At 37.4% G+C, this 139,913-nt stretch overlaps 19 protein-coding genes, 1 long non-coding RNA gene, 1 other non-coding gene and 2 pseudogenes across 31 annotated transcripts in view; 11 read left to right on the forward strand and 12 right to left on the reverse strand.

Annotated features, from left to right (window-relative positions):
* Window positions 1-1,718, reverse strand: part of LOC106436035 (WASH complex subunit 3) — a 1,831-nt gene extending 113 nt beyond the window's left edge. The window contains exons 1-4 of one of the 5 annotated variants that reach the window (XM_013876995.3): window positions 1,486-1,718; window positions 1,180-1,321; window positions 952-1,054; window positions 1-864 (exon numbers count right to left, since the gene is read on the reverse strand). The exon at window positions 1-864 is cut by the window's left edge and continues 113 nt beyond it. In XM_013876995.3, the coding sequence (XP_013732449.1) occupies window positions 86-850 (765 nt within the window). In that variant the 5' untranslated portion in view covers window positions 851-864; window positions 952-1,054; window positions 1,180-1,321; window positions 1,486-1,718 and the 3' untranslated portion in view covers window positions 1-85. Of the gene's footprint in view, window positions 865-951; window positions 1,055-1,179 lie in introns of all 5 variants that reach the window. The other 4 variants (XM_048758425.1, XM_048758423.1, XM_048758424.1 and 1 more) reach the window with 4 other exon arrangements.
* Window positions 1,719-1,733: 15 nt separating this feature from the next.
* BNAC05G34980D lies at window positions 1,734-3,373 on the reverse strand. Of its 2 annotated transcripts, none has more exons than XM_048758426.1 (2): window positions 2,172-3,373; window positions 1,734-2,062 (listed from the first exon to the last, which is right to left on the reverse strand). In XM_048758426.1, the coding sequence occupies exons 1-2, from the start codon at window positions 2,676-2,678 to the stop codon at window positions 2,051-2,053; spliced, it is 519 nt and encodes a 172-aa protein (XP_048614383.1). In that variant the 5' UTR covers window positions 2,679-3,373; the 3' UTR covers window positions 1,734-2,050. The 2 variants fall into 2 exon arrangements, with proteins under 2 accessions (XP_048614383.1, XP_013732451.1); XM_013876997.3 differs by having other exon boundaries at window positions 1,734-2,087.
* A 649-nt stretch (window positions 3,374-4,022) lies between these two features.
* On the reverse strand, window positions 4,023-10,144 carry BNAC05G34990D (zinc finger protein BRUTUS). Of its 2 annotated transcripts, none has more exons than XM_013876993.3 (14): window positions 9,614-10,144; window positions 9,228-9,437; window positions 8,941-9,135; window positions 8,489-8,862; window positions 8,168-8,396; window positions 7,853-8,021; window positions 6,531-7,748; window positions 6,205-6,376; window positions 5,521-5,739; window positions 5,287-5,424; window positions 4,959-5,193; window positions 4,807-4,866; window positions 4,641-4,712; window positions 4,023-4,554 (listed from the first exon to the last, which is right to left on the reverse strand). In XM_013876993.3, exons 1-14 carry the CDS (start codon window positions 9,911-9,913, stop codon window positions 4,411-4,413), a joined length of 3,735 nt encoding a protein of 1,244 aa, XP_013732447.1. In that variant the 5' UTR covers window positions 9,914-10,144; the 3' UTR covers window positions 4,023-4,410. The 2 variants fall into 2 exon arrangements, with proteins under 2 accessions (XP_013732447.1, XP_013732448.1); XM_013876994.3 differs by having other exon boundaries at window positions 8,498-8,862; window positions 9,614-10,142.
* Window positions 10,145-28,092: 17,948 nt separating this feature from the next.
* Window positions 28,093-30,974, forward strand: LOC106436038 (AP-3 complex subunit delta). The gene has a single exon (XM_022703325.2). It carries the CDS (start codon window positions 28,286-28,288, stop codon window positions 30,848-30,850), a length of 2,565 nt encoding a protein of 854 aa, XP_022559046.1. The 5' UTR covers window positions 28,093-28,285; the 3' UTR covers window positions 30,851-30,974.
* LOC106436039 (non-specific lipid-transfer protein 2) lies at window positions 30,931-31,561 on the reverse strand. The gene has a single exon (XM_013877001.3). The coding sequence runs from the start codon at window positions 31,487-31,489 to the stop codon at window positions 31,199-31,201; it is 291 nt and encodes a 96-aa protein (XP_013732455.1). The 5' UTR covers window positions 31,490-31,561; the 3' UTR covers window positions 30,931-31,198.
* Window positions 31,562-36,912: 5,351 nt separating this feature from the next.
* On the forward strand, window positions 36,913-37,359 carry LOC111206199 (glutathione S-transferase T3-like). The gene has a single exon (XM_022702582.1). The coding sequence runs from the start codon at window positions 36,913-36,915 to the stop codon at window positions 37,357-37,359; it is 447 nt and encodes a 148-aa protein (XP_022558303.1).
* A 518-nt stretch (window positions 37,360-37,877) lies between these two features.
* Window positions 37,878-39,893, reverse strand: LOC111206547 (L-Ala-D/L-amino acid epimerase). The gene is made up of 6 exons (XM_022703704.2): window positions 39,420-39,893; window positions 39,217-39,327; window positions 38,862-39,078; window positions 38,453-38,786; window positions 38,325-38,386; window positions 37,878-38,161 (listed from the first exon to the last, which is right to left on the reverse strand). The coding sequence occupies exons 1-6, from the start codon at window positions 39,834-39,836 to the stop codon at window positions 38,103-38,105; spliced, it is 1,200 nt and encodes a 399-aa protein (XP_022559425.1). The 5' UTR covers window positions 39,837-39,893; the 3' UTR covers window positions 37,878-38,102.
* Window positions 39,894-40,232: 339 nt separating this feature from the next.
* On the forward strand, window positions 40,233-48,167 carry LOC106345253 (putative F-box/LRR-repeat protein At3g18150). Its single transcript, XM_013784479.3, has 3 exons — window positions 40,233-43,715; window positions 43,884-44,060; window positions 44,146-48,167. The coding sequence occupies exons 1-3, from the start codon at window positions 42,819-42,821 to the stop codon at window positions 44,431-44,433; spliced, it is 1,362 nt and encodes a 453-aa protein (XP_013639933.2). The 5' UTR covers window positions 40,233-42,818; the 3' UTR covers window positions 44,434-48,167.
* Window positions 48,168-48,394: 227 nt separating this feature from the next.
* LOC111206266 lies at window positions 48,395-51,123 on the reverse strand. Of its 2 annotated transcripts, XM_022702769.2 has the most exons (11): window positions 50,781-51,123; window positions 50,290-50,563; window positions 50,127-50,217; window positions 49,922-50,046; window positions 49,751-49,832; window positions 49,543-49,660; window positions 49,309-49,466; window positions 49,233-49,239; window positions 49,139-49,144; window positions 48,877-49,056; window positions 48,395-48,795 (listed from the first exon to the last, which is right to left on the reverse strand). In XM_022702769.2, the coding sequence occupies exons 1-11, from the start codon at window positions 51,066-51,068 to the stop codon at window positions 48,604-48,606; spliced, it is 1,521 nt and encodes a 506-aa protein (XP_022558490.1). In that variant the 5' UTR covers window positions 51,069-51,123; the 3' UTR covers window positions 48,395-48,603. The 2 variants fall into 2 exon arrangements, with proteins under 2 accessions (XP_022558490.1, XP_048614385.1); XM_048758428.1 differs by having other exon boundaries at window positions 49,543-49,832.
* Window positions 51,124-55,150: 4,027 nt separating this feature from the next.
* On the forward strand, window positions 55,151-56,849 carry LOC125587619 (uncharacterized mitochondrial protein AtMg00810-like). The gene has a single exon (XM_048758429.1). The coding sequence runs from the start codon at window positions 55,151-55,153 to the stop codon at window positions 55,664-55,666; it is 516 nt and encodes a 171-aa protein (XP_048614386.1). The 3' UTR covers window positions 55,667-56,849.
* A 12,988-nt stretch (window positions 56,850-69,837) lies between these two features.
* LOC106345252 lies at window positions 69,838-72,382 on the forward strand (annotated as a pseudogene).
* A 1,991-nt stretch (window positions 72,383-74,373) lies between these two features.
* Window positions 74,374-74,480, reverse strand: LOC125588104. The gene has a single exon (XR_007324500.1). It is a non-coding gene; the product is annotated as a small nucleolar RNA R71 (small nucleolar RNA).
* Window positions 74,481-82,397: 7,917 nt separating this feature from the next.
* Window positions 82,398-84,344, forward strand: LOC125587620 (putative F-box/LRR-repeat protein At3g18150). The gene has a single exon (XM_048758430.1). The coding sequence runs from the start codon at window positions 83,025-83,027 to the stop codon at window positions 83,937-83,939; it is 915 nt and encodes a 304-aa protein (XP_048614387.1). The 5' UTR covers window positions 82,398-83,024; the 3' UTR covers window positions 83,940-84,344.
* LOC125587296 (putative F-box/LRR-repeat protein At3g18150) lies at window positions 84,014-84,720 on the forward strand. The gene is made up of 3 exons (XM_048757535.1): window positions 84,014-84,023; window positions 84,180-84,343; window positions 84,436-84,720. The coding sequence occupies exons 1-3, from the start codon at window positions 84,014-84,016 to the stop codon at window positions 84,718-84,720; spliced, it is 459 nt and encodes a 152-aa protein (XP_048613492.1).
* A 1,534-nt stretch (window positions 84,721-86,254) lies between these two features.
* Window positions 86,255-86,967, forward strand: LOC111213061. Its single transcript, XM_022714720.2, has one exon. It carries the CDS (start codon window positions 86,592-86,594, stop codon window positions 86,817-86,819), a length of 228 nt encoding a protein of 75 aa, XP_022570441.1. The 5' UTR covers window positions 86,255-86,591; the 3' UTR covers window positions 86,820-86,967.
* Window positions 86,968-87,048: 81 nt separating this feature from the next.
* Window positions 87,049-89,519, reverse strand: LOC111213060. Its single transcript, XM_022714718.2, has 4 exons — window positions 89,160-89,519; window positions 88,686-89,087; window positions 87,564-87,978; window positions 87,049-87,485 (listed from the first exon to the last, which is right to left on the reverse strand). The coding sequence occupies exons 1-4, from the start codon at window positions 89,416-89,418 to the stop codon at window positions 87,284-87,286; spliced, it is 1,278 nt and encodes a 425-aa protein (XP_022570439.1). The 5' UTR covers window positions 89,419-89,519; the 3' UTR covers window positions 87,049-87,283.
* Window positions 89,520-89,759: 240 nt separating this feature from the next.
* Window positions 89,760-96,882, forward strand: LOC106435472. 4 transcript variants are annotated; one of them, XR_007323872.1, is made up of 10 exons: window positions 89,760-93,719; window positions 93,804-94,165; window positions 94,249-94,285; window positions 94,365-94,458; window positions 94,741-94,982; window positions 95,092-95,576; window positions 95,664-95,780; window positions 95,850-95,973; window positions 96,261-96,435; window positions 96,695-96,882. It is a non-coding gene; the product is annotated as an uncharacterized LOC106435472 (long non-coding RNA). The 4 variants fall into 4 exon arrangements; XR_007323871.1 differs by lacking the exon at window positions 96,695-96,882 and having other exon boundaries at window positions 95,092-95,280; window positions 95,395-95,576; window positions 96,261-96,575; XR_007323870.1 differs by lacking the exon at window positions 96,695-96,882 and having other exon boundaries at window positions 96,217-96,575.
* Window positions 94,536-94,659, forward strand: LOC125588208 (annotated as a pseudogene).
* Window positions 96,883-99,261: 2,379 nt separating the features above from the next.
* On the reverse strand, window positions 99,262-102,409 carry LOC111213059. Its single transcript, XM_048758431.1, has 2 exons — window positions 100,514-102,409; window positions 99,262-99,983 (listed from the first exon to the last, which is right to left on the reverse strand). The coding sequence occupies exons 1-2, from the start codon at window positions 101,539-101,541 to the stop codon at window positions 99,296-99,298; spliced, it is 1,716 nt and encodes a 571-aa protein (XP_048614388.1). The 5' UTR covers window positions 101,542-102,409; the 3' UTR covers window positions 99,262-99,295.
* Window positions 102,410-106,334: 3,925 nt separating this feature from the next.
* LOC106436130 (probable lipid phosphate phosphatase 4) lies at window positions 106,335-110,508 on the reverse strand. Its single transcript, XM_013877087.3, has 7 exons — window positions 109,807-110,508; window positions 109,251-109,488; window positions 109,073-109,160; window positions 108,881-108,990; window positions 108,417-108,510; window positions 108,085-108,333; window positions 106,335-108,005 (listed from the first exon to the last, which is right to left on the reverse strand). Exons 2-7 carry the CDS (start codon window positions 109,464-109,466, stop codon window positions 107,845-107,847), a joined length of 918 nt encoding a protein of 305 aa, XP_013732541.2. The 5' UTR covers window positions 109,467-109,488; window positions 109,807-110,508; the 3' UTR covers window positions 106,335-107,844.
* Window positions 110,509-110,831: 323 nt separating this feature from the next.
* LOC111213056 lies at window positions 110,832-112,877 on the reverse strand. The gene is made up of 2 exons (XM_022714716.2): window positions 112,150-112,877; window positions 110,832-111,782 (listed from the first exon to the last, which is right to left on the reverse strand). The coding sequence occupies exons 1-2, from the start codon at window positions 112,312-112,314 to the stop codon at window positions 111,213-111,215; spliced, it is 735 nt and encodes a 244-aa protein (XP_022570437.2). The 5' UTR covers window positions 112,315-112,877; the 3' UTR covers window positions 110,832-111,212.
* Window positions 112,878-125,377: 12,500 nt separating this feature from the next.
* LOC125587297 lies at window positions 125,378-125,815 on the forward strand. The gene has a single exon (XM_048757536.1). The coding sequence runs from the start codon at window positions 125,378-125,380 to the stop codon at window positions 125,813-125,815; it is 438 nt and encodes a 145-aa protein (XP_048613493.1).
* Window positions 125,816-137,534: 11,719 nt separating this feature from the next.
* LOC125587621 overlaps window positions 137,535-139,913 on the reverse strand; it is an 8,551-nt gene continuing 6,172 nt past the window's right edge. Inside the window, exon 3 of the mRNA XM_048758433.1 lies at window positions 137,535-139,913. This exon is cut by the window's right edge and continues 3,584 nt beyond it. The gene's annotated coding sequence lies outside the window, so the exon portion shown is untranslated.

Raw genomic sequence — 139,913 nt, forward strand, 5'->3', positions numbered from 1 at the left:
TTGCAGAATCTCATGCGTTACACAAACACAAATAAAACAATGAGAGAGGTCCTACTTTGTGTTCAAAAGAAAGAGATAACACATATTACTTGTTCTTGTTCTTCTTCTCTTTAGAAAGTCTTAAGATAGATCCTAACCCAAACGGAGATGGACCACCAATCACTGGAGTAATCCGAAAGCTTCCTCCTCTGCTGCTGCCGCTATTCTTTCCGGATTGCTTTTGTGGCCTGAACTGATACGAGCTGCAGCAGGTAGAGGGAGGACAAGATGAAGGATCTGCGTGTGGACGTGGGGCACCATGTCTCAGCGAGCTATGCTTGTCAATGTCCCTAAGCATTGCTCTCTTCGAATTCATCACTGATCCTGTGGAAATGCTTCTTGTCAAACGAGGAAAGGAACATATCAAACTCTTCTTTATATCGCAGCTAAGGCTCGAGCTTCTACTGAAGCTCCAAAACGACTTTGATGATGTTTCTGCCACGGGAGTCTCCTTCTGGCAGTATTTTCTCGACTGTTGCGGTGATGGCAGTGGCGGAGGAGGAGGAGGAGGAGGAGGAGGAATAGAGGAGGATGACGGAGTGGAGACGATAGGAGGGAGCTCGTACTTGTAACGACGTTTTGGCATGGAGGATGTTGCTTGGAAAGGAAGGATCATCCCATCAGCGAAGATCTCATCAGCTGGTGAGGAATCAAAGCTTCTTGAAGTGTGGAACTCGAAATCTGAATCTAAAAGTGTTGTGTCTCTTCGAACCAGCCCTGATGGTTGTTGTTCAATCGTAAGTGCTTTATCTGATTGGCCGAGATCGCCCGCGAACGATATCCGCTGGTGACTTGACTCCGCAAAGATCATAATGGTCCGTTTTGCTGGAGTTTTTGGAAACAAACGGTCGTGTTTAGTGAGAGAATCAATGAGAAACAAAGAAATGTAATGCAGGGAAGATGAAAACTCACCTTTGTGTGGAGGAAAGGAAAGATGAAACTCTGCTCAGAGACTTTTGTTTTGAAGATCATAATTGTTTTGAAACGTTTAAGAGACTAAAGCTCTAAAGTCTTTCTGTATTAAGAGGTTGAAAACTTCTATTAAAATAATGGATGTGGCGTGCCACTACTACAAGAGACGAAAAAAAGAACAAAAACAAAACAGTCTAAAATGAGATTTTCAAGGGTTTGAATAAGTACCTTGCCTTCTACTTTGTCTTCAAAGGTAACAGTTTATTCTTTTTATTTCTTTCCCCTCTGTTCTCCTAAGCTGAAGACTGATAACGTGAGCCACCTTGAAGTTTTTTTTTTAACGATATATCTTAACAGCATGATCATGCTTCTAAAGGCGAACATGCAAGAAGAAGATGGTTTGTGAAGATTTTTCAGATCATTATCAGGTGTATAATCAAATTCAAATATGCAAAACCTAATTGCAGCAAGGAGCAAGTGTCCCAGGTCAGGTGTTCAATAGATAATACAAACAGTGTTTGTAACTCAACATACCAGAGAGAAAGGAAGCTGTCTGAAACTTTGGACATGGTGAGATGTTGTTATAGGAAGCTTGGTCTAAAACCCTGCAAAGTTGTCACAATATCTAACAGCAGAGACATTGTTCTAACAGTAGAGTTTCTCGACACAAACATGTTCAATCTTAGCAAGATATGATTTTTTGGGCATAATCTATAGCAAAATAACAAATTTTAGTTACTCCTGAGCTGCTAATAGTAGAGATAAAAAAAAAAACAAAGATGTAAAGAAAGTTGCAGAGAGCTGCATTATTGATTAACAGAAAAAGACAGCTGGAGATTACAATTGAACTAATGGTAATGAAAAAAAAAAACACCAGTTATCTCTCCCTCTCTCTTTTACAAATAGAAGAAACCAAAGTAAAATGGCTTCATTCACTAAAAACTGTTGGGGGGCACATTGCTACATTCTTTTTGCTTTGTTTTTTTACAACAAAAGAAAATATTGAAAAAAGTAGAATGGACTTGGGGACTCCCAAATTAAAGAAAACCTTACAATCATGTTTCAGCAGCAGCATCGGGGACGTCGTAAGAGCCTGCCGTTACTTCTTCCCCTAACCACAATCCAGGAAACAGAGTCTGCAAACCATTAAAACGTTAAAGCAACAAAAAAAAAAGCAAAACACACATGAAGAAAAAGGAGGGAAGTTTATAATAAAGTACATTCATTTGCTTCTGAACAAGTCTGGGTCTCTTCTTTGGTCTACGAGGAGGCTTTTTACCAATCAACGCTGTGAAATCCTCTTCGATCTCTTCTCTCAACAAACAAACAGAGAATTTCAGTTTCTCCGATCCATCACCACCTCCTCTCTTGACTCCGCCAATTTCATTTGTGATGATCATCCTCATCGTGGTGGTGGTGGTGGGCTCGTCTCCTCCACCAGGCTCGTTACAAGCAGCTCTCCTCGTCCTCAGATTCCACGGCCTAGCTGCTGCTGCATCTCCATTCCCCAAAGCTGAGACCTTTGGCTGAGCAGACTCTCCTCCTCCTCCAGCTCCGGGAAGAGAGGGAGATCCGTGATTGGCGCGATCGGGAGAAGGAGAGGAGGAGGAGGAAGAAGGTAGCTTGACGCACCTGAGGAATCTCTGCTGACCCCATCGGAGATAAGGTAAGGTGAAGTTGTGGAGGCGCTTTGATCTCTCCGGTGGAGGCGGGGGAGGGAACTCCATTTGGATTGATTTGATTTGATTGAAGAAAATATTCCTCTTGGTGAGAGCTTTCCTTTGGAGCAAAGTTCAAAGTTTTCGTTTTTTTTTTTGTTTTGGTTTTCGTTTGGTTGTTGTGTGAATATTTATTCTGGAGAAATTTTTACTTTTTTGGTTCGAATTATTCGGGGAAGGGGAGAGAGAATGTTTGGGACGCGATTGTAACGTTGTACTTTACTTGATCGATTGTTTTTTTCAGACTCGGCTAAATTCAGTTTTGTTTATTACTATAAAATAAAATACATACTCCCCCATATTCAAAAATTTAGAGAAAATGTTTTTTTTAACTTGTATTAGTATTTGACTATAGACGTTAATACTGTTTTAGTAAAGGCAGATTAAATTTTTGAAATACGGACGTGTGTAATTTATTACTCTCTCAAGTTTCTAAAAGATCCAATTTTTGTGTGTTTATATATTAAGAAACATTAAAGTTTGATTATACTATGACTTGTCTTTTAGAACTAACTATTTTTAACATTTTCAAACACTTTTTTTGAAACAAACTTATTTAAAAAAAAAAAAATCTTTTACAAAAAAGGAGTAAAATTCAATGTTCTTGTAATTGTAAACCAGAAATGAGATTAATACTCATAAATTCTGCCTAAGTTTTCTTGCTAATTAAATAAAAATAGATAAATTCATGACCTCGACGGTCTATGGAAAAGAGACTTCTACGGAGCATCAAGTTCTAACACTAGAGACTAAGAAATTTTCATTAAAAATGAACCACCTATATCGTGATGGGGATATGCATCAATGGTTTACTGTATCATCAAGTATTGGTCAACGGGGCTGAACAGATCATGAGACGAAAATCCATGGTTATTTGTATCATCGATACTTGGCTAATAGGACTCCAAGTGTTTATGTGGTACCTTGCTTTGATGATGTTAGGTTTGAGAAGTTAAGGTTTATCAACAAAGTTGAGAACATGGTATTATAAAGCAATTCAACTTTTGTAAACTGCAAGGATAAAATCGAGTTGCATTTTGTCCGATGGGTTTGAGAAAGTTACTAGACAAAGTAGATGTTTGAGTGTATGTTCTGAGAAGCATGAATGGTCAAGACTCAAAGCATATATATATATGTATCGCCCCTTTTGTGGTGGCAAATGCCGAGTTATCCTTTGTTGAAATGACTCGTACGTTTGAAATTGTTGTCGTCGTCGAGAGGAATACTATCTGAGACCCAAGGAATGGATGCGTCTAAGAATTGAATGGTTCACACCTCTATATACCACATAGAGGCCAAGAAGCTTCGGGAATGTTTTGGGATAAATATAATTTGAGATTTTGTAACAGATCATGAGCTAATTACTTACGCTATAAAATGAAGGGGAATAAAAGTTATACAATAAAAATGCAACTATTTACACCCTTCAAAGAAAGTATCAGCTTATGCAAGGAAAACAAATAACAAATAACAGACATGTGAAGACAGGAGGGCATGATATGGGATGTTCTAGAAACAAGAGAGCTTTGCCCAAAAGCCAAAATGTATGGTGGTAACCTAATATCAGACTCTTCAAAAATCTTTAACATCTCAGAGAGACTATACAAATAAAAATTCTATCAACGGGCTTTTTGTTATAAGAAACCTTCTTCACCACATCGTTGTGCGAAACAGAAAGTGAAACCCACAAACGAAAGAGAAAAAAAAGTGAAACGGGAGTTGAAAACATCTCACATTGTTTTCAGGATGAGGTTGAGCAGTCTGGGACGGTTGTTGTTTCTGATCTGATCACACGGGTGTTGTAAGAACCGCAGGTGCCGCATTTATGGTACAACCAATGGAACCGTGTCGTTCCTTTGCGTTCACAGTCATTACATAAAATGTCCTGAAACATTTGTGTGTTTGTTAGAGTATGTCATCGAATAAATTAAGACTAGACTCAAAAGAAACAGCAGTTTTAGTGTTCCTCACCTGACAGCGATCTTTGTATTCTTCTGGAAGCTCTTCTGCAGCCAAAAGTGCATCAAGCATACCAAAATAAACCTGCAGAGTTAGAGAACAGAAGCGAAGAAAGTGAATGATATTTGCAATGATGTGATTTGAGAGATTAAGTTCTAAGGGACAGGGATTAACTTACAGCCATATCTCCTAATGATTTTCCACAGATAGGACATGTGTAGTGGCTGCAAGTGTAAGCCTGAAGGAGACCACAGAAACAGCAGAGTGTTTTGATTTAAGGCGGTAATAGATAAACTTATATTTGATGAGATTAAAAGACATTTTGCAAACCTGGAAGCAAGCTGAGTGCATGTAGTGACCACATGGTAATGCTCTGACTGCTTCACTCGAAGTGAAAAGAAATTCACAGCATATGGGGCAATTTGTCTCGAGGCTTTTCTCCAGGCACTTGTGGTTTACTAACTTCATCCCCAGGCAACAGTTACATGTCATGCAATGGAAATAATCGATTCCTAGTCCCTCACCCACCCGGCAAAGGTTGCAGAATGGACAGTGGTAAACAGCTCTGAAGTAAAATATAATAGTTTCTAAATGTTAGAATAGCTGCTCCAGTTTGAACAAACGCAAATGTCGCAGTTGGTTATTATATGGATCTTACCTTTCATCATCGAAAAGTTTGCAAATGCTGCAATAGTGCTTTGCCATAGGAACTCCTTCGCACGAAGGCGTTGTGCAAATGGGGCCAACAGGTTGCACCTTGAGGCATCGCATGCAGAGCATTTCCGTCACCAATTTTCTGTCAAGTGTTCCAAATGTATAAATCATATCACCGAGAAAGAAAAAGAAAGAAAGAGTTTCAATTTAACTAGGGGAGATTGGCATAACATCTTACCTATCCATTGAGTGGTCGCTTACTTTGTCATGGCAAAACCTACAAGTGAACAACTGACCACAACAAGCAGCCCGAAGCTTGCAGTTACGCTTGTAATGCTCGCATCCATATATCTGTTTCTCGGGATCTCTAAAAGACGGGAAACATCCAAGTGCAACATCACCATTTAACGCAGTTTCTGTTTCCTTGGGTAACTTTTGCTGAGCCGCTATCCATCGACTGATAAAAGCATTCACAATCGAAATGTAAAATGAATGTTATTCTAGGGGGAAAAAAAGGGTTCCAGATATGAGGGAGATGTGAATGAGATTATAGATTCGCTATCGTTCAGAAGGTTGATCAATGAAGGACATACATACATATATACACACCGGAACAGGCAAGAGCATTAGATGATAAGTATCATTTGTATAGTTTAGATATCGTTAGATACTATTCTCAGTATATACTCCTAGAATCACTCACCTGTATGTATTATATAATCACGTATCAATACAATGATCAATTCAAGGGAAACAAGATCACTTACAAAGAGCACCTTTGTTCTGCCACTTTATAAGTTTTTTTGTTTTCAAGTAATACAGGGGATTATATTTTTGGGGCTCTACGTTTACGTCAGAGGCATGCATGAAAATGTGGAATAACGGATATATGCAGGGAAATAGTGAGAAAAAAAAATCAGACCTGGTCCTCCAATTTTGTACTAGATAATCTTTTCTCCTTGGATCAAGTGTTGTGTCCTGATAAACCTTCCTGATTTCAGCCTCGAGTTCGTTCTGATTCATGCGGAAAATATCTTTCCAACCCGGCTTAAAAAGTTGACCAGTTTGGTCCAAGACTTCTTGATGATCATTATCTATATGAAATATAAACTTGACATAAGCAAACCAAGCTTAGCAGAGAGAAACTAGCCAACCAAAGTATGAGTTATGAAGTCACAAACATCTACGGTCTACATAAAGCCAGCTAGATGTTAAGTTGGTGAAAAATAGTTAGGCAATTGCTTTTACCTCTGTGTAGACTAGGTTTGGCTCTTTCCATTGAGGATGAGTCGGGTGATCCTTTCCAGCATTCGTTGAGCCATTCATCAAACATCGTGTTCTTGGTCGCCTGCTTCCATGTATCCATCATTCTATTTTGCTCATCTTCAGAAAGTGCGGATGTCACCCATGGTAACATGGATTGAAGAACTTCAGCACCCGTCGTCCCGATTATACGACCCACAATCTTGTCTTGCTCTTGAATGGAGAAGTGTTTGTCAAATAGAGGCCAGAGCTCCAGTTCCTCCAAGAATATATGTTGATCCAGTGTGATCTTAATGGATTTGCACATCCCTTGTAGCTTTGTAGCCAGTTCGTTGTACTTCTTCTTGCAGTCACCGCTATCAATATCAGCCTGAACAGTGTCCGTTTGAGTTACGTTCCCCATCATAGAATCACTCTGTAACTTCTCATGAAGAACTGAAAGTTCAGTAAGAACACTGTAAATATCTCCAAACAACTTCTCCTCATGTTTATGGTCGAGCGTGTAAGAGTGGCTGACATTGTGAAGCGTCTCCTTCGATTCCAAAGCTGGAAATAGGATATCATCTTCCGCATTACTATGAGCCTTGTAGAAACCCCAGAGTAGGTGAAAGCGACCGATGAACTGACGAATAAACGTTTCATTGCAATCAATGAGCTTTCCAGATTCAACATCAAGAAACTCCAGATCTTTGCTAATGGCCTTGTGAAACTTGAAAATTGTAGCAACTGGCCTCTCGGCATGTCCAGTATCAAAGCTGTTGCTATCCATTTCCCAACCAAAGAGGCTAGAATTAAGAGCAGGCGCAGCAGAGTTTAGCGAAGAAGATCTCATAGATTTAGCTGCTGGAAGGGAACCAAGTCCCAGACAATCACTGTTAACTCCGAGATCCGGAACACAGCATGACCTGCCATTACCATTTGCGACTTCTGAAGAGTGAGGGGTGGCATTTTGTCCACAAGACGACACAACAGTTCGCTTAGCTGGCCTTTTATCCTGATGCTGGCAACACGCTTTTATACTGCTACTCGGGCATGGCAAAGACACACAAGCATTACATGACTGAAGGTAGACTTCTTCGATGTTGCTTAGTGTTTTAGCAGGGCATGAACCATTTGCCTTTGGAGACAAGCATTCCCCCGCTTTGCGTCCTTTGCATGCCCAACCAGAGAAAAGAGTAACGAGAGCAGCATCCGATTTAGGTGCTGTGGCCACAACGAAAACATGTAGTCGTACAAGATTGTAAGTCGCTGATAATTTTTTTAAAAAGGTGAAGTTTAGTCAAGAATGAAAACAGTATAGAACGTACCTCCAGCTTGCAAATTCTTCAGAAAATTCTTTGCTTCATCTTCTGTTAAAGATGCAGTCAACCATGGCAAAACACGTTCAATTAATCTTAAGGGCATTATGCACAGGCTTTGGTAGAGAATCTCTTGTTGTCTTTTAAAGCTGAAGTTCTTTCGTGCAAGGGGCAGCACCTGCAAATATTGTGAAGTTAGCTGACATCCTAAATTGGCATCTTGGATCTTCATAGCCAACTGATCTTATGCCGAACTTTCATAGTTTCACTTGTTAACAATTGTTAACAAGAGTATATGTCACAACACTTAGGGGAAAAGTCCACCTGAATTTCCTCGTTGTGAAAGTGCCTTTGAATAGTTTCCATTATTTGATCCGCATGTGAGCACAGCTTGGTGTAAAATTCAGCAGCAGAAGTAGAAGAGGCTCCAGCACTTTTGATTTTTTCAATTAAGCACCGGAACTCGTTAAACTGGTTTTCTTCTTCATCGTGCTCCTCGGAAAATGAAAACTCCCCATCTACTGCTGGAAATATGATCTTGTCCTCTGCAAGACTGCAACGCAAAATAGTAGTGTACCATCTCAGAAAATCTAAGAGAACTCCATTTAAGCATGAAAATAGGAAAGATGAGCAAGATTCACATACAATGAATACCTGTGAAAGATGCATACTTCAGCAATATACTGCAAGCGTTCATCAAATGCAGATAAATCCGAAAAATCTCCAGACAGCTGAATTTTCCTAGCCTCATCAGCTATTTCCTTCATCTCCTTGTTGATTGACTTGTGCCAAATTTTTATCTCATCAATTGGGTGCATAGGAGCATCAGGAGCTTCATACTCGGTAAGCTCTGGATACTTTCTCTTCCCGGCCTTGGATCCCTCACATGCGCACTGGGCTCTACTAGTTTTGCACGGAAGCATGCTGCTAGAAGAATCTAGACAACACTGGAACGAAGAATCCTCTACACCACGCGAAGCAGAAGTATCGCTTTTCCCTCCGAACCAGGTGAAAATAACCTTCAACAAGGAAAAATATCAAACCACAACTCCAAAAGTCTTTCAACTTCTAAAGTCGGATCTTATATCAAAACTTACCTGCTGAAGGAGCTTCTCGCCAGGAACTATCTTGCTTAAGCACATCTGCATCTCCTTGCTTTCATCTATCGAAATGGCTGAAGCCAGCCACGGAAGAAACACGGCAAGCATATTCACAGGAATGCTGCAGAGAAACCTCCAGACTATGTAAGCTTGCTCCTCGTGCTTAAATTTCTCAATAAGTAACGGGAACACCTGTCGGCAATAAATAAAAAAAAAACCACTAATTTTTAATAAAGGCCAGTGCTTTATCCTAAGAACTTGCTCTGTGAATAATAAAACGTTACCTGTTTCTGTTCTTTAGCCAAGTGCTGGCTAACAGATGTCTTAAGTGCTCCAGTACTGCTCGCCAATTCCCTCCGATAACTCTCATCAATCTCCGTGGCGGAATTCAGCAGCTCAAAAAGATGGTCGAAGAGGGTGCCTTCACCTTGGTGCTCAAGAGAATACGTCTGCGCTACGTTCTTCACGCGTATGTCAAGAGCTGAAAAGATCACCTACATCCACAGACAGATATACACAACCGTCAAGAGCTTCTCCTCATAACACACATAGGCTCCAACAGATTCCGAATCTTCAAAGCACTCATCAGAATCAAGAAATGTAAAATCAAAGCATAATTGTGATTTTCGAATGTTTCCACAGAGAAAGAGAGTCAGCTTTTTGGCATTACCTCGTCCTCGGCATTGCAGTGATGCTTATAGATGGATCTAAGGAACCGATACCGTTCACGAAGGAGACGGAGATCAACGTGGTGACCTGTAGCAAACTCAAGCGCCAGCCTATGAAGCGATTCGAGCTCACTGCATACCGCCTTGTGAAAGAAGAGGAAAATCAGGATCGGAGATATCTCTTCCGTCTCCTCCGTGAACGTATTCGCCACAGTCGGAGCGCTCGTGAGCACCGTGGTTGATGAAGAAGCGACTCCTCCGCCACCTCTCGCCGCCTCAAAATCCGGCAACGGCGTCGCCATTTCGTGTCCGTGCAACAATCTCCACCACTCGATTCAACTTCCTTCCACCTTCTTCTACAACCGTCGATTTTTTTTTCAAATCTGAGCTCGCGAATTATGTGTGGTTGTGTTCAACGGAGACGATGAGAAGGAGGAGAAAGAAAGGTCGAGGTGTTGTCTGATATCGATTTTGATTTTGCTTTTGCTTTTGCTTTCTTTTTTAATTTTTGGATTATAATCTGAAAAAAATACTTTTAACTGTTTAAAATTTTAAAATATACGACCTTTGAAATTATTTTTATACGACTTAAATAATGGATAAAGGAGCTTGGGGATTGGGTGGGTGTTTCTTATACAAGGTTTCGTAGCACGTGGCCATTACCATCGCCACGTTGGATGCTTGGATGCTGATGTAACCAACTCAGGTTGGCACGTGACTGGTTGCCTCTCGACACGTACGAGCGTACTGCTTACCTGCGAACGCTAATGGTCCGCGAGACAGGGACGCTGGTTCTCGGAGGATAAGGACTTTTTTATGTTATGAATCTATGATGAAGATGAGGGGCAAAAAAGGTACTTCAAGATGCTTATATGGAATTCGAGTAGGCTTTGTTTAAAAATAATGTGATAATGTTGACCTCTTTTTGATTAAAGATAATATCAAATAAATTGATAATGTTTGAGGTTTAGCTTTCAATTTCAAAGAAAAGATGAATTTTGCTTTGAAGTTTTATAGAATATTAGTACTAATCCAGTTAACGAAGATTCGTATTTTGTTCTAAACTTGTTTTCAATATCGAGGAATGACAGAGAGATGGTTGTGGAGCACCCATTCGTAATCTAAAGGAGCCACATAGCTTCTCCAACCACTGATTAAACTATTGCTTAGCGGTTTTGCTTTAATTGATTAGTGCAATTATACAAAGGTTTGATCAATTTATTTTAATTGAGTTGCATGTGCTCTAAGGTTTAATTACTAGATTTTAGTGAACTGATTTTCGGAACATTATAATAATATTGTAAACATTTTAAAAAAAAGTTGACAGAAGATGGTGATTTGGTGAATGTGAAAAAGAGGGTTACAAAGAGAGGAAGTGGTGAAAAGTAAAGACACAAGAGGGACGTGTGGGAAGTGTGGCGACAATTAGGTAGCAACAAGTTCCACTCGCGCTCTCTTCTCCACAACACATTCCCTTTTATTTGTTCTTCAAGCATATACTTATAAGAAAAACACAAACATTTATTATGGGACCATTTCAATAATGTATATTCAATATTCTTTTCCTCGATTTCACAGCAACTTAATTACTTTATAAGTAGACCAAATTAACAACACGCCGTTCTTGACTTTAAGTAACAATAAAAAAAGAGATTAGTCAAAGTAAAAGTATGTATGCATTTCAACGTTATTCCACGCAATTTTGTACGGTGACCTTTACAAACCTTAAGAAATTATAATAATATATATCATCTAAAGTTTACTTTAAATCCTAAAGGATCATAGTCATAGATGCATCTATAAGAGTTGAATAATTGTTCTAAAAAAAGAGGGTTGAATAATCACATATAGTGTTCTTTAAATACTAGCTAGTATATGATCATAGTCATAGATAGTTTTTATTTTTATTTATTTTTATTTTTTTGAAACACTTATAGATAGTTTTTATTTTTTCTACAATTAATGCATGAATGAGGCATCTACCAGAGTGCATACAACCCATGATCGTGATCATACAGCTGAATCATTAGAGCAAGTATATAGTTTAAAAGTTTATACGAACTAACTTTTATAATTTTTATTTTTATAGTATTTAGTTGGTTTTTGTTCCTAATTATGTGGAATTATAAGTATCATCGTGCAAGTGTTGTATAATGCAATGGGTTGGCTTTTATGATCCATCATTCTCTTTTCATTTATCCTTTTTCTTCAATTCCTTTTCTCGTAAAAGTATAATGTCTATCTATTGTTTTCGTCGTTTTCCTTTAGATAGAGTACACATCCTCATACCCGTCGCTTATCACCATTCTATATATATTTTCGTTTAAATCTTATCATAAAACAATCTCAACATTTCAAGCTTGTACGAGTTTGATTTACCAAATAATCGAAAACGTGGTGGTTTATCATATAATATAATTTTACACTAATCTAATAGGTAATCTCCATAAAAATATTGCCCAAAACAAAAATCCAGAAATTAAATATTTAGTCTAAATGCATATAGAACAAGTATACCATATATATAACGTAATATATGCAAACAAATATCGGTTCTTTATTTTTTCACCAAAAAACTAACTTGCCTCTACGTGAATTTCATAGATCCTTCGTATCTGTGTTAGCTGCATACAAAGACGACGCAGAGCCCCTCGATATTTTTCGTCATCTACCCTTTACTTGCCGAGGATAAGAATGCTCGGTATAAATTTGTGCATGCTTTTCACAAAAAAAAAATAATCTCTGCATGCTTTGGAAGAGCATGTGGTGTAGTTAACAAGTCTGATATCGCTTGTCCAGTCACATCAAACGAGGGTTGTCAATTGACATCACAGATCCAGTAGCTCAATGACGCTATATATTGAGAGGTTTCTTAATCTAACGCAATCCAAGATCGATTGCTCGGTATGATCATGAGTCTCCATGCACGTAAGGGAAGGTTTAATTAACTGAAGCTTTGTTAGGCTACTAAATAAAAAAACGTACACGTCCATGATTATATCTCCACTTTTATTGTAACGCATGAAATCACATTTACTTGCTCCAATCGATGATCATTCTCAACCATCAAATTTCATATAAAACAAGTTCTCAACAATGATCTACCACAATGATTTTCCACAAAAACTAGCACAAACTGTTAAAGAAACTCTATCATGGGTTGAGAACTTGTTTTATAGTATATAATGACATTTACTTGCTCTAATGACAAACACGTCCATAATTTTTATTTTTATAGTATATAGAGTTCTTTCCTACTCAGTTTCTTTCACAGTTTGTGCTAGTTTTTGTGGAAAATCATTGTGGCAGATCATTGTTGAGAACTTGTTTTATATGAAATTTGCTGGTTGAGAATGAGATATTTTTTTTTTGTTACTACCAAATCACAATTGCTTTCAGGGAAACTATACTTTAGATGTAACGAAGAAAGGCTGTATGTTTAACTTTTTTCATAGTTGCGTGTCTGATATTTTTTTTGGTTATTACAGGAGAAAATTAGCCTTATTAGGGTTCTCACACAGTCAATGGGTGACGATCATTTATCTAAGATTTAATTACCGATCCCTTATAAGCTCGAATCTCATTATATTAATTCTTTTTTAAGGGGAACATCATCTGAAAAATATCATTTACTCCGAGGGTGTTCAATATCTTGTCTCCAATAATTTTTACGAATTCCTCCTACTTGTCGCTTTTAATAAAAGCCGACAGTTCAAGTTTAGACATCTAAAAGGGTTCACAAAATGTGAAAAGTCATAATCCTGTGTTGCAGCTTTTTTTTTCTTTATTACTTGTTTGTTTTTCCTAAGATCTATCTTCAACTATTTTGCTATTTTCGCTTTTAAAATAGAAAAATAATAGAAGTGAAATATTTTCCGATGTATTCTTCTAAAATAAAAATCTATCTAAATATAAAATAAAAAAATAGAGGAATGTTATTTCTTCCTCTATAAGAGCATCTCCAATTTATTGTTATTTTCACCTTTATAATAGCATTTAAATGTGGAATTGCTCTAACCCACTTCTATTTTTTTCTCTATAATAGAGATTTCTATTTTTTTCCTTTATTTATGGAGGAAGAAATAACATTTTCTATTTTTTATTCTATATTTAGAGATTGCTATTTTAGAGAAATACATTAGAGTATACCTCACATCTATTATAGAATTCATCTATTTTAGAGATGGATAAAAATAGAAATCTCTATTATAGAAAAAGAAACAGAAGTGACTTGGAATAATTTCACCTTTAAATATTATTATAGAGGTAGAAATAGTCATGGGTTTAGAGATGCTATTAGGATATGCAAAAATTTAGCCTCTTAGACCAGGATTATCGCAGTAGATAAAGGAGTTTCTTAGTGAGTAGGTCCCGCAAAAATATTAAAAATCGGTGACATAAACCACCAAATAAGAATCGTTTGTTGAGGGTTTTTTGTACTGTTCGCGGATCCCACCAACACGTGACGGCCCGCAAATGGTTCGATTTTAAATATATTTTTTTAAATCGGACAAAAAAAAAATTTAAGAAACCTGTAACGGTTTTTGCGATAATCCTGCTCAAGTATAGGTACCAAGTATAGTGAAATGGTTCAATGTAGCTTTCTTGTCTCATTGTCAGTTCCTTGGATGACGAGCACATGACTGGTGTACCCCTCGAATAATGAATGATCATATCTCACAACACTGGTGTTACAATTATGCGCATTTATATAAGCTTATTCAGTTGTCTATATAATTAAGAAATTTGTACTTAAAATTTTTGTTCGAATATAAAGCATTAGGGCATTTTCTCCTTTGTTTAGAAAGCTGAAAGTGCTCAACTTATTTTACAAGCCAGTGCAACACTCATAATATATATCAGAGATTGATTCGTGAATCCGCGTAGATATTAGTTCTTACATTATTATATATCAATATTTATTTTTTATAATTAGTCTTATATATTTTAGATAGATCGTAATAAAACTAACTGTATTCAAAAGACTTGGACTGAATCATGTAATATAGTTATTTTTGGTACAAATATCCGAACCTGTTTCAAATAAATTTGTTATTTAGATATTTTTAGGTTCCTATACATTAGAACCGAAGACATCCAGACCAAGAATGATTCAACTCAAAACCCATACATAAATATAATATTCAAGTGGTGCCTAATTAAAAAAAAAGACGATCCCGAAAAGAAAAATTTGTACCTAAATGGATAGTCAATGTTCATGTCTAAGTGATTTTATAAACTAATAAAAAAACTTTTTCTATGTGTTTGACTAGATTAAGTGAAATAGAAAAAAAAATTATTTAGTAAAATAATTATATGTAGTGAAAAATTAAGCGACGATAAATGTAATACATTTTTATTATTTTGATTTAAGTTATTATTTTATTCAAAAAATATGTCTTTGAATTATGTTTTTGGCTACGTAATTTTCCATCGATTGAAACAAAAAAAACTTTTTTAGTAAGACAAACTAAAACGAACGTTTAACCATATGCAAAACCCAGTTATTTTACATATTTGATTCTATAATTGACACAAAATTAATGTTGATTAATTAATAAATAAAAATTTGCATTATTATTATTATGGTAATATAATTAATGATATGATGAATTGTTAATGTAATATAATTAATGAAATTATTAAACTAAGTGAAATATGGAAATACAACTAATGAAATTTTATAAATGAAAAATAAATTTATTAATGAAATTACTATAAAGACACTATACTTGTTTATACTGTTATCCATATTTCCAAACAATTTTCATTTATACTGATATTCATGTTTCAAACAGCACCAAAATATACTTTTTAATAATATAGACTAGAGTATGACCTGCACGTCCGTGCTGGTGTTGTTTTTTTATTTTATTTTTTTAAAAATGTTTAATGATATTTTTAAATACATAAGTTTTTTGTTTACTTTTAGGTTCCTACACATAAGAACAACCCACCCTTGCCTAGAAAAATCTGACACTAACTTCGTCCGAAAATTTATAATATCCGACGGAATATTAAAACCCAAAAAACTCGATATCCAAAGAATTGATCCGTGCCTGAATGGATACCTGAGTACCCATACCTAATTGGTTATGTAAACAAATAAAAAACTCTTCATCCAAAAATCTGAAATTATTATGGTTAACACGTAAAATAAATGATGTTAAATTATTATGGTAAAAACAATTAATGAAATAGTTAAGAAATGTGAAAAATGTAAAAGATATAATTAAATAATTAAAATTGGTAAATTTTGTTTTGTAATTGTATAATAAATGATGTTAAATTATTTGGAAGAAAAATAATTAATAAAGTATTTAAGATGAAATAAAAAAGATATAATAAATCTGTTAAAAATAATGTTTGTTCTATTTGTACTTCAGTTTTAATAATATAGATATCGATCGAAACTTGTAAAATTAAATTCCTAATTGATTTTATGAAAAGTATAGATATGTTAAAATTAAGTTTCATGTTAAAATTTGACATGTATCGAGTTTAAAGAGTCAAGAAACTATTTTATCTTTCTAAAAAAAAAAAAAAAAAAAGAAACTATTTTATAACGTAATTATGAATTACACTTCAATACTTATTTGATTTGTATGTAAGATCAAGACGTACCGGCACCATCATTGTGTCATGTGTCTTGTTCCAGACAGATAAATACCAAGTCGAGTCATCTGAAATATCTCTTTTTCTTTTCTTCTATCCTTGAACACACAGACACAATGGTTTTTAATAGTCAGATTGCACTAACAAAGACAAGACATTTCGATTGCACTAACAAAGACAAGACATTTTATTTAATGTGGAGATCAATGCATCACGCATTATCGGTAACCACAATCCACATAAAATCTTTTAACTAGATGGACATGATATTATCTTTTGGTAAGATATAATTTTAAAATACGATCAGAGTCGAGTAACGTATTTATTGGAACCAATATCGGTTAATACATTAATGGGCTGCGATCAAAGATATGGGCCGTAAGAAACTGAAACCCATAGCAAACAATCGAGTTCGAAAACGAAGACTTCGAGGTCCCAGAGATCGCGGAACAGTCACGAAGATCGCGGAGCAGTTACGAAAGTCACGAGGTCGACTCGCTATAAAGGAAGAAGAACGGACATGGAGAGGGACACGTTGGAAACTATAGAGAGAGCTACACATATACATCGACCTTATTTTCATCCCGATCTTAGATCATTTCTTTACCGATCTCATTTGTATCATTCGATCTAGTTCAACTCATTGTATTCGATCTTATTCATCAATAAAGTCCATTTTTACCTACTGAAAACTGTTTATATCGTTGTGTTCTAAAGATATCGTTGCCTACATCATTTATCTTCCCTAGATCAAACTCTTGATCACTATCAAATACTTAGTGTAGATTTATCTTCCCTAGATCAAACTGCCGATGATCTGACCCGATCTCAATCCAGACCAATTTCGCCGACCCCTCTAGCCCAAACTCGAGAAGAGGTGACCGAACTTCGAGGCATGGTCTCGTCTCTAATCGACGAAATTCATAATAAATGAATCGCCAATCAAACCACTACTAACCGACTAGACCAGGCAGAGAGGGAACTCGCAGAGTATCAAGCTGCAAACGCTCCAGAAAGAAATCAAAGACCTCTCGATCCGTTAAGAGGAGCATCAAACTTTCAAAACGCCGGTCTGTTTGGTACTCCGGAGATCCCAAACGCTTGATCCGGACGCTACACGGGAGAAAACTCACAACAATCCCTGTCGCAAGGCATGACCCACCGAAGCCTAAGCTACAGCGGATTGGATGAAATCGACACTGGGCTGCAACGTCAACGAACCGAGAACGCGGATCCCGCCGCCAAACCATTCGATCCCCGAAAATCGAACTCCATCCGCCACAAGGACCCTCCATCAAGCGGGGTTCGATAACCTAACAGAACAAGCTCGGAGTCACGACCTTCGCGCCCCCGTCAATATCGACTCCCAAAGAGAAGACCTAGGGATCCCGAGTGAAACCAGAGCATTTCAGAATTATATCGAGAGGAACAACGCCGAGCTCAAAAGAATACATGCCATCGTACATATGGCAAAGATCTCTGCCCCAGATATCGACATGGTCATCGAGGAAACAAGAAGGACACCATTTACAAAAAAAAGTTGCCAGCGTGAGGCTGAATCATGTTGGGAAATTAAAATTCCCCGAAAACGCAGGAAACACAGACCCAAAGGTCCACGTACGAGCCTTCCGTCTAGCAATATCAAGAGAACACCTCACCGACGATGAAAAGGAGGCCGGTTACTGCCGCTTCTTTGCCGAGAACCTCACGGGGGCCGCCCTCGAATGGTTCGCCGGACTAGAAGAAAACTCGATTGACAATTTCACCCAGTTGGTTTCTACGTTTCTCAAACAATACTCAGTCTTCATAGAAACAAGAGTTACCGAGGCAGATCTTTGGAATCTCAAGCAAGCGCCTTTCGAGCCATTGAGACGTACATAAACAAGTTCCGAGAAATCAAAGCCAAGATTTCGCATCCAAACAAAGTCGTCGCTTTGGCAGCATTGAAAAATGGCGTTTGGTTCTCATCCAAATTCAGGGAAGAACTCGCAGTACGAGCACATATCTCGTTGGATGATTCCTTACATCGAGCTTCTCACTTCGCCACCCACGAAGAGGAGGTCACGGCCTTAAAGGAGCAGTATAGCGCGAACAAGAATAATGCAGCCAAAAATCCAACCGCTCATAAAGAACCAGCGACCAAAGGGCAACATTCCTACGCAATAAACAACTCACCGTAAAAATCTTCAACATACGACCTCAGCAAATATTGCGCTTTTCATGACCGCAAAGGTCACTCGACTGAAGAATGTCTAGCGGCGCTTCGTAGTCAGAACAAAAATAAAAAAACCATCGAAGAAACCGGAGAGGAAGAGGAAGAGCCAGTGACTCGAAAACCAAACCAAAAATCCAAAGTCTCGACGAATAAAAGAGGAAGGAAAACCGAGCCGGAGTCACCAAGCTCCCCACCACCAGCTTCAAAGAAAAGAGTCGACATGATTTCGTGGGGACCAAACAGCAACACAACCGACGAAATCAAGAACCAAACCGAAGGATATGCATCGAGGTCACGGTAGCAATCCGCACATTAGAAAAATCCGATGAAGCTACTCCTCCTCCCAGTGTCACTCAGTACAAGCCTAACACAGAGTCTCCCTGCGGAAAAATCCTCAACTTCAAGCGAAAGAACAAGATGACCAAAATTCGCAAGCTACTAGAAAAACCAACTGTCCTACAAATTCAGAAAAAAAGAAAGAATGCAGACCCTCAATCGCAATCTGTCTGGGGGACAAAGGCACTACCGACCAGCACTAACCAAGAAATGAAATTTTTCGGAGCACGGCAAAGGCAAAAAAAGAATCGAGTTCATTTACGGAGGTTCCAAGTTCTGCAATTCGGTCAACTCGATCAAGGCGTACCAACGGAGAGCTGAAAAAAACGTAGGGGTAAGAGAGCCCCCTATCAGACCCCGACTACGAAATCACCTTCGACGAAAATGAGACCGCAGATCTCGACAAACCACACGAAGACGACCTCGTAATACGACCCGACTTTGGCGGTTGCGAACTATCTCGAGTAATGATCGACACTGGAAGCTCGGCTGATGTCCTCTTCTATGACACGTTCAAAAGAATGGGATTCACCAAAGCACTCCTAAAGCAAGAGCGAACTCCCTTCATCGGGTTCGCTGAAGAAACCACCTACTCCCTCGGATCGATCGAGCTCGCGGTAACCACTGGAGAAGTTAGGAAAATTGTAGAATTTATCGTGATAGAACGTCCAGCCCCGTTCAACGCAATCCTTGGGAGGCCTTGGCTATATAACATGAAGGCAGTTCCCTCAACATATCACCAATGCCTGAAATTTTTAACCCCGAAAGGAGTCGAGACTATCAGAGAAATCCAGAAGAACTCCAGAATATGCCACCTAGCAAGCCTCAAGGACATCGAGCAATACTCCTAAATCAAGCAGCCAAAACCAACAACAGACGTAGCCATGTACACGAACCATCGAACAACAGACCCAGCCCCTGGGGAAATAATCGAACTACGTTATGACTTGATCCCTCGACGAGGGTACGTAGGCAACTCACGACACGAGTCCAGTCACCCTCCAACTTCAAAGCTCGAAGTGAGCATATCGCAACACCCGAGGGACAATGGCACGACAATTTTAGGCTACCTTCTTTTTTAAATCTGTAACAAATCAGAATCCGACACCTTAATAAATACAGTTCTTAGACATTACAGTTCGAGCATATCAGATTTCCTATCGGAAAACTACGACAGTTGACCAAAAACCAGGACCCTGATCAAGTCCTCGGTTGCAGACAACTCCGCCAACAAGCGCGACGAAATTAGCTAACAAAATCTTTTGTTACATCAAAACCGTCGATAAAAGTATCTACAACAAATAGACTCACGGTCCCAAAAGATCGGTGATATCTTGCATATTTGCATTGTTTTATCTATTCATCCATGTGCATTTTCATCATAGAGATTAGGATTTAGACATGTTTAGGTTGCATTTTGCATACATGAGTCTCTATTAGGTACTGGAGTGCCACATGGAGTTCTTAGGGACATTTGGATGCATTTGGAGCTCGAAGGAGGCGAAATAGGTGATCATTAAACGAGCAAAGCATGGGAGCGACCTCCCGGAGCGACATCACGAAGTAGCTGTGTCCCACCTCTCAGAGCGACCTTCCTAAAGCGACGCCATGAAGTCGCTCGCGTTCTCGTTACTCCGAACCGTCTTAGATGACCCTGGAGCGACCTCTCAGAGCGACCTACCAAGGTCGCTCCCGATCCAGAGCGACCCGTTGGAGCGACACACCAAAGTCGCTCGCGACCTCTCACCCGGAGACACCAAAAATCAGTCTTGGAGCGACTTCCCGGAGCGACACCTGCAAGTCGCTCCGCGTTACTTTGCTGCCGAAAATCATGATTTCCCGAGGACCTTTTTGCAATTTATTTTGGACGTTTTGCACTTGGAAAAACCTATGTTTTAAACATCTTTTGTAGCCACCAGGCAGACCATCTTTGGATCTATTGAGAAATACACAAAAACTCTCTTGAGAAGTTCATCTCTTGGATTTTGATTGTTATGTTCTTGTGTTCTTGTTGATTTCTTATCTATTTCTCTACATGATTAATCTGAAATCCAATATGGGTTTAAGAGGAATCATGGAGATTAGTGAGTAATCACCTTTTGAATTCATGGGTTAGGGAGATCAAGGGTGATTAGGTTAGTTCTAGGATGTTTTAGTGTAGATCATTCTTGTTCCTTGCTAGTAGAGTATTCATAATGCATCTTCTGAGTTGGCCACTCAAAAGTTGATCAATAGGCATTTCCCACCCAAAAGGTGTTTGATGAAATGCCTGAGACAACTCTCCTAGGCTTTTAGTATACTTTGCCAAAGACATTTGTTGTTAAAGATGCTAAGATAGCTAATAGACTTGTTCGTAATGATTGCTTTCATATTATTCAACCAAAGACATTTGATGTTTGAGATATGTTAGCAAATGAGCATTCATCTAGACATAGAGCTTGCTTAGAATTGTGTCTAGGCTTAAGGTTGATAGTTTGATTGATCATTTGCCATCCTCAGTTTGATACTTGATCACCCAAGGTCTAATCCCTATGCCCATGAGTTCTCTTTTCCCTTAGTCAAGAAGTATCATTCTGTTATTGCTTTCTAGTTTTAGTCATAGCTTAAAACCCATCTAAATCATTGGTTACTTAGATTAAGTGAGTACTTGCATTCTCAGTGCTTTGATATCCCTCAGAACTGGTTCGACAATCACTATACTACAACATTTGTCTTAGGAACCTTGAAAACTCCTAACATCAATCGGCCTCGCATAAACATAAAAATAGCAACGAATAAACCGGGACTCACGACCCCTTCTTTATTAAATAATAATAATAATAATGCAACAAAAGCAAAGGGGAAATACATAAACAAAAATCCCTAAAGCTACTCTTCGACGCCGAATTCGCCATCCTCGAACTGACCACCCGAGCATTTCGTCACGTCGTCCGCCACAGAAGGGAACTTACGAAAGAAATCTTCTGGTAGATCCTCCGAAATCTAAGGTCGATCGAGCTTCCCAACGGAGAAATCCGAAATCCGAAATCGCCATCACATCAAGCTCGAACCCGAGCTCGACCTCCTTCGTTCGAAGTCGCAATAGCTCATCTGAAGCCAAAAGATTGTTGTTCATGATCTCCTTCAAGAGATCTATATTTGCCATGACCTCCCTAAGACGAGCTTCACAATAAGTTGCGGCCTTCTTCTTCTCCCACTTCTCTTTAGGGTTACCAACACATCCAAGTAGCTGTCCGCCAGAGCCTTTTTGGCATCATAAGTTGCACGACGAAGGTCGTCAGCAAACTTATTAGCAGAAGATTCAACCTACGGCTCCAAAAAGGAAACTTGCTCGAAGGCCGATATCCTCTCGTTACTCACAACTTGCAGACGAGCTTCGAGCGAAGCAGCCTGATTCTCCAACTTTTCAGCAGCGACCAGTTGAGCAGCATTGGCACGCTCTCGATCCTGAGCCATTTTCAGACCAAGCTTTAGCTCTCGAACAACCTCCTTTATTTGATAAAACTCGCCAGAACGCGGAACATCCTGCAGGCGTTTCTCTAAAGTTGCCGCGAACTCGTTGTTAGCCTCCATAGCCTGGAACATAGCAAATCAGCACAGACAAAACAAATCGAAGATTTAAAAGGATCGAATATCAAAAAGAACGACCTTAGCATGGGGCACAACCATCTTCACATAAGCCTCGCGTTCTGTCATATTTCGCAAAGAAGGAAGCGGGCACCCAGCAGGTTTGAAGTGTCTCACCAAGTGAGCAACACTATCCGGATCTTCCATAATAGGGCAATCTTTGGAGTGAGAAAACTGCAAATGAAACGGTTTAGCAACAACCGCTTCACCCGAAACACCGAGGCGATGGTCTGAACCATTCGTTTTAGCCTTCTTCGGGGGCAGTCACTTCCCTCCGAGCCTGTCGGGCTACTCGACTTAACACGAGCAGCAGACTTTTCGCCCTCGAGGGCCTTTACCTCTTGGACTGAAGCCCGCGGAAATCGGGTCTCCTCACGAAGAACTTCTGTGAGCGCTTCGCTCACATCTCCGGATCGAATGTGTTCTGCATTAATACAACCAGTTCGAGTTTGCACCCTATCAGAGTCGCGAGGGTTTGATCTTCTCGATGCCATGTTCCCTTGGCAAGCAAAATGAAATTAAACGAAGCACTATGGCAAATCCTAAAACAAAGTGAAGCTTTATAAATATCAAGGCCTCGCAGTATCTCAACGAACAGAGCAAAAGGATTCCCGAAGACTAAAGAAACAAAGATATTCCAAAACATTATGCTTATCCGATAAGAATATCCAAAACATCACGATCAAAGATCACTAAAAACAAAACGCAAAAATATATTAAACCAAAAATTAGCTAGAAGCGGAATTATCGGGGAGAGACGACCCCCCGATTTGATCAACCGAATCCTCAGAGATTTGAGGAAGATTGAGCTCAGAGATCGACCAATCCGGCGCGGCGGCTGAAGCAACGAGATCCTCACAATCCCCTTCCATTTCCTTTAAACGAGCAAGCTCCGCATCTACGGTTAGGCCCCCGTCCTTGAGCTCGTTCAAAAGATCGATGTTGGCGGTCACTTCTTGCAATTGGATCTCAGCAGACACTTCCTTCTTCTTGCTCGACCATTTATCCTTCAAAGATTCAAGGACCTCTCGGTACCGCTACTCGATATCACGACGAGCAATGCGAGAAGCACGATGAGCAATGTTAGAAGCACGACGAGCAATGCGAGAAGCACGACGAATGTCCTGATACCTCTCGACCTCAAGCGCCGTGACTTTCGACTTCTGAGCAACCACCTGGGTTGTAAGAGCCTCGTTCTCATGTTGAATCCTCCTTTAATCCTCATTGAAAGCGCCGATCTTTTCGGCATCCTTTTTCCCCCTCTCGTTTGGCAGCTTCGAGCTCCCCCGAAAGCCTCTTAATCTCGGAACCGATGCTCTCGATTTCCTTGTCATTCCGAGAAGCCACGACGTGATCTTCCATCATTATAACATATTCATTGAAAGCTTCCATCGCCTGAGAAGAAATCAAAACAGGCGAATAAGTACCTCGAAGCGATTTTCCAAAGGAAAGAAGGTGAGAAACGAACCTTAGAGCTCGCCACTGCAACCTTGGCATAAGCTTCCTTCTCGGCCGAAGAAGCAAGAGATGGGAAACGGCAGCCTGCAGACCTCATGCGACCAGCGAGGGAAATTAAGTCACCTTGGGCCGCAAACAAAGAACTATCTCCTTCAGGGACAAACCTAAAACAAGATGGACCGGGCAAGGTGTCCTTTGACGACCGACGTAGCTTGCGGGTCGCGAAAACGGTCTCGTCTCCCGAACCAGGGCCCAAAGAGACAGGAGACCGCCTCTCTTCTGAAGCACCTTCATCGTCGGAGTCGTGAATCGTGATCAAAGTAGATTTACCAGAGGCACGATTCTTCGATACAGACCCAGAAGTACGAAACGATGACCTCCTCACGAGCTGCCTAGTCAATCGATCTGAAGACTGAGCCCAAACGAAATGAGTCGCAATGACCTCCTAGGAATGTTCGGCCTCATCCTCAGAACCCCCAACCAAAGGGGTCATGTTAGTCCCTTCTGGCCTGGCGAAAGCAACCCGAATCTGAGCCTGATAAAATGAAGACCAGTCCAAACGACCTCTCCGAAGGACTCCGATCAGACCACGAATTTCGTCTGACATCAAAGAACCTTCGAAAGGAGCTGAAACAATCAAAGAAAAACGAGAAATTGAATCACCAATTCCCTAAAGAGAAAGGCTGACACTCAAATAAAAAAAAAGGAGGTTAACCAATACGCTCAGCCCAACTCCGAGGAAGTCGAGAGAAATCAAAATCGCCCACAGATGCTCGATCCACCCTAAAAACGAAGAACTGCTCGCGCCACTTCTCGTCGCGATAAGGGACGTCCTTGATGATGTGGCGACCCGGGCGCGGAGACACGAGGAAGGTACCAGGATTCTGAGTGTTCTGCTTCACCATAACGATGTGTCGGAACTCATCGACTCCGAAAGATAAACCTTCCTCCCTAGCTCTAACCGAAGAACGCAATAAGATGCCTAAGAAAATTTGGGAGAACTTGAGTAAATGATTGTCCAAGCTCCGCCAGGATCTCGAGCACAGGCTCCGGAATCGGGAAGGTGAGACCACAAGAATGAAAGAAAGAAAGATAGGCTCCATAATACCCTCCTTGTACGGTTTCGGGAGTCTCAGTTGTGCCGGCCAAATCGAGAACGACGGCGCGAACAACCCTGTGCTCCTTATAGAGACCCTCGAGATCATCGGTTGTATTCGTCGGACGAAGGAAACTGAACGATGAAGACATCTCAAGCTCGGTGATCAGGAAATCTTAAGAGCAAAAGTAAAACGAAAGATGCAAAAAAGAATTAGAGTTGGAACGTAAAACCTCATGTATTTATAGCAATACTAACGGCTCTATCATCATCCCCGAGAAAGATAATAATGACCTAGGTTTCCCCCTAGTGGCGGCTGATATAGCCGTTACGCGTAAAATTATAAAGAAGAAAAAGAAGAATAAAATTTACGCGCCAAACGACGGTTTCCAAGAACCATCAAACCAAAATCGCATCGGTTATTGAACGACAAAACCCGAGTTGATAACTAACCGCCTCTTTTCTTTTCGATCAAATCAAAAGAGACTGGGGGACAAATGTTAGACCCAATTTTGGTCAATACATTAATGGGCTGCGATCAAAGATCTGGGCCGTAAGGAACTGAAGCCCATAGCAAGCAATCAAGCTCGAAAACGAAGATTTCGAGGTCCCGGAGATCGCGGAGCAATCACGAAGATCGCGGAGCAGTTACGAAGGTCACGAGGTCGACTCGCTATAAAGGAAGGAGAACAGACATGAAGAGGGATACGTTGGAAACCCTAGAGAGAGCTACACATATACATCGACCTTATTTTCATCCCGATCTTAGATCCTTTCTTTACTGATCTCATTTGTATCATTCGATCTAGTTCAACTCATTGTATTTGATATTATTCATCAATAAAGTCTATTTTTACCTACTGTAAACTGCTTATATCGTTGTGTTCTAAAGATATTGTTGCCTACATCATTTGTCTTCCCTAGATCAAACTCCCGATCACTATCAAATACTTAGTGTAGATTTTATGTTCTACAATATTTTCCACAAGAGAGATGTCCGAACTCTACTTAGATATTTTTTTTTTAACGTTTAATTATTTATGGTATTACAATGTTGAGAAATATTACATAGACGATTCTACAGCCGGAAATTCTACTACCATATGAGAATACACGTCTGACTGCAACATTCCGAGCCGCCCTATGAGATCCATGTTCGATGATACGCTTTTTACCATGTTGAAGACCTTTTGTAATTTTTTTTGCCATAATCTACATAATTTGCATTTTCTAGGATTTGAACTTCAGACTTCCTGATGTAAAAGTATTAATAAACCCTTAGTTAAATCACCGGAGTAAAGGGGCTTCCACCTAATTAGATAGTTACATATAAAATTTCGCTAAAATATGTATACAATATGTTAAAGCAAAATAATGACGTTACACGTAAACGTTGCAACGCAAAGAAAATTTCATGTTTCAATATATTGGTATTATCATTCAAAACTACTACTACGTTAAACTATACATGGTAACGTTACATGCCATATTTTCAGTATTTTCAAATTGAAGTCCATGTTTATTTCTGTTATATATCAACTTGAAGCAACATAGGTTTATACAAAATCTATAAACACTTTCAGATCTTGTAGTTGCCATCTCTTTGTTGTGTTTGGAATCATTCCCAAAATGGTGGAAGAATTAAACGACGATGCAACACCACATTTCTGTTCTTTATCTACACATCATTTCTCTTTGCAAACTGCTAGACATACATGATGAACTCTGTTTTGCGCGAACAAGGTGGTTATGATTTCTGTTAGGTTAGAAATAACTTCAAACGCAAACAAAGTTGTGACGAGATGTCATCATGCTTTTGTAGTGGTGACAAATAAAAAACGGACATTAGTTCATTAACTTGCTTGCTTTTTTTGTTTGCAGTTAAATGTTCATTTGTATTTGCTTTATGCATGTTTTAGATATTTTTAATAATTTTGGTATGTAATGTGTTTATAAGGATCTTGTTTTTAAATAATATGTAGAATTTTTTATAAAAATTTATATTTTACTTAAAATATATTGATTTCTAATGATAAATGATAAAAAATATTTTGACCCATTAAATTAGGAGAATAATAACTATGGGACACTTCAGTAAAGCTAAATTACTAAAGTGATAACTATTCGGTAAAATTAGAGGTAAAATTTTCTAATGACTGGTTAAAAATCAAGATCCACTACTATAAAGCTCTATACTAATATGACAAATATTTGTTTAGTGTGTCCCCATAAGTTTACTAGGTACGTGGAGGCGTGAACAATTTGCTCTCTTTTACAAGAAAATAAACAAAAAAAATCTTTTCAAATCGCACTTCTACTTCAGCTTTAGTTTTAGCCTTGTTGAAAACGACAAAACATTAATAGGTCCATGAAAACGAGATGCTCCATCAATTCTCATCTACGTTAGTTTATGATAATTGTGTATTGTTGTTTCTTTTTCAGTTAGTTTTATTTTTATTATGTTAAAAAGATATATTGTTTACAAGAAGAGGGACATGATTAATGGGTTTAAGAATATACCTCATGTTAAAGAAAATATTAGTAAAATTTGTGATTAAAGATCAGGAAATATTCTAAGGTTTAGAATATGTATAGAGCCAGCAATCAGCGCGCGTGATATTCTTGTAAAGGTGTGATAGTTACTTAGTTAGGTCGAGCTAAACTTCTATTCTTAAAACTTTGATTTATGAACTAAAAACAAATAGAAAATAAAGTTGATGTGTAAGTTTACTGCCAAATGTCAAACGTATGAATATTATATCTAACGTAATCATATAATGCATATATTAGAAGATATAGTCAAAATCGTGTTTCCTTTATGTTTGATGAGGTTTTGGTTTTTTTCCACGATGTGAGTTTCAGGGTCTTAGGTTAAAAATAGATAAATACTAGAGGTATGTTTTTTTTTTTGACAAAAATACTAGAGGTATGTTACACGAACTTGTAAAGATTTACCGGAGAATTTCATGTTTACCATTTTATTTTTTCCATCCAATTTGAATTATTGTTTTATTATTCTTTAGGTCCATTTATTTCTAACCTACTAATGGATCATTTTATTATTCTTTAGGTCCATTTATTTCAAGTGAAAGCAAATTGGGCCATAATTCCAAAAAGCCCATAATAGCTTTCTCCTTCCTCCTCCGTTCCGTTCGACTCTCACAGGAGGATCCAGGATTCTGAAAATCGCGATCATCGCCTTGAAAAACCCTCGCGAATCTGATCTCCGATATCGCTCCGCGAAAATATCTCCGATCATGCCACGTTTCAGATCCCAATCATAAGCCTCAACTATCACATCATCCCGATTCGCTCCCATTCTCTCCAATGGCGTCTTCAAACTCCCTCATGGACAGCTTGTTCCAGCGCAGCCTCGAGGATCTGATCAAAGGCCTACGCCTCGGAGAATCCACCTTCATCTCCAAATCCCTAGAAGAAATCCGCCGCGAGATCAAGCTGACGGATCTCTCCACCAAATCCGTCGCCCTCCAGAAACTCTCCTACCTCGCCGCGCTCCACGGCGTCGACATGACCTGGGCGGCGTTCCACGCCGTGGAGGTCGTGTCCTCATCCCGATTCGCGCACAAGAGGATCGGTTACCACGCGATTGCTCAGTCGTTCAGCGATCAGACGCCGGTTCTGCTTCTGATCACGAACCAGCTCAGGAAGGATCTGAACAGCTCGAACGAGTACGAGGTGAGTCTCGCTCTGGAGTGTTTGGCTAGGATTGGGACTGATGATCTAGCTAGGGATTTGACCTCTGAGGTGTTTACGCTGTTAGGTAGTAGTAAGGCTTTGGTTAGGAAGAAAGCTATCGGTGTGGTTTTGAGAGTTTTCGATAAGTATCCTGATGCTGTTAAGGTATGTTTCAAGCGTCTCGTTGAGAATCTTGAGAGCTCTGATCCTCAGCTTCTGTCAGCTGTGGTTGGAGTGTTCTGTGAACTCACAGCAAAGGATCCAAGATCTTATCTTCCCTTAGCTCCAGAGTTTTACAAGATTCTTGTAGATTCGAGGAACAATTGGGTTTTGATCAAGGTTCTTAAGATATTTGCTAAGTTGGCTTCGATTGAGCCTAGGTTGGCTAAGAAGGTGGCTGATCCAGTCTGTGAACATATGAGGAAACAGAATGTGGGGAAGTCTTTGTTGTTTGAGTGTATTAGAACCGTGTTTAGTAGCTTGAGCGATCAGGAAGTACCTTTGAAACTTGCGGTTGTTAAGATTAGGGAGTTTCTTATGGATGATGATCCTAATCTCAAGTATCTCGGTCTTCATGCGTTGTCCATTGTTGCTCCAAAGCATTTGTGGGCTGTTTTGGAGAACAAAGAAGCTGTTGTTAAGGCTATGAGCGATGAGGATCCAAATGTTAAACGCGAGGCATTGCATCTTTTAATGGCAATGGTGAATGAAGATAACGTGACGGAGATCTCTCGGATTCTGATGAACTATGCGCTAAAGTCTGACCCTTTGTTCTGCAACGAGATTATTGGTTCCATTCTAGTGGCATGCTCGAGGGACTCGTATGAGATCATAGTTGACTTCGATTGGTACTTGTCTCTTCTCAGTGAAATGGCTAGAGTCCCAAATTGTCAAAGAGGGAAAGAAATTGAGCATCAGTTGATTGATATCGGTACGAGGGTCAAAGATGCTAGACTGGAGCTGGTTCGGGTTTCTAGAGCCCTGCTTATTGATCCTGCATTGCTTGGTAATCAGTACTTACACCCGATATTGTCCGCAGCTGCCTGGGCTTCAGGGGAATATGTCGAGTTCTCTAAGGCCCCTTATGAGATTGCAGAGGCGCTTCTGCAACCACGTACTTGTCTCTTACCACATTCCATTAGAGCAATCTACATACATTCAGCTTTCAAGGTTCTTGTCTTCAGTCTTGGGGTATACTTCTCAGCCCAAGAGCCCACTTCCTCCTCCTTGGTTCAGGAGTCTACTAGCTCGGGCTCTTCAGCGGTGAATGGTTTCACATGCGACTCCATCTCGAGTCTGGTGAGTATGATTGAGTTGGGATTGTGCTCGTTATCCGGAACCATTGACGTGGAAGTGCAGGAGAGAGCTAAGAACATTCTAGGATTCATTGGTATAATAAAGCATGAAATAGCTGAGAAAGCAACATCCCAAGACAGTGAAACAGAAGTTCATAGAGCCATAGCATTCATGGAAGATGTCTTCTCAGAAGAGCTTGGCCCTGTTTCTTCAACTGCACAAGAAAAAGTTCCTCTACCAGAAGGGTTAGAGCTGAATGAGAATCTTGAAGGTCTACAAGAGATTTGCAGAGAAGTTCTCGAACCAATGGCGGAATCAGATTACTCCTCAGACAAAGTCAGCTTCTCTGTCGCCAAACTCAGAATCAGAGATCAAGAAGAAGCCTCATCGTCTTCATCTCCTCCACTTGAATCTTCATCCTTACTCGCAGAACACAGAAAGCGCCATGGACTGTACTATCTCTCCTCTCAGAAAAGCGACGACCACAAAGATAGAGATGGCAACGATAACAACACGTCAAACGAATACCCACCAGCGAATGAGATATCTGTGGACTCGTTTAAATCCAAGAAAAAGCTATCAAAACCAAGACCTGTAGTGGTGAAACTGGACGAAGGAGATGAACCAAAGACAAAGCCAGACGCTAGTAGTAGTAACGATGAGCGTTTGTCACGTGCCATCCAAACCGCTCTTATGGGGAAAGGGAAAGGCAAGGAGAAGGAAAGAGTAAAAGAGAACCACGAGATAAATCTTGATACAGAGAACATCGAACAGAGCTCGAGAAGAGAGAAGAAGAAAAAGAAAAATGGTGAGAGAAGTAGTAAGCGTAGTTCACGACGACAAAAAGACAAAGAAGCAAGTGTAACAAAACCAGTCGAAGTCCCAGATTTGCTCTTATGATGATACTAGTTGGAGTTTGCGTCTCTGACCAAACAAGATGGTGTGATTTTCATGTACCCATATTCAATTCTTTTTGTGTGTTTATGAAAATATTTTTTCTTATATCATACCATCTCAATGATTACACGTCTCTACATTGATAATAAACCAGAATAAGACAGCAAAAACAAAAGGTTGAAATAAGATGCATACAAGCATCATCACACATTGTTATTCTCCAGGGTAGCACTTACTTAAACTACTACTTCATGATCATAATGAACAATCTTAGACACACACACCAAAAGTAGGATTGAAACACGTAAAGGATGATCGCAAATAGTAAACGCTGTTTGGCTTTTTGAGTTTTCAACACCTTGGGATGGGGAGCTTGCAGCGGTTAGAGACTTTACGAGCGTTGGGAGAGCTGACAAAGCGACGGAGGCTAGGGTTTCTCATGTACCCACATAGGCATGGCTTCTGCTCCTTCAGCTTCGCGCAGCACAACGCTGACGGTGGAGAAGACGACGTTATCGCCTGCGCACATGGGCTTAGCTGCATTGGCGAGCACGTCACTGCTTCTGCCGCCGGGGCTAGAATCACTAGGAGAACCGCCACGATGGCGAAGATGGAAACCCATGTGGCCTTGATCATCACCATTTTTCTTCTTCTTCTTTTGTTTGTTCTGAGTGTTTATGGAAGTGTGTTCTAGTATTTGTGGTTTTTGATATGTGCACCTCTTCCTATTTATAGAGATGCAAAGTGAAGCTCTTTTCTTACATTCTTTTAATTTGTTAGTATTTTATGTATAGACTTTGATGAAGAATTATGGATTGAAAATAATATTCAAAATATTAATCTGTTAGTGCGCTTGTTTATAGTGCGGCGTCTTATCATTTTAGTTTAGCAATATAATTGTATAATCTAGTAGTTTCTGTAGTCAAGTGGTTGATCAAAAACTTAATATCAGAATTTTAAGGTTCTAACGTGTTGTGTTATATATTTATATGTATGTTTCAGGCGAATAGATTCTTTAGTTACTAGTTTTGCAAATATTGTTATCATTCAAGCCAGTTTGAATGCGAGTCATAAATCATAAATACTGAGCTACAACATTTTGAAGATTGATATCTATATATAAAAGAGCATAGGAGAAATTGGTTTGTTGTTTTTTGGCTACTCAGTTGACTTAAAGAACATTAAACAATCAAAGATTAATGGCCAAATTAGGGAAAAGTATATAAATTTCAAATAATACTTTTCTTGGGGGTTCTTAGACTTATATGTGCCTCTTTTTATTTCTAAGTGGAAAAGTAGCACTAAAAGTGGGGAAATATGCACTTAGAAACTTATAAATCACCACTTAATACGTATACTAAGTTATTAACTATATATATATATATCTAAATCTCTAGCTAACTCTATCTCTATATGCAGATTGTCAACCAAAGAAAAACAACTGGCTAATACGAATTCTCTATAAGTATAACGATGTTTTCATTATCAAACACACATGAAATACGATATAGGATTCGTAACTTACTATACCTATAGCACCATAACGTGTTAGGTTAACCGAACAAAAAAATCTAAGATAAAACAAATGAAAAGTGGGGTCGAAGCGTGGACTTGGGAGGCGAAGAGGACTTTCGGTGATGGTACTTGTGTCGTCCCAATATACGTTGCCGGCTCCCTTTACCGTCATTATTACTTCTATCAACCACACACACACTGTGATAATAATAATATGATGGAGAAATGCATTTGTATATGTATATATGAACATAACTAATTCAATATGTTAACAAGAACAATAATCAATTAGTTTTCTATACAAAATGATGATATCTTGAGAAGATCTAAGCGTGCGTTTGGGGATAATCATTGCCACAATCACTCATTGAAACTTCGTTTTTTGTAGTTTTTTTTATCTTTTGGCGCTAATTGTAGTAAATTAATGAACATATCCTATTCTCTTTTGTGTAGCACTTTTAATGGAAATATTAGTTGTTGAATATTCTTTGGTAACTAGATTTTGTCAAAACATTTCATTAAGGTTTACATAAACATATCTAGAAGATGAATAGCTAACGTGTACATTCGTTGGAGAAAGATCACTAATTTAGCAAGAAAAGAAGAAACATGAGCGTATATCATACAAACATGTGTCTTCGACTTTGAATTTTGATGTTACGACGTTTTTTTAATGAGAAATAGAAAGTGTGGGTCCAAAGCATTGATCGTGATATGAACTTTAAGATTCTCACGCCTAGTGAGTATTGTCACGATTTGTATTGTTATTATCCCTGTTCTAAAACGCGGTAGGCGCTAGTCGGGCGGTCAGGTTGGACCTAACGCCTAAAGAAAAAATCGGGGATTAATCGGAAATTATGCGGGGCGGAATTTTTAGATGATTTACTATGTTATAAAACATATAAATCTTTAATTGTGTATAACATTAATACATTTTCATGTTTATGATTGTATAAAACACACAAATAGAATATATAAATTTAATATATTGTAATTTTCATCAAAATTATGAATATAAATGATATTTATAAAATTTTAGATCAAATAAACAAATAAAAATATTATTAAAACTAAAAAAAAATAAAAAAAAAAAAAAAAATTTAGGCGGTCGCCTAGGCGGCTAGGCGGCTAGGCGGTCATTTAGGCGGTCTAGGCGGAAAAAATCGGATATCCGATTTTTTAAACCGATTTGGCATAAATCGGAGCGGAAAAGTGACGCGTAGCGCCTAGGCGGCTAGGCGGCCGATTTTTAGAACATGGGTTATTATTGCTCCTCTTATTTTGAAAATCTCCGACGAAGATTTGAAAAAAATGTAACCTCAATTTTGTAATAATTAAAAAATACTTTTTACTTATATGTCAATCAATTAGAGAGTTAATTAGTCTTACGTGTCAGCTTCACATTAAAATTGAAAAACATGTTGGTCTAATTCGATTTTTATATCTCAATAGAAACATTTAATATCAACTATATGATATCATATGATATTAACTAAACCAAAGTGTCTATTTATTATATATTATTTCTTTAAATAAAACCTACGAAATTACCTAATGTGATTATGATATATATAGTAATTAATGATTTTAAATAATGAATATTTGCTAATAATCTGTATCTTTTCTATCATTTTTGTTTAATTCTTTACTATTAAAATAAATTACACAATTACATCGATCATATATTAAAAATTTAGATTTGTGTGTATATGTTGTATTTTGAATTTTTCAAAACGAGTATAAATTACTAAAACTGTTAAAAGTCTCACATAAACTTTTGTGATCAATGTTTAAATTGTTTTCTATAATAAGATACAATGATAATAAAATCATATAAATAAATAATTTTATTTTAATAGGTTGTTATGTTAATATATATATATATATTTCATATCGTTTAAATTTAATTATATATCATATACGATAGATAAGATTGATTGTTTTGATTTATTTATTTTAAAATGATTGCGAATAAACAAAAGCGGTCATTTGATCTATATGTACAAACCAATTTATTACATAATAGTAACTGATTTCTTAGTTATTTAATATATAATTATTATTTTATTATTTCATAATATGCAGAAAAAAATAAAATAAGTATTTATTGTGCACAAGGCGCAGATCTTAACCTAAGTATGTATCTTTTAAATTTTAATAATTTTGAATCTTAAATATTTTCTAAATTTCAGGCCAAAATAAAAGAAAGAAATGAGAATAGACTCAAAAATCAATATTTATATCGAACAATAACCAAAACGACAAAAAAAAAGAAAAATATCGAAAATAGATAGGATTGACACGTGAACGTAAGCTTTTCATAACCATAATTAACTTTTAAATTGCTAAATCATGATATAAAACCGAGGTGACATAGTTTCATTGTAACCAAATAGTAGGCATGAGATTCTCCGGCCTAATTGTTAGGTTTTTATGCGATAAATAATTTTTTAACCTAAAATATTTTTTTAAAATAGGATCAGTTCATTAGTAAACAAATTATGTAATTAACAAAAAATGTTTTAAAAAATTGTTTAAGAGCCAAATATATTAATTCGATCAATAATATAAATTTTTTTCTATACGATATTTCTTAAATAATTTTCATATAAATTTACCTTGCGCAAATCGCATGTCTTATCCTAGTATATTGTATAATCCGATCTTAATGCTTGTTGGAGATCAAAGATGATAAAAAGTATTTTTGAATCATTTGTATTTCGTGTAGCTTATCGTGCTAATTTTTTAGAAGAAAAAAACAATTTATCAAGAAAAATTCAGGAAAATTTTGTAGATTTATCTACTTCCAAAAATTTCATATTAAAACTTAAAAAAAATTATACAATTATGTAAATTGGACCTTTATCAGATATATATCTATTGAGATTTCCACGCCTCACCGGTCACCACCACCACACCTACTACCACTGTACACTCGTCTTCTTCTTTTTTTCTCCGCTAGAAAAGCATTTTATTTTGACTTTTCCGCTCTTGAAAAATTCCACTCTTTGATTTCCAATTACAATAAGCTGTTTTGTTAATTTCTATTTACATAAATAATGATTTTAGTAAGCGACTACAATAAACTGTTGACAAAAAAGAGACTTCAATACACTACGTAAGACCATCTTTAACCGGGGTGCTTAAGCCCAATGCTTAGCTAATTAATAATTTTTAAAAAAGAAAAATGTGATTAATTAGAAAACACAGCGCTTAAAGAGGGAGTAGAAGAATCGGTGCTAAATGGACACGTGTTGGCATTGGTTAAATCTCTCTCTCTCTCTCGCACAAAACGTATCAGTTTCTCTCTCTCCTTCCCGTAGACGAAACCGCGTCTCTTCACCTCTCCTCGTCGAATCTGCTGGTGTTTCTCGTTTTCTCACCGATCGGTTGGAGCCGTCGGCATCTGTCTCGGTGGAAAGCTCGTATCTGTCGGTGGTCTCGCCGATTGTGTCCTATTTGATCGCCGCCGACGCATCTCTCTAGCTTTCCTAACCACACCGCATCTCTTTCTTCATCTCTCCTCGGCGACGAATTGCGGCGTCTCCCTCGGTGGCTCAATCTCTCTCTCCACGGCTGAACTCGACGAAGCGAAAGGTAAAGCAGAGTAATTATCTGTTTATGTCTTAATCTTTCAATTGATGCATGTCTTAGATTGTGGTCTTAGACTGTCTTAATCTGTGAATTGATGTATGTCTTAGATTGTGGTCTTATTACACTGTCTCTATTTAGTTCTACTTGATTTGTTTGCTTCATATAATCGGTCACCTCTGATCCATTTTGATTTGGCTTTTTTCTTTGTGTGCTGAGATGGTTCGGATGAAGAGGACATCAATGTTCAATGAAGATGGTTCGGGTCAAGAGACATAAAGGTTCGACTACAATGGTAATAAAGGTAACACACAGCTTCTGTATATAAGTTTACATTGATTCACAGAATGATAAAAAATTTATTAGTCTCAGATTGATGTTGATTTCGTTTGTGTGTGTGAACTACTTGTGCTTTTGGTTTGAATTGAATAGATTGAACTCGGTTTTATGCTTTTGAATTGAACTGATTGTGCTTTTGGTCTGAATTGAATTGATTTAACTTGGTATTATGCTTTTGGATTGAACTGATTGTGCTTTTGATGTTGATCTCGTCTGTGCCTGTGAACTGATTACTTTTGTGGTTTGAATTAAATAGAGTTAACTCGGTTTTATGTTTTTGGTTGGAACTGATTGTGCTTTCGATGTCTTAGATAAATGAATAGATTCAACTGATTATTTTTGTGGTTTAGATTGTATAGATTTATTGCCATTGTAGTAATAAATAGATGTGTTAGATAAATGTGTTAGTTAAGGGTCTACTCGACATGGTTGGATGTTGAAGTCGTTGATCAAAGGTGATCAATGTTTCTTTCCTTCTTCTCTTCTATAAAAAATATCCTTCTTCTACTTCTACTTCTCATAGTTTTATTCTACTTTCTTCTACTTCTACTTCTCATTACTTTCTTCTCTTCCATCTACCAAAACCGACTTCTTTTCTTCCTCTCTTGAGACATTCAAATATGAATTCCAATTCATATATACCGGTCTCAAACTTTGTAGACCTTCTGAATAGTCAGCAAGAGACTGTCTTTGGCTTTGTTCAAGACAGTGGTGAAGTTTCTTCCTCCCAAATCCCTCTCTTTAGCAGTCAAGCAACGGAAGCAGAGACTCCTGGAGAGCGTAAGGAAATGAGGTCTTGGACGCCTGTAGATGATGTTGCTCTCGTTAGCGCTTGGCTTAAAACAAGCAAAGACCCGGTTGTAGGTAACGAGCAAAGAGCCGTTGCGTTCTGGAAAAGGGTTGCTGCATACTTTGCGGTTAGTTCCAAGGTTGCAGGTTATGAACTGAGAGAGTCATCGCATTGTAAGAACCGGTGGCAGAAGATCAATGACCAAGTGAACAAATTTTGTGGGGCTTATGACTCTGCAACAAGAGAGAAGAGTAGTGGCCAAAATGAGAATTCGTGATAGACAAATATGATGGGCGTTCGAATAAGAATTCGTGATAGACAAATACATCAACAACTCAAACATGATTTGGTCGAACATTTATGGAGTAAATTTGGACGTGATGAAGACAACAACTGAGTTCGGCATGTTTCTTTCAAATTACTCGGCTCGTTTATTTTATTAATTCTTGTTTTTTAAAAATATTTTATGTTTAAAATGTTCTATTTTATTATGTTTTATTTTAATTTTATCTTAAAAAAAAAAAATTAAAAATCCCCTAATTAAGATCCTTCCATTGGAGGCACGTCTTAATGAAATCTTAACTAGAGTGCTTAGGTACAATCAAAGTTCAATTAATTAATTAAATATTTATTAAGCAACTCATATGGAATTTACGGTCAATCATGCTCTAAGTGGTTGACAACAAACAGTGAATAACTCTGAAAATGTAATACCCCAATACTTAAAAGTACGACTTCTGTTGAGTTATATGACCTATAAGCTATTCACTTGTGAATTTGACTGCTTGTTGCGAGTGTTTCAGAAACAAACCAATATTAATGTGATGAATGTCTTACATTTATTTGGAACACATGTTACAAAACTTGCAAGTTACATTCACTTATTTAACGAAAACTGGAAATTTAGGACAAGGTGTAATGCTTTTCTTAAGCACAAAAACTAAACATCAAACTTGAGGTTGGTTCACTATAAACTACATAAACAAGGACGCTAGTAGACTCCTCACAAAGCAAGTTCATTCAGTAAAGATATCCTCCGTGACCGCCTTCATCATTAAACTCATAGACAGCACCCGATGCTGCCAACAAAAACCTCCATCATTAGACTTTGAATCTCAATCGATGGTTAGCGTTTCACATGACGAGTTCATTAGTAGTTATGTTTGAAAAAAAGATGGGGCTACAAGCCATGAATACTATTAAAAGAACAGGATGCAAGATGAAGAAAAAAGAGAGCCTTACCTTTGTAGCCACCTTGAACGGGATCACCAGCTAGAAGAAGTGGAGTGTCTAAGTCGATGAATCTGCATATAACCTCTAAACTTGTTAGAATCTTGACATTCAGATTAACAAGAAACGAGGTTCAGTACCTGAAACACCCAATGCCAGCAGCAAGGTGACCGGAGAACCCCATTGCTAGTCTAGTCTCCACCATTCCCCCTATCATAAGCTCAATTCCAGACGATCTAGCCAATTCAATCACCTCAAGGGCCTCGAGAACACCGGATTTGGCGAGTTTGATGTTAACAACATCTACCACATCATCTTTAACGATTCTCTTGAGATCAGTCAAGTCTCTACAACTCTCGTCAGCTGCAACTGAGACTCCGAATCTGTCCTTTGCAACTCGAGTAACGTGTCTGAGACCTTCCCAATTGTCTCTGTGGACTGGTTGTTCAAAGAGAACCGGTGTAACCTTCATTTCTAGGGAAAACAATCACAACACTTGTTGGCTAAATATCTGAAGACCGGCAAACGATTCAAATATATTTTCTTTACCATAAAGCTTTTGGAGAACTTCGATAGCTTCCTCTGTTTTATAACCCTCGTTTGCGTCCAAAATGAAGGAAGAAGCAGGGTGGACTTCACGTATAGCCTGGAGAACTTGTATATCAGCCTTAAGGTTCTTCCCAACCTTGAGCTTCAAGGTTTTAAACCCTTCTTCTCTGTACTTTGCAGCCAAGTATGAAGCTTCAGCTGGAGAAACTATCGGAATCTGAACATAGAAAGAACATTCAAATCCACATCTATGAAAACTATACTTGAATAATGTTCCTTTACAGTAGAAAGAATCTCAAGTTCAGTTATCAAATGAAGGGAACTGTATGTACCACAGGAAGAGTTAGAACCAAACTGTAATATCGGTGGTGATTGAATTCGAAGCACCACCAAAGAGTTTCCACAAGGGAACTCCAACGCTCTTAGCAGCAGCATCAATCATAGCCATCTCCACCCCCGCTCTTACCTTTCAGATCCATTAAACAACATTCTCTTCATCAAATACATTAACAAGGATTATGCTTTAAGCAAAAACAAGCTAAAAGCTTGAGACTTTACAGATGCAAATCGATGCCCAGGGAGAATCCCGCCGATCTCCTCAAGAACGTGACCCAGCTTCATCTCCGGCAACTCTCTGAGAAGCTCGCAAGCTTCCCGCGCTTTAGCCATGGCTGTAGGCTGATCCTCCGCCGTCACCGAGGGTAAAATCGGAGCTTCTCCCCAGCCGACGCATCCGCCGCTGAGCTCGATCCGAATCGCGACGTTTCCGACGGAATCGAGGCGGGACGAAGCGATGGTGAAGGGGGAGAGCAGGGGGACGTTCAGTTCGCGGTTCTCTGCTCTCTGAATCCTCACCGTGAAATTCTCCGTCAGGGTTTTGAACCCAGACGCCGCTGACATGACGGGGATAAGGGATTTCGGAGAATTTTGAAAATTGACGAGTTGGGAAGACGAAGAAGTTGCCATCGAAAACATCTTTTGCTTTAGATGAATGGTTTAGGACTCAGCAGCCCCAACCAATACAAAAAATCTCATTTGGGAGGTCTTATTGGTTTATATATTTTGATCGATTTAGAAATTCATATTGTATTTATAAATCCAAGTAAAATATGCAAATTTTTCGGATTTGAGTCTTTGTATTTTTAACTAAAAAATTCAAACAAATCCATTCAAATCTATTATAAAATCAAATATATTAGTAAATTCGTACGATTGAATAGCACTTGATTTGATACAAAATTTATGAATCATTAAACCAATAACACATGAATTTAATAGAAATTTGAAAATCATAGAACCAATAACACTAGATTTAGTTCGAATTTTCAAATCCATTAAAATACAACAACTAATAATCCCTACTTGGTATTTTTATTTTCTTTTAAAAAGCCTACTAAAGTTTATTTTTCTTCCTTCAATTAAAACTTAAAACTAGGCTGAGCAATCAGGATCTCGGGATTCGGCTTGGTTTGAGTTTATGGATTCATGATTTCAGCAGATATTATAAAAGTCCAGATCGGATTTGGTTTGGATTCGGTCCGGACTTAGTCGCATGTCCAAGATCTGGTTAAATCTGAAATAAATTCGGTTTCTGATATTAATTGGATTATCGATTTCTAAAAATATTATCATGTACTTGATTAAACTCAATATATTTCTAATCTATTCAATGAATTTGTGTATTAACTTTCTCAAACCATATTGTTGTTTTTTAAAATAATTTTCGGAGACTCATCTATCAATTATTCAATACAAGAACTGGTCCTGGTACTATATGTGACAACATAAGACATATCATAACAAATAAAAGCTTTGTAAAAGCGAAAATCATACATAATGAAACATAAAATAAAAACAACTATCAACTCTATAAACTTAAAAAACATTGTTTAAAATTTAGAAGCAAACTTATTATAATTGAACTTCAAATGCAATTGTCAAAACATAAAAACATCAATATTGACCAAATATCAAAAACATATATTAAACTAAGTATTTAAATTAATAATTCATGTAATATATGATTATTTCAGGTACTTAATAATATCTTAGTGTACTTTGGATACCTATTATGGATCGACATCGGATTTAGAACAAGTTCTTTTGAGATTTTTAATATTTCAGACTTTCCGAATATACATTTGGGTTTGAGATCGGGTTTGGATTCAGTTCGGATAAAACCTATAACCCAAAATACTGTAGAACAAAATATTTTTGCTATTTATTTCAGGTTCAAATCGGTTCAAATTCATTTTTATCGGATCATGTTCAAGATCAAATTTTCGGATTTGGTACATTAATTAAAACTGTAGCTAAGAATGAAAAATTCTTTAGCTTTCAGATGTGCATTGTCATCCAAACTAGTCATGCATTTACAATTAATTTAGAATAAATTTTTAGTTATTGTCTTTTGATGGTGATCTTTGACTAAGCCAAATAAATAAACCATCATTTGATGGTGATCTTGGACTAAGCCAAATAAATAAAATGTCATTTGATGGTGATTTTGACTAACCAAATAAGATCACTCAAATGACCTAAATCATTCTTTACAATACTTTCTTTAACTGATTCTTGCATACATAATTTTCCTTTTTGGAGTTACTTCAGCTTTGCAGGGTGATCTTCTTGCTCTTACTTGGTCAACAGAAGCTATGAAAGACCTCAAGTTTAAAAATGTCATGATTGAATTTTCCTCGACTGAAGCTGCTGGTGCTCTTATCAATCCTCTTGATCACCCATGTACACACCAAGTCTGTCATGATATTCTCAGAGCCGTCCACTCACTGGTGGGAAGTAGATTGCTAATGGTTCCTGTTTCAAGTAATGTTGCGGCATATGAAATTGCGTGTAGTGTGATAAGGGATCATCGCCATCAATCGTATGTGGCAAGGTCTGGTCCGCAGTGGCTTAGTTCATTCCTACTGATGGAAGCAACTCGGGCCAACTAAACTTCTCTGCACTTGCTGGCGCCTCCTGTGTTCTTTTAGCATTTTGAAGTTGCCTTTACTTTGGTTTTCCCAACTGTTTGGGGTTATTTTTCAGGGCCTATTGGTTCCAAATTGTTTCTTAGTCTCCAAGTCTTGTACTTGCGATACACTATTTGAATCACCGTAATGACAAAAAAAACCCACAATGATTCCTATTCAAACTTTCCTTACTCATTAACAAGAAACATTTGATACTTGAAATAATTCAACTTCTTTATTCTTTTTCTTAAACAAATTTATTAAAAATAAATTTTTATGAAGATATTATGCATATTTATCAATATATTTCTAAATATTATGAAGATATTATACTTATTCAATAATATTTTCTAATTAAGCATATAACTTAAATTCAAGAATTTATAAAACATATTTAGTAATGTTTCCTATATTCTTTAAAAGAAAAACAATTTTAATTTTTTATAAAAAAATAATTTCCAAAATAATATTAAAGAGAAAAAATCAAATGTTTAAAAATATTTATTTAAATATTTAGCTATTTTATATGTCTGTAGAAAAAGTGTAATTGTGATTTACTTCTTTAATGAAATTTAATTTGGTCATTTTGGCCATTATGAGCTCGTTGGGAAACGAAAATTTGTTTTCGGCTATTTTTCTTTTTACATTTGTTAGTTAATAAATAGTTTCACATTCTAACATATTTGTATTTAAATTAAGTATATAATTTTTTATAAAATATTAATTTAATTTGGTTTAAAACTCAGTTAAGATACTTTCAAAATGAATCTGTTTTTATGTGACAGTTAAAATCATTAGATATTTTACTGCCAAATGCCATTATGTGAGTAGCTTAAGTTTAAAAATAATTTAATAAAACTAGATTACAGTACTAAACTACTAATATAAAATCTGTGAGATAATATGAGGTTCACTAAGATTGAGAAATATAAGATTATATAAGGTTTTTAAGAGTGCCATATACATAAAAATTGAGCTCTAAGAATACATGTACCAGATGAAGATGGCCGATGACAAGATAATCGAAGGAGATGTAGACTTGATCAGCACTTTACCAGATGTGATCCTCCAAGACATACTATGCTTTATTCCAACCAAACTAGCCATCACTACTTCCCTCTTGTCTAGACGATGGAGGCATGTATGGTGCGATATACCTTCTATCTCCTTAGATGTGGATACACTGACAGCAGCATCGGTAAACGAAACCCTAACTCGCTACAAAGCTACCAAGACAAAGAGTTTTCACCTCATTATAACCACCATGATGAGGAACATTCCCCACATTGATAGTTGGATCGAGGGCGCCATGTCACGCGACGTTGAGAATTTATCCCTGGATTTTCTTCATCACTATTATAAATATAAGCTTCCTGATTTCTTCTACTACACTTATTCTTTCAAGCAACTTGACATTACGTTAAGCTATGATCGACATACGATTTTTTCTCTCGAGTACACTGTATCTTGGACATCCTTGCAGAAATTATCCTTGACTAATTGTAGTCTCTTTGATGAATTCTTAGCTAAGATTCTATCCGGTTGTCCGGTTCTCAAACACTTAAGATTGTATGAATGCGGTGAACTAAAGATTCTTGATCTCAGCAAATTTCTACGTCTGAGAATATTAGAAGTAATACGTCACTTGCCGGTTCAGGGGCCAAGGAAGATTTTGGCACCACACATCCATTGTCTAAAATTGCATGACTCTCAGTTATCATGCACTTTGGTTGATGTCGCTTCTTTGACCGAAGCTAATCTGGAAATGTCCCCTCGCTCATTGAACCGTGAATTTAATGGTGATTTTCTCCAAGGCATGGTGCTAAAGATGCTAGAAAAGTTAAAGAACGCAGAGAAGCTTACGCTTGGGAGAAACTTTACTGAGGTAAATTTTTTGGTAGATTACATGGTTAAAAAAAAGTCACAAAAAACTTTACTCAAGTATATATGTTTTTCGGCTCATATTATATATTGCATTCTCTAATGTCTCTAATGCCTAAAACTCAGTTGGTGTTCTTTTACCAATCAACGTTTGAATTGTTTATTCTGTTAGATTTTATCTCTTGCGGAGATTCATGGTGTTCCTTTCCCGATGTTCAAGGTCAAAGCATTGACTCTTGATACAGAGATCTGTCAATATATTATTCCTGGCATAGAAAGACTGTTACAAAACTCACCTGAGTTAGAGAAGTTAACCGTAGTAGAAGGAAGGGGTCGCTTCTACATGCCGGTATATTCACCATTAACCTCTTTTTTACAGCTATCATCGAGTTCGAATATATCCATGAACCGATTTTGTATTTTCTATTATACAGGTGGAGTTTCTTGACAAATACTTGAAATCACAAGGCTTTAACGTGAACAAATGCTGGAGATCAAAAGATGGAGCCTCATGGAACAAGTACTGTAAGGATTTGAAATCTGAGCATGTGGCTTCATTAGTGGAACTTGTGCTTAAGAACACCGAGAAACTAGACAAGATGGTTGTATTGTTGGATGACCATTTCCTTAAGTTTAAAATTGAAGACGTGGTGGTTCCAACACTTCCTCACAACAACAATATCACCATTGTGCTCTCTTCCACCAACAAACCGATGACATGAAGAGTTGTGAATCATAGAGGGTTGAAGTCTTGTCAGTTTACATCGATCCTAATATTGAAAACAGAATAGAAGAAGATTTTTGTTTGTTCACACAAATCTTCAAGCCCTTAGTGGAGATTTTAAGAGTATCAAAAATTTGCTTTATCTTTTTTTTTAACCGTATAGCTTATGTGAAATAGCTTTTAGTTAACCGTAGCTTATATGACAAATTAGAGGGGTGGTTCAGATTCATGCCAACACTAACTACATTGATGAACCCCTTTTCTGTTGCAGTCTTTTTTTATTTTACTACTAGGGGTATTCCTACGCGCCGGGTTCGGATATTTGATTTGATTCAGTTTTCAAAATCTTGTGTTGTGGTATTTAGTTGTTAGGAGTGTAGGTAGATGAGTGTTGTTGAAAGGTTCGTCATGTTTAAAAAGTGTTGTAATTGGTATGGTCTTTAGGGGAAGTTAGTGTAATGAAAGTGTTTATATTTTGGGGCCGATAAATGAGAGTATGCTTCGTATGTTAGAGTAATATCTGTTGTTAAGGACTAATGTTGGTCGTACATGTGTAAAATAATTGTGTGGTCTTATTTTTTGATATTTTATTGTGCAGCAATAATGTTCGTAAATCTTATTTGTGTCAAATTTATGTTATCGTGTACGTAATATATATCTTCAGCTGTATGAAGAGCTAATGCGTTTTGTGTTAGAAATATCTTCAGTCTTCGATAACATAAGTGATTTTTATATTTCAATACCAAAACGAACTTATAGTTTCTAATCGATCGTGATAAGCATTCATACTTCATTGCATGGAAAGAAAATATATTTTTGTCTGTGTTAGAGCTATATATGTTTTTTTTTTGCATTATTTTTTAAATTATTTTAAAAGAAAATCAAAATGGAAACAAACTAAGCAAGGATTACAAATTGAAGTTCAACTCAAAGCTTTAACGTGTACCACCATTCCAAAATGAGAAATTAAAAGGTATGAAGAACGTGAACGTGTTTATATAAAAACTCAGAGTTTTTATTTTCTTAGGATGTTTTTGGACGTGGCTTGCTTTGAAAATTTGTTTATATAATACTGAGGAGGATGTATAGTGTTTGGTTTTCTCAGATTTAGTGGATTGCAACGTTTATAAGTGTTTTCATAGAGTTAGCGGAAGCGATAATTTGACATTTATTGTTTTTTCTTCTATGATAATTTGACATTTGACAAATGGCCATGGCATCCTGATACTTCTCAGACATATATCGAGGGCTTCCGGTGAAAGAAGAAGGTAAAATGACTTTTCTGCCAACTTTTCTAGAGTCTGTGTCTCCACTGTCCAATGCATCACAAACGTTTGTATATACCTCAACCTCAACCTCTCCTTCTCAGTTGCGGTGTAAACGTCTACAATATACTGATGAAACAATCTCCCTGACTTGATAATAGTCATGCCCTCTGATGGCCTTGTGTGGATCTGGTGGGCAAAGTACTCTCTCATGGTCATGTACTCTCTCTTTAGTTTAGAGTGCTCTGTGTGTTAATACGGAATCCTCTCGTCGTACCCATATTCTCCGTACGGAAAAAGCAACGGATACTGAAGACTCATGTATAGAGGATGTAGATCGCTTATCCTTTGCAGCTTAGATGTCTTGTACTCAAGAACAATATCTTTTCCTGCTGATTCAGCTGTGAAATCACCAACTAAAATACCACCTATTTCACTTGCAGTAGGCAGGTCATACTATCTTCCGTGATGCTTCTGGTTCACTAATCTCACGCTGAATTCTACTGCCCCACCAGATAGGACTCGATCTCGAGCATGTCTAAAAGTTTTAGCAAGGTGATTATTTTCATCCAGCATCTTGATCAGGTCAACAACCAAGTTGTCGTCAATTTCTAAAGCTGAGGTACCTTTTGAGAATGCCTTTTTCCTGTTTGCCACTTCATTGTCGGTGTCAACTATATAGAGCTGGAGATACTGTGGAAATTTACCGTCAGGGGGGAGCAGAGATCCTATCTTGTGGTGGGTTTGACCATGGAGCCTAAATGCATACGGTCCACAAGAGTTAGTTACAGAGTTATCAATCTGTCCACCCATCGATGTGAAAGCTAACATCCCATTTGCAATTCGGATTATCGACTTGAAGTTTGATTTGTCTAGAAGTTCTTTCAGCGGAGAGGGTGGTTGACGCCTAGGAGGTAGCTTAACACGGCCCTGCTGACAACAGATGCTGAACATTCTGGGGGATTTCTCTGTCTCTTGAACAACAGCCTCAGCAATCCAAACAATGGCCTGACAAACCGGGCATTTCACTAAGTCCCACTTGTTAACAACTGGGCGTCGATACCTAACTGCGGATTTTTTTGTTTTAAGAACATTAGTTTAAATGGGAACAGAAAGTGGGTGGGTCATGAACATTAGAGGTTCAATTCATACCTGGACGGCTTCCACTTGTAGATGCAACATCTGTTAAAAAGAGGTTAAGCTGTGTTAATCTTCTGTAAACTTGTATAATGTGTATAGATTAGTGAGATATCTTACTCTTATCCCGAGTGGCTACTCTCTTAGATTTCTGTTTCTTTATTCGCAAGGCTCTACTTGCCCTTGCGGTAACTGAAACGCAAGTTCATTATAAGCTAGGATTATTACAAGAACGCGGTTAGCCAATCGATGAGCAAGTCAGTTTATACCTTGTTCAGGGGAATCAACATCAATGTTGTCAACCTGATCAGGAAGGATAGTTTCTTGTGTACGCTGTATGTCTTGCTGCGGTGAGTTTGCAGTCCGTCTGATTCGCATTAGTAATCGTCGATTTTGTCGAGCAAGCCTCGCATTATTCACCGGGAAAAGTAATAAACTTGGAAAATGAGTTTCAAATGTTCGTGTCCTAATAAAAAAGCCTCGCAGCAGATAGTTGTTTACCAGTAGATCGGTGAACGTCTGATCTGAAGCTGAGCATGTTGGCAGGTGCGATGGGAAGATATTGAGATTGTAGCCAAGGCCGGCGCTGATCAGATACTGGTGGAAGGTAGAGTAAAGGACAGTCTGTAGTTAAAGCATTGCAAGATATGGAAAATGATGGCATAGCTACGACTAACCATTTTTCTTTTTTCGGCTTCTCTTTGTTGCAGAGGATGACGCTGCTGTGGATATTGTAGATAATCCATGTCTTCTCCGTGAACTAACTTCAATTGCTTTGCGTGCAAGTTCTTCTGGAGTCTTCACCATTTCTCGAAGTCGAGATGATAGAGAGGCAGAATGAGAGTCATAATTACATTTGTAAAGTAAAAACGAAGGGGTCTGTGAGTAACGGCTGCGTTATTTTAGTTTGAGCGTATGAGTAAAGACTTCATATGGGAGGTGGATAGGCACAATGAATATGTTACAGTTATATTAAAGTTGCTGCATTCAACTTTTGTATGAGCGACAGTATGAGACAAAGTGTTGATCATCGACGTCTGAGAAATATATCTAAGCATATTGTGCCTGTGTCGATTGCTATCATTACAAATCAGTCTACTTCTTTTGTTTGCTATTGAACGTTGTGTCAATTTATTCATAGGCTGAGCATTTCAAATTTATATCCTAAATGATAGGTGTTCCATATGTTTTAAGTTTTTCCATTTCCAGCGCCAAAGGAAGTTTTGATATACAAAAAAAATTATATATATATATATGTATATGCGTATGTACGTGATGCAATGAATAAAATGAATAATGAGTTTAAATATTCGTTATTATTAGTGTGTCGGAGGTGCCCATCGGTTAATGATTATTTTTATTTGGGGATCAATTTTGGTTTAACTTGACTTCAAAAAAGTCTTTCAGATTTGGTTCTAAATCTGATCTGTTCAGATATTATTGTAACAGATACATGATATTTTGGAGTTATTTGTGGTGATTAGTAATGTCAACGACCAGAAAATTGTTTTTTGACGATGCTATATGTGAACTCATTATTGCACATTTAGTCATAAGAAGAGGCAAAAGCTTCATCTTATATTGTATGTATAGAGAAAAGACCTGCAAATTGTTATCGTAAAAAAAAATTGCATAGATAAAAATGAAAACCAACAACCACTGAGACATTGTTTTGGATAAAAAAGCAAATAAACAAAAGCAAAGTTCAAACTGGAGATCATAAACTGATAAAAGAGAAACGTGGTTGTCAAGCTATAGGAAATGTCTCATTCCACACGTGCCTTCTTACGGGCACTCTCTTCCAGAGCAACCTGTTCCTCTTCTGCTGCCTCACGGCCGCCAATTGGACCATTAGATGTACTGGCGTTTACTGCAACATTGCTTTTTATTGCACCATTGGCTGCAGATCCTCGTGTCATAGTCTGAGAGACTGCCGGATGAGGGACCTCTTCGGCTTCCTGAAACCAACATAACAATGTTGCTGATTAAATATTTATAACATCAGAAACTTTTGATAAGGGGAAGCGAAAATCACTCACAGCAAAGCTTGGGGTGGGAGCTATCTCTGGTGCAGTAAACATGCGTGAAATGGTGAAGGTCTGGTGGTTTGCAGTGAAATTGAAGTCTGTTAGCTTGAGCTGGAAAGTGTAGGTGTGACCAACAATGCCAGTGAGAGTTCGAGGAAGCTCAGTGTCAACATGAGCACTAATACCAATCCCCTGAAAAAGTAGTAAAAACATTAGAAATGTATCGAGTTTCACAAGCAGTAGTAAACTCTGGAATGGTTTAAAAAGGGCTTACCACAATCTGCACAGCTTCGGAAGCTAGCACATTAGTCAGTTTAGCAACTTCTTTATCAAATCCAAGGAAAGACGATGTAAACAGAAAATACTACCCGATACCTGTCGGACATAAATGAATTTCAGAATTTGGTTCCATGACGCAACAAACTTAAAAGGGAAAATAATTACTTCAGTTCAGCAACAGCATTGGTTTCATTGCATGAGGGACAGGTGAATGAAGACTCCTCACGGATGAGTTTCTTCGAACATAGAGAGCAGCCAATATAGCACCAACCATCGTCAAGCTGAATCCCAGTTACTTTAGCCGTACAAAGGAATTCGATGATCTGTTAATGCAAGGAAAAACAACGATTAATTAGACAATTCTAAAAAGGGAGTAACTTTTAATGTATCAGTTTGTACCTGAGGATCACCAGAGAGAACAAACTCGTTAAGCTCAGCGACAGTGAGAGGCTCAATCTTTTGTGCATGAACCACCTTTGATGAAGACCCTGTCTCGTCTGCTCCACCACCTGGTAGTCTGTAAGAAGATGATACTGAAAAGGCATCAAAAAGAATAGAATACAGGGAACCAAAATATCTAGTGTAGATTATAAAGCAAAGGCCTCGCCTTTCAAGCCGATCCTTTCCAGCTGAGGTCTCAGAGTCAAAGAAAATCCTTGAAGCGGATGTTCCATTCAAGTATAACTTGCCTGCCAACATTAATGTGGAGTTATCTAAGAGAACACAAACCACTATGACTGTTTTATCACTTTGACAAATGAGGCTACACATTAAATACCCAAGACTATTTTAGGATTGATTCCGGTGATAAGGACAATCCGTGGCTCCCGCCCGTATCCATCCAACTTGGTGTGGAATGCAATAGCTAAGGAATCAAACAGACTTACACAAACATTTACATCACTGCAAATGATATAAGTAACAGTGTCAGACATTATAGATAGTGTAAACGATAATAACAAACAGAATAACACACAAAATACCTCTCCACACGAAGAGTAAGAATCACGCATTGTGCCCAGGGTATACGGTCGGTGATGGTGCTCCTAATTGCACGAACCTCCCCAATAACATCTGAGGTATTATATTATGATCACGTTACCGTGCGAAATGTGAAAACAAATCTTATATTAAGGAAATAAATACCTGGGAGCTGTCTGGAGGTGTTTGCTAACTCAAGAATCTGTTCATGTGGTCGGAAGCGAAAATATTCTGTAGGTATGGTTCTAGCAGTGGCAGCTAGCTTCTCAAAATCAGTTCCTTCATTGAAACGGATGGAGACAGGGCCATCAGTCAACTTGAATTTGGGGTTGCTGCGTGTAACGTCAAACCGGCTGAGAGTGTAAACTGATCCTTCAGTAAGACGTTCCCTGAACTTACGTTGGTGAACAGCAGGAACACACCCTTGAACCAGGGTATCCTGTTGATATCAAAGGAGAGAAACATCAGTTAATCAAATAAGCTTAACTGTCAAGAGAGCTAATCTGAAAAAAATTATAAAGAAAGTGAAAGATTTCTTAAAAAAATCTGAATTTTTTTTTTGCAAACAGATCAACGCTCTTAGATGGAAGTCAGTAAAATAATTATTAAAAAAAACTTTGAATCTTGAACAGATAAAATCTGGGAAAAACACTTACAGTCTCATCGATGAGCAGCATCTCAATACTCATTAGCTCCCCTCCTTTGTTGATATTTCTGGCCTCCCAGAACCTCAGCAAGCGGACCTCAGCAGTATTAGAGCATCGGCCGGCTCTCAAATTCGCAAGCAGAGTGTGTATGAATTCGCCATCTGAATATGTTGCTTCTAGGAGATCGTATGTTTGAGTAAATCGTTTCAGATGCGATGTGAAGGGAAGTGAGGGCCGATATTTATAGATGTGGTTCGAGGCGGTTTGAGGGTGAACGAAGAGATAGATCGAAATCATAATGCATGAAGAGTGGATTATTGATTGGAAAACTCAGAATAAATGTAAGAGTAATGATTCTGGGACGTTACAGTTTCTATGGTGTCTATGGTTTCTCTGCAGCGTGGAGGCAGGGAAGAAGAAGAATGACGCGGAAGAAGATTAACCCTAAAAACTGATGGGCCTAAACTAATCAAACAGAAGCCCAAACTATTTGCTTCTGATGATAATAACCCGTGACGCGTGAGCAAGTAAGAGACCGTACAAACCACATGACGCGCTCGCAAAGAAGAAAGAGCGTGGGCTACCCAGACGCACTACCGACTTGACACGTGTCGGAAAAATCCTTACCCTATTTTATGTCGTGGAGGGCTGTGCTTTGAACACAATTCAACTTTATATATATATATAAGATTCAAAGAAACCTTATAGTCACCCGATTAATTTAATTAAAAGTCAATGATCTTACGTACAAATATATTAAAAAAGGTAGGATGAATACCCATTCATGTTAAACAACAAAACCTCATCCAAACCAAAACATCTGAGGGAGAGAGAAATGACGAGACATTTAGAAGATGTAATTGTTGAAAGTTAAACTTGATTTGAATCACATTTTGGGCTAATAATTTACTAATCATTTTAGTCAAAACTTAGTCTAATATCTAGAATTATCTTCCACCTCCTTAGAATAAAAATCTAGATATTCTCATAAAATTATCTAGATAATTATGATAAAAAATCTTAGATATTATGATAGAATTTTCTAGATTTAGGATTAAAATATGTAAGATATTTTGTATTTTGGAGGCTATAAATACATCCAGTCTCTTCTCATTTTGTATCCCCAAGAATTATCCAAGTTTGTAAGAATCATCTAAGTAATAAGAATCCTCTTCTAAGTTATAAAATATTTCTTCTTCACAAAGTTTCTTTTTCTTCAAACACTTAAAACACTTTCCCATTTTTATAAAGTTTTTCATTCCAACAAAGTGGTATCAGAGCTACAAGTTCCTTTTGAAGATGGCAAACAATGGTGTTCCCCTCCAAGTTCCATTGCTCACTAAGAGAAACTATGATAATTGGAGTCTTAGGATGATGGCTATCTTAGGAGCACATGATGTGTGGGAGATAGTCGAGAAATGCTTCAATGAACCAGAGAATGATGGTGGTCTATCTCAAACACAAAAGGATGGTTTGAGAGATTCAAAGAAGAGAGACAAGAAGGTTCTATGTCTAATCTATCAAGGATTAGATGAAGATACATTTAAGAAGGTTGCTGGTGCAAGGACGTCCAAAGAAGCATGGGAGAAGCTTTAGACATCTTACAAGGGAGCGGAACAAGTGAAGAAGGTACGACTTCAAACTCTAAGAGGAGAATTTGAAGCATGACAAATGAAGGAAGGAGAACTCATCTCAGATTACTTCTCAAGAGTCTTGACGGTTACTAATAACCTAAAAAGAAATGGTGAGAAGTTAGATGAGGTGAGAATCATGGAGAAAGTTCGTAGATCATTGGATTCAAAATTCGAGCATATCGTCACCGTGATTGAAGAGACAAAAGACTTGGAAACTATGACAATGGAGCAACTTCTTGGATCACTACAAGCTTATGAAGAAAAGAAGAAGAAGAAATAAGATATTGTGGAGCAAGTTCTCAAGATGAGAATTGATCAAAAGGAAGAAAGTGGCCGTAATCATCCGAGACGTGGTGGTGGCAATTTCCAAGGACGAGGTCGTGGTATGAATGGACGAGGTTGGAGACAATATGAAGACAACTTCAACCAAAGAGGAGAGAATTCATCAAGAGGTCGTGGAAGAGGAAACCCAAAATCAAGGTACGATAAATCAAGCATCAAATGCTATAGTTGCGGAAAGTTTGGACATTATGCTTCTGAATGCAAAACTCCAAACAAAAATAGAGTTGAAGAGAAGTCCAACTATGTTGAAGAAAGGAGTAAAGGAGAAGATATGCTATTGATGGCTTACAAGAAGGATGAACCAAATGAGGTTCACAAGTGGTATCTTGATAGTGGTGTAAGCAACCACATGTGTGGGAATAAAAGCATGTTTGTGGAGCTCGATGAATCGGTGAAAACTGATGTGGCTTTGGGAGATGAATCGAAGATGGAAGTGAAAGGTAAAAGAAATATTCTCATCCGCTTGAAGAATGGAGATCATCAATTCATTTCCAACGTTTACTACATTCCAAGCATGAAGACCAACATCTTGAGCCTAGGACAACTCTTAGAGAAAGGTTATGACATTCGACTAAAAGATAATAGCCTTTCTTTAAGAGATAATGCAAATAATGTCATCACAAAGGTGCCGATGTCAAGTAATATAATGTTTGTCCTAAACATTCAACATGACATCGCAAGGTGTCTCAAGATGTGCTACAAGGAAGAGTCTTGGCTTTGGCATCTTCGATTTGGGCATCTCAACTTTGGAGGCTTAGAGCTACTTTCCAAGAAAGAAATGGTGAAAGGACTACCTTGCATCAATCATCCAAATCAAGTGTGTAAAGGTTGCTTACTTGGAAAGCAATTCAAGATGAGTTTTCCAAAGGAGTCGGAAACAAGAGCAAGAAAGCCACTAGAACTCACACATACAGATGTATGTGGCCCAATCAAACCAAGTTCACTTGGTAAGAGTAACTATTTCCTTCTCTTTATTGATGACTTTTCAAGAAAAACTTGGGTTTACTTTTTGAAACAAAAATCAGAAGTGTTTGAAAATTTCAAAGAGTTCAAAGCCCATGTTGAGAAGGAAAGTGGTCTTAAGATCAAGTCCATGAGATCAGATCGAGGAGGAGAATTTATGTCCAAGGAGTTTCTGAAATATTGTGAAGATAATGGCATCCGAAGACAGTTGACGGTGCCAAGAACCCCTCAACAAAATGGAGTAGCGGAAAGAAAGAATAGGACAATACTTGAGATGGCAAGAAGCATGCTCAAGAGTAAGAAGCTACGTACCAAAGGAGTTGTGGGCAGAAGCAGTTGCTTGTGCGGTTTATATATCAAACCGTTCTCCAACAAAGAGTGTTTTAGAAAAGACACCACAAGAAGCTTGAAGCGGAAGGAAGCCTGGAGTCTCACACCTAAGAGTCTTTGGAAGCATTGCTCACGCTCATGTTCCAGACGAGAAGCGGAGCAAACTAGATGATAAAAGTGAGAAGTACATCTTCATTGGGTATGACGCTAACTCCAAAGGCTACAAGCTCTACAATCCTGAAACAAAGAAGAAAATCATTAATAGGAATGTCATCTTTGATGAAGAAGGAGAATGGGATTGGAGATCAACCGAGAGAAGAGCCAACTACACCACCAACTTCACCAACTACAAGTTCTCAAGGAGATGAAAGTTCAAGTGAAAGGACTCCACGCTTTAGAAGTTTACAAGACATCTATGAGGTAACTGAAAATCAAGACAATCTTACTCTATTTTGTCTATTTGCGGATTTTGAGCCTATGAACTTTGAAGAAGCTAAAGAAAAGAAGTCATGGAGAAGTGCAATGGATGAAGAAATCAAGTCGATTCAAAAGAATGATACATGGGAGTTAGCTTCACTTCCAAATGGACACAAGGCAATTGGTGTGAAGTGGGTGTACAAGGCAAAAAAAAACTCTAAAGGAGAAGTTGAAAGGTACAAGGCAAGATTGGTGGCAAAAGGCTATAGTCAAAGAGCCGGGATCGACTATGATGAGGTATTTGCTCCAGTTGCTCGCTTAGAAACGGTTAGACTAATCATTTCATTGGCAGCCCAAAAGAGTTGGAGGATACATCAAATGGATGTAAAATCAGACTTTTTAAATGGAGACCTTGAGGAAGAAGTCTACATTGAGCAACCACAAGGCTACATAGTTAAAGGAGAAGAAGACAAAGTCTTAAGGCTGAAGAAGGCGCTTTATGGATTAAAGCAAGCACCAAGAGCATGAAACACTCAGATTGATAAGTGCTTCAAGGAGAAAGGCTTCATCAAGTGTCCATATGAGCATGCAATTTATATCAAAACTCAAAACAATGATCTATTGATTGCATGCTTATATATTGATGACTTGATATTCTCTGACAACAATCCGATTATGTTTGAAGATTTCAAGATGGAAATGACAAAGGAGTTCATGATGACCGACATTGGATTGATGTCATACTACCTTGGCATTGAAGTGCAAGAAGAAAATGGAATCTTCATTACTCAAGAAGGCTATGCTAAAGAGGTGCTTAAGAAGTTCAAGATGGATGACTCAGATCCAGTTTGCACACCAATGGAATGTGGAGTCAAGTTATCAAAGGAAGAAGAAGGAGAGAGTGTGGATCCAACACTCTTTAAGAGTCTAGTTGGAAGCTTACGCTATCTAACGTGCACAAGGCCCGACATCCTACACGCAGTTGGAGTTGTGAGTAGATACATGGAGCATCCAACAACAACTCATTTCAAGGCAGCCAAGAGGATCTTACGCTATATCAAAGGTACAATCAACTTTGGCTTGTACTACTCTATTTCTGACGATTACAAGCTTGTTGGATATAGCGATAGCGATTGGGGTGGAGACGTAGATGACCGGAAAAACACAAGTGGCTTCGTGTTTTTCATTGGAGAAACCGCTTTCACATGAATGTCAAAGAAGCAACCAATTGTCACTCTTTCTACTTGTGAAGCGGAGTATGTGGCAGCTACTTCATGTGTTTGCCATGCTATTTGGTTACGAAACTTGCTAAAGGAGTTGAACCTACCACAAGAGGAGCCAACGAAGATCTTTGTGGATAATAAGTCGGCAATAGCATTAGCAAAGAATCCAGTCTTCCATGACCGGAGTAAGCACATCGATACTCGTTATCACTACATAAGAGAATGTGTTACCAAGATGGATGTGCAATTGGAGTATGTGAAGACAAATGATCAAGTAGCTGATATCTTCACCAAGCCACTCAAGCAAGAAGACTTCATCAAGATGAGGAACTTACTAGGAGTAACCAAATCAAGTTTAAGAGGGGGTGTTGAAAGCTAAACTTGATTTGGATCACATTTTGGGCTAATAATTTACTAACAATTTTAGTCCAAACTTAGTCCAATATCTAGAATTATCTTCCACCTCCTTAGAATAAAAATCTAGATATTCTCATAGAATTATCTAGATAATTATGATAAAAAATCTTAGATATTATGATAGAATTCTCTAGATTTAGGATTAAAATATGTAAGATATTTTGTATTTTGGAGGTTATAAATACTTCCACTCTCTTCTCATTTTGTATCACCAAAAATTATCCAAGTTTGTAAGAATCATCTAAGTAATAAGAATCTTCTTATAAGTTATAAAATCTTTTTTTTTCACGAAATTTCTTTTTCTTCGAACATTTAAAACACTTTCTCCGTCTTTGTAAAGTTTTTCATTCCAACGGTAATTACCATCGCGACAACAACAACAACACAGTTCCATGTTAGTTACCTTCTTCATGTTGTGTTCTTGGCTCTGTTCAGCTGTTGTGTCCTCTCGGCTCTGTTACTCTCATGTGCAGATGGAGCATCCAGTGACAGCGACCTAGCGTATTCCGGCAACATCCCTGGACCCTGATGCCGGAGGTGCTAGCTGCGGTGGTGGCTGTGGAGATTAAGAGTTCTTTCGTCTTCGTCGTGGAAATAGACAAAAGTAATGGGCTATTTTGTATAGAGCTTATTCGTTGTTTTTTCATAAATATAAGAATATATGTTGTATTGTGGTTTTTGTGGCCAGCTTTGGTATTGAGATCTTTCGTTGTTTTTCATCAATAATATAAGAATTGGTTGTTTATGACGCATAGACACTTTTTTATGTTTTTTAATTAGTTACTTTCTTTCTAAACCGGTAAACCGATCCAAATCCAATATTGAAGCCTAAATTTCAAGGGAGTAGATTCATATTGTAATCCATAAAGAAACGTTGAATGTCTCATGGTCCTAATAACCCACCCCCCCAACAACACGACCAAGTTTCTTGTCAAACAAAAAACAACATATGGAGTTACCATCAATTCTTTATGGATCCGAAAACCGGACCAGTTGATGGCCGCAAAAGAGACGACGATCAACTTTGATTCATTGGTGAAACGAGAACAAAAGCATGAACCAAGAAGAAGTTTCTTCATCCGTTGACGGGATTTGATTCTTTAGACTTCATGATCTTGGCTTGTAATTTCTGCATAAAAGCTGGGTTGCATTTACCTCTCGCTGGTGATTGTAAGTTCGTCTTATCCTGAAAAATATTTATAAGTATTTCCTGGATTAGTAAAAGTATTTATAAGTATTTATTCATGAAGGTCTGATCCTAAATAAACATTAATTAAGAATGTATACTTAGTACACATTTATAAAAAAAATTAACAAATTTTTTGAAAATATCTCTAGAATATTATTTGAGAAGTCAGTTTCCTATATGTCGTACTCATGTTAACTGTTTCGATGGTTGATTACAATGATACCCTTAATAAATTAAAATATTACATTTAAAATACTATTATTTATTTATTTATTTAATTTCCTTTTTAAAATTTTCCAAAAAATATATACATATAATAAAAAGGAATTTTTTTATAATGTTAAAAAATCGAATTGAAAAACAAAAACATATGTATATATAATATGATTTCACAAAAAGGAAAGTTCAAAAAATAGTAATATTACATGAGAAAATGACTAGGATAGCACTAAAAAAGTTTTTGTCACAAATATAGCATTTAAGAATAAAAATGACCAAAATAGCACTTAATGTTTTATCAAAAGAGATAAATATACACTTATACCCCAATGGTAAATTAATTTAGACATTAGGGTTTAGAGTTAAGGGGTGAGGTTTACAATTTAGGGTTTAGGGTTTAGAGGTTAAGGTTTCGGGTTTAGAGTTTAGGTTATAGGGTTTAGAGTTGGGGAGTAGGATTTTAAGATAAGATTTCAAATTTTGAAAAATAAAAAAAATTTAAATTTTTCAAAAGATAAAATGCTATTTTGGTCATTTTAGTTTTTGAGGGCTATTTTTGTGATATAAACTTAGAAAGATGCTATTTTGGAGATTTGCCCATATTACATTTACAAAATATTTTTAAATAACATAAAATATATTTTTGAAGTAATAAAATACTTTCTTTATAGGGCTTTTTGCAGAATTGACCTATAACTTAAAGTCAAACACAAAACTAACCTCTTTTTTTTAAAAAAAAATTGGTTTTGCCCTATTCACCCCACAAGTTCATATAATTTACGAAAATGCCATCAATTTTTTTTTTCTTTTTTTCTTTCGAAAATGACATTTTTACTCTCTCACCCTCATCATCTTCAAGTAATTATAAGATTGTCATTGTCATCAATACGACAACCACTATGAACAACCAATTTGAAGCTCTTAATGCTCCCAAAATCGATTTACCCTTCTTCTTTTTCCATTATTGGGAACTAAACACAACATATCTCTCACTTTCTCTCCACAATGAGCTAAAAAAACCCAAGATTTTGATTCTAAATTTTTTATGGTTCATAGAGTCATAGAAGCTAACGATTCTGGGTGGGTTACTTTCGTTTGTGATTATGTGTGCTTGGAGAAGCCTTATGTATGCTAAGGAACTTATCTCACCAATTTAAGGTATGACATTGAGTTTTTTTCCAGATCTGTTCGTCAGACGACTTACTTGGGAAGTCATCTGGCTGTAGACAACTTACCTGGAAGTCGTCTGGTCAACGCAGAGGTTATTTTTGCAATTGACTTTGAAATCTGTAACCTGAGACGACTGAAAGTTAAGTCGTCTGTTTTTGTTTGGTTTCAAAAAAATTTCCAAAGAACCTAGACGACTTACATTTCAGTCGTCATAGGTTAGTTTTGCATTTGACTGGATAATTTCAGAAGTTTGACTTCCCCAGACGACTTACATTTCAGTAGTCTGGCGAAAATTAAAATAATAATATTTTTTTAAAAGTAGACGACTTACAGTTAAGTCGTCATAGGTTAGTTTTGCAATTGAAAAAAAAAACTTCAAAATTTAATTATACACAGACGACTTATAATTCAGTCGTCCACGAGACGACTTACTTGTAAGTCGTCCAGGATTTTTTTCCGAGATTCTGGGCAAACCTCGTAAATCCTGGACGACTTACATTTCAGTTGTCTCGTGGACGACTGAATTATAAGTCGTCTGTATATAATTAAATCTTGAAGTTTTTTTTTTCAATTGCAAAACTAACCTATGACGACTTAACTGTAAGTCGTCTACTTTAAAAAAAATATTATTATTTTAATTTTCACTAGACGACTGAAATGTAAGTCGTCCAGAAAAGTCAAACTTCTGAAATAATCCAGTCAAATGCAAAACTAACCTATGACGACTGAAATGTAAGTCGTCTAGCTTTTTTGAAGTTTTTTTTAGCCAAACAATAGTAGACGTCTTATTTTTCAGTCGTCCGAAATAACAGATTTCAAAGTCAATTGCAAAAATAACCTCTGCGTTGACCAGACGACGTATAGTTTAGTCGTCTGGACAACTTAGATTGAAGTCGTCTGCGTCTTCTCCGCTAGTTTTTAAGTCTTCTATGTTAGTTTTTGAATAACTTGTATTTTTAAGAGTGATAAGTAACTTCAAGATATGTAAAACTCATATTTACAAAATATGTTCTCTCCCTTAGTTTTACTAAATTTGACTAAGTTTTTCAACGCAAACTTATAATAAAATATGATATGCTTTGACTAGTTACTATTATTATTGTTATAGACAATAATGATGACTATTGTTATGAGTTGGAAGAAGGGTTAAAATGCTTCTTAAAATGTTGTATCAATATAAAGCTACCAACATTCTTGTTTATTAAGATGAGAAAAAGGTCATTGGAGTTTATTATTGCATATGAGAGGTCCAAAGATAAGAAAAAGGCAACTGAAGTCTATTATTTCATTGATTTGTAAATGTGTAAACACATTGTTAGCACATTTAATACATCTTGGAAAACATTATTACTGATTTTACAAAAAATTCACAACTAAAAGAGTAGACATGCAATTCACAAAACAGACCACAAACAAAACTATTATAGATCATTCCTCTACAAAGACAAGCTTGGATTCCACTTGAGTAGACAAGACCACACGACTTTTAAGAAGTCCAGAAGACTTCTAAGAAGTCCAGACGACTTCCAGGAAGTTCAGACGACTTTGTCAGAAGACTTTTAGGAAGTTCAGACGACTTCCAGACGACTTTACAGGAAGTCCAGACGACAGGAAGTGCAGACGACTTTACAGGAAGTCCAGACGACTTTACAGGAAGTCCAGACGACTTTGTCAGAAGACTTCCAAGAAGTCCAGACGACTAACAGGTAAGTTGTCCCAGAAGTCTTCCAGATCTGAAAAATCTGCATATTAAATCCAGATCTGAAAAACCTGCATATCCAAAAACGTTCAAATGGCTTAAAAACAGAAAAAATGAGTGAAAGATTAGATAAATCTACCTTTACAGAACACACAAAAATACATATCTAAAAATAATAGATCTACCTTTAAATTAGTGGAAGATGAACACCATCTAATTAAAAACCTGCAAAAAAGATAGATTAGTAAGAAAGACATGAAACAAAACTGGAAAATTCATATAAAGTTTGGTGTTTTCAAGTCAAAGAGATTAGAGTGGGTTTGGAGAGTTTTAGTTTGGGAAAAAAGTAAGAACTTTATACAACAAGAAGTTACCAAATGAAGAAAAATCAGACATAAGAACTTACCAAAACGCTCAGATCTATTATCAAAGGGAGACTTCGCCAGAAGACTTCCATGAAGTCCAGACGACTTCCTGGAAGTCCAGACGACTTCCTGGAAGTCCAGACGACTTCCTGGAAGTCCAGACGACTTTGTCAGAAGACTTCCTGGAAGTCCAGACGACTTTGTCAGAAGACTTCCAAGAAGTCCAGACGACTTCCAAACGACTTCCAGACGACTAACAGGTAAGTCGTCCAAGAAGTCTTCCAGATATGAAAAACCTGCATATCAAATCCAGATCTGAAAAACCTGCATATCCAAAAACGTTCAAATGACTTAAAAATAGAGAAAATGAGTGGAAGATTAGATAAATCTACATTTATAGAACACACAAAAATACATATCTAAAATTAATAGATTTACCTTTAAATTAGTGGAAGATGAGTACCATTTAATTAAAAACCTACAAAAGAGATAGATTAGTAAGAAATACATGAGACAAAACTGAAAAATTCATATAAAGTTTGGTGTTTTCAAGTCAAAGAGATTAGAGAGAGGTTGGAGAGTTTTAGAATGATGAACATTACATTTTTGTTGCAGCCATTTGAGAGGATGAGAGAGAATGTGTAAATTTTTCTTTATATAGGGAGACAAAAAATCCAATTAGGTTAAATATTTTTGACTCAGACGACTTCCTGGACGACTTACATTTCAGTCGTCTGGTGAAGAAATTAAAACAGACGACTTACATGTAAGTCGTCCAGAAGAGTTTAATATTTTTAGCGGGAAATTAAATATTTTTTGCGGGAAACTAAAATAGAAGACTTTCCAGACGACTTACAAGTAAGTCGTCTGGTTTAAATTATTTAAGCGGGAAAATATTTTTTTTAAAAAATTTTAGGCGGGAATATTTGGACGACTTACATGTAAGTCGTCTGTTTTAATTTCTTCACCAGACGACTGAAATGTAAGTCGTCCGAGTAAAATGATCCTGTTAGGTTAAAACGTACATTGGTAAAATTAAAGGTTCGGTACGATGTGGACGACTGAAATATACGTCGTCCGAGTAAATTATTCAACAGACGACTGAAATATAAGTCGTCCACACCCTAAACATAACCCCTAAACTTAATTATCTAATTAAAAACTTCATAAAATCAAATCAAACTTGAAAAGTGTTTACTATACACATAAATAAACACATATAGGTGAAAACTAATTTTTGAAAAAAACATTTTAGTTTTCCAAAATCTAACCCTAACAATACATACAATACTACAACATATGTTTGCCAAACTCCTAAACCAAAGTATTTCATGATTCACTCACTACAAGAAAACGTGCCCATAACAACGAACATTTACGACGAAAATATTTCGTCGTAAATTTACATGGTCTTTACAACGAAATTACGAGGAATCTAACTTTCGTCGTAAACGCCATGTAAATTTACGACGAACTGATTTCGTCGTAAACTCCATGTAAGTTTACGACGAATGTACGTGGAATGAGAAATACGTCGTAATCATTACATCGACATTACAACGAAGCATGTTACCGTTATATTTAGGTGAAAACGTGTATTCAATGTGCTTTAACTTACGTAATTTCGTCGTAAAGTCGTTGTAAATAATATGTTAAAACCATGTAAAATCCATGTAAAATATTCCTTGTAAAATCGTTGTTATATTTCAACTACCCAACTCGAAAATTTCTCTATATATATGTCATTTCCCACAACTCTCTTCCTCACAACACACAAACGGGAGAAAAAAAAATCCGAAAAAAAAAATTTCAAAACAAATCTAAGAAAAAAATGGCCGGTTGCGGTAGTATTTACGAGTTACGGAGTTAGATGTATCTGCACAAAGATTCCGACGGGAGGGTGACGAACGCATTTCTGAGCGGGCTAGAGACATTCATGCACCAGGCGGGCTGTACACCGATCACACAGGAAAGCGGTAAGATGTTCTGCCCCTGTCGGAAATGCAAGAATTCAAAATTTGCACGTAGTGAAACTGTATGGAAGCATTTAGTAAACAGAGGATTTACACCACAGTACTACATTTGGTATCAACATGGAGAGGGTTATGGGGGAAATGAAGCTAGTAGTAGTAATAATAATTTTGAGGATGGTCATCATAGTGAAGAACCGAATCATTTGCATAATGAATATAATTATCATCAAGATCATGAGCAGATGGTAGATCATGATAGGGTTCAAGATATGATTAGTGATGCATTTTTAGAAACAACTACAACAATAGCTGATGGAACTGGAAGTGTAGAAGAACCTAATTTGAATGCAAAAAGGTTTTATGAAATGCTAGATGCTGCAAATCAACCAATCTACACTGGTTGTAGAGAAGGTCTCTGTAAATTGTCTCTAGCAGCTAGGATGATGAATATTAAAACGGATCATAATTTACCTGAGAATTGCATGGATGCATGGGCGGAGTTGTTTAAAGAGTATTTGCCAGAAGACAACGTGTCTGCTGAATCTTATTATGAGATTCAGAAATTGGTTTATAGTCTTGGGTTGCCTTCGGAGATGATTGATGTTTGCATCAACAACTGCATGATCTACTGGAAAGAAGATGACAAGTTAGAAGAGTGTCGATTCTGCAAAAAACCATGATTCAAACCGCAAGGCCGTGGGAGGAATAGGGTACCGTACCAAAGGATGTGGTACCTACCAATTACAGACAGATTGAAAAGATTATATCAATCTGAGAGGACTGCAGCATCGATGAGGTGGCATGCGGAACATGTCCAGAGAGATGGTGAGGTTGCACATCCATCAGACGCAAGAGCGTGGAAACATTTCAACAAGGTACACGCAGATTTTGCTACAAATATTCAGAATGTCTATCTTGGGTTATGCACCGATGGATTTAGTCCATTTGGAATGTCTGGTAGACAATATTCTTTGTGGCCAGTCATTCTTACGCCGTACAATTTACCGCCGGATATGTGCATGGAACAAGAATTTCTATTTTTGACCATATTAATCCCTGGGCAGAAGCATCTAAAACGGTCTCTTGATGTTTTTCTTCAACCGTTGATAGAAGAGCTAAAGCAATTGTGGTCAGAAGGGGTGAGGACGTACAATTGTTCCTTGAAAAACAATTTTACGATGCGAACAGTTCTGCTGTGGACGATAAGTGATTTCCCTGCTTATGGGATGTTGTCTGGCTGGACAACACATGGAAGATTATCTTGTCCATATTGTCTTGGATCGACAGATGCTTTTCAACTGAAGAATGGTAGGAAGAGTTGTTGGTTTGACTGTCATCGTCGCTTTCTCTGTCTGACCTATTCAAGATGACTCACGCCACATCCGACGGAATTTTTGTGGATCCTGCATCTGAGAAACTCTTCCGAACAGTGGCTGGTCGGATTGAAGAACGGGAGACGCAACTAACCCAGGAGTCTCCCGATGGATTACCAGTCACATTGTCCACCCAAGAGGTCGACAGAATCTTCGAAGAGGTAACTTAAAATTTTAGTTTACATTATTTTAAATATTTTAACATAATTAACTATATTAATATATGTTTTGATTTTATAGGTGGCTCCTTAAAAGAAGGGACGGATAGTCGGTATAGGCTCTGTTAACGAAGTTGCAAGGGCAACTTCGTCATACACTTCGAGACGGGATGAAGAGACTGCTCAGATGAAGGCTCAAATGGATAGCCAGAAGGCTCAAATGGATAGCCAGCAGGTTCGTTTAGACTCTCTTGAGGATTTGCTAGACGTGATGGCCGTGGGAAACCCGGTTATGCAGAGAATGTTGAGTGAGAGACGAGCCGCTCTTGGAATGCCACCACGAGATCCCCAAGAGTCCGATCCAACCCGTCAACAGCCGAGCAACCCCACCAACTACTTCGACAATATGTACTTTTTTTTTCTGTTTGTATTATGAATTTAAATATTATTCTATGACTTTTTAAAAATATGTTTTCCAATTTCATATTTTGTTTTAAAATTTAAATTATTTTAAATTCTGAATATTAAATATAAATTAAAATCTATTATATACTAATTAATAATAATATAATAAGAAACGATGTAAACTCCTCGTAAACATTACATGGAGTTTACATCGAATGTTTACGAGTGATTAACATCGAAATATTTACGAGGATTTTACATCGAAATGTTTACGAGTGATTTACAACGAAAGTATTTACGTGTGCTTTACATCGAAACAATTACGTGGGCTTTACGACGAAGTCTTACGTGGCGTTTACGACGAATCCTTTCCCTGCGCTTTACGAGGAATATATTTCGTCGTAAATGTAACGAGTCGTTTACGACGGAACCTCCGCTACGACGGACGTTTAACAACGAAACGTCTTTCGACGTTAATTCGTCGTAACACCCCGTTTACGACGAATTTACAACGAATACTGCCCTAGTAAAAAATATGTCTTCTTGTAGTGACTACTTCCACTCATCTATCTTCAAAACAAATCAATTTTATCATATCTTAATTTATATCACTTAAAACTGTTTATAATTACTTGATTTTTATTTTTCACGCATCAAAATATTTTTTTACAAGATTTATAAATTATTTTTAAAATAAACCGGTACCAGACGACTTACACTTCAGTCGTCCAGACGACTTCCAACATCCCAGATGACTCAGACGATTTACTAGGGCTATATTCGTAAAAATGGCTTCTGTTTTTTTGTTTGGTCACAAGGGGCTGAACTGTAATTTCACTAGGCTTTTAGGTTAGTTTTGCATTTGATTCAAGTTTGGGTATAGGTTTGGGGTTAAAATCAAGTTGTGGGTTAGTTTTGGCAAAAACCCCTTCTTTATATCTATATTTTCTTAGATGAAAAATATAAATTTGTATATAATGTGATTTCATTAAAAAAATATTTACACAGATAATCATGATATTAGAAAAAGAAATATTAATTTTAAACCATACAAAAAAAATTAAAGTAATATAAATATTTTTATATATCTATCTACTTTCTTAGATGATTACATAAAATAATTAAGTAACATAAACTGATATATGTTTAATTGACTAAAAATATTTTATTATTAGTATTATTGAAATGTTTTATTTATTTTTTATATATGTAGTTGACTATAATATCTTTCAATTACAACAAAAAAATTGATAAATTATATTTTACTTATATAATATTATTTTCAAACACAATCACAATTTTGTTTACTACTGATTTTTAAGAGATGTTAAAAACTAAAAATAAATTTTAAAAATAAAAATCGTTTGATAAAATAGTTACAAAATAGTTTAATGAGGTAGATATATTATATTTTATCATTATTAAAATTATTTGTTTTCTTAATATTAAATTTGATTTTAAATTTTATGTTTTCATGTTTGTGAAACTTAATAGAAGCAAATCTGAATTCTCATTTTTAAGATTATTTAAAATAAATTTCAGCTTCCATTCAATAAATCAAAAACATAAAGTTATTTAGAATTTATAAAATATTTTAATTATTATAAATATTGATATGTGTTCATGAACTTCCAAAAATGTATCAGCTGCTTATGCATGTAATTTCCTATTGATCATCATTTTATTTTCTAATATTTTTTAAAAACATCAACATATAATTTGATAAATATTATGAAAATAAATGAGCATTTAAACGATAACTAAAATTGATTTGATTTGACTTGATTATAATAAAAATAATTATACTTTATTTTGAATTTGAAAAAATATATGTAACTCAATATACTCACAACATGAGTGACTCGACTAATTCAACTTATATCTAAAATCATAGATTTAACTACGATATGAATATAAAATTTTATAAGAATAGTAATTTATTTTATAAATATAAATCATAGGACAACTCAAAACATATTCAAAATGAAAATAAAATATTAACCAACTATTACAATTTAGGTTTTTTTTTTGCAAAATTTATATATATACATGAGACTTCAAAATAATATCGTTATATTAATTTATGTAATTTGGAATCAGACATTTTAGTTTATTTTTTAATTTCGTTCTAAGCACAATATATCTTAAATCTATATATATAAAAAAATGTTAGTCTCTCTCGTGTGAAGATACTTCAGCGCCACGTCATTAAGTCGAGTGTTCTGGTCTCGACACGTGTCCGTCAACTCCAAAGTGCTGCGTTTCAATTAATGGGATAAGTTTAATTTGGGCTTGCTAAAAAACCAAGAAGTTTGACTTAGGATGGACTATACAACAAAACTATTATTTTAAAAGTTGGTCTGTACGAAAAGCATTATTTGACTTAGGTTATGACATGTTTCTTCTTTATCCCGCTGAGAAAAAACTGCGGCGTTACTGTTCTCCGTTAGATTTATTAAATACAATTAATGTTTTCATTAATATCACCGACCCACTCATCCAAGACGTCTCATTCCATACATCTCCTATCTCAAATTGTTGTCGATTTACACCTATAAATAAGTGAGTTCAAAGATCATCACTTTTTCCTTCTAAATCATTTCGTAGATTTCTACAGTATTTTTTCGATTGTCGGCAACAGATTATTTTATGTTGATAGCTGCTTGATTTTGAAACAAATGTTGCAGTAGATTTGCTTGATAATCAGCTAGAGTCCGTTTTCCAGTGATTTATTCCCACCAGATAACCAGTCTCCGATCTAATCGAGGAATATTTTTGAGAATCTGGGAATCTGGTTCTTATACGTCGGTTGAAGATTTTGTTATCAGATTTTATGACAGTTCTGGTATCGCTAAGGATAGATCTACCAGCACCGCCGTAAAAATCCATCCCACCACCGTCGCCGGAGAATCCTGAAGCCATTTTTATTCTCTCTCAAAAGCCGAGAAGAAAGAAAGATTAGATAACTTTAAGAAAACTGGAGAGACTCGGACTCTGTTCTTAACTCTCTCATTAATTGGCGAGGTTCTTCAATTCATAGACGTTTACTCCTCCTTAGCTGGCAATGCCATATCTAGACTCTGTTCTTAATTCTCTCATGTCTTGCGATTGATAGACTCTACTATCAGTAATAAAATCTCAGGTCTTCGGAATAAAATTTTAATTCTCCTCTTAGTTGATGCAAGTTTGGTACTTTACCTCATGATGCTTCCTGGTTTGCCAATTTAGCAGATGATTTCTTTCGTGCACTCCATCTTTCGGATCTTCGTCAATCTTCGACAAAACCAAAGTCTGCATGTATTTTCCCGAATTGACTTTTCCTCTACTTGGTTGGGTTTTGATGGGCCTCTTCGTGATTCTATCCAATGGGCTACTAATATGGACAACTGGTTTCGTTGATATAAAACTCTGGGCTATTATAATACTAGGATTTTTATTTGATTCTCAATCGAATCTGCCCTATTGGGGATGTAATATTTTATACTTCTTTATTTTAATTGAATACCAGCTCTCAAATAAATAAAAAAACTGAAGAGATAAATACACATTTGATTTTTCTCAAGGCTTTTCTTTTAAAATGATGGTGACGAAAATATATATTAAAAAATAGAGTAAATAGCTTCTTTACGACTGTCCGATCATATATTTTTGTTAACTTTATTGAATAGAGTTATTCAGTAATGTTAAATCAAAGCCCGATTCAAGGAAATACAAATACAAAGTAGTAAATGCCAGTTTTGTAATTTGCAATTTCTTTTATTAATAAACATTATTTCTTTTGAACAATAGTTTTTTTTTAACTGAAGCGAACAATAGTTTCCTATTAAGTTCTGTATTTATTACGGAAAACAAATTAAAAAATGCATTTTCATTTAATCTATACATTGTATACTGTCTGTAAATGTTTTGAAATTCTTCGTGACAAAAAAAAATGTAATTTTGATCCATTAATTTGTCTTAAAAAACTTCAGTATTCATTTAACTTTTAGTAAATCCTTAAAACCATAAAAATAAGAGAAAATAACAAAAACATGCCACTTGGGTTTCAATTCAAATAGCACCAGACTTTCACGTGCAAGTGTGATAGTTTCCGTCTCTTACTTTTTTCTTACCTCTTCCAATAAAACACAAACATTATTTTTTTTTAAACACAACTTTAGTAAGTAAACTATTTTTTTTTGTGTTCCAAACAAAAAAAACTATTAGCGCCAAACTTATAGGTTTATATGGTCCTAAACAGGTTGTTGCCCTTTAAGAATAAGAGAACAAACGGTCTCCGGCAATCTTTATGTGAGCTTCCAAGTAGGGTTGTTAAATATTTCTTATAAATCACTGGAGGAATATGAAACTTAGGGCTGAGACTTATATTGCATGTTAATTTTGAACTCAAGTGGTTTTCCAAATAAAGTTAAAAATTTCATGTTAATTTAACCTCCGAGTTAATACTTACACTACTAAAAACATTCAAAAAAGTTCAAAATCGTCTACATATCATACCACCACTAAAAACTCACTATTAATTTTGCAGGGCCACATACGAAAACCAAAAAGAATTGTCATATTAACCCAAACAATATTTAAAAGACAAAATACAAGGATCAGTTCACAGACTCAAACTTCCTACTTAAAGGGCCAAACACTAAAATTGAGATATGACACCTTTTGCATATGTGAACCTAAAACACAAATTACAAAATTATATAAAAAATAATAGCATAGATCACAAGTAAAGTATATCCCGCCCGTAGGGCGGGCCGACCCTAGTTATACATAATATTCATTAAAAATATATTTACATATCTAAGACAACAACCACCTAAATGCAAATAAGAAATTAATCAAATTTTAATATATTTAGAATTAAAAAATATTACAGCTGAATTCAGAGATGCAATCAAATTTATCTAAATGATAACAAAATCGACTGTAGAAACAACAAAACCGATTAGATATAACATATATAAAATCATATGTATAATTAAAGTAATATAATATTATTAATATAAATGCTGCATACAAATTATAAATTAATTTAAAATCAAAAATAAATAGCAATTAATTATTATAATATATTTATTCTTGAAATATTTATACATGTGCATGAGCACGGGAAAATCACCTAGTTATAGATATTTATCGATATCTTTCTAAATTTTAGAAAGATAGTATACATATTCAGTAATGTTTTTTCTAATTAAGCATATAAGTCAAATTCAAGAAGATATCAAACAATATTAGTAAGATCTTCCTAAATTATTTTAGAGAAAAAAACAGTTCTAAAAAAAAAAATTTAAATTATTTTTTTTATCTATTTAATGAAACTACATTACAATATTAATATAAAATCTGTGAGATAATACGAGGTAAAAATGAGATTATATAATTTTTTTTATCTATTTAATCTTTACCCTGAGAATATATGTCGCAAGGGAAGATGGCCGACGACAGAAGGATCAAAGCAGCTGTAGACTTGATTAGCAATTTACCAGATGAGATCCTCCAACACATACACTGCTTTATTCCGATCAAAGTAGCCATCACAACATCCCTCTTGTCTAGACGATGGAAGCATGTATGGTGCGAGATACCTTCTCTTTCCTTAGATGCCACTATACTGACTGCCGCTTCGGTAAACAAAACCCTAAGTCACTACACAGCTCCGAAGACGAAGAGTTTTCACCTCAAAACCTATAGGAGGGAATACACTCCACACATCAACCGGTGGATCAAGTTCGCCTTGTCACACAACGTTGAGAATCTTTCCCTGGATTTCTGGGTTAATAGTTATCCGTATAAGCTTCCAGATTTCTTCTACAACAGCTCTTCTTTCAAGCAACTCAACATTAAGTTAAGCTTTTTTCATACGATTGTTCCCGAATGCACCTTGTCTTGGAAATTCTTACAGAAGTTATCCCTAAGTGGTTGTACTCTCTCTCTGATGAATCCTTAGCAAAGATTCTAACCGGTTGTCCGATTCTCGAGAACTTAACATTGTGTCACTGCAGTGAACTAAGGGTTCTTGATCTCCGCAAATCACTACGTCTGAGAACATTACAAATAAGACGTAACATGTCGGTACCAGGACCAACGCAGATTGTGGCACCACACATCCATTCTCTCAGATTGTTAAACTCTCAGTTATCATGCACTTTTGTTGATGTCGCTTCTTTAACCGAAGCTAAACTGGACATTTGTTATGTCTCGGTGAACCCTAACTTAAAAGGCTGATTTTCTTCAAACCATGGTGCTAAAGATGCTAGAAAAGTTACAAAACGTAGAGAAGCTTACTTTTGGTGGAAACTTTATTCAGGTATATAATTAGTTTTTTGGCTCATATTATTTTCTTCTCTAATGCCTAACAAGCAGTTGTTTCACGATCGGTGTTCATTAGAAGTTGATTTTCTATATGTTTGCTTAAGAACGTTTACAAAAGTCTATGTCATTAGCTCGTTACTAACTATCTTTTTATTCTTTCTATTAGATTTTATCTCTTGCTGAGATTCGTGATGTTCCTTTCCCGATCGAAGCTCAAGGTCAAAACATTGACTCTTGATACAGATATCTGTCAGTATGTTATTCCTGGTATAGAAAGACTGTTACAAAACTCACCTGATTTAGAGACGCTAACAGCACTTTCAAGGGATTTCAACAGCATGCCGGTACGTATATTTTCATCATGCACCAACCTCTTTTCTAGCTATTATCGAGTCCAAATATATCCAAGAACCGTTTTTGTCTCATTTATGTTTTACAGGGGAAGTATCTTGACCAATACTTGAAATCACAAGGCTTTAATCTAAATACATGCTGGAGGTCAACCTCTTTGAACAACCGTGGTGTGGATTTAACATCTGAGCATGTGGCTTCATTTATGGAACTTATGCTCAAACATACAAAAAAATTAGACAAGATGCTCCTACTGTTGGATGAAGGTTTCCTTCAGTTTGAAATTGAAGACGTGGTGGTTCCAACATTTGCTCACAACAAAAATGTCAATGTTGTACTCTGCGCCACCAAGTTGATGGCATCAGAAGAGTGGTGAAGCATAGTGGTTGAAGTCTTGAGAGCTTTATTGAACGTTTCTTTTTAAATTGTATTTTTAATAACTGGTGTACTTTATTAAATACTAGAAAAGTTACAAGAAAATGGCTGAGACATAGAGTTCAACTAACCTTTTATATAAGCCAAATGCTCACTAGTTGCTCTCTAATCAGCTTACTACATTCAGTCCAAGACTATATCATATTCCGGACTTATAGCTAAAGATTTAAGCCGCTACATATCTTATCACGTTTCTCTTTGGGTGCTAAGGTTGAGCAACGGGTTCTTTTACTTTTTGTTTGATGCACATGAATTCGGTTCACTTGTTAATGGGACAATAAAGATGACAGGAAAACAATAAAGAACTGATGTAAAATCACCTCGTGGACAACACGAGTAGGGAGCTTCGAGACATTTTTATCTCTGAAATAACCGCTCTTTTACTGGACAACGAGGACCTGCCCTCATTGAATTTGGTTATTTTATCTAGGTTTAAGTCAAACTCATGTTTTTTTTTCTTCATAGAACGAACATCATTGACAAAGTTATGTGCGGGAGATTAAAATTAGGGTACTTTTCTAGTGGTTTTGTTGAGGACAAGAGCACTGATATTCCGTGTTTTTAACGGTTTTAAACTCGTTTTGGAGCAATTAAATGGTCGGTTTTAATTAATGTTTTGGTCTATTTGATGCGTTTTGGTGTTCTTAAGTGTAATATGCAGGTTACTAGATAGCTTGAAAGAAAAGAACGCATTCGGGATTTATTCAGAAGCAAGATGGACCGAACAATGGACCGAATGAAGTATTGATCGCACAGAGCACGAGATCGACCGATCCGGGCTACCTGGATCGACCGATCTGTGGCTTTCATGCACTAGATCGACCGATCCGAGCCATGTGGATCGACCGATCTCAGGCGCTACGGGCTCCACACGCACAAACGAGCTTTTCACTCCTTTTTACCCACTCCCCTCAATAATTCACAGAAGAACTCGACTTTGGAGACTCACAAAAGACCAGGGGGCGACCAAAGAGGAGATTTACAAGTTCTAGAGAGAGATTTGAGTGTTTTGTACTTGTTTTGGTGTGATTTGTGAAGATTTGTAAAGGAGTTCATCTCAAAACCATTTGGAGAAGATCTTCTGAACCTTTACTCTGTTTTAATACAATCTTATCATGTTTTCTTCATCAAAATCGTTTTGTTCTTGCTTAGTTATGTGTGAGTAGTCATCTAGTTGGGTTTAGGGGTTCTCATAGGGGATTTCTTGATGTTTTGATCCATAAAACGTGTGTAGACTAAGGGATTACGTTTTGGTTCTTCATCTAATGGATTTCTTACTGCTTGAACTGAATTGATCACTTAGTTCATGATTTCAGATTGTTTGATGCACCGAAAGTGATTGTTTGAACTTCCGAAAATACTTTAGATGAGCAAAGTGTCCTTAACCCTCGGAAGTTGATGTTATTGCGCTTTGTGAACATATTGAACCTGTTCTTAATGCTTGTTTAGAAATTGAAACTCAGCGGAAGTTAGTGTGGAGATTTCTATAACATAGAGAATTAGCGCTACGGAAGTAGGTTAATTCTAATATCGTGTTTGAGTTCTAGACGGTTCTTAATATATCCCTGTGTCTTCCATTAATTGTATCTTGATTAAAAAGAAATCCCTGAGAATTCCCAATGCCCAACGTTTGTTTTAAAATAGTTTTCAAATCGTTTAAATCATCTTTTTACATGCTTGTTTATGTTTTGTGACACTAAGAAAATTAAATAAAAACCATCAAAAATATATCTTGATTCGCTGTAGCTATTAACTTGTCTGCAACTCTACGTGTGATCATCGGTCCCTGTGGATTCGATCCCGCATTACTACTGCGTACTTTACTGTGCACTTGCAGTTAGACAATCGGGTTAAAACTCGATACATCAAGTTTTTGGCGCCGTTGCCGGGGACCATTTGGTCACCCTAGAGTTAATGATCAGTTTAAGACTATAGCATTTTTTTATTTTGTCTAATGTTTCTGTCTTTCTCTTTTTGTTTGTGTTTTCAGGTGAATGAGCGGATTTCATACTAGAAGCAAAGGATCATCGAATTTAATACCTTTGGAGTTAGAGCTCGGCCGCCTAGAGAGACAAGTGAAAAAGAAAAGACTTGAGTCCGCTGAAGAGGTTGAAATGGCTGAACACCAAGAAGACCAATTTCAGGACAACCCGCAAAATCCAATTCCTGTAAATGAACGAGAAGGCAACAATGCTGGTGATAATCAGCAGGCTGGTGTAGCTGCAAGACAACAGGCTGGAGACTATGGCATGCCTAGGATGACGCTTGCACATTATGATACACCAGATGCATTCTATGCCGATCGTTCTGGGATTCGCCCACCTCCCATTGAGAGAAGAGACTTTGAGATCAAGACTGGTCTCATTAATTTGGTGGAGAAAAATCCGTTTCATGGAAACCCGTCTGAGGACCCGATGTATCACTTGGAGCATTTTGAGCGAGTCTGTGACACCAGCAGACATAATGGAGTTCCTCAAGGCGCTTTGAAATGCAGGTTGTTCCCGTTTTCCTTAGCTGATAAAGCTATCAGATGGTTAAAGTCCATCCCTCCAGGATCTCTTACTACATGGGAAGAGACAAGAGCTGCTTTTCTACAGCATTTCTTCACCAAGTCAAGGTCCACATATCTGAGGAGCAGAATTGGAAGCTTTCAGCAACTTGATTCAGAAAGCTTTCATGAGGCTTGGGAGCGTTTCAAGGAGTACACACAGGACTGCCCTCACCATGGTTACACTGATGTGAGTTTGCTGAACATTTTCTATAATGGAGTTCATGAAGAGAGTCAAGATGCCATGGACACAGCAAGTAATGGTGATTTCATGACCAAGACTGTTGAAGAAGCTTACACCTTGCTGAACAACCTGTCATCCAGCAAAGCAAACCGCAAGTCAAGGTTTGATACCAGCCAGAAGGGTGTTGGTTATGAATCCAAGAAGATAGATGAGCTGAATGCCAAGATTGAGATGCTTCTCAAGAGAGATCAGAAATCTGTGAAATTTGTGGAGGAGCAAGGCTATCGTTCCTCACAAGAAGCTGTTGGTGATGATTCAAGTGATATGCAGGCTGATGTGAACTACATTGGTGGTCAAGGAAACTACAACAGAGGCTACAATCAGAACCTTGGGTGGAATCAAAATCAGCAAAATAATCTGTCTTACCGGAGCAACAATGTGGAGAATCCACAACATCAGTCCTACCCTCAGGCAGGAAACAGGCAGAACCAGAATCAGAACCAGAGTGTGTTCAACCAAGGATTTCAGAACAGAAATCAATATCAGGGGAACAACTCGGGCAACTCAGGATTTCAGCAAAGGCAGCAGTACAACAACTATCAGAATCAAGGAAATGCCTCTTCGTCACAGCCTTCTCAGGATAACGAAATTAAGAAGATGCTGCAAATGGTGCTAGAAGGTCAGAAGAATAGCACTGCAGAGATAAACACCAAGGTGGATAACATGTATGGAGAGCTTAATGGGAAGTTCGAAGCTTTGAACACCCATTTGAAAGTTTTGGAAAAGCAAGTTGCTCAAACCGCCTCCAGCAGCAGAACAGCACCTGGATTTCTACCAGGGAAGTCAGAGACGAATCCCAAGGAGTTTGTGAATGCTATAACACTTAGGAGTGGAAAAACGATTGAGGAATCGAAAGAGAAAGAGATCGACCGATCTCAAGAACAGATCGACCGATCCAAGGGGAAGGAGATCGACCGATCCGGTCCATCTGGATCGACCGATCCCGTGTCGACGAGCCAAATTCCTCTGAACCTGAAGAGGTGTATGTGGCGCCTCCTGCTTATGTTCCTAAGGCTCCATACCCATCCAGACCAAGGCAGAAGATCAAAGAACGTGAGTACGAGAAGCTAAAGAACCTTGTTGGGGAGTTACATGTGAGATTGCCATTTGTTGAAGCGGTGAAGATGGTACCTTCTCTTAAAAGGTACATGAAGGAGATTCTTACCGATAAGATGAGCCTAGAGCGGGGTGTGTTGATGCTCAATGAGGAGTGTAGCGCAGTTCTACAAAATGTCATGCCTAAAAAGCGTGAAGATCCCGGAGCATTTGTTCTACCATGCCGCATTGGATCACTTACTTTTGAGAAGAGTCTCTGCGATCTGGGTTCAGGAGTGAGCCTAATGCCTTTCTCTGTCTCTGAGAGGCTAGGCATGACGAACTACAAACCTACAAGGATCTCCTTGGTCCTTGCTGACCGATCAGTGCGAAGACCAGTCGGTGTACTAGAGAACATCCCTGTTGGTGTTGGAAAGGGATACGTGCTTACCGATTTTGTAGTTCTGGAGCTGGAAGAGGAACCTAAAGATCCTCTCATTTTGGGCAGACCGTTTTTAGCTACTGCTGGAGCCATGATTGATGTACAGAATGGGCATATAGACTTACGTCTAGGAGACATGGCGATGAGATACAATGTGGAGAAGGTGCTGAAAAATCCGACTATTGATGGACAGACTTTCTGGGTTGATACATTGACTGAACTGGTGGAGGAAATGGATGAAGAGTTGCACACTGATGATCCTCTACAAGTCGCATTGACCCAAAGAGAGAGAGTGAGTTCGGGTTCATGAACCAAGAAGTGGTTGGATTTTCTGAGATTTTGGATTCAGCCTCACCGATTGAGAAGCATGTCGCCTATGTCAGCCTTGAAGACTCAGGCACCGATAAAACCGTCAAACCGTCATCCTCCCAACCAGATTGGAGTGAGGAGAATGCTCCAAAGGTGGAACTTAAAGCCCTCCCAGCTGGGCTGAGGTATGCATTCTTGGGACCGAATTCCACATATCCTGTTATTATTTGTGCTAACCTGAATAATGTGGAGACCGCTTTGCTTCTTTCAAAATTGCGAAAGTATAGAAAAGCATTGGGGTACTCTTTGGATGATATTACAGGTATTTCTCCAGATCTTTGCATGCACAAGATTCACTTGGAGGATGAGTCAAAGACGTCCATAGAGCACCAGCGAAGACTGAATCCCAAACTGATGGAAGTTGTGAAAAAGGAGATTCTAAAGCTGTTGAGTGCAGGGGTGATCTACCCAATTTCAGACAGCACTTGGGTGAGCCCGGTTCATGTGGTTCCTAAGAAGGGTGGCATCACTGTCATCACAAATGAGAAGGATGAGCTGATTCCTACCAGAACAGTCACAGGGCATAGGATGTGCATTGACTACAGGAAGCTAAACTCAGCCACAAGGAAGGACCACTTCCCACTTCCTTTCATTGACCAGATGCTGGAAAGACTAGCCAACCACCCCTACTACTGTTTTCTCGATGGCTACTCCGGGTTCTTTCAGATACCCATTCATCCAGACGACCAAGAGAAGACAACATTCACCTGCCCATACGGTACTTTTGCCTACAGGAGAATGCCCTTCGGATTGTGCAATGCTCCTGCAACTTTCCAGAGATGCATGATGTCGATCTTTACTGATCTTATTGAGGACATTATGGAGGTTTTTATGGACGATTTCTCAGTCTACGGTTCTTCATTTAGCGACTGCCTTGCTAATCTGTGCAAGGTGCTGGAAAGATGTGAGGAGAAGAACTTGGTGTTAAATTGGGAGAAGTGTCATTTCATGGTGAAAGATGGCATTGTTTTGGGTCACAGGATATCAGAGCAGGGTATCGAGGTTGACAAAGCAAAGATTGAAGTTATGACCAGCCTACAGCCTCCCAGGACAGTGAGGGATATTCGGAGTTTTCTGGGACATGCCGGTTTCTACAGGAGGTTTATCAAAGACTTCTCTATGATAGCGAGGCCACTCACCCGTCTGCTGTGCAAAGAAGCGAAGTTTGTTTTTGATGCTGACTGCCTCGCTGCGTTTCAGATTCTCAAGAAGTCTCTAGTCAGTGCTCCCATTGTGCAGCCACCAGATTGGGACTTGCCATTTGAAATAATGTGTGACGCAAGTGATTACGCGATTGGAGCTGTTTTGGGGCAGAGAAAAGACAAGAAACTCCATGTGATCTATTATGCCAGCCGAACGCTTGATGATGCTCAAATCAAGTATGCTACCACTGAGAAGGAGTTGCTGGCAGTAGTTTATGCTTTCGAGAAGTTCAGGTCCTATTTGGTGGGCTCGAAAGTAATTGTGCACACAGATCATGCAGCCTTGAAGTACCTGATGACGAAAAAAGATGCTAAACCGAGACTCTTAAGGTGGATCTTACTGCTACAGGAGTTTGATATTGAGATCAGAGACAAGAGAGGAGCAGAAAATGGAGTGGCAGATCATCTTTCCCGAATGAGAGTGGAAGCTGAAACACCACTGGATGATACATTACCCGAGGAGAATGTCTATGTGATCACCTTGCTGGAGGATGAGTATTTGGATCAGGCTGATTGCTGTGTCATGAGACAAATTCAGGATGATCTCCCATGGTTTGCAGACTTTGCAAACTACCTATGTGCTGGAATTGAACCACCGAACCTGAAGGGGTATGAGAGGAAGAAGTTCATGAGAGATGTGAACCACTATTACTGGGATGATCCCTTCCTCTACAAGAGATGCTCAGATGGTTTATTCAGGAGATGCGTTCTGGAGAATGAGATGCAAGGGATTCTTTTCCACTGCCACAGCTCAGAATACGCAGGCCATTTTGCAACATTCAAGACGGTTTCTAAGGTCCTGCAGGCTGGTTACTGGTGGCCTACACTTTTCAGAGACGCCCATGAGTTTGTCTCAAAGTGTGATGCATGTCAGCGGAAGGGTAACATCAGTAAGAGAAATGAGATGCCCCAAAATTTCATCCTTGAAGTTGAAGTTTTTGATGTATGGGGAATTGATTTTATGGGCCCTTTCCCATCTTCTTATGGAAATGAGTACATCTTGGTTGCGGTTGATTATGTCTCCAAGTGGGTGGAAGCAGTAGCCAGCAAGACAAATGACTCTAGTGTTGTCAAGAAAATGTTCAAGACAGTCATTTTTCCAAGATTCGGAATCCCGAGAGTGGTTATTAGTGATGGAGGCTCTCACTTCATCAACAAGACGTTCGATAAACTGCTGAAGAAACATGGAGTAAAGCATAAGGTAGCTACACCTTATCATCCTCAGACAAGTGGGCAGGTTGAAATATCGAACCGAGAAATCAAGGGAATTTTGGAGAAGGCTGTAGGCAAAACAAGGAAAGACTGGGCTGTGAAGCTTGATGATGCCTTATGGGCGTATAGAACCGCCTACAAGACTCCCTTGGGCACCACTCCTTTTAATCTGGTCTATGGAAAGTCTTGTCACCTACCTGTGGAATTGGAGTACAGTGGTTTTTGGGCAACGAAGTTGATGAACTTCGACATTAAAACCGCAGCAGAAAGGAGGATGGTTCAGTTGAACGAGCTGGACGAGATTCGGTTGAACGCCTATGAGAACACCAAAATCTACAAGGAAAGAACTAAGGCATGGCATGACAGAAAGATAATCCCGAGAGACTTCGCTGCTGGAGACAAAGTCCTTCTGTTCAACTCTAGACTCAAGCTATTTCCTGGAAAGCTTAAGTCTCGATGGTCCGGACCTTTCACCATCACAGAGGTTAGACCTTATGGAGCTGTTGTCTTGGAAGACAATGGGAGGAAATTCACCGTCAATGGGCAGAGGCTAAAACCTTACTTCACAGATGCAAAACCCGAAGAAGGAACCAACATTCCTTTATCGGAACCCGATCTCGCCTAAGGACAACAAAATAGTCAGGCTCGCGACTTTAAACAAGCGCTGAGTGGGAGGCAACCCACATGGTTTGATTTTCTTTCTCTTTTGTGATTATATTTTCTTGTGTGAATTGATTTTTGGTTGTGTTTTTAGATGATTTTCAGGCATGTATCACGATCAGGCAGAGATCGATCGATCCTAAAGAAACAGAACGGGCGATCCATGTAAGAGATCGGTCGATCCGACACGTATGGATCGGTCGATCTAAGGCGCTCACGACACCGCTGCTGGACCTGAGGCAGCGGAGGACTCTGACGATGATGGAGCCTTGGAGAGGCGCTCCAAGAGGCGCACTGACCGCAACGCCTGATCGGTAATCTCTCTTGGAATTATTTTCACACCGAGACGGTGTGAAGTAAGTCTGGGGGAGGATGCTACTTATGTACCATATTGCTTTTATTCTCTTATTTTCTTAGTTTATCGGATTTGATTGTTTTTTAAAAAAAAAAAAAAAAAAAAAAACTCTCTACGTATTTTTCTCAGACCCTGTGATGATTATTAGACTATTTCCTTGTGTGTTGTGCATTACATTTCATATTGACCATTTTTCAGGACTGTTAGCGCAGACAAACCGAGGAACCACTTGACCAAGCAACCTCTCTTTAAATCTTTTATCAAGTCTCGGTGAATTGTAATCGACTCAAATATTTTTGACCATTAATGAATTTAATTTCTTTTGACCAGGAATCAACATCAGGAAACGGTACACCATATACACATTCAGGATTTTCTTTACCACATTTTACCACTCTTTAATAATCCTGAATGGCCAGACTCATCAATAGTTTGGTACCTCACCTACACCTTACCCTTTTATTTCATCTCCATGCATTCTTACACACTGATCATATGTGCATACATGTGCAAAAACAATGGAGAAGATTAGGGTAGACATGGTTCATCCGACTGCTTAGGTAGGATCGGAACATTTAGGTGGTTAGACACGGACCTGTGTGTCTAGAGGTGTAAATAGAAAAATTGGGTGTTGTAAGTGTGTGATTGCATCGCAGTGTATATATTCGATTTCGGTTTGTATAAGTTTTCGTTCTAAAAAAAAAAAAAAAAAAAAAAAAAAAAATAATAATAATAATAATATAAAAAAAAAAAAAAAAAAAAAAAAAATAAAAAAAAAAAAAAAAAAAAAAAAGAGTTCATGTTTATATCTCATTCAGTAGATTTGATTTAGACATTTTATTTTTATTTTGTGTACCAGAGATGATGCGTTGTCTAAATTTGGAGTTAGAGTTTGAGATTTGTTGGGTTTTGATCATTTGAGACTTGAGCAGTTCGAAAACATGGTTATCAATATACTCGATTTCTCCAGCGATTTTGCATAATGTTTTGCATTTTTTTTGTTATCGCTGATACCCACAAACACTTGAGCCTCACCTAATTAAACACTAAAACAGCCTCCCAAACACCGAGCCCGTTATACCTGATGGAGATATCTTTGGTGGAAAGGTCACGCACTTTTTAATGAATGTAAAGAGTTGATTACTTGAAACTGAGACTTGCAGGTCTGAAATATGGAAAGGTTTGCGCGGTCTTGGTGGGGATTTAGAATGAATGCCTTGACAGTCTCTGATTTAAGTGGTTAGCGAAATCACAAGATAAGGTCTACTGAGGGTTAGTGAGCTCCTAAATTTTAATCCTCTTTACTTGAGGACAAGCAAAGATTCAAGTCTGGGGGAGTTGATATTCCGTGTTTTTAACGGTTTTAAACTCGTTTTGGAGCAATTAAATGGTCGGTTTTAATTAATGTTTTGGTCTATTTGATGCGTTTTGGTGTTCTTAAGTGTAATATGCAGGTTACTAGATAGCTTGAAAGAAAAGAACGCATTCGGGATTTATTCAGAAGCAAGATGGACCGAACAATGGACCGAATGAAGTATTGATCGCACAGAGCACGAGATCGACCGATCCGGGCTACCTGGATCGACCGATCTGTGGCTTTCATGCACTAGATCGACCGATCCGAGCCATGTGGATCGACCGATCTCAGGCGCTACGGGCTCCACACGCACAAACGAGCTTTTCACTCCTTTTTACCCACTCCCCTCAATAATTCACAGAAGAACTCGACTTTGGAGACTCACAAAAGACCAGGGGGCGACCAAAGAGGAGATTTACAAGTTCTAGAGAGAGATTTGAGTGTTTTGTACTTGTTTTGGTGTGATTTGTGAAGATTTGTAAAGGAGTTCATCTCAAAACCATTTGGAGAAGATCTTCTGAACCTTTACTCTGTTTTAATACAATCTTATCATGTTTTCTTCATCAAAATCGTTTTGTTCTTGCTTAGTTATGTGTGAGTAGTCATCTAGTTGGGTTTAGGGGTTCTCATAGGGGATTTCTTGATGTTTTGATCCATAAAACGTGTGTAGACTAAGGGATTACGTTTTGGTTCTTCATCTAATGGATTTCTTACTGCTTGAACTGAATTGATCACTTAGTTCATGATTTCAGATTGTTTGATGCACCGAAAGTGATTGTTTGAACTTCCGAAAATACTTTAGATGAGCAAAGTGTCCTTAACCCTCGGAAGTTGATGTTATTGCGCTTTGTGAACATATTGAACCTGTTCTTAATGCTTGTTTAGAAATTGAAACTCAGCGGAAGTTAGTGTGGAGATTTCTATAACATAGAGAATTAGCGCTACGGAAGTAGGTTAATTCTAATATCGTGTTTGAGTTCTAGACGGTTCTTAATATATCCCTGTGTCTTCCATTAATTGTATCTTGATTAAAAAGAAATCCCTGAGAATTCCCAATGCCCAACGTTTGTTTTAAAATAGTTTTCAAATCGTTTAAATAATCTTTTTACATGCTTGTTTATGTTTTGTGACACCTAAGAAAATTAAATAAAAACCATCAAAAACATATCTTGATTCGCTGTAGCTATTAACTTGTCTGCAACTCTACGTGTGATCATCGGTCCCTGTGGATTCGATCCCGCATTACTACTGCGTACTTTACTGTGCACTTGCAGTTAGACAATCGGGTTAAAACTCGATACATCAAGCACCAACACCAACACCAACAATGTGAGAAGCATTGGCAGGGATGGTATCAGGGGTGTTAGAGATCCAAGAGACAAGTATCAAGTACACAAGGCTCTGCGTGATGATATCTAAACCCTTCCTGAATATTGAAACACACAAAACAAGTCTATTACCAAAAGTCAACAAACAAAACAGAACAAGAAAAAGTTTATCGAGAAAAAGTCTCTTACAGTAACAGCAGATTCAACAAGATTAGCTAAACCAAGAGGTAGTTTTATCCAAATCCCCTTCTTCCCCTGCAACTTTCAAACAAAAAATAACATCTCCTTGAAAATGGAAATTTCAAACCAGCGGACTTACTTGGATCTCAAGCAATCCCAGAAAATGGAAATTTCTTCTTTCATTCTTATGTACCACGTGTAATAACAACTCCCCTAAACTGTGATTATTTTTCATCGATAATATAAAGTTCATTCCGCCGAAAAAAAGGAAAAAGAAATCGATTGGAAGCTGAAGTAACGCTATTAAGAATACAGCATATCGCAAATAAAGATCGCAGACGAGATGTTGACCGAAGAAGCTGAAGACTTGATCAGCAATCTACCAGTTGTGATCCGCCAACGCATACTCTGCTTTGTTCCTATTGAATTAGCCATCAAAACATCCCTCTTGTCAAAACGATGGAGACACGTATGGTGCGACATACCTTCTCTCTCCCTAAAGGCCAACACCCTGACGGCAGATTCGATAAACAAAACCCTAGCTCTCTACACAGCTCCCAAGATGAAGAGCTTTCACCTCCTAATATCACCAATCAAAAAGAACATACCATACATCGACACGTGGATCAAGTTCGCCATGTCACGCAACGTTGAGAATCTATCCCTTGATGTTCGTAGACCGTATTATGAAGAGTATAAGCTTCCTGATTTCTTCTACAACAGTTCCTCTTTCAAACAGCTCAACATTAAGTTCACTCAAAAGATGGTTATGGAGTGTCGATATGGGTCTTCTTGGGTATCGTTGCAGAAGTTATTATTGAGTTTTTGTAGTCTCTCTGATGAATCCATGGCTAAGATTCTATCCGGCTGTCCGATTCTCGAATACTTAAGATTGTACCACTGCAGTAGACTAAAGGTTCTTGATCTCAGCAAATCCCTACGTCTGAGAACGTTGGAAGTAAACCGTAACTTGAAGACACGGGGGCCAAGGCAGATTGTGGCACCACACATCCACTGTCTCAGATTGTTAGACTCTATGAGGTCATGTACTTTGGTTGATGTCGCTTCTCTAACCGAAGCTAAGTTGGATATTTGCTATGTCCCAACTAATAAGCCTTTCTTCGAGTTTACCCAACCTGGTTTTCTCCAACTCCAAGTCAAGGTGCTAGAGATGCTAGAGAAGTTACAAAACGCAGAGAAGCTTACGTTTGGGAGCAACTTTATTCAGGTACACTTTTTTTTTTTTTTTTTTTTTTAATAGTTCTAAGAAATTTTGAAAATTCAGGTACACTTTTTTTTTTTTGGTTCATAATCATATAATAGCACTCTCTAATGCCTAAAGGTCAGTAAGTTGCACGGTCAATGTTTTCTATATGGACTATTAATTAGTTTTCTTTAGAGTTTTTTTATAGTTCTAAGAAATTTTGAAAATTCTAAGCTTGGTACTAATCAATATTCACTATATCTTTTTTGTTTTTCTGTTAGATTTTATCTCTAGCTGAGATTCGTGGTGTTTATTTCCCGATGCTCAAGGTCAAATCATTGACTCTGGATACAGTGATCTCTCAGTATGTTATTCCTGGCATACAAAGGCAGTTACAAAACTCTCCTGATTTAGAGAAGCTAGTAGTAGGTGGAAGGACTTCCAGCAAGGCCATACCGGTATATTTACCACACAACCTCTTTTTCTATAGTTATTATCGAGTTCAAATCTATCCAGGAACCGTTTTAGTAACTTATTTTTGTTTGTACAGGAGCATCATCTTGACCAATACTTGAAATCACAATCCTTGAAACTGGATCAATGCTGGAGATCGTCTAAAGATGGTTTCAAATGGAATACGTCTTGTTGGTATGTACAACCAAAGCATGTCACTGCATTTGTGGAACTTGTTCTTGAAAAAACAGAGAAGTCAGACAAGATGGTCCTATTGTTGGATAAACGTTACCTTAAGTCTTATATTGAAGACCTGACTGCAACACTTGCTCACAACAACAATGTCATCATTGGGCCTCTTCCACCAACATCACAATGGTGATAACATCAGCGGAGCTGTTGAATCATAGGGGGTTGAAGTGTTGTTACTACGTCTTTTGGACTACACTAGGATGTGTAAGATCTTCTAAAATGTCTTTTCTGTTGCAGTTTTTCTTTATTTTATTACTTAAACAAGGCATATTCAAAAAAACCTTATAGTCACCCGATTAATTTTATTAAAAGTCAATGATTACGTACGTACGAATATATCAACAATAAGGGGCTGTTTGTTTCACCATTTGCCATCTCCATCCAAATGATTCATTTGTATGATCTATTCAAATGATCCATTCAGATTTTTGTGATTGTTTGTTTGTCCATCTACATAGCTCATCTAGATGAATCATCTAAATGGATCTTATGTTTGTTTTTTTATTTTCATTCCCATTCAAATGAGTTTAGTAAAGAAATTACCAAAATATTCTTGTGTTGATTTAATCATATGTTTAATATTAATTTTAACTATATTACATTTAATTATTTAGTTTAATATATTTACATTAGAATTATTTCAAAATTAACGAGTTTTCTTTTTGCGGTTTGGGCGGGAAAACAAGTTTTTTCGGTTTTAGCGAGAAAACACATTTTTTATGTTTTGGCGGAAAACAAGATTTTTCGGTTCTGGCGGGAAAACGATATTTTCCGGTTTTGGCGGGAAAATACAATTTTTTGGTTTTGGCAAGAAAACAAGTTTTTGCGGTTTTGGCGGGAAAACACGTTTTTGCGAGAAAACACGTTTTTGCGGTTTTGGAGGGAACCACGTTTTTACGATTTTGGCGGGAAAACGCATTTTTGCGTTTTTGGCGGGAAAACGCGTTTTTGCGGTTTTGTCGGGAAACACGTTTTTGACGGGAAAACGCATTTTTTGCGTTTTTGGAGGAAAATACATTTTTGCGGTTTTGGCAGAAAAACGCGTTTTTGCGGTTTTGGCAGAAAAATGCGTTTTTGCGGTTTTGGGGGAAACGCGTTTTTTGCGGTTTTGGCGGGAAAACGCGTTTTTGCGGTTTTGGCGGGAAAACGCGTTTTTGCGGTTTTGGCGAGAAAACGCGTTTTTACGGTTTTGGCGGGAAAACGCGTTTTTGCGGTTTTGGCGGAAAAACGCGGTTTTGGCGGAAAAACGCGTTTTTGCGGTTTTGGCGGGAAAACGCGTTTTTGGTGGGAACACATTTTACGGTTTTCGCGGGAAAACGAGATTTTTCGGTTTTGGCGGGAAAATACAAATTTTCGGTTTTGGCGAGAAAACACGTTTTTTGGTTTTGGCGGGAAAACACATTTTTTTTGTTTTGGCGGGAAAACACGTTTTTTGCAATTTTGGCGGGAAAACACGGTTTGCGACTTTGGCGGGAAAACGTGTTTTTTTGTGTTTTGACGGAAAAATGTATTTTGGGGGTGTTGGCGTGAAAACATTTTTTTGTGATTTTGGCATGAAAACATGTTTTCAGTTTTTGCGGAAAAACACGTTTTTGCAATTTTGACGTGAAAACATTTTTTTTTGCAATTTTAGCGGGAAAATGCGTTTTGGGGTTTTGGCGTGAAAAAATAGTTTTTAGCACGGGAAAAAATGTTTTTGTAGTTTTATCAGTTTTCGTTTGTGTCAAAAATGATATTATGTTTAGGTTTGTAATTTGTGAATTACATTAGGGGTATAATAGACATTATACAATTTTGAATGAACCATCTCCGTTCAAATGATCCAAATTGGTTCAGCTGAATGAACTTTAAAATTAAGCCTAAATTTTCAAAAGTCATCCGGATGATTCATCTGAATGAGTTGCACTTTTAGTGCCTAAACAAACAAAACTTAAGTAGGATGAATACCCATTCACGTTAAACAACTCAAACCTCATCCACATCAAAACATCTCAAAAGAGAATGGCGAGACATTTAGAAGATGTGATTAGCATGGCGACAACAACAACACAGTTCCATGTTAGTTACCTTCTTCATATTGTGTTTTTGGCTCTGTTCAGCTGTTGTGTCCTCTCGGCTCTGTTACTCTCATGTGCTGACGGAGCATCCGACAACAAAGCCACTTCCGGCAATACCCCTTCTGCCGGTGGTTGTGGTGGTGCCGGTTGCGGCGGTGGTTGTGGAGATTGAGTTTCTTCATATTCGCCGTGACTTGGTGGTATTGTGGCTTTTGTGGTTATCATTGGCATAAGCTATTTCGTTGTTTTTTCATAAATATAAGAATTTCTATAAATCGTATTACTAAAGCAACTGCATAACGATTTAAAAGTTAAATTAACATGATGCATAGAACAACTATCTTTTGTTTTTTCTGTAGTCACTTTCTTTCTAAACCGGAAAAACCGATCCAAATCCCATATTGAAACCCAAATTTCAGGGGAGGAGATTCATAACGTTATCCATAAAAGAAACGTTGAGTGTCTCATGGTCCTAATAGCCCTTAACAACACGACTAAGTTTCATGAGAAGAGGAGAAGCAAAACCAAAACAAATATGGATCCCATAACCGGATCAACTGATGGTCCAAAAAGAGACGATCAACTTCGATTCTTTCGTGAAACGAGAACAAAAGCACGAACCAGGAAGAGGTTTCATTATGCGTTGATGGGATTTGATTCTTTAGACCTCATGATCTTGGCTTGTAGTTTCTGCATAAAAGCTGGATTAGCTTGGAGCCTCTGTTTCACATAAGCAGTTCTTATGTCCTCAGCGATCTTGTTAGCCTTCGCAGCTTCCTCTATCAACCCGTATAGCGTCCTCAAGCAGTCTTTCCTGTTTTCCTCTCGGTGTTCAAACCTGTGACAAGTGTGTTATAGCAACATTCTTGTCCTGTGACGAAAAGGCTTTTTGATAAGGTTTAAAGAGTTGCATTACCTCTCGCTTGTGATTGTAAGCTCGTCTTTCCCTGAATCATATCTTTTTCCCACGAGCTCCCTTAGCCTACGAGCCTGATGCTTAGAGAGTCCGAGCTCTTTCACTGTAACAGACAGTTTAACTTTCCTGTTCTTTGGATGCCAAGCATCGCCTCCAGGAGCAAAAACAATCCTTGACTGCCACCTAAGGATTGGACCTTTACCGGGAGGGTCATCCAAGTTGGTGTTGCTATAGGAAGGATCCGTTTCATCAAACTTGGGAGGTCCCGCAGCTTCCATTTGATCCCCATATTGAATCACCATCTCATCTTCGAATTCCTTAAACAGCTCATAAGCTGCTTCAGGCTCTATTTCACCCCTTTCACACATGTCTCCGAGCTCATTAAACTTCGCTTCAACTTTCTTCTTCAAGTCATCTGAATGGAAAATACAGTCAGAGGGTTTCCCTGATGTTTCTTATAAACGCATCACAGAAAAAAAAAACAATATGCTCTATGAAAAGACACTACTATGATTCTAGCAATATCCCAAATACAAAAAAAAAAATAACAGCAAATACACAGTCTCATTAGAGAGTGATTTTAGCTGATAAGGAAGTACATAAGTATATCAATCAGCCTAGCCCCTGAAGAGTACAACACCTCAAAACTAAGATGCTAAGGTAGCTAAGTCTAAAGAAGTGAATCCATGAATTTTTAATGTAAGAAAACTGCAATGAATAAACAAACCAATGTGCTCTCTAAATGATCCTGGTGAGTGGTGACCCGAGAAGCAATGAATCTTAAAATGATCATATCCTCTTCAAAGAGTCCAACAAAGATAGTTCTCCTAGCAATATCCCAAACATAAAGCATAACAAAGAGTCCAACAAAAAAAAAGCTGCAATGAATAAACAAACCAATGTGTTCTCTAAATGATCCTGGTGACCCGAGAAGCAATGAATCTTAAAACAAAGATAGTCTCCTAGTATCGATTCTAGCAATATCCCAAACATAAAGCATAACAACCGTATAAGGAAACACATTAACCGTATAAAGATGTGAGAAGCTAAGGTAGCTAAAAGTCTAACGATATGAATCCATGAAGCTCAATATAAAAAAAAAAAAAATAACAACAACATTACCAGGAAGAAGCTTGTCCCAGTGAAGCATATCCTCAAGAATCTCTTCACACTCCTTAGTATCCTTCAAAATCCCATGCCTAATCCCATCTCTAACAATGACATCCCACTTCCTCTCATCCATATTAAAGAACTCATTGCTCTGCATCTTCTTCTTCACATACTCAGGGGAATTATACAGATCCTCGAGCTCGTCGTCAGTAGAGTGAGCTTCCTCGAAATCAGATTCAAAGTCTTCGTCTTTCACATCGTCTTTGAAAGGCTGGTTCTGGAGCGAGTCCATCACTTCGTCATCCGTGTCCGAGTGCTTGTCAACAAGCCTTCTCTGGAGAAGAGCTTCGATGATTCCGGGTAAAGCGTCTTCGTTTCCTTCGTTGAAGTACTTCTCTATACGGGCCTTAAGCTCTGAAACCACACACAAAGCAAATATCAAGATCTTTAGCTACACAGATTAAAGTTCCAATCTTTTTGCTTTACCTTTGTTTCCTACGTCTTCTACAGCGAGATCTTTCTTGTTGGTGGATTCAATTGGAGAAGAAGACTCCGGAGGAGGAGGAGGAGGGTTCTCGCCGGAGGAATCGGATTCGGAGGAGAATAATCTGGGGAAAAACGGAGTGGCGATCGGAGCGACGAAACGAGCATTGGAGGAGGAGGAGGGTTGATGAGTGTTGATTCGAGGAGAAAGGAGAAGTCTGCGAGCGCAGAGAGATGCGTTTCTGAAGAGAGCTCCTCTCATGGCGGATCGGAGATTTAGGGTTTTAGGTCGTCGAGCTCTCTCTATCTGTAAATTTTCTAAGTGCTTACAAAAATGTGATTTTTTTCTTTACACAAATGTTTGTTTTTGTCACAGCACAAATGTTTGTTTAATTTACGAATTTGACACTGGACCCTTTTTAAGCCCTTGCTCTAGTAATCAATCTATATACTATACTAAAAAGGGATTGAAGGAGGCTTATCCACCTCAGCCAATTAAATCAACTAATCATATGTTATCAAACTGCCATGTCATTTTGTAAAATCCACATCATATTTCTTTGAAAAAAATGAAACTTTGCGGACGGTTTGCTACTTCTTCTTCCGATTTTCTATTAGTATTAGCTGCCTGCACAAACCAGAAAACCAAAAGTTTCAATCTCTTCATATACCTTACAATTAAATTCTCATCTTCAATAGAGTTCCAAATTAATATTTATTTATTTTTGCTAAAAACCAAATTAATATTAAAGACCTCTAAATGACTCCTACCGCTTCATCTTTAATGTATAAGTGGAAAATTTCAGCCAAAACCAAGAAATGATTAACACCTTATTCTTGCCACAGATCCTAACGCACGTACGGCAACAAAGGTACCAAATTTTTGCTCAAATCCAAAGATACATGTTCTTAAATATTCTTCATGTCTGCATCATAGAGATTAACTTCAGATTTTTCCTTCTTGATTTGAATCTCCATGGTAAGAGTCTTTATTTTCTTCAAGATTCTGTATTTTCTGGAGATCTTTACAATTTCTAGACTGTTGATCCAATCTAAGTTTTTTTCCTTCTTCTGTTACGGATAATTCAAAACTTTCTAAACAGCTGACCGTGTTATTAACCACTACGATCGGAGGGACTGACAAACAACATGTAGTCTTTTGGCTCAAGCCAACTAATATGTCCCTTATGGCATGAGGTTCGGAAATTTAGATTAATGTTTTTTCCCTTTAATCTTGATCAGGAAAAAAGGAGTATTTCTTGGGTTTATTTCAGTTTTGAACTTCAGTCTTTACTTCTTGAATTTCATATGAAATAGGTATAAAAATAGGAGAGAATGATGAAAAGATCTTCATTGGTCACAAGATGAGACAGAGTTTCTTTGATATCACTAACTCTCAAACTCAAAGAGGATCTTAATTTTCAAGAAACATGTTTAGCGGCAAGTAAGGTTGACATCTCATTCTGGGTTTGTAAGTCTCTAACTTGCGATCTCATTGTCTTAAATTAATTACTAGATTTGATTTTGGTTTTATTTGAGATCATGAGATGTAAAAGTATTTTCTTTAATCAATAAAAATGTAAAACAATTGAGCTAAGCAGATACGAGTTGTAAATGGAGGAATACACAGTTTGCACACATATCTTGGTTTAATTTAGGGTCCTATGCACCAAAGAAAACCATTTATTTTTCTACAGGAGATAAAATTTTCTAGAAACAAGGTGCAACCAGAACTTACTACTCCTTGCTCACATGTTGTGTCAGTTCTTCACTTCTTTGTTTAAGAATGAATATGTTTCAGGTGAAAGCTTTGCACCACGAGGTTACTTGCAAAAATGCTTTGCTTAAGGCCAAGTGTTCTGAACAAGAGATTTGGTTTCTTTCCTGTAATTTCTAAATCATCTTCTGAACTTATATATTAACCAACAAGTTGTAGACTTCTATAAATCATGTTTAGGTATTGCTTTTACTTTTAACTTACGTCTGTATTTCAAACTAAAGTTGGATGTTTCTGATATTATTCACACTTTTAGGATCATAAAGATGAGAACCCACCCCCATAAAATGCACTAACAGCTGAGAACGTGGTTAAGTTTTTGGAACCATCTGTACCAAATAGAAGGCTTATTCATTAGAAGCAAACGTAGATATCTGTTCATGATCTTGCTTAAGAATTGCTATGACTATTGTTACTTATTTCATTAATTTGTGATAATCTTCCTTTGTTTTCTTGATGGTTTTATCTTACAGTCATATGAGCATCAACTGCACACAATGTTGACGCAGGAAAAGAGAAACCTGAAACGTTGTCTTCAATCAATTGTTATATAGAGCTGAGTAATGTTTTTTTATATTGTTTTTAATGTTGGTAGGGATTTGGGCTGGAATGTGTACAATACGCTATTTTCGATGGTCCAACATATGAGTGGGTTGTCATTAGCCGCCAGCCTAACATTATTGGCAAATTAAGGTTTTGTTCAACCTCAAGATGCATGCACATGGTCCTAGCTAATATGTGTGTTTGATGAGAGAAGGTGAAAAGGACATTGGGGCAGTTCACACCAGTTCATGGGGACAAAGACGAGTGGCATCCACTGCAAGCCACTTGGCATGTTATTCAAGTACTCACTCTTTGCATCATCTTCTTGACAGTAGCATTGAACACATCATCTTCCAACAAACCCATTGATTCTCTATAGCCTGATCTTGTGGTTGCTCATAGCCAGAGCTGAAGCCTTGCAATCTGATTATGTCTTTGATGAATCTTCAGGGTACGTTTGTATATTCGTCTCTCTATATCTCTTGATCAGTCGGCCACACTAAATACTTTTTCTTTCCAGGTACTACTACAGCAGCAGGCTTAGTTACTAATATTAGTTAACATTAGTGAAAGTTCATACTATGAGTAGGTAGAAATTGTAATGTTAATGTGTTTGCATTTGAGTCGTTTGACTGCATGTGGACAGCTGTTTCAGGACGAAAGAAGACCCTCAGTTATACTATGCACCAACGAAGCCTTTGGAAGAAGGAACATCTGAGGCAGAACAACGTAAAGAGAAGTTAAGTGTACTTTTGTGAATGAATGTTTTACATAAATGCTACGCGGTATTGATATGTGACTGTTGAGATGTTGGCGCATACATTCTTAGAATGGAAGTAAGTCATGAAACAAGAAGTGAGTATCAAAAGGAGATAGAAGAGCCGTATATGGGTAATGTTGAGAAAGAGCAAAAGGTGGCAAACAATTCGAAGCCTAACAGCGGTAACTATACATGAAAAATCTGAAGTCATACTGTTTCTTTTCTTTTTATTATGTCATCCTTTGTTTCTGATTATTAAATGAGAACTAAAAGATTTAAAATCTGGAAAGCATGAAGTTCTCAGTGTTCACGGTCACGTTTTCTCATCTGAGGTTAGTTTTTCTTCAAGAATCATGAATATTTCTTCTATAAAAATCTACATCAGCTAATGGTGTTTTTTATTAAAAAAGTCTTGTGGGGGTGCAGAAACAGCCTGGAAGTTTGTTGGAGGGATTTACAAAGACTCAGGTGAGTACATTTGCCGTGAAGATAAATTTAAATTGATGTTCTCTGTTTCAAATTTTGTGTGGTGTCTATCACAGATCCGTTTCTTGGATTAAAGTAGCATTCATTGTGTTAATATATTATGGTTAGTCACAGATCTATTTCTTAGACTATCGTTTGTTAATGAATACATGTGTTTTTTTATACGTCAAAAGGGTTACATCGGCTAAAACAACAAAAGTGACAAGGGCAGAGAAAGAAGAAGATTCTTGGAATAAATATTCGAGTCGTAAAATTGTTTTATCTTGCTGGAAATATTTTGTTTCATACTGAATGCTACTTTAAAAGTTACACTGTCGACATGTTTTCAATGATTTAAAAAAAAACAAAATATGTTTCGCTAAAGAAAAGTATAACCACTTCATCTCGATATGCATGGTTTAATTCTCATTATATCCTATTCAAAATGCCCAACTCTAATTGATCTGAATTTTTTTGAAAATATTAAACTTACATGCATAAAAGTTCTGTTGTAAGTACATCTTAAGACTAAAAGAGACCATCAATAAAACATAAACAAAGAACAACAAATTAATAGCTACTTTTCAATTCATGCTTTGTTGGTTCGTTATGACAAAATAATCAAATGATATTTTTATACTAAATTAAAAGGAAAATTTTATAATGGCACAATCCGCGCGTAGCGCGGACACGGACCTAGTACAATACTAAAAGGGGAATACCCTCATCGTTTAGGCCCTCTACGTCGGATGAAATATTTAGCCAATGGCATCGCATGTTTCTTCCACGTCAGAATCGATTGGGCCTCTATGTTTTTTTTTTGATACGGAGTTAGCCCGTAAGCCCGTTACTTTACGCAAAAAGAGAGGACCTCCTCGACGAACCTTAGCTTCCTTCTCTTTTTCGCAGACAATGATCTGATTCCTAAGATCTGATCCCTTTCTGGGTTTCGTAATCTGGATGTGATTGACATGGATCGGATCGAAGTCACCAATCTCAATCGCCAGTTCCTCTTCAGGTGATTTCTCCTTCTTCCTCTCATGTAAGAATTAATAGTTTCATATACGATTGATTGATTTGGTTTGTGTGTCTTTGTAATTAGACTTGAGGATGAGGAAAGCCTAAGGAAGAGGTAGCTGCAAAGCGTGTCATGGAGAGAGTGAGTGGAGTGGAGATTGTGCCGCATTTTTCACGTATAGAAGACAAAGAGCTTGAATTTTATAACTATTTTAATATCATTGCTCTTGGTCTTGATTCCATCGAAGCTGCTCTATTTTTTATTAGTGGCTCTCACCTTGGTCTGACGAGTCTGATCATGCTGTTAAATCAATTTCTCAAATTAAGGCTGCTCTATTTTTTGAAGCTGCTCTAGAGTTAGTAGTCGTTTGAAGATGCTCTATTTTTTATTTGATCAAAGACCAAGAATCGCTTCTGCAGCCGAGTCTTTTGTTAACCGCATCCATGGTAACTTGCTTAAGCTTCTCACTTCATCTCTCTCGCACGAATCGTACTTCTGATTTTCTTATTAAGTGTTGCTAATTTCGCAGGTGAAGCACTCACAAGAACACAATAACCAGACCAAGTGTAAGGATCCTTCTCAGTAACATTTCTCGCTCTTTTGTATTCGATTTTGTTGACTATTTTTGCGTTTGGTTTTTTGCAGATTGCAAGGCTAGAGGATCGAAATAGAAGTTTCCGATATTCATAGGAATCAATGGGACAATCTCAAATTGGTCAATCTTAGGGTTCACTTCAAGGTATAAACTCTCTCTTTCGTCTCTTTTGAAGTTAGTTAGATTTGCGATTAGGATAATGGTAAATACAACCTGATTGATAAAAAGCAGAGATCTGTAGCAATTAACATATACTTCAGGGACATTGAAATGGTCATCCTGATTGGGTGAATCTTAATTTAATTTTCTTATAGCTATAAAGATTCAGTACATGATGATAAATTCATTCTAGATAGTGACTAATAGTTCAGTTAATGAGGTCATAATGTTATTCATAGTGTTTTTTGTTCTGTTTATTTGAAACAGAACACTCGCTAAACAGTGCACTCTGTCAGGAAGCTATCAGGAAGCTACCATTGCTCAAGGCCAAGAGGTACCTTGAGGATGTGATAGCTCACAAACAGGCTATTACTTTCACCCATTTCTGCAGAGGTGTTGGAAGGAATGCTCTAGCTAAGAACATGCATTCCAATGGTCAAGAACGTTGGCCTGCTAAATCTGCTCAATTTGTTCTTGATTCTCTCAAGAACGCTGAGATCAATGCTGAGGTGATTGCTTATGTTGTTGTATTCGATGTTTTGGAGTCTGCCCGTTTTGCCATATGATTTTACTGTTCTGTTTATTATATATGATTTTACTGTTCTGTTTATCAATCAGGTTGTATCTACCTTTCAAACGTAACCTACGACAGTGGTGTCATCCCATATACTTCTTTCTGATTTGAAGTGCGGTTTATGTCCTGAAACTGTGGTTACGCACCTGCTGCGTTTTTGGGAAACAAGAAACGTGAAGAAGGGGAGGGAGGGGAGTTAATGGGGGTTTGACATGCTCCTCCTTGATGCAAAGGTTTGTCTCTTCTAATTTCCTTGATGATAAATTATAGATCTTTCAGTTCCTTCTCATAAACTGATGAGCGGGTTTGTCTCCTATATTCCCTCAATGATATCTTTTGGCGTCAAGCCTAAGGTGATCGTAGCTACCAGCATTAATCCAAAATTCGTCGGAGGTATCTATCTTGAACTTCGTCTTTAAAACAAGTTTAACTATCTTTGTCAATCTCCCAGGCCGCCTCTTACTGAATGCAACTTCTGGCACTCATTTCTGTTTCGACAAAGACAAACGCAAGTGAGACCTTCATCCGAGTAAGTCTTTCGATCGTCAATCAGAAATTTATATCTTATTTATACAAAGACCACAATTAAAACACAAAAGAAAAATTATATGTGTAGTTTGGGTGTTGGTGACGTGAACTGCTTCACAAGTTCCACCAAATATGAAGGTGTAAGAAAATTGAAGTTGTGACGGTCTTTGAGCTTAACACATACGTTGTTAACTCGACCCCACAGGTTAAAATCCTAACTGTTTCTTCTAGCATATGTCTCATTACTAATGTCCCTCACTTCCTTGCATTACAGGTTACCGAGTTTTGTGCACTGAAAAAGCTGAGTTGATTGAAACGGGCAGTGGCTGTGCTACATATCCTGCTCTAATGGGATCTCTTCCTGCATGTAGTGACTTAACCTCTGTTGGTGTTGTCAGGTAAGCAGACCATTAACTACATTTGTGTACATCGCACAAACCATTTACGCCAACCAACATATCCTGCTTAGACATTTGCAACATTTAAAACTTGAAGATATCGTGTGGAGCTGTCCATTTCAGATGGTACAGAGTCTGCAGTGTTTTTTGTTTTCTATGCCGAAATTTCATGGTTGACTAATGTGCGTGCGGCTGAAATCAGTGAACTAAGAAGCGTTGTAATTCATAAAAAATCATTGACAGGGTGGGCACAACTATCCTGATATAAATTTCCTGCAATTGCTTAGATGGTGACAAGACAAGTGCCACTGACCCGAGCACTTGACGTAATGACCTCTCCATGAACCCCAGGGGTCCATCTGCAGCAGAAGCAACAAGTGATGAACTCAATTATGGCAGAATCATTGCATAGCAGCAACAGCTTCCAGGAGCTGGTTGCCCACTCAAGAAGGCTCGCACAGAGTAAGTGATCTACCTTATAACCCTTCTATTTCTTACAAGCTTAAGTTCACATTATATATTTTTTTACATTACATAATTTTCTTTCAATTTCTATGCTCTCAGATAAATATTTAAATAAAACATATTAATGGTAACTCTAACTCCATACCGTGTCCTTCGATTATTTTTTTACTTATGTCTACATTTAAATTTTAAAAACCTATGTTGTAGGGACAAATTAAGATCATAGACATAGAGTTATAACAGAACTTTCCTGCAGTTGATTTTGAGGATAAATACATGCAGTGTTTCATGCGTGACAATCCAAAATCACAAACTTTGACGACCCTAATTTTATTAACAAGAAGTCAAGAAGGTTCGAAGATTTTAACTCCCTATGTAAGTTGGGTGACTGGTGTGCCAGTAGTTCATATCTTTAACTTGCAATATGACAGATATTGAACAAGTGTTCAAGCATTAATATGACAATGCTATCTATCTTTATGGTATAATAATATTATGAAGAGAAGAGCATGAAGTCGGTCAACCAATGTTCGATTCCTTCGGGGTAGATACTAAACAAAATCTGGATGGCCAATTGTTGGAAGAGCATTAAAAAAATAATCCATAAAATTAGAGATATTAGACTTGATTGTTACTTAACAAATTACTGGAGCATGAGAACAACAATAACATGTCATCAGTACAAAATCTAGACAATTGGTATGACATATGCTTTATTACAAGAAAATGAACAAATTTGTCTCTTTCTTTAATTTGAGCACACGATGTATTTCCATGGTCTCGATTTTTTTATCTCAGCTTTCATAATAAATGGAATTCAACTACATTTTTCTCTTTAATTAAACTACGTATTCTTTTTCAAAAATTACGAAGACTAGAACTGAAGCTATAAAAAACTGTGATCGGTAACTTTGGACTATGGCAAACAGACTAAAAAATATAAGACATTAAAAAAATCTTTCTAAAGCATCTGCGACAATTCAACTTTCTAGATCCCCAACAGCATCTTACTAATACTTTTTTTTATCAACATCGTACAAATACTAGCACGTAAAAAATGACCCAAACAAACAAAAACACCAAAACAGCCAACACAAAAAACATTAAAGGATTAAACTACTTCTTTTGGTTTAGTCTTTGAAGAATTTTTTTTTCCAGAAAGAATATGTATGTGGTTAGATTCATCTTAATTTTAAAATTATTAATAGTTACACAACATTTAAGTTATTTTGGTTAAATATGATTTGGTTAATTCTATTTTTTTCGAAATACAATATATGATATAATGTGGTATGAAGCTCAAGTAAACTTCAAAAAATGTAATATTTTATTAATTTAAAAAAATATTAATCTGAAAAACAATATTATCAATTAGCAATAGAAAATTTTCAACAAATAATTTTAGTTATAAGACAAAGTTTGACAAATGATAAAATAATTAAAAAAAAGATAAGTAATAAAAACTTAAAAATAAATAATATTTCATTATAAATTGAAAATCGAATATAAAGTGAAACAAACATATATTATAAAACTTCATTTGTTGTTAAATAAAATATACTAATTATTATCTATGACATTTCTGAACAATTTATATAGTACTTTAAAATATATTTTTTTTTCTAATTTTATTACATTACATTATATTTTCAATTTGATTATCTTGGAAATGGATTAATTAAATATCGTGTGAAATTAATTAGTGTCAAATATTAAAATTTGAAACTCTTAGAAAAATGTATCAATTGTTTTTATTTTATATTTTCTTTAACTATATCAAAGTGAAATAAAAATCAAAAGAAAAAATATAAATCATTATATTTTCCTTAATTATTTTTATTTAATAGTTTTATATATACTAAAATCCGTTAATGATTCTTTCATCTCAAACCAACAAATTTTAATAAAATTTACAATATAATTTTAAATTATATTTATTATTTTTAAAAGTTTTATAAAATTAAAATATTAAATATTTTTATTGTAAACTCATCCGCCCGTAGGGCGGACCAACCCCTAGTAATAATAGTAAAGAGACCCAACACTCAGTTTGACATTCCCACATGATATGTCAATTTGATTTATCTTGGCATGAATATATGAAAATATATAAGTGGCTTCGACTATATTTTATATGATGATCATGATGATGAAGTTCGGTTTCTTAGGCCTAAGAGGTTCAGTCAATTAGATTTAAACTTTGGGGCAATATAATGGAATGTTTGATTCAAAAAAGAGTGTAGTAGATATGTCGTATTTGAGATTGTATTGCTTTCAACTGATAAAAGTGTTGGATGACCAAGAAGACTCTCTGCTCATTTCATCATTCTTAAAAAAATCGTTTTCTTCTTTTGCCACTTTTAGTAGTTCCACATTTTAAATTATCTTTCTGCTGATTTTCGTGGGTATATATATAAGCCCAAGGCACATAGTTTGTTGGTTTCTTATATTTTTAGCTCAGTTCCGAAAGAAGTCTAATGCATGATATTTTACCTCAAAACAAAAGATCAGCTTATAGACTTCCAAGATCCAAACCACAGGAAAAAGTAGAGTTTTCCACATACTATTATGGTATATGGTTGCATTTCTTGATTTTATGTAAGAGATTCGCACTAAAACAATTCAAACTGATAAGTAATTTAAACAAGCAATTTTTCATATTCTTATAACACCGATATACTGGTATAGTAATTATAGTAATCATCCAAACAATTTGTATTTTCCAAGAAAAAAGTACACTAACAGTAATTAAAACATTTTAGAAGACTATATAGCAAAAGCCTACTTATTTATATCTAGTGAGTTGTGTGACTCGACATTATTAAATTATGCGTGATAAGCAACATCTATTTAGTGTTTAAAGCAGTTGAGACGCAGCAATATGTTGTTGTTCTTTGTCGTTATCCAGAGTCATCTGCTTGGACATATCAGCTAGAGCGGCTGCGGCTGCCGCAGGTGTCATGCTTTGGTACGGAGAAACCAATGGAATAGCATTGCTAACAGGAGGATGTTGTGCATGGAAATACATCGTCTCCAGAGGACCTCCAGAGTAACTCATGTATTGATGTTGAGGCTGTTGCAATTGCTGTTGCTGAATCTGATGAACCTGAGGGTTTTGCGATATAACAGCTTGGTAAACGTTTTGACCGGCTTCAGGTCTTGCGTTTGGGCAGAGCGGAGGAGTTCTTGATGGGACATATTGTTGAGATTGCGGGACGGACATTACGTAAACCGGATAGTTTTGCTGCTGGTGAGAGTAGACCGGGATGTATTGTGATGGATGAGGGATGTACTGAACACCTTGGTGTAAGAGAGGTTGTTGAACCTGGAGTTGGTGTTGTTGGTCCATAGTTGTGTATGTACCTGACTGGGATATGACATGTGATGTGGTTTGGACTGAAGTGGTTTCATGCAGAGGTATGCCGTGACTGGTTTGGACCAATGTTGTTTCAGGATGTGTTATCGGGGCTTTTGGGATGGCTGGAGGTTGGTCTTGGTAGTACATCGGCTTCGGAAATGAAGTAGCAGAAGAAATGCTAGTATCACTGCATGCAAAATAACAATAACAAACATGAGATATTATAATTTAGTATTAGACTGGAAGAACAAACCTGACATCTCTAGTAATAGATTGGAAGATAAAATATGAAATAACATCTTATGCATTTAACGTTTTAAAAGAAATTATCCATTGTTGGTTTCTATAACATACTTTCAAAGTAGTCATCTATCTTTTTAGCTACGTAGACTAATGTTCCCGTATAATTCAGACCACATATGAAGATCATAAAGCAAACAGAAAAAACAGGGCAAAGAGAAAAAAAATTCTTTCTTCAAAAAAAAAAAAACTTTACTCAAAAAGAAAAGAGAACAAAAAATTCGAAACATTCTGAAAACAATGGATGAGATAGAAAAAAATCGGATGCCTAGACCAACACATTTAGCTATTTAATACAACAAAAGAGACTCTCAGAGTCTCATTTCACAAAACATTTGTAGATCACTAGACCAAGAGTCATACATATCAAACAATATATCCGAGTAAATAAAGAGTGGCAGTAGAAGATGAACGTACCTTGCAATAGAATCAGGAGATGCCAAGCTATACCCACCGGCACCCCGGAGAGGGATCAGCAATGGTTGCATCGGCAACGGTGGCTTTTTGTATCCAACCATCACACTAGGATCTGATCGATCGTCATCCGATGAAGCCTGACCATTTCTTACGGCAGTAACATTATCAATCGGTGCATTGTTATACCCCATCATTGGTTGATGAGCAAACTGTTCTTCGCTGACTCTAACGTGGATCGGTGGTAAGTTAGCAGTGGAAGGAGAGGAAGAGGAAGAACCACCGGTGGGTTCCAACATAGGTGAATCAGGCATCGAACTCATATGCATCTCCTGATGAAACATCACATCGTTTGTGATATAATCTCCTCGCTTGTTCTCACCACCCACATCAGTTTCTAGTTCTTGAACTTCGGTCTCTCCTCCGGTCCCCTCATCAAGATTCACCAAGGTGTTGTTCACAGCGGCAGAATCCGACAAACCACGAGGAAGCAAACCAGATTGATTCAAAGCATCAACGAACCACGTCTCCGACTTTGCACTGTTAAGCAAAGATCCCATCGTAGCAGCCGTCTCAAGCTTGTTAGCAAAAAGGAACAACCGTATCCGATGCGTTGCACTCGTCGTTGCTGATGACGTCGCGCGGTCGTATTCCTCGATCATGTTCTCAAGATCTTCATCGGTAGTGATGGTTACAAGAGAATCAAGATCTTCGTTAGGGAGCTGGTACTTGAGTGTGAAGGACCGGCCGTTGAGAAGCATACTAGAGAGACGAGATCTGAGCGAGGCTAGTGAAGAGCGTCGATCAACAACAACTAGACGTGTCTCGCCGCTGGAGTACGTTAGGGCCATGTCGTGTGGACGAGGCATGATGTGGCCGCCAAAGCTGCACATGAGGCGAAGCTTAGTGTCTGGGACGGACGCAAGTAGTTCCGTATCAAGAGCAATAGCACGTGGGGACGTCCCATCAACCATTGTAGCTGAAGTGAGGTTTGGGACTAGTTGCGGTATAGATGAAAGTGGAGTCTCCATATGTTCTATTGTATTGATGAACTTGTTAATATTCGGGCTAATCTGTTTGTATTATAAAACAAAAATAAACAAGGATGAAACGTTAGATTCTCTGCATGTTGGGCTAGGGCGATTATATCTACCTCTCGAAAACTAGTAGTGAAAAATATTTCGCTTTCTTTTCTTCTTCCTTTATATATATACATCGAGGATCGATCACGCTTACACGGTTACACCCCCAGCTTTGGTACCAGCGTCATATTTTATTAAACGTTATGACCTCCAAAGCTGGTTGCTCGAATCTAAATTAAAGTTTTTTTGTAGATTTTAAGATTGGTCTATGTTATCATTATAAAAAAATCTTGTAAGTTTTGTCGGCATTTGGTAAATAAATAAAGGTTTGTACGTCTAATAATAAAATACAATTTGGTTATAGCGCTGACATATACATATTTTTTTAAAGGTCTCCGTACCTACTTTTTTTTTTAATTTTACAATCTGACTGATGAATGAAGACAATAAAAATAAAATCAAAACAAACCACCAAAACGGACCAAAACTGGACAGGTTTATACATAAATTATTGTTGTGGCTTATAATTCAATCGACGCATTGCATTTAGGATCAGTACTGAGATTTAAAAAGCTATATAAATAGTTTTTTTTTTTGCTAAATAGCTATAAATAGTTTATTGTAAACCTTAATGTTTCATAACTTAAAGACATAAAATTATATGTAAATTATATGTTAATTCTTTAAAATTCGGAGGTCAATCAATACTAATGGTTTTTTGGGGTTTTTGCCAAAAGTAACCCACAACTTGATTTTAATCCCAAACATATACCCAAACTTGAATCAAATGCAAAACTAACCTAAAAGCCTAGTGAAATTACAGCTCAACCCCTTGTGACCAAACAAAAAAACAGAAGCCATTTTTACAAATATAGCCCCAGTAAATCGTCTGAGTCGTCTGAGATGTTGGAAGTCGTCTGGACGACTGAAGTGTAAGTCGTCTGGTACCGGTTTATTTTAAAAATAATTTATAAATCTTGTAAAAAAATATTTTGATGCGTGAAAAATAAAAATCAAGTAATTATAAACAGTTTTAAGTGACGTAAATTAAGATATGATAAAATTGATTTGTTTTGAAGATAGATAAGTGGAAGTAGTGAATCATGAAATACTTTGGTTTAGGAGTTTGGCAAACATATGTTGTAGTATTGTATGTATTGTTAGGGTTAGATTTTGGAAAACTAAAATGTTTTTTTCAAAAATTAGTTCACCTATATGTGTTTATTTCTGTGTATAGTAAACACTTTTCAAGTTTGATTTGGTTTTATGAAGTGTTTAATTAGATAATTAAGTTTAGGGGTTATGTTTAGGGTGTGGACGACTTATATTTCAGTCGTCTGTTGAATAATTTACCCGGACGACGTATATTTCAGTCGTCCACATCGTACCGAACCTTTAATTTTATCAATGTACGTTTTAACCTAACCGGATCATTTTACTCGGATGACTTACATTTCAGTCGTCTGGTGAAGAAATTAAAACAGACGACTTACATGTAAGTCGTCTGGAAAGTCTTCTATTTTAGTTTCCCGATAAAAATATTTAATTTCCCACTAAAAATATTAAACTCTTCTGGACGTAAGTCGTCTGTTTTAATTTCTTCAACAGACGACTGAAATGTAAGTCGTCTAGGAAGTCGTCTGAGTCAAAAATATTTAACCTAATTGGATTTTTTGTCTCCCTATATAAAGAAAAATTTACACATTCTCTCTCCTCCTCTCAAATGGCTGCAACAAAAATGTAATGTTCATCATTCTAAAACTTTCCAACCTCTCTCTAATCTCTTTGACTTGAAAACACCAAACTTTATATGAATTTTTCAGTTTTGTCTCATGTATTTCTTACTAATCTATCTCTTTTGCAGGTTTTTAATCAAATGGTACTCATCTTCCACTAATTTAAAGGTAGATCTATTAATTTTAGATATGTATTTTTGTGTGTTCTATAAATGTAGATTTATCTAATCTTCCACTCATTTTCTCTATTTTTAAGTCATTTGAACGTTTTTGGATATGCAGGTTTTTCAGATCTGGATTTGATATGCAGGTTTTTCAGATCTGGAAGACTTCTGAGACGACTTACTTGTTAGTCGTCTGGACTTCTTTGAAGTCTTCTGACAAAGTCGTCTGGACTTCCAGGAAGCCGTCTGGACTTCCAGGAAGTCGTCTGGACTTCCAGGAAGTAGTCTGGATTTTTCTGAGCGTTTTTGTAAGTTCTTATGTCTGATTTTTCTTCATTTGGTAACTTCTTGTTGTATAAAGTTCTTACTTTTTTCCCAAACTAAAACTCTTCAAACCCACTCTAATCTCTTTGACTTGAAAACACCAAACTTTATATGAATTTTTCAGTTTTGTCTCATGTCTTTCTTACTAATCTATCTTTTTTGCAGGTTTTTAATTAGATGGTACTCATCTTCCACTAATTTAAAGGTAGATCTATTATTTTTAGATATGTATTTTTGTGTGTTCTGTAAAGGTAGATTTATCTAATCTTCCACTCATTTTTTCTGTTTTTAAGCCATTTGAACGTTTTTGAATATGCAGGTTTTTCAGATCTGGATTTAATATGCAGGTTTTTCAGATCTGGAAGACTTATGGGATGACTTACTTGTTAGTCGTCTGGAAGTCGTCTGGAAGTCGTCTGGACTTCCTAAAAGTCGTCTGGACTTCCTGTAAAGTCGTCTGGAAGTCGTCTGAACTTCCTAAAAGTCTTCTGACAAAGTCGTCTAAACTTCCTGGAAGTCGTCTGGACTTCTTAGAAGTCGTCTGGACTTCTTAGAAGTCGTCTGGACTTCTTAAAAGTCGTCTGGTCTTGTCTACTCAAGTGGAATCCAAGCTTGTATTTGTAGAGGAATGATCTATAATAGTTTTGTTTGTGGCCTGTTTTGTGAATTGCATGTCTACTCTTTTAGTTGTAAATTTTTTGTAAAATCAGTAATAATGTTTTCCAAGATGTATTAAATGTGCTAACAATGTGGTTACACATTTACAAATCAATGAAATAATAGACTTCAGTAGCCTTTTTCTTATCTTTGGATCTCTCATATGCAATAATAAACTCCAATGGTCTTTTCTCATCTTAATAAACAAGAATGTTGGTAGCTTCATATTGATACAACATTTTAAGAAGCATTTAACCCTTCTTCCAACTCATAACAATAGTCATCATTATTGTCTATAACAATAATACTTAAGAGATGGAAACAAACAATAGTAACTAGTCAAAGCATATCATATTTTTTTATAAGTTTGCGTTGAAAAACTTAGTCAAATTTAGTAAAACTAAGGGAGAGAACATATTTTGTAAATATGAGTTTTACATATCTTGAAGTTACTTATCACTCTTAAAAATACAAGTTATTCAAAAACTAACGTAGAAGACTTAAAAACTAGCGGCGAAGACGCGGACGACTTCAATCTCAGTTATCCAGACGACTAAACTATACGTCGTCTGGTCAACGCAGAGGTTATTTTTGCAATTGACTTTGAAATCTGTTATTTCGGACGACTGAAAAATAAGTCGTCTACTATTGTTTGGTTAAAAAAACTCCAAAAAAGCTAGACGACTTACATTTCAGTCGTCATAGGTTAGTTTTGCATTTGACTGGATTATTTCAGAAGTTTGACTTTTCTGGACGACTTACATTTCAGTCGTCTAGTGAAAATTAAAATAATAATATATTTTTTAAAAGTAGACGACTTACAGTTAAGTCGTGATAGGTTAGTTTTGCAATTGAAAAAAAAACTTCAAGATTTAATTATATACAGACGACTTATAATTCAGTCGTCCACGAGACGACTGAAATGTAAGTCGTCCAGGATTTACGAGGTTTGACCAGAATCTCGGAAAAAAATCCTCGACGACTTACAAGTAAGTCGTCTGGTGGACGACTGAAATATAAGTCGTCTGTGTATAATTAAATCTTGAAGTTTTTTTTTCAATTGCAAAACTAACCTATGACTACTTAATTGTAAGTCGTTTACTTTTAAAAAAATATTATTATTTTAATTTTCGACAGACGACTGAAATGTAAGTCGTCTGAGGAAGTCAAACTTCTGTAATTATCCAGTCAAATGCAAAACTAACCTATGACGACTGAAATGTAAGTCGTCTAGGTTCTTTGGAATTTTTTTTGAAACCAAACAATAGTAGACGACTTAACTTTCAGTCGTCTCAGGTTACAGATTTCAAAGTCAATTGCAAAAATAACCTTTGCGTTGACCAGACGACTTCCAGGTAAGTCGTCTACAGCCAGACGACTTCCAGGTAAGTCGTCTACAGCCAGACGACTTCCCAAGTAAGTCGTCTGACGAACAGATCTGGAAAAAAACTCGATGTCATACCTTAAATTGGTGAGATAAGTTCCTTAGCATACATAAGGCTTCTCCAAGCACACAAAATCACAAACGAAAGTCACCCACCCATAATCGTTAGCTTCTATGACTCTATGAACCATAAAAATTTTAGAATCAAAATCTTGGGTTTTTTTAGCTCATTGTGGAGAGAAAGTGAGAGATATGTTGTGTTTAGTTCACAAGAATGGAAAAAGAAGAAGGGTAAATCGATTTTGGGAGCATTAAGAGCTTTAAATTGGTTGTTCATGGTGGTTGTGGTATTGATGACAATGGTAATCTTGTAATTACTTGAAGATGATGAGGGTGAGAGAGTAAAGATGTCATTTTCGAAAAAAAAAAAAAAAAAAATTGATGGCATTTTTGTAAATTATATGAACTTGTGGGGTGAATAGGGCAAAACCAATTTTCAAAAAAAAAAGATGTTAGTTTTGTGTTTGACTTTAAGTTGTAGGTCAATTTTGCAAAAAGTCGTAGTTTTTTCTTCCAAATGTTAATGTTTCATTGGATTATATCCAAGACTTGCTCTTTTTTTAATCGGTAAAAGAAGTAAAATTGAATATATCTTGCTAATCTGGAAAAGAAGTAAAACTGAATTTATATCTTAACGTTTCATAAGAAATTTTATTACAAAATAATGTAGATCAAACAATGTATAGATTTGAGCTAAACTTCTTTGTTAATACACATTTATCATAATAATATAATGTCGAGATTTGTATGTTTTAGAAAACTGTGTAGTATTATTTTACTTGGTGTAGAATGTTTGATAAAATATGATTATTTCTGTCATTTAACATGGTTAACTTTAAATCCTTTACAATTTCCAACATTACAGCTAGCTGCAATTTGTTTGCGGAAAGTTGTAAAAAACTTCCATGTAAGTAATACTCCATCTTCTGTTGAAAATGAATATGAAATGATTCATATGCATGCATGTTATAAGTCATATAACAAATGTAGTTTTGCTTTGTTCACTGGTTATCAAAAGATGAAAATATTGTTCAGATGACATGGATAGTCTCCGAAGAAGATGGATGAATCTAGACCTTATGGGAAAATGAAAAACCAAACCCATGTGGATAACTTTCGGTGACCGTGTCCGGTTAACTTCAATCGGACGTTTCACGTTCGATTCCCAATATGACACTTCATTAAGATTCATTTATCCGAAGATGGAGCACTAATTGTAGAACAATAGAGAGATGCCGTAAAGAAAAAAGTAGCACAATAGAGACAGTTTAAAACTAACGTCACGTTAAATAGTTATCTTTGTTTGTTTTCATGTATTTCAACTTTGTTAACCACATAACCTTTGTCATTTGTCAAATGGTACGGCGGACTTGAAATTGTGTTAAAAATCCTGAGTTTGAAACTACCAAACTTAGATTTACGTGTTTGTGTGGCTAGCCGACATGAATATTTATTTTTCATTGCGAGCATCTAGATATGTCTGATGCCGGTAAACAAGCTCCTATGAGATTAGTCGGTTGGAACTTGGCCCGCCAGATATCCTGGATTATCAAAAGAAAAAAAAAAACTTCGTTTTGGAAGCTAAACTTGAGTACACAGAACCTCTGTTTGACAAAAAAAAAATATAAATCGGTTAAAATTACAAATATTTTGAAGGAAGAAACACTTTGCTTAATTTATACGGATCCAACGTTGAAATCAGAACCCCAAGAGAAAATTAAAACCAAACTAAACCAATGCTAACCAGACTAACATCTTTGAGAACACGGTTAACAACAGTTATATGCTACTTATTGAAATGTACATTTTAGGCAAAGTAACATTTTAGCTGTAGTAACAAATTACCAGTAAGTCAGACATACACATATATAATCATGTAGTTATAAATTACACACATAAATAAATTAAAATGTGCACAGGAATATTATCATTCAGAATCAGTGCTTCCTCGATTACGATGGTGCGGCATGGAGGTAGAGCCAAGCTCAACGTCGTTTTCCAACATCTCTCGTGAACCGCTCCGAGTCATCGTTGTGTCACGACGACTACTCTCGGCCAACATTCTAAAATACGCATGTGGTGCCCATCCTATTAATTTTTAAAAATTCATTATAATCGTTAACCCCAATTCATGAAAGGAGTGACATGATAACAAAAAGTTCATTACCATTGTCGTCGTATGGGTAAGGGAAAAAGTGGAGGTAAGATAAAGATGAGAAAAATATTCCGATGATCGCACCGGCGAAGACGTCGGTCCAATGGTGCCAATAGTCGTCGACGCGTGTTATTCCGATGAGAACTGCGACGAGTATTGGTAAGAACACAAGGCATAGCTTTGCCACGTGTCCTCTTCTGTCAAAGACTTTGATCTTCCCCGATAAGTACCATGCAAGGAAAGTTAAACCGGCGAAGGACCCTGCATTTTATACCGTAAATAACCGGTTTAGTTAACCGGAATTGGTTTATATTTAACGACTTTGATGTGTTTAGAAGACTTACAGGAAGTGTGACCGCTAGGAAAACTCTTGTAACCTTCTTTGATGATTTTTTTAAGTCCATGGCACACAACATCCTTAGTAACCGAATCAAATTTCTGTTTTCATTTTTGTTTAGTATAAGCACAAAAAACTTCATGCTATCAGAGCTATACAAGAAGCCCTAGTGATTTTTATTTGATCAAAAGATTAACTTTTATTCTTGGTGTTCTAGTTAAACTTTTATCTTCCTTTATTTTCTTGCACACTATGAACCTCCTCACTAACTCAAAGGTTACATCTCTTGATCACATATCAGCCCTATGTATACTTATTGCTTTGCAAAGAGGCCCTAACACACATGAACCTATGACATTGCATTAAATTTTATGTGACTTATGAGACAAGCTGGGCTTCTTGTATAGGCTCTAACAAATTATCTTTGATGTCCAAATTAAGAAGTAATGGATTGGTGGAGATGTTTCATACCGCTTTACCATCGGGAAAACATCGGTGGAAGAAGTTAGGTCGTGGCCTACCGACCGCATTTTTGATGGAATCAGTGGTGACTCCAGTCACAAGACATGAGAATCCAATACCTATACACAACATACAAGTACTAATATAAATCATGCCGAATATACATTTGAGCATGATCAGTATAAGTAGAAATTAACTCACCGAGAATGGCGTGATGAAGATCATAAACATCTCTTCCAAAGTAATAGTACACTGTGAAGATGCATATCGGAACCAATATACAAATAATCTACACACATAATCAGCAACATTAGCACTGATTTCTTGTGATGAAAAGAAATAGTGAGATTATTTCTTTCGGAACAAGTGTGTACTTTACCGGGACAGCCCAAATAGGGATGGTGTCTTGATACAATGGGAAAGTTAGATCGGTCAACATGTCTGGCCCGATGTAGCGATGAAAAGGCTCCATAATGTTGAGAACAATGATGACAATACCGAGGAGGACGAGGATGATCCAGTCAATTAGATGCTCTCGAGCCACTTTCCATCCATGGCTCTTTACCGTGTGAGATCCAAGCGTTATCTTACCCATCTTTCAGGCTAATTACATTGACCTAAAAACAGCAGTTTCATTGTAACATGTGTGTAATGTATACACAATCTATCTTCTTGTTTTTTCAGAACTAAATTTTAATTGTGTTATGCAGAAAAAATCTAAAACGAGAAAATATACTTAGATTTTGTTTATTTTCTTGTTCATATCATCTATCAACGCAATGAAGGAATTATTTATCGGAAAAAAATAAAATAAATAATTTGTTTCAGGTTTAATCAAAGATAAAACAACGTCACAAAAAATATAATCTGGATTCATCATGCATACATACATGAATAAACAATTAGACATAAAGATGATGGAATAAAAAGGTTACCTGGTAAAAATGCGAAAAGAATCGATGGACGATCGAGGTTTAAAAACCCTAATTAATGTTTCTACTACGGTTGCAGTTGCAATTTACAAACGAATCAATGAAACAATAACTTTTGAAGATGTGAATGGTTTTGTGATTTTGGGGAGGAAAGATCTATGATAAATATGTTTTATTGCAAAATTAAGTTTTTTTTTTTCAGAACAGTTATATTACTTTGTTTTCCCCTTGTTTTTTTGTCTTTTTTGTTCTCACCATTGGATGTGGCTTTAAAACAAAAATAACTATACCTAAATGAAGATATTCATTTATTTGCAAAGTGGTGGTAGCCTAATAACAGTGTATGAAAGTTGGTTCCCTTTGTGTATAGATTTCAAACTTCTTATTTTTCAAATTAAAATTTTCAAATACTTTCTAGAAGATATGGGCATAACTCCCACGTTCTTAAGAAATAACATAATATGTAAGACTCTAAAATTATTTTCAAAAATTATTTGAAGATATATGGGCTAACTCCCACGTTCTTAACAGTGTATGAAAGTTTTTTTTTAGCCTCTAAGATTTTGAGCATATAGCATAATACTATAGTCTGTAAGACTGTAACAATTCCACTACTATGTTATAACGCCTACCTAAATCTGGTGATATGCGTTCTTTCAGTGTATAGTAACATCGTCAAGCTTGATTGCTTGAACGTTTCTATTTTTTGACAGAATATAGAGAGCAGGAAGAGCCTGCATCTCTAGCCACTCTTTTGTGCTCTCTAGACTTCTGTCACCACGATTATATTATCTTCTCTCTTACTACACACAAACATATATACTTACATGATACTTATTTTTTATCTATGCATAATACTTGCATTATACTTACATGGTGAAAAAAAAAAAGTACTTACATGGTGCATGCATCTCACATTCAATAGAAACATCTCAGATTTGCCTAAATTATGCATTTTTAATTAGTGAGCACTTGCTTTCTTGTCCCTACTTGAACGCAGTTAAGGATTCGTTTTTGTTGTTGTTGTAGTTTTGAGCTTTTATGTTGCGCATGTATAGACCAATATAGGTTGTCATATGCAACACTTGAGAGTACATTTACCAACTTGCATTGTGATACTTCTTTGATTCATTTAGCAGGCATTGCAAATTTGCAATAGGCATCAGGGCCACTGAAATTACATAGACTACATTCTACAGAGTACATACAAAAGTATTATTCTCGATTGTTTATTTGCGTTTACATAAGCGTTTGCGTTTTCATATGATAATCTTCTAATCATTGTTACATGAAAACGCAAACAAACAATCGCAGCCCAAGTTTTTCCATCACATTTCAAAAACATTCCGCAAAATATCTCTAGAACCTCAACGAACAACCAACACACAACAAAAGAATCAGAGAAGAATCTAGAGAGCATGAACCACTGATTCGATTTCACCATCCATCGACTCAGCAGTTTCTCTAAACGACTGGCTGTGGAGACGCCTAGTAAAAGAAGTGGTCGTGTCCAAGAAATACAAAATCGAGGACATCATACAACAGCACACAAACATGGGGATGGGACCAAAGTTCCACAGGAAGAGCGGGAAGGAGAAGTAGAAAGCCCTCAACCCGAGGAACCAGAAGTAGAGAGCTCGGTTCAGGTTCCTAGCCACGTACTCGCAGTGCTCTTTTTCCCCTCTGGAGACGGGCACGGTGACTAGGAAACTAACGTGGGCGTAGTACCTGATGGACTGGACGTTGCAGAGAAAGGCCATGAGGAAACAGATGAGGATCGAGAAGTTCTTGATGGTTGCAAGGAGAGGGCTTTTGTTGCCGTATATCATAGGCGACGCTGTGGATTCCGAAGGGGAGTTGCTGCTTACGAAGACGCCGATGATGGAACAGAGAGTGATTGCTGTTGTGGCTAAAACGGTTGATGCCATTATGTTGTTCCTGATTGTCTGTACTGCCAATACACCGTTTTTCATCGGATCCTACACAAATAACAATGACAAAAACTGAATCTAAACCGAAAACTAAACTAAAAGGAACTAACAAATCAGAGTGTGCTTGATTGTGTCTCCTATGCCTAGGGCGAAAGCCATTGTCTAGCTCCAAGGATAAGCCACAGTCTACTACTCAAAAGTTGATTCTAACTTTTGGAGATCACATGTTTACATCACTTAACAGCTAAAAAGTATTTACCTTTACTGTTCTCATGATCATTACTCATAAACCCTTTTCAATATTTTCTATGTTTTTTTAGCTAATCCAAACTATGCTTTTATCAGTTCTCAATCCAAAGCCTCGTCAGGGACGAGTATTGTATCGAAAGAAGAAGAGGAGAAGGGAGAAGCGTACGTCCATCATAGCGAAGACCCATAGTCTTCGAGATTCAGCGTTGAGGGAGATAGCGGTGAGCTTGGGACGGTGGATAATGGTGTAGCCGAGCCAGACATGGTAAGCGACCATCACGGCGAGACCCGCCGGCACTAGTACTAAATCCAACGATTCCTCCTTCCACATTTTTAAATTCTACTCCGCTGCAGAGAGATACTCGAGATTTGTATGTTTCCGACGAGACAGGGATCAATTGTCAAAAGATTTTGGCAGAGAAAACGAGAGAGTGAGAGAGACGCAGGAGGAGACAAAGCACGAAGCTGGAAAGGGAGAGTTTTCACGTGGGTCGCACGTGTTGACACTAACAAACAAACAAACTCCAAGGTCAATGGGATCTGCATCTCTCCTCTCGACATCACTCAACATCTTTTCGGCTTTCAAACAAATTTAGGCCTAAAAACCCATTTTATTGGGCTTCAATGCTTTATGTAGGACCCATATCGGTTTTCATATGAGAGAACATAAACCTGGGGAAGAAATCCTAACTATAACTTTGGAACAATTTAAAATTTAAGGAAAATGCTAAGAGGTTAGATTGTCTTGTTATAAATTGTTACCATGGAGTGGATTGTCATTAATCAGACCCGGCCCAATAACTAAAAGATGGAGAGATGGCCGAAGCCCTAGAAAGAGAAGAGAGAGAGCCGACTTCCGGAGAGAGATAAGCGGCCACAAAGCTTGGAGAAAAGGAAACCCTTTCCTTTTCCTAGTAGATGTAATCTTCCTATTATTATGTATTAGTAATTTTCGTAATCCTAGTGAGTTTAGGTTTTGGATACTTTCCATTTATCTTCATCTTGTAATCCTTATATAAAGGAACCCCCTTGATCATTAATAAGAACACAGAAATATTCAGTCTCTAAACTCTCTAAACTCTCTAATTTACAACACGTTATCAGCACGATAGACTCCAAAACCCTGAGACAAAACCTAACCTAAAATCTATCACACATAAACCCTGAATCAGACGCAACTTAAAATCGATCTATCTCTCAAACCCTGAGGAACCAGACGACGAACCACATATCATCTTGAAGCTCTTGACGAGACAAATCCATCAGCGCAAACCGTTCGTCGATCCGATCTCAGACGCGCCCACACACGCAGAAACAATACACGGTGCCGTCTTGATCTTTTGGAACCCTAATCCCGAAGAACCCTAAGTTGTTCTTGCTTGCGTTCCGGCTTGCAAACTCCGATCAAGCTCAACTCCGATCAAGCTCAGATTCAGACGTTCCTTGTCCGTGATCAATGTCCTCAGCCTTAGCTCAGCTTGCGTCCAGCTCAGACCAAATCCCCGACCAGACGCAACCGTCCGCGAGAAGAAACATGATCGCGATAGCTCTCGGCAACGCGACCCGATAGGAGCCGTCCCGCGTCCGTTCGTCTCAGCTCGTCTCTGATCTTTGGTGGTCCGGTTCAGACCTGCAAAACAAAGGTAATCCTAATTCTGAGAACATGAATCGAACCTGGTTGTTTTGTAAAGATTGAAACCCTAAAATCAGAACTCTAAAGATGAAAGCCATAGGAAAAATAGATCAAATCTTAAAGAGTAAATCGGAGCTCGAATAAGTCCGATCTCCTAAACCATAATTCAAGATTGATCCATTGATCAATTAAAATCAAAGTCTTAATGATTTTGAATCTCAAATTAAATTCCCTTGATCAAAGATCAAAGTTTCGAAAACCCTAAAACCCTAAATTGGAAAATCGGTTTTAATTGTTTGATTTGAAACTTGATTGTTTTATTTGATCACCTAGAAAGATTGCTAGGATTGTTTAAACTCGAATCTGAATTGGTTGAATGTTTAAATGTTTTAAAACACTTAATCTCGATTTATAAAGGCTTTGAAACCCTAATCATAAAATCGAATCCTACTAATGTTTAAACCGAAACCCTAGAATTGATTAAGATTATTTGCATACATATGAATCTGAATATGGATTGCATTCATACTGTTTAAAAGGAATCGACCAGCATGTAGTTTATAAAATCTTGAAACCGTTTGCATTAAGTAGAACTACATGGCCGTGTGGCTTGATGATTGTTTCGCACCATGGTCGATTAGATTGCTTAATTTTCATAAATGCGTAAGACATATTTGTGGCCGGGCTTGTCGATTATCTTGCGGCCACATGATCACATTGTGAGACTTAATTTTGAATGATGATGTGATTCAGATGTCGAAAATCTCAAACAGAGACTATGCAGCCCTTAATCTCTCCGTAGATAACTACTTGCAGTGGGCGCTAGATACAAAGATCAGTCTAAGGTCAAAGGGACTTGGTGATACTATCATCAAGGGCAACAATGAGACCGATAAGAATCGGTACATGGCTATAACACTACAAGAAAACATCAAGGATTCTGAGGGAAAAAATCGTCGGAATTTCGTCGGAATATCGTTATTCCGACGCAATTCCGACGAAATACGTCGTCGGAAATAATTCCTCGGAATTTCTTTTTTCCTCTGAAATCCCTCGGAATTTTCCGACGGAATTCCGAGGAAATAAATTTCCGAGGAAATTCCGAGGATCCCTTGTTTGTCGGAAAAGTCCTCGGAATATACCGAGGTAGAACTTCGTCGGGATAATTCCTCGGAAGTTCATCGATCGATGCGTGTTTGGACATATATACATCGATCGATAGGAGTATACCGACGGACTTTTTCCTCGGTTTATTCCGAGGAACTGTTCCCTCGGTATATTCCGAGGGATCCGTTCCTCGGAATTTTCCGAGGGAGTTGTCCCTCGGAAAATTCCGAGGGAAATGTCCCTCGCTATATTTTTAAAAAAAACGGATCGATCGATGCGTTTTTGTTCAAAAACGCATCGATCGATGTAGTGAAAAATATAATTAATTTCCTCGAAATGTAAAAAATATTAATTTTTTTGAAAAAATAAAATTTCTGAAATTTAAATTCGAAAATATGAAATTAAAAGTAAAATTGAAATCATACTAATTAATATTCAAAGTTTCACAAATAAAAATAAAACATTCCGAGATTGGGGAAAAAAAAACTACGGGTCTGGCACGTCCGGGAACACCTCGTTCGGGTACATCCTCTGCATCATCTCCATCATTTGCTGGTTCAGCCTCCTCTGTGCCTCATAGCCCGCCTGTTGAGCCGCCATCTGGGTCTCCAACAAAGATATTCGATCATCTTTGTCCTTCAACTGAGCCGTAAGTACTTCTGGATCAACAAAGGGCGGTGGTGCAGAAGAAGGAGGAACCGACCGGGTGCGACGACCCAAACCGAACAAACGTCCCTTCTTCTTTGGAACCGACTGAATAGAAAAAAGCCAAATTTAGAAATTTAAACCAAGAAATAAATGAATTGAACTTAAAAAAAAAAAACTTACGGATTCAACGATTTCGTTGATTCGAAACCGGGACAAGTTGGTCGAAGCCGTCGAAGCGTCATCCTCGGTTTGAAGCTGAGACACTTCGTCTACCACCTGAGTTTGGACCAGGTCGACCACGTCCCTCACAAGACCGTCATCAATCTGGCCGGTCTTCTTGTTGGTATACGCCCTCCTCATTAGGGCGAGATCATCGACCGGCTCGCCATCATTTTCTTCCGCCTTGAAAAAAAACATAAAATTAAAGAAACATTAGAAATTAGAAGAAATGCACAATAAATTTAAATTCTGAAACTCAAATAATTGAAGAAAAAGCGGTTGAACTTACCATGCGATCTCCGAGAGTGGCAATAGATTGAGCACCCAAGTTATGCTTGTAGATGCCCTTCCCTTTACGGTCGCTCCTGCGGTTGGTGGAGTTGGTGGAAGAAGTTTCTTTCGTCTCCTCCTTATCCCAATGCGCACACAACTCCTTCCAGACCGTATCGTTCATCGACTTTGGGACCTTTTAATTAAAAAAAAAAGAAAAAGTTTAATAAATTAAAAAATAGTTTAATAAATTAAAAAATTGTTTAATAAATTAAATCGAACCTTATTGATTTCCCACTTCTTCTTCCACTCGTGGATCTGCTTCCCATAGTTGTCCATTACTTTATGGACGAAGTGGTGATAGATAAAGAGCGTCTCATCGGAATTCCAGTTGAACTCTTGCTGAAAAAAAAACACAATTAGTAGAAAATTTATATTAAAGATTAAAAATATAAGTAAAAAATTAGAATACTTACCGCAAACTGACGAAACCACAGAACCTGCTTGTCGGTTGGGAAGTGAGTGAAAGTCGGATGTCCACTGTCGAGGGCCGAGTACATCATACGGTTGATCCATGCGCTGATCCCGTTCCCGGATCGGTTGAACCTTATTAAAAGAACAAACGGTTAATAATGAATCCAAATTTAAAGAAAAAAAAATGTTTAATTACCATGTTTGACCCCGTCCATGTGGATACGGAGTGAGATACGGAAGATGGTCACGACCGGGCTGTTGAACCAACTCCGCAACCCTCATCACTCCCGGAGGACCCGGAGGAACAGGAGCGGATGCAGCAGCGGGAGCGAGAGGAGCATGAGCGGGTGCAGCAGAGGGAGATGTATGGTTGGAGCTGTGGGGCGAAGGGGAATCCTGAAAATGGCTGGAATCCCGAGACTGGCTCCCCGTACCACCACGACCACGACGCTGTCGAGGCCGGGTCTGATCATCATGAGACCTGTAAATTAAAAAATATATTTAATAAATACAGAAATATATAAATTAATTTTTTTTATTAAAAAAAAATCCCAAATAATTTAATCACAGAAAAAGATTTATATATATTAAATTTTTTTAATAAATATATAAAAATAGTTCTAATAAACAAAAATAGTTTTAATAAATAAAAATTGTTTAATAATTAAAATGTTTTGTAAAATCCAAAAAATCGAATTTATATAGAAATTTTTTTTTGTAAAATCCAAAAAATCGAATTTATATAGAAAAATCGTTTTGTAAAATACAAAAATCGATTTTATATACAAAAATCGATTTTATAAATACAAAAAATAAAAAAATTATAAAAAAATTCTAAATCAATTCAACAAAACAAATTATTCAACCAAATCACAATTCTAAACCTATTATACAACCAAATCACAATCCTAACCAATCACCCTAACAAAAATCTATCAAAACTACACAAAAACCTAACAAATAGAACCTAAGAGAGTGGGATAGGGTCCTTACATGATTTGTGTAAGAGAAGAGGGAGATCGCCGGAGATATCGTCGGATTTCAGGGGGAAATCGCCGGAGAGAAAGAGAGGAGGCGCAGAGGAAGAAGAGAGAAATGGGGAAGAAGAAGGGGCTCGTGGTTATAAAACCTAGGGTCCGACGGACATTATCCGTCGGAATTCCGTCGGAATTCTAATTTCAATTTTCGCGAAATATTTGCCCGGTAAAATGAAAATATTCCGAGGAAATTCCGACAGATAGTAAAATATCCGTCGGAATTTCCTCGGAATATTCCGAGGAAATACCGAGGAACTAGTGTTTGGGGTTTCAAAACATCAATTTTTTTTGCCGTATTTCATTTCTTATACAATTGTAATGCATACCATTGAGGATTCTTTGTATACATGAGCATAAACCATGAAATAACAAATTTCAAAACTAATTGAAAGTATTCCCTTTACCGTTCGTTAAAAGGTATAAGTGTTTCTCTTATGTTGCGAGATTTCGTTCATACAATCGGAAAAGTGTTAATTATACGGTAAGGAACAAATTTTTGACTTCATAATGAACGTAAGACACTTAATAAGGGTTATATAGGTGTTATTCAAACGGCAAAACGTTGTTTTCGGTTTAAAAACCCTATTTCCTCGGAATTTCCTCGGATTATTCCGAGGGAACTCCGACGAAACCCTCTTCTTCCTCGAAATTTCCTCGGAATATTCCGAGGAAATTCCGACGAACTAGTGTTTGGGGTTTCAAAACGTAATTTTTTTTAAAAAAACGCATCGATCGATGCGTTTTTGAACAAAAACAAATCGATCGATTACTAAGATGGCCCGGGCCGTAAGATTGTGATCGATCGATGAGAGTATCCCATCGATCTATCGACAATCTGAATTGTTCCTCGGAATTTCCTCGGAAAATCTTGTATGTTTTTTTAAAAATGCATCGATCGATGCGTTATAGAACAAAAACGCATCGATCGATTACTAGGATGGACCGGGCCGTAAGATTGTGATCGATCGATGAGATTAACCCATCGATCTATCGACAATCTGAATTGTTCCTCGGAATTTCATCGGAAAATCTTGTATGTTTTTTTAAAAATGCATCGATCGATGCGTTATAGAACAAAAACGCATCGATCGATTACTAGGATTTACGGGGCCGTAAGATTGTGATCGATCGATGAGAGTAACCCATCGATCTATCGACAATCTGAATTGTTCCTCGGAATTTCGTCGGAAAATCTTGTATGTTTTTTTAAAAATGCATCGATCGATGCGTTATAGAACACAAACGCATCGATCGATTACTAGGATGGACCGGGCCGTAAGATTGTGATCGATCGATGAGAGTATCCCATCGATCGATCGACAATCTGAATTGTTCCTCGGAATTTCCTCGGAAAATCTTGTATGTTTTTTAAAAACGCATCGATCGATGCGTTATAGAACAAAAACGCATCGATCGATTACCAAGATGGCCCGGGCCGTAAGAATGTGATCGATCGATGCGTTATAGAAACAAAACGCATCGATCGATGCGTGTTCGGAAAACAGAATTATAAGGCAAAACCCGACCTTTTTTGGATCTAAACCTTAGAACTCTCATCCCCTCCGATTTCCCCTATAATTCGCCCCCCCCTTTCTCTCTCTATAATCATCCGATTTGAACAATTTTGGGCTCTATTCCACTTGATTTTTCGAGCTCTACCTGATTCCTACACTCGTCTTCACCCTAAGACAGGTATACTCCGCGAATCTCCACATTCTGAAATCGTGTTCTTGAGCAATTTTTTGGGTTTTGTGAATTTCTTATTTCCGTGTTGATTCCTTGATCAAATATGCATGAAACAGATGTTTAAACATGGAATAGAACACAATTGTCTGTGATCAACGAGTTTGGAACATGATTTGAGATGATTTAGGGATAGAGAATTTTTTTCAATTTCGTTTTTTTTTATCACAACTCGATTTGCTTTTCATTTTCATGTTCAGCTTTGCCTTCTTAATTGATTATAACCATGTTGAGAGCAATGATTCTATTTTGTAGAGAATGAAGCGCACGAAAACATCAGCAAAGAAAAACACACAAGAAGCGGGTTCGTCACAGCTGGAGAAGCAAAGGCCAAAGAAGTGGGATAAGTCTGATACCACCCACTACAACAACATGAAGAAGGTAGCCGTTCCGGCTACACAACTAGCATGTCCTGAGACGATGACAATATTGGGAATCAAAGCAGACATTGAAGGACTGTTCCAGAACATGGGTCTAGGCCAACTATGCAACCTCAAGGAACCCACTTATCCGGAGTTGGTACGCCAGTTCATAGCATCCGCATACGTCACCCGTCCCGATGATAGCCATCAGGAAGGTTTTCTGGCATTCGTAGTGCAGAAAGTATACTATGAGGTATCTTTCACAGACCTCTGCGGACTATTTGGATTGAGTGCGGGGGAGAGGACATATGGTCTTTATTGGACTTCAGAGCTGTTGAACTTCTGGGAAACGATTGGCACAGGGGTTTATAGATCTTCTCAGGCAAAGGAGTCACTTATCCGGAGCCCAGTACTGAGATATGCGACACGCCTCATTGGCTCATTGCTATACGGGACAACCACAGCCGCATCAGTCACGCAATGGGAGTTGTGCCTCCTGTACCAAGGTGTGAGGCATTTGCTACCGGCATTTGGAAACTCTACATTCCCACCTGCTACTGCCTTCAACATGGGAGCGGTGCTGGCCGCAAACTTAGCAGGATACAAGGGGAAAGTAACCAAATCCAAGAGCAATGCATGTGGATTTGGTGCAGTGATTACTCGGATCCTTAGACATGTGGGTGTAGACTGTGAGAACCACCAGGTAGCACTGGACAGATCGAACAACATTGCTTGGAACTACCTGGATGTCATTTCTCTAGTAAGTAAGGAGTTCATAGCTGGTCCCCACTCGAGGATCGATCGGGATGGTCCTTACGTCTACGTATTCCAGGACCGAGCGAAGAAAACACTCTACTGCCACCTGCCTCAGATCGGCCTGACTGCTCTACTTTCAGAGGCTGCAGTTGAGTTTCTACCCCCTGCTACCGCACTAGTAGACAAGCCATCCTTCTTCACGCCAAAATATCAGACCAAAGGCAAGGGCGTGGTTGATGAAGAAGGACAAGATGAGGCTGCACAAGCCATTCCAGATGATTCACAACCCCATCAGCTACTCCCATCAGACTCCAGCCAGTACAAGCTGCAAGAGCTTCCACCGAACGCCACTTCGCGCCAGCAACAACATTGGAGAGATCAGAGCATAAAGACAAACAACGACATGCTACACAAGATCTGGGCTGCCATTTCACGTATCAGGCCGTGTCGTTGCCAAAAGGATGATGTAGTTCATCGGGACAACTCTCCATCCAGCTCTGGTTCGGGTTCGAGTGGTACACACAGGGTAAGAAAGAGGTCCAAGAGACCCAACGATGCAGGAACATCTGGAGCAGGAGACGAGGAGTAGGAGCTATCACCGGCTATTTTATTTTCTTTTCTATTCTAACGTTTTATGGTCTTATTTTCTGTTAATTTTGAACTGAGTTTTTTTTTAGGTTTCTTAATTATGAGTTCGTATTTCTTTTACATGGTTTCTTTGTTTTATTTGGTTGTGTTTTGTGTAGCTTTTAATTCGTATTCAGCTTTGCCTTGCTAGATAAACCAAATAACTATTATCCGAGGAAAGAGGTTATATCAAGTGTTCCTCGGAATTTCCTCGGTATTTCTTAAAAAAAAAAAAAAATAAGTTCAATGGTAGTCTGTTTCCGAGTCATCATCACCAGATGAATCTGAATCTGGATCTTGGTGAAACTCTCCAATTACTGGTTCATCCTCTACGTGAACGACGGCTTCCTCTCCAAAGTCGGTTAAATCGACTACAAGGCCAACTCCAGCTAAATCTTCTGCTGCACTACAGTTGCCGGATGTGCTTGGTTGTAGTGGGTCTTCCAGCTCAGAACTTCCCTGAACTCGGCCTCTCGGGTTGAGTCTTGTAACAGTAACCCATGGATCATCTCTGTTCCTTACCCGGGGGTACTTGATATAACAAACCTGTAACATTTAGAAAAATTATAAATTAATACACATGATGATGAATCATTCTGAATAATTAACATTTAATTACCTGATCGGCCTGGGAAGCAAGAATGAAAGGATCATAATATTGCAGCTTTCGCCTCGAATTTACTGATGTAACACCAAATGCATCTGTTCTCACACCTCGATCTGGGGTGTTGTCGTGCCAATCACAATAGAAAACAGTACAGCGCAATCCAACCATGCCCAAATACTTGATTTCCAAAATCTCATGTATGTGTCCGTAGTATACATCATCTCCTGATGCAGAACAAACGCCAGCATCATAAGTCGTACTCGAACGTCTCCTCTTCTGAGTTGTGAATGCATATCCTCGAGTACAAAATCTCGGATATGACTTCACAACAAAGTTTGGTCCAACGACCATCTCACGTATCCAATCGTCAAATGTTTCACCTCTGGCCAAACCAGCAGACACCTATTAATAGCACATATATATATATTATATCAATAAATGTGAATTAGTATAAATATGTGATAAAATATATTTTAATTTGTTTAAAGCACTCACATAAGTAAACATCCATCCAGTAAATTCTCTCTGCTTCATTTCTTCTAGTTCGTCCTCTGTGGCGTATCTATACTCGAACCGCTTTTCTGCCATGAAAATCCTGTATATGATGACAATAATGTAATTAATTAAGATTTAAATTTCAACTTGTTAAAATAAAAATTTGTAAGCTCATTTATTTACCTCTCATATTGAAGAACGTCTTCGCAGTTGGTGAGCAAATATGTTTGCAAATGACTGCGCTCCTGCTCAGTAAGTCGACGGTCCTTTGGTTTTCCGCTAAGTCGTCCAACGTCTGTGAAAATGTCTGGAACCGTAACATGATATGTTGCCCGTTCGCCTCTATCATCATGCCGAGCAGGTCTTCTGTTTTTGGTCTGAACTTCTGCTGGAAAGTAGTACTCGGCAAAGTTTGAAGTTTCTTCATTGATCATCTGTGCGACTATAGAACCTTCCACCCTACTTAAATTTTTCACCATCTTCTTCAAATGGAACATATACCGCTCATACAGATACATCCATCTATACTGCACAGGACCACCAAGTTCCAATTCTCTTGCCAGGTGAATAACAAGATGCTCCATAACATCAAAAAATGAGGGAGGAAATATCTTCTCAAGGTTGCACTGAATCACGGCTATGTTAGTCTTCAAATTTTCAATACCTTCAAGAGTCACTGATCTCGTGCATAAATCGCGGAAGAAACCACTTATCCCTGCAATTGCTTCATGAACATTTCGTGGTAATATTTCCTTGAAGGCGAACGGAAGGAGGCGCTGCATCATTACATGGCAATCGTGGCTTTTCAAGCCAGTAAACTTTCCTTCCTTTCTGTCGATACAGTTACGCAAATTTGATGCGTAACCGTCTGGAAATTCCACATCGTTTGAAATCCAATCAAAGAACGCATCTTTTCCCGCTGCATCAAGTCGGTATATGGGAAAAGGAGCCCTACCATTCTCATCAACATGAAGTTCTGAACGAGCACATATATCGACTAAATCCAGTCTTGACTTCAAATTATCCTTTGTTTTACCTTGAACATTAAGGATCGTGTTCATGAGATTGTCAAAAAAGTTCTTCTCAATATGCATGACATCTAAATTATGCCTTAGCAGATGATCCTCCCAGTATGGCAGATCCCAGAAAATACTTTTTTTGTGCCAGTTATGTAGTTCTCCAACAGCATCTACCGGAAAACGCTCATGTCCACCGACTTCTGGCGTCCTTTCTGCACCAAAATCTCTTAGTTGTATCTTCAAATCTTTCCCACAAATTTCCGGAGGTGGACTGTCAAACACCCTCTTGTTCTTCGTAAACAAATTCCTACTCCTACGATATGGATGATCAGGTGGTAGGAATCTCCTGTGACAGTCAAACCAACACGTTTTCCTTCCGTGCTTTAGTTGGAAAGCATCAGTGTTATCTTGACAATATGGACATGATAGCCTTCCATGCGTTGTCCATCCAGACAACATACCATATGCTGGAAAATCACTTATTGTCCACATTAGTACTGCCCGCATTTGAAAGTTTTCTTTACACGAAACATCGTATGTTTCAGCACCTTGAGCCCATAGTTGTTGCAACTCATATATTAGTGGCTGAAGAAACACATCAAGTGATCTCTTAGGATGCTCTGGTCCGGGAACGAGAATCGAGAGAAACAAAAACTCTCGTCGCAAGCACAAGTTTGGGGGGAGGTTGTATGGTGTAAGAATGACGGGCCATAGAGAATACTGTCTTCCACTCTTGCCAAACGGACTGAAACCATCAGTACATAATCCAAGGTAGACATTTCTTCTCTCATACGCAAAGTCGGGATACTTTGATTGGAAATGCTTCCACGCTTTTGCATCTGAAGGATGTCTGATCTCACCATCTGTTGAGTGCTCCGCATGCCATCTCATTGGTTGCGCTGTGCGTTCAGACAGATACAACCTCTGCAACCTTTCCGTCAAAGGTAAATACCACATCCTTTTATATGGCACTGGAACTCTTCCAATTGTATCTTTATAACGAGGCTTTCCACAAAATTTGCATGTAACCCGCTGTTCATCCACCCTCCAATAAATCATGCAGTTGTCGCTGCATACATCTATTACCTGATACGATAAACCAAGACCAGCTACGAGTTTCTGAACCTCGTAGTATGAACCAGGAGCTACATTATCCTCGGGTAGAATACCTTTTACAAAATCAGCAATCGCATCCACACAGTCTTCAGCCAAATTATAATCTGTTTTAATGCCCATCAATCTTGTAGCAGATGATAAAGCTGAATGACCATCTCTGCAACCTTCGTACAATGGTTGCTTTCCAGCATCCAACATATCATAAAATCTCCTAGCTTCTGCATTGGGTAAATCTTCCCCTCTAAAATGATCATTTACCATCTGCTCAGTACCTACACCATAATCTACATCCGTTCTAATTGGTTCTTCTAATCTAACCGCTGGCTGAGGTTCACTAGTACTACCATGTTCATAATCAGTTTCCCCATGATGATACCAAATTTTGTAACTTCGTGTAAACCCACTCAAATATAGATGAGTCCAAACATCCCACTCTTTAATAACCTTTCTATTTTTACAATTAGAGCAAGGACATCTTAACATACCTGTTTTTGCTTCCGGTTGTCGGTGAACTAACCCCATGAATTCAGTTATACCTCGTTGGTATTCTTCCGTAAGCAATCTCGTGTTCGGATCCAAATGAGGTCGATCGATCCAAGAACGAAAATAATTTGAAGAAGACATATTTTTTATGAATCAAATTCGTGTGTAAATAGAGTAAGAGGGAGGATGAAGATATGAAGTGAATGAAGAGGAAGAGGAGTGCTTGTATTTATAGTTTAAATCCTGCCGACATACCGAGGAAATTCCGACGGAATTCCGACGGACAAAACTAGTTCGTCGGAATTTCCTCGGAATTTTGTAAAATCCCCCAACGGCTCTCCAACGGCTATAATATTTCCTCGGAATTCATCGGTTTTTTCCGAGGAACAGAGTTTTCCTCGGAATTTCCTCGGAATATTCCGACGGACTGTAGTTTCCTCGGAATTCCGTCGGTATATTCCGAGGAAATTCCGAGGAAACCAAATTTTGTGTTTCCTCGGAATTTCCTCGGAAATTCCTCGGTATATTCCGAGGATTTCATTTTCCGTCGGAATGTCCGTCAGAATATCGCTGTTTTCTTGTAGTGTAAGTATTATACGCCATCACCTCATTGAAGGTCTAAAAGATCAGTACATCACGATGGAAAATCCACTAGAACTTTGGGATGCTTTACAGCATAAATATGATCACCAGAAAACGGTGTTACTTCCAAAGGCTAGAAACGACTGGGAGAATCTTAGATTCTTGGATTATAAGTCGGTGGATGAGTACAATTCAGTCTTATTTAAGACGATCTCGATGCTGAGACTTTGTGGTGAAGTAGTAACCGAAGAAGAGTTACTTGAGAAGACTTACTCTACATTCCATTCATCGAATGTAATACTGCAACAGCAGTACAAAATGAAAGACTTCGCCACATATACTGATCAGATCTCGTGCCTGCTTCTGGCCAAGGCAAACAATGAGCTCCTGATGAAGAACAGTGAAGCTAGACCTGTTGGAACAGCACCATTACCTGAAGCTAATGAGGTTGAAAAGAAAGAACCCAACGAGTGCAATTACGTCCAAAACAATAAGAGATCACACGGCAATGGCCGTGGTGGTTACAAGGGGCGTGGCAGTGACAATTACTCGAACAGCCGAGACAACTACTCGACCGGCCGGAAAGGAAACCACTATAGCCGTGGTCGTGGTTCCAATTATGGCAGTGGCCGAGGTAGTTATGGCCGTGGTTGAGGCGGCATATCCAAACCGTCTTACTCGACCAAATCCGTTTGTCACAGATGTAGAATGGGAAATCATTGGGCCAAGAACTGTAGAACCCCTAAGCACTTATGTGAGCTCTACCAAGAAAGTTTGAAGAACAAGAACCCGGAGGCTCACATGGTTCACGATTCCGGATATGAGGCCGGTAATGATTCCGACATTGCTAAAGATGACCAGATGGACTTTGAGACTTCTGATTGTCTCAAGGACTAAATTTCGATACGACTTGTCTTATTGCTTTATGTTTTGCTTTGATGTTTCACGATTTTATATATATAATAAGAATTGATTTTGAATTCATTATCTTGCCTGATCTTACTTGAACATATAAATGATTTTAAAGAGTTGCCTAAAGGGCATAAAACCAAGTAAGAAATCATGAATGGGTATAGTAAGCATAGTAAAGAAACTATGGCTAAGGCATTGCCTTAAAAGGCATTATACACACCCAAAAGAACATGTGACCGTTGAAGTTATAATGTATGGTTTCCAAGTAGAAACAATGGGTAAGGAAGGAAACAAATTTCTTTAGATTTTAAGAAGAAAAACGCCTAAGACCTTGAAAGAAAGTGGTCAAGACTATACATATGATCTCTACTGATCAAAACTATGCTACAGATCAGTATGATAAAGAGGCAAGAGATGTGGTAACCATATTGAGATAACACAACGAAATTTTACACTATATGACATGATAGGATTAGCCATCCTAAAGTCTAAACTTGATGCAAAGATTGAAAAGGCACAGAGTTATCCTGTAAGAGATCTCACGTTGTGAAACATGTACACAAAGGGAAACTCATTAGGCTTAATTGTCCCAACAACCACGACCTTATAGTATGGTCATGAGGGGGAGAGAGGATAAACCCATGATCAATACTACAAGTTCGTGTACCACTATGGTCTAAGACCATGTTATATGGCTCGGTCATTACTCGGCCATAAAGGACCATTCCTCGGCCGTAGAGGCCATGATACAAACGGCCAAACCGAAGAGGCCATTACTCGGCCGAAGAGACTATGTTATGGTCGACTGCAAAGACCATCACCTATAAACGGCTTGGCCACGACTTGGCCATGACTTGGCTCTATATAGTGCAGGCTTGGCCGCATATAAGCTATTACCTATAAGTTATCGGCCATGTAAGCCATTACCTATAAGGATAAGACTATAAAGTCTATAAGCTTGGGGACATTATGAATTTACATGTATAGAATGATAATATGCATCAGGCCATATAAGTGAGCATAGATATTCCTATCTCAGATTGAATACGGGTCATAAAACCAGACATACACCATCTTAAGAGATTTTGAATAAACCACCACATACATACATGTGCCGTCTAAAGATGGAACCTCAGAAGAGGATTGGGAATATATAAGAATAGGATCTTCTCCACAAAATAAAAAGGACCGAGAGCCAAAACATGGGTGATCAAATAGTGGCCAAGTAAGGATTGCATGAAACAAATGAATCCGAATATTAAAGGAGAAAGATTATAAGCTTGATAAAGAATGTCAAAAGTACGAATGGTTTTTACCATCACTGTTTTGGCAAAGATCCTCGGACTATACATTATGATTTAAGACGTCCAAAGAAAGATTATATAAAGCTAGCTAATTGAGAAGCTAATCGAAATGCCAGACACTGACCCGAGAAATGACTAACCAGCTTAGCACCAAATGAATGTCCTAGAAGAGACATAATCAAGTTGCTATAGAGTTTATACAAGATAGACCAAGTGTTCCATAAGATAAAGGAATCTCGGATAGAAAAGAATGGTGCATAGAATACAGATCCGAGATTATAAGAGAAACCATACCAGACATTGAGAAAAGGCTGCGCAGCTACACATCTAAGGTACCAAACCATGTAGTCTTGGGACGCCAAACTACTAGGTAATAAAGGTCCTGGATAATAAGATCTCAAATCTATAGATCATGTCTGGAACATAATGGAACCACATGAAAGTGTCGACACACACACACATTTGTATAAAGATACATAAAGTTATAGCACTTGAACATAAAGAGATGAACGAGGATCATGAACCCAAGAAAGAGTACTCATACAATCATAAAAGATCATAGAGATTAGAAAAGATAAGACGTGGAGGTTCAAAGTATTTAAAAGAGAGATGGGCGTATTGGCCATATACATATACAGAAACGCCATCTGATCAACCAATGAAATAGATGGATCTTGTGAGAAGTAAAGAAACCTTGAGAGACGTACATGATGTAAAGGTGTTCATGTTTTCCTACTAACATCATTCGATTATAACTTGTTATACAAGGTACTCACAGAGATCAAAGGAACAAATTATAAGGAGAAAAACTCCTATGTGGTGGATGCTGCTACAGATTTTCGAAATTGACAATGGTCTGGTCATAAGAAAGAAATTAGATACAAATGATGTAGTAAGCAGCGTGTGGATCACTGGATAAGATGAAAGAACAGCTTCGTTCCTAAGCTGATTCATGGACTGAAACATAAAGCGGCTGCATATATTATGTAAAAGAAATTGATCACGCATGATCATTGATCTTGGAGTTGTATAAAAGACAATCCAATACAGTCCATATATTTGAAATTCCTTGTGATTATACTAAACCTAAAAGAGGTTAGTAGACATAGAATAAATCTATGTGGGTGTCCGACCAAAAGCGTCCGGCCCCGGCCCTTCAAACTCAAGATGTCCGACTCTGTCCGTCTAAGGGCGTCCGACTCTTCAGCAAAGAAGGTCTGGCTCTTCTACTAGACGCGTCCGGCTTTTAAGACTAAAAGGCGTCTAGCCCTTCTTCTTGATCACGGGCTAGTAGAGACAAAATATCAACCGGATACAAATGTATTGTAGTCCATAAGCTTGTGAGAGCCGAGATCTATGACCTAATAATATATATTTCAGTGTGTGATATAATCCACAGTAACAGAGGTCATGAGACACCATCAAGAGATGGATAAAGGACTACAATGTCCAAGATAGATATGGTACTGCCTAAGGCAAAGAAATCGATGTCCACATCTATGAGAGTGTTCGGCCGCAGAGCCATAATAAGAGATTATAAACTCACAGCAATGATCATTGATCTTGAACACTCATGAGACAAGTAGTGGACATGTATAGAAGAGGTCTATGATCCAGACATGGATCGGCCAGATCGAGACATAGGTTCATGATAACCATGTCTAGTACATTGTCCATAAGTTTTTGTCCGATCAAAGTAAAGAGTTAACAGTAGACGATCACGTCTAGACTATGGACACATGCAAACACGATTTGGAAAGACCCGATAGTGATCCCCGAGAACAATATGGTTCACATTATTGAGCACACATGCTTTACCGGGACACTCGATGTCAAAGGACATGAGAAACGACCTAAGAAGTCGAAGTGGTCTAATTACGGTTCAGTAATGAAACTGGCCGATTACTCTCATCCTGTACATACAGGAAATATCACGCACCAAGATGCGTAGAATGTAGAACCTACACTGAGGTTCACATCAGGGGGAGTAGTGCGTGTTGTACTCTTTTTCCTTCATCATGGTTTTGTCCTACTGGGTTTTCCTGATAAGATTTTAATGAGGCAACATGAAGCGTACTACAAATCCTGTATGGTTATGGTATCCAAGGGGGAGTGTTATAAATCATGGAGTGGATTGCCATTAACCAGACCCGGCCCAAGACCGGCCCAATACCTAGAAGATGGAGAGATGGCGGAAGCCCTAGAGAGAGGAGAGAGAGAGCCGACTTCAGGAGAGAGAAAGGCGGCCACAAAGCTTGGAGAAAAGGAAACCCTTTTCCTTTTCCTAGTAGATGTAATCTTTCCATTATTATGTATTAGTAATTTTCGTAATCCTAGTGAGTTTAGGTTTTGGATACTTTCCATTTATCTTCATCTTGTAATCCTTATATAAAGGAACCCCCTTGATCATTAATAAGAACACATAAATATTCAGTTTCTAAACTCTCTAATTTACAACATGTCTGTAGTTTTTGTTTTAGTTTTTGGTTTTTGCTTTTGTAAAAATCATTTTTTATCCAATCAAGTTTTAGCTTTTTTAGTTTTTGTTTTTGTAAAAACCATTTCACTTTCCAATCAAGTTTTTTAACAAATAGATTCCCTAAAATTTAGGGAAACTAGTTTTTCAAAATTTCAACCAATTTGTGACGAAAGGCTAAAAACCAATTTTTGTAGGTTTTCAATATAAAAACGAATTTTACTTATTTTGTATAAAATACTATATTTTAGTTAATTAATAATTAAGTAAATAATATTTTCATAAAGATAAAATTCCCATACATTTTTTTATCATTTAAAATTAATGTAAAATAATTTATGTGTTTCATATATGTAAATAAATATAGATAATTTTAGTATTAGTTGTAGCCAATTAATTCTTAATATATATAAATAAATTATTGAATAATATTATTATACATAATAAACAACAACTAAAAATTATAAAATTTAAAATATTTTATTAATACAATTTATTATATTAATTAGAAAAATAGCCATTCAAGTTCTAAAAAATGAAAAATATTTTATGTAATAAAATTTATAAATAGTTTTAAAATTTCAAAATATTTTAATTTTTATAATTTATAGATATTTTATTAATTATATTTAAGTATAACACTTAAAATAAAATAATTTAAAAATTGTGATGTTTTTATTTTAAATAACAGCCACTATATTTTGATAAATTTTGATGGTAATTTTAAAAAATATTATTTTAAAACAATGTATTGCTTATTTTATAAAGCAAAAATCTAAAAATCAAAAACCAAAAACAAAAGCTGAAAATCAAAAACCAAAATCTAAAAGTTAAAAACCAAAAACCAAAATCTAAAACCAAAATCTAAAAACCAAAAACTAATGGAAACAATCATCAGGTTGACAAAAAAAAAAAAAAAAAAGAAACAATCATCACCTAAAATAATCATCAAAAAAACTAATTTTGATTTTTCTTTTAACTGATTCATATAAATTAGACATGTGATTAAGTTCTTTAACAAAACTTTTAAATGATAAATCTCTGTTATTAAAATTTGGTTAAAATTTTAAAATAACAATTTTTGTTTCTCGTTTGAAATGCATTAAGCCTTAGGGATGGGAAAATGAAACGAATCCAAAAATTTGACCGAAACCAATCTGATAAAAATGAATCTGAACCGTTCCGAACCAAACATAAATATTGAATAGATCTTGTTTTATGGTATTTTGGGTTATGAGTTTTATCCGAACCGAACCCAAATGGATATCCAGAAAACCCGAAAATTCAAAATCCCAAATAAGAACTTGTTCCAAAACCGATCTCAATCCCTAATATAAATTCAAAATCCACTAAGATATTATTAAGTACCTAAAATAATTATCTATTACATGAGTATTAACTCAAATACTTGATCTAATATATTTATTTTATTTGGTCAATATAAATATTTAAATGTTTTGACAATTGCATTTGAAGTTAAATTATGAATAAGTTTGATTTTGAAGTTTAAACAATGTTGTTGTTTTTACGTTCATAGAGTTTCTACTTATTAACTTTAACTAGAGATTTTTCCGGGCTAAGCCCGGATTTTTTCCCATATATTTAAATTAAATTTAGATTATTTTAGAATTCATATTTGAATATAAATATTTTATACTTAGACTGATTATGCTATCTAAATTATTAGACAGTCTGAAAGACTTGAAATGTTAATTTTAGTTAAGTTTTCTTGAAGATCATCCTCTGAGTTTGGTGTTGTTTTGTTCAAACTCATGCATTAAACTTGACTCTTATCATGCTTCCGAAGTCTCTAATGATTTGTATTGTGTTGCCAAAGTAAAATTGTGTCACCGATGATGAAGCAAACATTAGCTTCCCTATAAATAAGATGTATTAATGTAAACTCAGAGAGATTGATTTGTATGAACTTGTTGTTTATTCACGTCTTATGTTACACATATATATACGTGCTTGTTACAAGAATATACTCAAGCACAATATCTTCTACAATCCTTATCACAATCTTCTAATGCATATCTCCAACCATCTCGATCCTTATCACCTCAACACTTCTACGTCTACCAAACTGAACCGGACTTATCCATTCTCTACACTCCCCCTCAAGTTGGAGCGTGTAAGTTTCGAACACCCAACTTGTTGAGAAGATAACGAAACTGCGAACTCCCCAAAGCCTTGGTCATTATATCAGCCAGCTGCTCAGTGGTTCGAACGTGTCTCGTGACTATGAGACGATCCTGCACTGCATCCCTTACACTATGACAGTCTGCCTCTATGTGTTTTGTTCTTTCGTGAAACACCGGGTTCTGAGCAATGTACAGCGCCGACTTGCTGTCACAGAACAGCTCCATAGGCTGTTTATGTGCAACTCCCAAGTCTCCAAGAAGCCTCTTCAGCCATTTCAACTCTCGCAGTACCGCAGCCATCGATCTATATTCAGCCTCAGCCGATGAGTGCGACACAATATCTTGTTTTTTAGTCTTCCACGAGACAGGGGAACTTCCCAACAGAACAATATAAGATGACAGTGATCGTCGCGTCTTTGGACATGATGCCCAGTCGGCGTCACAGAAACCTCGAACACGAAGATCACTCGCAGACTTCAGCATGATTCCCTGACCCAGACTACCTTTAAGGTATCGCAACACTCGCACAATTGCATCCCAGTGCACCGCTCTTGGTTTGTGCATTACCTGAGACAACACATGAACCGCATAACTGAGCTCAGGTCTGGTGATTGTGAGATACACCAATCGACCCACGTATCGTCGAAAACGAACCGGATCCGTATAGAATGGTCCATCAGCAGAGAGTAACCGATGGTTCTGTTCCATCGGGGTCGAGGCCGGCTTACAACCAAGGAGACCAGCTTCATTTATTATATCAAGAACATATTTCCGTTGAGATAGAAACATACCCTCAGCACCTCTTGCGATTTCTATGCCCAAGAAATATTTGATTCTACCAAGATCCTTCATCTTAAAGCACTTGCTCAGATGCGTTTTGAACTTCGTCACCATATCCAAGTCGCTTCCCGTGATCACCAAATCGTCCACATAGATGAGCACTCGCAAGCTCTTACCGTTCTTGATGCAGGTGAAGAGTGAATAGTCTGAGTACGACTGCTTGAAACCAGCCTCCTTCAGCGCACTTGTCAGCTTTGCAAACCAACATCTCGGAGCTTGTTTCAAACCGTACAGGGACTTCCTCAGTTTACACACCTTCTTGGGATCACTTGAACTGAAGCCAGGAGGCATCTTCATGTATACTTCCTCATGCAGATCTCCATGCAAGAAAGCGTTCTGCACATCCATCTGATGAACTTCCCAGCACATTGCAACCGCTACTTCCAACAGCGTTCTCACCGTCGTGAGTTTCGCTACTGGTGCGAACGTTTCTTCATAATCCACCCCTTCCACTTGTCTGTTTCCTTGCACGACCAACCTTGCTTTGGGTCGCTCCTTTGTGCCGTCGGCATTGTACTTGTACTTGTAAAGCCAAGTACATCCCAGCGCTTTCTTCCCTTTGGGCAGGTCAGTTACATCCCACGTTCTCTGCTCTTCCAGCGCTGCAACCTCCGTTCCCATTGCTTCCTTAAATACATGATCAAGAATCGCCTCCTTAAAGTTACGTGGCACAACATCTGCACTGATATCTGCAAGGAACGCACGATGCTTTTCCGAGAAAATAGCGTCAGTCACGTATGCTGAGATGGGATATGATGAGGTTTTACCTGGACACGTTTCAGAGAATGCTGATGGAGTTGAGGTAGAACGAGGACAGTGTTTATCAGGGTGACATTGCGCGTTGTACGTGACGTAGTCTCGCAACCACATCGATGGCTTTGGAACTCTGTGACCTCTTCCAAGTTCCTCCACCGTTTATGTGGTCACCACGGCTTCTTCAACATGTGCTGTTGCCTCTGTTTCTGTGGCCTCCACTAACTCATTCTCCAATTCAATCGTGTCTGCTGTCCTTGTTTCTGAAGCTGGTGGTGCTTCGACAGGTGTAGACTCCATGGATTCCGTAGGAGTCATCGGCAACTCAGCAACGTCGCTCCCCCTCGAAACGATCAGTGGTTCTATTTCTTCAGTTTCATGTACAGGTTGCATAGTTTGTGGGACTGCTGTGTTCGTGCCGCTTGTATCAGTCTGATACGGGAACACTGACTCGTCGAAAACAACATCACGGGACGTAAAGAACTCCTTGTTCTCCAAGTCGTATAGCCTCCAACCTCTCTTTCCAAACGGGTACCCTACGAACACGCACTTCCTACCTCGCGCTCCGAACTTGTCTTTGTGTCTCTGCAGGTTGTGTGCAAAGCAGAGACAACCAAATGTCTTCAGATCAGCATACGATGGGGCCTTACCATACAAACATTCATAGGGAGTCTTCCCATGCAGAAGACTCGACGGCGTTCTATTAATAACATGCGCCGCAGCCAGAACACTTTCCCCCCAAAACTTGATAGGAAGGTCGGATTGAAACATAAGAGATCTGGAGACGTTGAGTATGTGGCGATGCTTCCTCTCTACTCGTCCATTCTGTTGTGGCGTCGCTACACATGAAGTCTGGTGAACGATTCCACTCTCCGCAAAATACTTGGTAAGACACATGAACTCCGTGCCATTATCACTTCGAACGGTTTTGACATGTCTACCGAATTGTCGGTGAACAAGTTGACAGAAGTTCGGTAATACTTTCTTTACTTCAGACTTTTCGAGGAGGAGATGAATCCAGACAGCTCTCGAGAAGTCGTCTACGATTGTAAGGAAATACGCAGCACCACATGACGATTTCTCCCGATACGGACCCCATAAATCAACGTGTATCAATTCAAAAGGAACAGATGCTTTATTATAACTCTCGGCAAACACCCCGCGAGTTTGTTTTGATTTGAAACAAATTTCACAACCTCCAAACTTGTCGGAGTTGTTTTGAACACCAGAAACAAATGGTAAAAATCCTAAAACACCAAAAGAAGGATGTCCCAATCTGCGATGCCACAAAGTCTTGTCTTCTGCAGCCTTGACTCTGAGACCTCGCGCCACTGTCACATCCCGATAAACATAAACACCGCCTCGTTCTTCACCTGCTCCAATCAGGGTCCTCGTAAAACGGTCCTGCAAAATACACAAAGTGTCAGTAAACACAGCCAGACATCCTGTCTGTTTGAGCAACTTAGCAACCGAGAACAATGTACAGTTCAAGTTTGGGACAAATAACACATTCTCCAACACAATTTTATCAGACAATCTTAACATCCCACACTGAGTAGCCTGCACCTGGCTCCCATCAGCAAAACTTACCGGACATCCCACCAATTCACACAAATCAGTGAGCAAACACACATCTCCCGTCATGTGGTGAGATGCACCAGTATCGAGAATTACTTCTCCGGTTTGAACCTTACCGTTCAACTTCTCTGGAATTGGGGACGGCTTCTGTTGCTCAAGGAGCGCTGACAGGGACGCCCACTGCTCAGACGTCAAAGGAGGGGCCTGCACCGCATTGGACTTGACCTGATTACGGCCTCGTCCTCTGCCTCTCCCGCGTCCACCACGTTCTCCTTGATTCCTCTCTGTCCACCACTCTGGAAACCCAATGATTTGCCAGCAATCTTTCTTCTCGTGGCCAGTTCTTCCACAGTGCGAGCATGCCATACTGCTGCCTCGTCCTCGTGCAACCGCCACCTTCGCATCTCTCATCGGATAGCTCTCACTTTGCACCGCATCTGCCATCGCCACAAACCCGACTGCGTCTTGTCTGGTCTCCACTCGTGACGACAGGAGCCGTCTCTCTTCTCTAACAACTCTCTGATACACAGAATTTAGATCCGGTAGAGGTTCCATGCCAATGATATTGGTGCAAACATTTCCGAATCTAGCATCATCCAGTCCCATGAGGAACATGTGAACCTTCTCTTCCTCGTAATCTTGCGCAATTTTCCCCGACGCCTCACACGAGCACTTGGGAAGAGGCTTGTAGTTCAACAGCTCCTCCCACTTCAAAGTCAGGCGTCCGAAGTAATCCAAAACACTCGCGCCGTCCTGTCTGCATGCCGTCAGTTCAGCCTTCAGTTGATGAACACGTACGGCGTTACCAACCGAAAACCTCTTCTTCAGATCATTCCACATTTTGTATGCATCAGGCGTGAACCGGCGACCGGCGACCACCGATGTTTCTTGTTTCGCCATGAGATTTTTGTTTTACTTCTCTCTCAGATTTTCGAAAAAAAAATTTCAGATAGGCTCTGATACCATGTAAACTCAGAGAGATTGATTTGTATGAACTTGTTGTTTATTCACGTCTTATGTTACACATATATATACGTGCTTGTTACAAGAATATACTCAAGCACAATATCTTCTACAATCCTTATCACAATCTTCTAATGCATATCTCCAACCATTTCGATCCTTATCACCTCAACACTTCTACGTCTACCAAACTGAACCGGACTTATCCATTCTCTACAATTAATCATAATGTATTACATTTTTAATTTGTTAGTTTTCACATTTATATATTTAATAATGTATGTACATCTGTAAGCCAAACAAAAGTTACACCCTATGTATGGTAAAGTAGTGGTGTGCGCATGGTTTGTTTATTTAAATTTTGCTAATTTTCATTGTATTAGTATATAAGTTGATTTGCTTGAGCTTATATTTATTTTATATAAATAATTATTAGTTATCTTTTAATAAATTTTAACTAAATTATGTGTGTTGGTTTCTTCCAATAAATTAAAAGGATGAATCTTTACTCTGTACAGCATATATGTTGATATCATATAATAGTTTTACTGGAAAAAAATAATTTGATAATTAATACAGTAAAGAAGAGTAATATAGTCTGTTATTATTTTTTCCGATCATTACCTCTCATGACTCCAAATATAGGATGATATTCGTCGAATTAAAATCTTGTTAACGGAGTTATGGCTGTTACTAATTTCACTGCATTATTTTGATTAGTTTTTAAAATATAATGTATGTGGTCAACTAATGTAAATATTTTTTGTTAATTCATATATTTTTAAAAAAATTGTTTAAAATAGTGAAATACATATAGGCTGTGAATAATAAATTGGAAATTCTGACTTGTATTTTTTCGTTCTCATAATATTTTCTTTTTAGTGAGAGTTTAGCTAGTTTAACCTTTTTTCGAGAAGATATATTTGAATTTTACATAGACCTAATATGTTTTTTAAGGGTAAAACCAATAGAAAAAGGGTAAAACCAATCAACGGTTCTCTCTTATTTTTTTGGTTAGCAATCCTAAGTTCACATTGTTGTTAAGCCAAACATAACAACCAAGTGCATAAACACTTATTTCTAATTTATTAATAGAGGAATGCATACTTACAAATGGTAAATGTATATTTCTTTAATATTTTATAAGTAATATTATTGATGAATATGATTAGTTTTCAAATTTCAATATCCTAAGTACACTATTCAGTTTAAAAATTTATTTAGTTAGATATGAATTGAGGTAAGATATTTGATATTCCAGTTTAACAATTAATAGGAAACTCAAGTTTGTATGATATGGCAGATTCTGAACTTGAGGATTAATATCGCTGCGGTATGATTCAAGTATTTTGTCTTTTTTTTTTCATTCAATCCTGGACAATCAAAGAAAAGACACAGATAAGTAATGTACAAAGCTGTATATTAAAGCAAATTTGTACAACACACATGATTTTGAAAGGAATACCTTAACTTCACAAATAATTAGTCATTACTTAAAAAAAATGCAAAAACAGAAAGCTCGAAAAGAGTTCAGATAAAGTTCCGCTAGATTCCCTCGTGTCCTCTTGTTATTGCTGCTCAGCCTGCTCCAGTCCCACTTCAAGGTAGGTCTAGGCTACGCACACTACATGCCAAGGTTTTCAAACGTATGATACATCACTATTCACTGGTCCACTCTCTCTGCACCCATAATCTTCCAAGTATACACTAATTTCCGGCTGGTACGCGTTCACTGCGACACCCTACAAAGAATTTATTGGGATCAAAGCAAGACAGAACCCTTCTCACCAGCTGGATAGTGTTGAAGTCATAACCCACAGCTTGAAAGCTACAGTAGCTAAACCCATCTTCAGTTGTCAAGATGAAGGAAAATGGAAATCTAGAGCTTGGCAAGATCTTTCCCGGACAAAGATCGCTTCCTAAATGAAAAGGAAGGAATGAACCTAGTTGTGGCATGTATCCATGTAGAATGAACTTGACCATGTTGTTTAGTTACTCTTTTACAACACCAACTACAAATTACGAAGACAGTTTAATTGTTGAATGCGCCACAAATCTGTTATATCTACATACCTATCATCTTGAAGTTTCATATTTCTTTGGTTTCAGGTAAATCTCATGTTCTAGGTGAACGTACCTGAACAAAGTGAGAAGTACCTTCCAGCCTTTTGGTATGATATTGGCTAAATACATAAAGATGATTTATTGTGTTCCATGTACGCGATGAGAATAGACTGGCCGTTTATTTGGCCATCACTTTTTGCTTCATGGAAGGGAAAAGGCATAGAGAATATTATTACTCTAATAAGTGTCTCATCAATGACCTCGTAAAAAAAACCTCTTTTTATTCAGTAAGAGACTGTGTAATGAATCATACCAATTTAAGACGCCTTAAACTTGTTTTGCAATCAGATGATGTCGCCATATGCAACAAAAATAGGAGCTGACCACATCTTAAATCAAATCGAGTAAATATTTACATTACCTCAACCGTAACCAGGAAGTTAGGCTGGAAGAAAAGTGTTCCCAAACTCAATCTGTTGTTGATCTCGTCATCAACTTTTCTTCTTATCTTTCTACTGACAGTATGATGAATTTCCTTCTCAAGTGAAGCTTTTTGCTTGCTCCTCTCTTGAAATTATTATCATACAACTGCGCATCCACGATCTGTCTGTTTTACACTTTTATTTCTTAAACAACACACATCGTTAGACAGACTCTCCTACAAAATAATAATAACTAGGTGATAACCCGCGCCCTGCGCGGAGTAAATAGATTTCAAAATATTATCACTTTTAATTTGTAGACATAATAAAAATTAAAGTCATAGCAAGAAATACTATATGTTATAAAGTAAGGGTTAGACGAAATTTAGTATATCAATCTAAATTAAGCTGCAGAATTTTTGTTTAAAAATTGTATATTTGTTTGCATAAAATAAATTATAAATATAAAATAAAACGAAACATAAGCAATAGACTAATAAAATATAAAAGAAACAATGTCTTGAATGGTTTCAAATCGGAAACAGAGTTAAAGCTAGCCATTTGATTGCTTGAGAGAATGTTTTGATATGAGCAAAGTCGAGAAGAAAAGTGTGGTGAGTTTTCTAAATTATAGAAGCCGTATATTTATACTAAAAAGGAATCGCCATGGGGTCGGTCATATGGATTCAAAATAATGGCCGTAACTAAATCGAATATTACACATAACTTGCGCTCCAATCTTAGTCGAGAATTATTTTAATATTGTAAATAGTTAATGCAAACTTCCTTTTATCAATCGCAATTGAACAAATTCAAGAAAGTTCATGATTATTAATTGATTACAATAATTTGAACCTTAATCTACGTTCCTTATATACAAAAGTCAAGTCCTCACAAATCACGTATTATTACCATCAATTTACCAAATTTGTAATTTAAAAATATATCAAAGTTATTAGAAGTTTCCTTTTTCCCAATCATCAATCAATTTCTTCCTTGCAAATCACGTTTAAATCATGGGCAATTTGCTCCGCCATTATTTGCTTTATGCAAGCTGGCGTTAAAATCTTAATTACGATAGATCATATAAGGTAAGTTTTTATAATTGTATGCCAGAAAATCGTATTTTACCTTAGTTTCTACAACGCAAGGCGGAGATCATCTAACAATTTAATGAAACGGGGCAAGTATATGCCATATGCATGGTTCTTCTGTTTCACTATTTTAAAACAAAGTTTTCCTCTTGATATATTTTTAAGAGAACAAATATTTTTTTCGTATTTTTAAGAAAATCAA

This window comes from Brassica napus, chromosome C5 (assembly GCF_020379485.1).
Source record: "Brassica napus cultivar Da-Ae chromosome C5, Da-Ae, whole genome shotgun sequence".
Classification (NCBI taxonomy): Eukaryota; Viridiplantae; Streptophyta; class Magnoliopsida; order Brassicales; family Brassicaceae; genus Brassica; species Brassica napus.

What these genes read in the sequence shown, in the direction of transcription:
- LOC111213061 (XM_022714720.2), top strand. Translation starts at nt 86,592, where the DNA reads ATGGCGAGACATTTAGAAGATGTGATTAGCATGGCGACAACAACAACA.
- LOC111206266 (XM_048758428.1), bottom strand. Translation starts at nt 51,068, where the DNA reads ATGATTTCGATCTATCTCTTCGTTCACCCTCAAACCGCCTCGAACCAC. An exon ending in CACCTCCAGACAGCTCCCAG is followed by an intron (nt 50,218 to 50,289) that starts GTATTTATTTCC and finishes ATAATACCTCAG; the next exon opens with ATGTTATTGGGGAGGTTCGT. An exon ending in TTCTCTCTGGTGATCCTCAG is followed by an intron (nt 49,467 to 49,542) that starts GTACAAACTGAT and finishes TTGCATTAACAG; the next exon opens with ATCATCGAATTCCTTTGTAC.
- LOC125587620 (XM_048758430.1), top strand. Translation starts at nt 83,025, where the DNA reads ATGTTGACCGAAGAAGCTGAAGACTTGATCAGCAATCTACCAGTTGTG.
- LOC106436039 (XM_013877001.3), bottom strand. Translation starts at nt 31,489, where the DNA reads ATGGTGATGATCAAGGCCACATGGGTTTCCATCTTCGCCATCGTGGCG.
- LOC125587296 (XM_048757535.1), top strand. An exon ending in CTTCCAGCAAGGCCATACCG is followed by an intron (nt 84,344 to 84,435) that starts GTATATTTACCA and finishes TTGTTTGTACAG; the next exon opens with GAGCATCATCTTGACCAATA.
- LOC111206547 (XM_022703704.2), bottom strand. Translation starts at nt 39,836, where the DNA reads ATGTTTTCGATGGCAACTTCTTCGTCTTCCCAACTCGTCAATTTTCAA. An exon ending in CAATCACCACCGATATTACA is followed by an intron (nt 39,079 to 39,216) that starts GTTTGGTTCTAA and finishes TTCTATGTTCAG; the next exon opens with ATTCCGATAGTTTCTCCAGC. An exon ending in GCTGGCATTGGGTGTTTCAG is followed by an intron (nt 38,387 to 38,452) that starts GTACTGAACCTC and finishes GGTTATATGCAG; the next exon opens with ATTCATCGACTTAGACACTC.
- BNAC05G34980D (XM_013876997.3), bottom strand. Translation starts at nt 2,678, where the DNA reads ATGGAGTTCCCTCCCCCGCCTCCACCGGAGAGATCAAAGCGCCTCCAC. An exon ending in TTGTTCAGAAGCAAATGAAT is followed by an intron (nt 2,088 to 2,171) that starts GTACTTTATTAT and finishes AATGGTTTGCAG; the next exon opens with ACTCTGTTTCCTGGATTGTG.
- LOC111213059 (XM_048758431.1), bottom strand. Translation starts at nt 101,541, where the DNA reads ATGGAGACTCCACTTTCATCTATACCGCAACTAGTCCCAAACCTCACT. An exon ending in TCTCCTGATTCTATTGCAAG is followed by an intron (nt 99,984 to 100,513) that starts GTACGTTCATCT and finishes TTTTGCATGCAG; the next exon opens with TGATACTAGCATTTCTTCTG.
- LOC106345253 (XM_013784479.3), top strand. Translation starts at nt 42,819, where the DNA reads ATGTACCAGATGAAGATGGCCGATGACAAGATAATCGAAGGAGATGTA. An exon ending in TTGGGAGAAACTTTACTGAG is followed by an intron (nt 43,716 to 43,883) that starts GTAAATTTTTTG and finishes TTATTCTGTTAG; the next exon opens with ATTTTATCTCTTGCGGAGAT. An exon ending in GGGGTCGCTTCTACATGCCG is followed by an intron (nt 44,061 to 44,145) that starts GTATATTCACCA and finishes TCTATTATACAG; the next exon opens with GTGGAGTTTCTTGACAAATA.
- LOC125587619 (XM_048758429.1), top strand. Translation starts at nt 55,151, where the DNA reads ATGGAAATGACAAAGGAGTTCATGATGACCGACATTGGATTGATGTCA.
- LOC125587297 (XM_048757536.1), top strand. Translation starts at nt 125,378, where the DNA reads ATGCTGAGACTTTGTGGTGAAGTAGTAACCGAAGAAGAGTTACTTGAG.
- LOC111206199 (XM_022702582.1), top strand. Translation starts at nt 36,913, where the DNA reads ATGAATTCCAATTCATATATACCGGTCTCAAACTTTGTAGACCTTCTG.
- LOC111213060 (XM_022714718.2), bottom strand. Translation starts at nt 89,418, where the DNA reads ATGAGAGGAGCTCTCTTCAGAAACGCATCTCTCTGCGCTCGCAGACTT. An exon ending in AGAAGACGTAGGAAACAAAG is followed by an intron (nt 89,088 to 89,159) that starts GTAAAGCAAAAA and finishes GTGTGGTTTCAG; the next exon opens with AGCTTAAGGCCCGTATAGAG. An exon ending in CTGGGACAAGCTTCTTCCTG is followed by an intron (nt 87,979 to 88,685) that starts GTAATGTTGTTG and finishes TTTTCCATTCAG; the next exon opens with ATGACTTGAAGAAGAAAGTT.
- LOC106436130 (XM_013877087.3), bottom strand. Translation starts at nt 109,466, where the DNA reads ATGGGTAAGATAACGCTTGGATCTCACACGGTAAAGAGCCATGGATGG. An exon ending in TCCCTATTTGGGCTGTCCCG is followed by an intron (nt 109,161 to 109,250) that starts GTAAAGTACACA and finishes TTATGTGTGTAG; the next exon opens with ATTATTTGTATATTGGTTCC. An exon ending in GTTTTCCCGATGGTAAAGCG is followed by an intron (nt 108,511 to 108,880) that starts GTATGAAACATC and finishes AAATGAAAACAG; the next exon opens with AAATTTGATTCGGTTACTAA.
- LOC106436038 (XM_022703325.2), top strand. Translation starts at nt 28,286, where the DNA reads ATGGCGTCTTCAAACTCCCTCATGGACAGCTTGTTCCAGCGCAGCCTC.
- LOC111213056 (XM_022714716.2), bottom strand. Translation starts at nt 112,314, where the DNA reads ATGTGGAAGGAGGAATCGTTGGATTTAGTACTAGTGCCGGCGGGTCTC. An exon ending in GGGTCTTCGCTATGATGGAC is followed by an intron (nt 111,783 to 112,149) that starts GTACGCTTCTCC and finishes TTATTTGTGTAG; the next exon opens with GATCCGATGAAAAACGGTGT.
- BNAC05G34990D (XM_013876993.3), bottom strand. Translation starts at nt 9,913, where the DNA reads ATGGCGACGCCGTTGCCGGATTTTGAGGCGGCGAGAGGTGGCGGAGGA. An exon ending in GCGAGAAGCTCCTTCAGCAG is followed by an intron (nt 8,863 to 8,940) that starts GTAAGTTTTGAT and finishes TCCTTGTTGAAG; the next exon opens with GTTATTTTCACCTGGTTCGG. An exon ending in TTCACAACGAGGAAATTCAG is followed by an intron (nt 8,022 to 8,167) that starts GTGGACTTTTCC and finishes CAATATTTGCAG; the next exon opens with GTGCTGCCCCTTGCACGAAA.